The 143366-nt window shown below is 42.7% G+C and overlaps 1 long non-coding RNA gene across 1 annotated transcript; it reads right to left on the reverse strand.

The window, feature by feature from the left end:
- Positions 1 to 54930: 54930 nt before the first annotated feature.
- Positions 54931 to 118534, reverse strand: LOC139435946 (uncharacterized). Its single transcript, XR_011645151.1, has 3 exons — positions 118463 to 118534; positions 67088 to 67200; positions 54931 to 55014 (listed from the first exon to the last, which is right to left on the reverse strand). It is a non-coding gene; the product is annotated as an uncharacterized lncRNA (long non-coding RNA).
- Between the last annotated feature and the right edge of the window lie 24832 nt (positions 118535 to 143366).

Raw genomic sequence — 143366 nt, forward strand, 5'->3', positions numbered from 1 at the left:
AATATGCATAATAGAGTATCCATTTATCAACTGTTCACAACAGTGCTTTGTCACCAGACTTGGTGTTGTTCCAAGGGCTTCGTGTCACCAAATCTATATTCACCCTTCGGATGGGGACCTGATTACTGTTTTTTGGGGGATTTAAAATATGCTTTCTTAGAATTCAGTGTTTGAGGAAGGAGAATATTTAGTTTTGTCTGTTTAATTGTGCTTCTCCCAGACTGTGGAGCATGCAGAATGAGCCGAGCCTTTCTCAACTGCTCCACTATTCTTTGCTATAAACTTCGTTTTTGGCTGTATGGAATATTTTGTTTTCTATTTTGTTCCCCCTGTAATGATAGGTTTGATTGAAACTCATGCCATTTTTAAAACAAGCTGAAGCAGAGCATAGCATTTAGTTTAACAGCTGGAAGTAAGCCTTTGTGTGTCTATGTGTGAAAAAGCAAAACTCAATTTGCATTATTTAAAATGGTTGAGGCAGTAGTTCCAGTTTTCGTATACTTTATGAAGTTTGGTGGCCACTAGACCCTGATATGTAGGTGGAAATGATGCTTTTACCCCCGAGCATCTGCTGTTGGCATGTGCTGTTGACAACTGAATCACCAGGAAACACACACACACACACACACACACACACACACACACACACACACACACACACACACACACACACACACACACACACACACACACACACACACACACACACACATACACACACTAGCCTTTGTCACATGAGCAAGTCATCAGTGACAAGTTTTTTTGTTATCTCTGGATACGGAGAGCTCAGATTTTTTAAATGGTGCATGTTTGTGTGCGTCATTCTGAGTCTCTGAGCATAACAGAAATTTGAAGGCCAGCAGTTGGTGTTTTTGTCCTAGTGAGTGTTTGTGGTTCAAATCTGGTTCTATTTCATCCTTACTGACCGCCAGAGGCGATGCTTAGCACTGAATATCTTCTGTCTCGCGCATGCGCAGGTTGAATATTTATATCAACAAAGTCACGTGTGACTTCGTATGACCCCGGAAGGCATACGTTTCGGTGTTGTCAACGAGTTCAAGCCTTTTTCATCTTCTCGCTGCACAGGTTACTACTTTATGAGTAGAAGCCAAGCTAGCTTATTGAAAATGTGATTCTAGCTCATCGCTACCTGTAGCCTTGTGATCGTCTCGATCGGAGCTGCGGGCTAGAAAGACGCTCGCCCTCCAAAGGCTGCGACGAGCTGTCCGCCCTCCCAAGGGAGGGGACCGCAGTGTTCACCGCTCGGAGCCCAGGAGTTCCGGACCGGTAAAGAGCGGACGCTCCTGCACGTCAGCCGGTGAGATCGCTACCATTTACTGCTGATTGTGCTATCTATTCTCAAGCTAATGAGATAATTGTGTACAAGTTAGCCGAGGGCTCTTGCTAATTTGTTACTGCACTAGTGAAGAGAGCATCTCCGCCCCCCTCTCACTGCATATATTTGGTTCCTTACCTGTTCTATCGTTCAGTTAGCTGAGTGCTTTCGCTCAAGCTAACTGTTACGGCCCGTCCACACTACAGCGTCGACAGCGTCGAAAACTCCAATCTGCCCATTCACTTTCAATGGGGTGACGTCACGTTGCCTCGCTTTTTCGCCGAACTGAATTGTGGGTAGCAGAGCGGTCCGTCTCCGGAGTAGCCAGCGCCAGCCAATCAAATCCCGTTTCTGAAAATCTGACAGCTGAAGCCGGAGCCAATCAAACCGCGTCTAAGCTGGGAGAGATATCCCGTCGTTCATTTCTATATTTCAAAAAAAGTTGGAGGAGAAACTAACTATCGCTGTAGCAATCACCCGGTTTTGTATGACCAGACCCTCTTCACCTACCGGGATACAAATCGGAGGAACCAGGCATGGAGGGAGGTGGCAGAGACAGTGGGTGAAACTGGTAGGTTTTCGCCTGTTTGGGGAGTTTATATATATATTGCTCCCATAAAAACCCCCGGGGTTTTTTGCTTTGTATGTCGGGGGCGGGAGATTCATGTGATTGGTTGTTGGTCGTGTTGCTTGAATAAAATCCCCAAGCTCCAGAGACGCCCAGCTCCAAGCTTTTTTTGAAGCTGTAGTGTGGACGCTCCGTTACGGCGCTAGTGAAGAGAGTGTCTTCGCTCCCCTCTCACAGCTCACAATTGGTTGCTGTTCTATCCTCCAGTTAGCTGAGTGCTCTCGCTCAAGCTAACTGTTACAGCGCTAGTGAGGAGTGTTTCCGCTCCCCTCTCACTGCACACAGTTGGTTCCTGTTCCATCCTCCAGTTAGCAGAGTGCTCTCGCTCAAAGCTAACTTGCTACAGCGCTAGTGAAGAGAGTGTTTCCGCTCCCCTCTCACTGCATATATACCACTAACTGACTTCTTTTTTCTCACCCCAGTTAGCAGAGTGCTCACGCTCACGCTAACTACTATTGTGCTCCCTCCCCTCCACTGCGGATATTGTTTCCTGGCCCAGTTATTTACAGTCGGCTGAGTGCTCCCTCAGACTGACTTAAGCTGCCAGCAGCAATTAGCCTGGAGTTTTTCCATTGGTACTGTCACTATGTTTAACGGCTGTAACACCTGTATGGCTTCTCTTCAACCAGAGGATGGCCATGACCTTTGCCCCTCTTGTCTTGGCCTCGAGCATCTGAGGGAGGGCCTTTCGGAGGACCCGTGCATGAATTGCACCATCATGCCTCGTGCGGTAAGAGCTGCTAGACTAGCCAAGGTTGAACTACTGACTGAGGGTGGCCTTCCCCCTGCACAGTCGACTACAGCCCAACCTACTGTCCTCTAGGGTGGACCTAGTGCCAGTACAGAGCACACCGCTGCACCCAGTCCACCCATGGCTGAGCTGATTCCAGATGACGATGTGTTCTCGAAGGCAGCTTCAGCCACTCAATGTGATGAGTATGACGGGGAGGGCCCGTCCCATGCTTCTGGGCCTGGCTCCTGTACCTCAGCTCATGCATCCTCGGAGGGGGCGGATGACGGCTCCATGGGTACCGTCATTCGCATGGCACTGGCTCGCCAGCAGCTGGATGTACAGCAGCCCGAAACAGCGCCTGCCAGTGCGTTCTTCAGGCGCACTTTGGCACCCGCCACCTTTGCCGTTCCTCCCTCTTGTGAGTATCTGAGAGAGCTACATGCAAGCTGGAGGGACACTAAGACTCTTTCCTGTCTTACGTCCGATGGCCGAGCCCTGGCAGCCATGCAGGATGCGGCAAAAGTCGGCCTTGACCACATGCCGGCTGTTGAGCCTACTATTGCTTCCCTCATAGTTTCCCCTGACGAAGCTCTGAGGTCGCCACATTACAGGCGTTTGCTCTGATGTCTAGAGAGCTTGGGCGCCTGATGTCCAGACTCGTCGCCAGGTATGGCTGGCACAGTCACCCTTATCACAGGCATGTAGGAGGACTCTCCGTGCTGTCCCAGTGGAGCCGGGGGAGTTGTTCGGTTCAGCTGCCGTACAGGTGCTCGAACGGACTGTCCAAGCTAGTCAGACCAGGCAACAGTTCTCAGCTCTTCGCAGAGACATGCCCCCCCCCCCCCCCCCCCAGTAGGCCTAGAGGTTCTGCGTCCGCCTCCAGAGGCTGCTCCCATCCACCGGCTCACCCCGGTGCCCGCCATGGGCCTCAGCGTCCCACGAGGGGGCCGGCCCGCTACGGTCCTGTTAACTCGCCCCCCAAGGCAGCCTCGGTATCTGGTGCCTAACCGTCGCCCCCCCCCAGAGCCTCCAGAGACCGGGGGGCAAGGTACTGAGGATCTGGGAGCGGCTGTCGGTTATTTCTCCCAGCAGCAGCTCAACTACTGGGTAGCTCAAGCTTCAGACCCCTGGGTGGTTTCCAACTTAACCCAGGGGTACAAGCTTCAGTTCCGATGCCGGTCCCCAGCCTTCAGCCGGGTCAAAATGACCACCATAAGCGACCCGGCAAAATAAATCGCCCTAGACCAGGAGCTGTCAGTCCTCCTTGACAAGGGTGCAATCGAACCTGTGGACCCCATCACACAGCCCGGGGGCTTCTACTCGACCTACTTCCTGGCGGTGGACTTCGCCCAATCCTCGATCTGAGGGGACTCAACAAGTTCCTAAAGATTTTACCTTTCATATGCTGAGCACAGCGGACGTTCTTCGTACCGTTGCCAGGGGGGAGTGGTTCAAGTCTGTCGACTTGAAGGACGCTTATTTTCATGTGCCTATTGTGCCTCATCACAGTTTCTTCGCTTTGCCTTCAGAGGCCATCATTTCCAGTTCAGGGTGCTCACATTCGGACTCTCCCTCTCCCCAAGGGTGTTCACCAGGTGTGTCGCGGCAGCCCTCTCGCCCCTGCAGTCTCAGGGTATGAAGATTCTGTCATACTTAGACGACTGGTTAATCTGTGCACCATCCCGGTTGCAGTCGACACAGGACACGCCTGTCGCCCGGCTAGGCCTCAAGGGGAACATGGAGAAGATTAGTCTGAACCCCTCTCAGAGCCTAACCTTCATTGGGGTGGCTCTGGACACTGTACCCGAATATTCGACTATTTGAATATTCGTTCGTTGGCCAACTATTCGGGTTTCAATTTCATTATTCGGATTTTTTTTTTTTTTTTTTTTTAAAAACATATATTTTTTTTCCTAAATGTATGCTATCAATAAAGGCGAATTGCATACTATATTTATACTTTTGAATTGCACTGTTAAAATGCGGAAATATATACAATCTCAGCCTGTGCTCCTGACATCGCGTTCACTCACAGTCACAAACGCAAACGACACGCTTCACCTCGCTTTATCTCGTTTCACACACCTGAACACAAAATGCCGAAGATTTCAGCTGTGTGGGACCATTTTAAATTGGACGACGGTAAGAAGAAGGCAGTGTGCCAAATATGTGACGAGAAACTGGCCTACCACGGTGGCACAACAACTCTGAAAAGTCACCTGGATGCTGTAAGTAGTAGCCTAGCTTAGCTTAGCTTAGCTGTTGTCAATTTGCAATGATGAAGCTGCTTTTTCCGCCGTTTAAACAGTAACGTTACACATGATAAAAACGTGCACTTACTTTGCTTGGAAAATCGTTGCAAGCAAGCAACTGAATTGTTTTTTTATATTAGTTTTTCAATTTTATCCGAATAGTGAAAATAATAGGAGCAATGTGGGAACATCTGGGGCTAAGGCAATTATTGGCATACAGTTCGTTCATTTATTTTTCGTTCTTCATTTATTTAAAAACTGTTTACTGTATCGGTAACAAGTATTACACTGTTAGGCCTACTGTTACGGCTATGTTATTAAAAGTATTGTTGTTATAACAGAAATATGTGTTTTGTATCTTCAGGTTGTAAAACGTTATAGACGGAATTTGGAACCAGATTTGGTCCCCGGGCGCTGCACTGCGGCTGGGTTAAATGCAGAGGACACATTTAGTTTTAATGTATGCAAGTACTGAGACAATAAATAAATATAAATCGTAATAGTATGCTCTTTCTGCGCTTCTGCTTAACAGTGTGTTGTCAGGTGTCTCGGATTCGGAGTGTGTTATGAAACCTTTTGTAAAAAAAACGTTTATTAAAAAAATAAATAAATCTCTCCGCACCGAATATTCGAATATTCGCTGCTGATTACTACCGAATATCCGGAGCCCGAAAAATGGTATTCGGGACAGCCCTACTGGACACAGTCACTATGCGGGCCTGTCCATCTGCTCAGCGCCTGGACGACATCCTCCAGCTTCTTCCCCTCTTCAAAAGGGGCAGGTCTCTGGCATATATCCTGTTTCTCCGCCTCTTGGGCAAGCTGACAGCTGCCTCAACTGTCATTCCCTTGGGCTTGTTGTCACAGCGCCCCCTGCAGAGATGGCTGAACGGCCTCTACTTAGATCCCAAGTTGCACAGGCACAGAAAAATCAGGGTGTCACAACAGTGCCTCTCCACTCTATCCCCATGGAGGGAGAGGTTGTATATGTTGAGGGGCGTGGCCATGGGCTCCGTCCTTTTCCGCAGAGACCGTTGCGACGGATGCCAGCCTCTCGGGATGGGGTGCTGTGTGGCAAAACAGGACAGCCTGTGCAGTGGTCTGCTCAGGACTGCACAGCACACATCAACGTGCTAGAGCTGCGAGCTGTGCACCTAGCACTCAGGCACTTCCTGCCATACCTGAGGGGGAGGCATGTGCTTGTCCGCTCGGACAACGGTGTATCACATAAACCACCAGGGGGACACCAAATCTGCACGCTTGCTAGAGGTGTCCCAGACTCTCCTGACCTGGGCAGCTCCTTGCCTGGCCAGCCTACGGTCAATGTATCTGCCCGGAGAGCAGAACCAAGTCGCCAACTTCCTCTCCCGTCACAAGCCTCCACCAGGGGAGTGGCGGCTTCATCCAGAGGTGGTGGCCACATCTGGGGTCTCTTCGGCAGGGCAGAGGTAGATCTCTTTGCCTCGAAGGTGTCGACCCACTGCCCCCTATGGTTCTCCTTGATGGAGAAGACCAGCCCTTTGGGTCAGGACACCCTGGCTCATTCATGGCCAGGGTGTCTTCTCTGTGCCTATCCACCCCTTACTCTGATCCTACCAACACTCCTCAGAGTGTTTGCAGTGAAGGACAGTTTGTTATCTAGGATCACACCCAGATTCCTTGCAGTCTGAGTCGGGGAAACAACAGAGGTGCCGATGTTGATTGTTAGGTCAAGAGTGGGACAATCTTTTCCCGGAAGGAAAAGCAGTTCAGTCTTGTCAAGGTTGAGCTTGAGGTGGTGAGCAGACATCCACTGAGAGATGTCAGCTAGACAACTGTGTTGTTGTCAACCCTTGCATGCATCTCCCCAACAGGAAGGACCTCTTGTCTCAGCTGGAGGGTCGGATGTGGCACCCCGACCCCTGCCGCCTCCAGCTGTGGATCTTGCCACTGGAGGGCCCGACCCACTGCTCAGCGACTGCATAGAGCCTGACAGGAGGACTATTCTCAATGCTAGGGCACTATCTACTTGTAAGCAGTACGAAAACAGGTGGAAACTGTTCTCTGACTGGTGCCAAGGGTGAAATGAGGACCCAGTTCATTGCTCAGTGCCTACTACTCTTGAGTTCCTGCAGTCCCTCCTGGACGACGGCCGGTGTCCCGCTACCGTCAGGGTAGCTATCATGTGGCTGCTATATCAGCTCAACACGCAAGGGTTGACAACAACACAGTGGGGAGCCATAGGCTGGTATCCCTCTTTTTAAGGGGAGCTCTGAGGCTTCGCCCCCAGAACATCCCAAGGGCTCTTACATGGGATCTGCCCTTGGTTCTAGATGCCCTATGCTCGCCTCCCTTTGAACCCTTGTTACAGCCAGAACTGAGCTGGCTCTCAGCTAAGACTGCTTTCCTTCTTGCCATCACCTCAGCAAAGCGTGTAAGCGAGCTTCAGGCCTTGTCCATTAACAGCTTGTGTCTGAGGTGGAACTCAGACGCGAGCTTCAGGCCTTGTCCGTGAACAGCTCGTGTCTGAGGTGGAACTCAGATGGCTCAGGTGTCACCTTATGGCCGAACACAGCGTTCCTCCCTAAGGTGCTGGTGTGACCCACACAGTGTGTGATCACAATTTTATGTTTATATTTAATATCATTTTATATTACCTGTTTAACAATGGACAGCAGGGGGCAGTAGATGGCAGAGTAACACTGCCGTAAAGAGGTTTGTTATTATTTACGCGTCTACCGTAAAATGTCTGACATGATGACGGAGCTGTCGTTAGCTTGCCATTCTGGCAAGATCCGCCAAACGAGCAGTAAAAGGAATTCTCTGCTCATAATTTCTCGTGTTTTACAGGTCAGTAATGTGTACAGATTGTCACAAATGTTATAAATCACAATGTCTTAAGTTTGAAGTGGTGTTTAGATGTTGTTTATTATGTTTAATGCCGTGTAGAAGACCACCTCGTGGTGGCTGTGTGTGTATGTGGAATGGCGGTCGCTAGTGATGCAAGTGAATTGTTTATAGCTAAGAAGTGTTTTAGGTGTGTTTTGTATGGTCTATGGGTCCTATGGTCAGTCATAATTTAATTATTATAAATGCGTGTTGCTTGATGCTAATGTTAGCATATATTAGACCAATGCTAATACTTTGCCTGAAAAGGTAATTAACAGTGTTTGAATACAGCACCAATATCTGTTTGGAAGCAGTACATTCTTATTTGGAGTCATGATGTTAATGACACTTGGTTATTCACAAATGTGTTTATTTTAAATACAAGTATACTTTGAAGACATGAACATGTGTTTATATTGAGAGCAGTAAAGGGCAAGGACAATTGTGTTTTGTGCCAATTGTTAATAAATTCTGGCAAGATCTGCCAAACGAGCAGTAAAAGGAATTCTCTGCTCATAATTTCTCGTATTTTACAGAAAATACTATCTGTCATCGCGCCCTGCATAGCGGGGCCTGTTACACTGGCACGCTCTCATTTTAATCGGCCTATCCAGCTGGCACGGTTTGACCGCCCATCAGGAGAGGGGGAAGAGAGGTCAAGACTCCTATGCCCGGTGCGGGCCCTTAGAGCTTATGTCCAGACTACCACAGGCATACGTCAGTCTGAACAGCTCTTTCTGTGTTATGGTGGTCCTAGAAGGGGCTGTGCGCTCTCAAAACAGCGCTTGTCCCACTGGATCGTGGTCGTCATTGCCCAGGCATACAAGGCGAATGACCGTCCCTTGCCATCCAGAGTAAAGTGCCACTCTACCAGGAGTGTCTCCACGTCATGGGCAACCTTGAGAACTGTGCACCTGGAGGACATATGTGCTGCGGCCACATGGGCATCTCCGAGCACATTGCCGTCCCTCACCCGCTGGGTGTGGTCCTCCTGCAGAGTCCACCTAGGCCATCCCTATAGGGTAAGTATTCAGACTTCCTCGTGACTCTGTTGGTACAGGTCATCCAGTGCTAAGCACCGCCTCTGGCGGTCAGTAAGGATGAAATAGAACGATAGTTACGTATGTAACTACGGTTCTATGAATCCTGGATGACCGCCAGAGTTCTTGGTCACTCGTAATCTCGTGTTTCCGCGAGAAGATTCCATAGGACTGAACTCGTTGACAACACCGGAACTTATGCCTTCCGGGGTCATACGAGGTCACACGTGACTTTGTTGATATAAATATTCGACCTGCGAATACAGAAGATATTCAGTGCTAAGCACCGCCTCTGGCGGTCATCCAGGATTCATAGAACCGTAGTTACATACGTAAATATCGTTTTATGATAACACTCAGAGTTACCATTACAGTGTGTATGTGATTCAATTTGATAGAGGATAAGAGGATAAGAGGATTTTTAGGTCCCTGTTTGAAATTAAAATCCTGATGTTTTCCTCAAGAGCCATCTTTTCACTTTTACTGGCGATCCATAGCTTTTTTTTGTGGCCTCTTTGAAGGTGACTCCAATCAAATGTAGTCTGACCTAGGGAATGTGTATTTCATTTGATTGGTAGCTTATATTTCAGACTAACCAGCAGCCCTCGCGCCACAATGGCTCACTGGATTGCAAATCACATGAATTCATTGTGTACCTAAGGTAAATAGTTGAGGTGGATCCAGAGCCTGGTGGCCCTGGCAGCTCTGTTGTTAATCATAACTGTCTGTTGTAGAGTCCAGAAGCACTCCAGCACTGCCAGGTCAGCCCTGTGACATTGCCACCAAACACAGTGTACAGGTCGAAAAATCCTCATCCCATTTTTCTGTTAATTACATTTCCTGGCCAAGGGTCAGTGGCTTAGTGCGCAATGTCGCCGATGACTGGACCTTGTTAGAGTGACTGAAATGTCTCTCATTTCTGTCAAGGGAATGTAACTAATACATGTGTCACCAGGTCACAGCAGCAAATAATAATCTACAGGGCAGAGTAATTCAGAGCAGGCAATTTGTCAAAGTAAAGAAAAAAGGTTGAAGTGATTCTGATGATCACACAAGTGGCAAAGACTTTGATGTTACAACAAACTTCTAGAACCTTTTCCGCAGCTTTTGAATTGTATGTCCTTCAACAACAGTAAATCAGATTATGCGGCAGGAGTCTGTGAATTGAACTTTCAGCAGTAACTTTCATATTCACTCACTGTTGAGGTATTGTATGCTCAGTTGAAGGGATAAATTATATGTCCCCGTAACTCAGCAATGTAACACATTACAATTAGATTTATTTGAAAATAATTATGCACAAGACACCACTGGCACAAAAGTTGTAAAATTAAGTTTATAAAGTTAAAGCTGGACCAGACGGAGCTAGATGATTCCGTTGGGAGTTGGCATGGACCAAAACATAGCAAGGAAAATGGCTATACGAGTACTTTAGGTTACTATTAATAAATGGTGATCTTGTGTTGTGTCTGCCGGATGTGTGTGTAGTACCATAAAAAATGCAAAGTTAATCAAATTTGTATTTTTAGGATACCTCCAGAGGCCACAAAAATATAAAGATTTAACGTCAAAGTAAAAAGATAAGAAGGAAATGATCTCAAGTTCATATCTGAATAATCTTAAAATACTATTAGGCATTAAATACCAAGTAAAGTAACATTATTTTTGAGCATGTATGAAAATACACCAAAGAAGATTGGGGAATGCCAACATGCAGTGTGTTTCCTGCTGCCATGGAGAGGTGGAAATAAAACTACTGTTCCTTGAGATTGTGTGCTGGTGTTTGCAGAAACTCACTGCATATGAGATTGACTGCGCTAGGTTAGTATGCATCTTATGAATTTTATGAACGATTATACAGACACCCTATAAGTTGTGTTTCTCTGTGTGTTTGGCTGAGGTGCCACCTATATGCTGCACTTATAAGATATACACAACACTGTGATAAGATGTTTAAACTTTCTCAACCCTCTCTGCCTCTTCTCAGAGGCAGCGTACGTGTGTGAAGTGTGTGTGTGTCAAAGTGAGTGTGAGTGTGCATGCCAATGTGAAGTCTTTGATGTATGATCAAGGATTCTTATTGTTCGCGGCATGACTCCTGCTAGCGTAAACACCGCACAACACTTTCATCTAAAATGCACACAGATAGACACACCTCCACACACAGCTAAGACACACACACACACACACACACACACACACACGCACACACACACACACACACACACACACACACACACACACACACACACACACACACATGCATACACATGCATACACCTCAACTTACAGGATGGAAAATGCACATCATTCACTCATTGCAGGAAAATTAAATGGAAGAAAAGGGAGGGAGGGGGTGATGGAAGGCAGCACTCTCACCCACAGTCCTTTCTTCTTCCTTTCTTTTGTCCCTTTCCTCTTCCTCTACTTCACTTGCACTTATATCCCCTCTCCCCCCCCCCTTTATTGCCATCCGTCTTTACCCACCATTTCTGCGTCATTTTCTCCTATCTACCTTTCTTTCTTTGAATCCACATTAACCTTTGAAAGCTTTATTTCATCTTACCATTCTTTGGTGTTTCCCATCTTCCCGTCTCTATGTATTAGATAGCCCTTAGCATTTCTGCATTCACATCACTTTTTCAAGTTCTTTAAAGCATTTCTGAATAACAAGACTGTGTGTCATCTCAGCAGACCCCATACAACACATCTCATCTCATATACCATCTCATCTCATCGTTTATTTCTTTATAGATAGGTGTTTCCATATTCATCTTTCATTTTTTTTTCTTTCACTAACCAAGCTTTGTGATTGTGTTTCCTCTCTCCTGATTTGTTTCGCTCTGCTCCTCACCTTTCAAAACGACTCTGGATCTTTTCTGCTTTCAATTCCTGTTTCAAAAGCTTGGCTTTAAATGGTCTCTTAGTAACCAAAGTCCCGAGGTAATATATCCATGGCCCCCCACACTTCCATTTGATCTCTTCTTTTTATTCACCAGAATATATTTTTATTTGTCAGCATATAATTATTATTTTTTCAATATTTATGCTGCCTCACAGTGTCCTTTGAAAGATAGAAATATGCCAAGTGACTGCATTATGATACGTATGAAAATGTTTCTTTGTGTTTCTATGTGTATATGTCTGCTACGCTTTTTTGCTGAACTCAAAGGAGAGGGTAAAGTCAAGATCAAATTGTGCAATGCACCTTTTAAAAATCTCTCTGTAAAAATAGTTGTGGTTGCACACAATTTATACTGAATTTCACATTTAATTATCATTTCAAATGCACAAGGAAATGAAATCCATTAAATAAACCACTTTGGAAATGTAATAGTGCGAATGAGCTAATTTGAAGATGTAGCGTAGGAGAAAATGTGGGTTTCTATAAAATGATGTGTTTCCCCTGAGGTGCTGCAGGCTGCGGCTCGTTCTTCTGGAGGCTGTATGTTCACACCTCTTCGCTGGGATATAGGCTCAGGAGCCTTCACTTGTTATATTACATTTAATGGAACAAAGGGTAATTTACCAAAATAATTTTCTATCAAATGTTTCAGGTACTTTATGATAGACGTGAAAAGCATGTTGAAATAAAGCATTTAATTATAGAAAGGCTTTAGTAATGAACAAGTCTGGTCAGTACAGTGCTATAAAATGTTTCCAGTGTTGGGGTACTCTGATGTCTGAGTGTAATAGTATTGACCTGAGCACCTGCATATTCATTTAATAACTCCTCCAGTGTTTGTTTTGACTTTGAGTGTTCAAATAACAGTACATAACCAACTATGAACAATGTTATATGAACCACAGATGTGCATGTCTATTGTACAAGTAATAAAATGCATAATTTCAAATTATGTGAAAGAAAATTAATAGAAGTTATGAGATAAGTTTGTTCAGCCCGAGTCAGTGTGTGTTGTGTTCAGTGTGCAGGTATACAGCGGTGCCATACAAAAAAAATGGTGTTGCATTAACTCAGACAGAAAAATAAGCACTCAGAACGTCACATTATCAGAGCAATCTGTTAAGGGCTCTGCTGCTGATACAGCTGAGCAACATGGGTAAATGACATTGTTTCCAAATGATGCTTGACTGGGCAAGAAAGTCCCAGTGGGAGAAAGGGTGATGTGTTCATTCCTCTGTTCATGCATCCCATTCCTGGCATCCCTCCCTTGGGTTTGTAGTAGGAGGTGCTGAGGAGCGAGGGAGAGATGAGGCATGAATAGGTAAGAACCCCGTCTTGTTGTTTTTTTGCTCATAATACAGTCAGGATATGCCAGGATTTTATGAGTCCTTGGATATCCAAGCTATATGCGAGCTATATGCGAGCTGGAAGTCAGTGTTCCTCTGAGTGTTGTCTCATTATTTCCGCTCTCCGTGCCTTTCTCTCTCATCTATACAGCTCTAGTGTCTAGCACCTAAGAAATGACAAATAACAGGCCAACATTGGAAATCAAAGTGACAACCTTTGCTGGGGCAGTATCCTTGCTTTGTGATCTTCTTTTTCTTCTGTTTTGCTTTATCTTAACAGGGTTTCGTTAAGGGAAGCCAGGTTGAGGATATTTGCAAAAAGTTATTTGATTTACTTTGATTTTTTGACATTGGATGGCTTTGTGTGAACAAACCTCTCTGGTCATGGTTTCACTACAGGGCAGCAACGTCCCGCCTGCCTCCCTGAAACATGAAGCTAATGCTTTAAAGGGCCTCATACCAACCACTAGTGATGGCTTCATTTACATTATCAGGTTCACTATTAGCATTGGGTTGAAATACAAAATATAATAGGGCTAGCTTTAGCTTTTTGCATTGAATTAAAAACCTATAGCTTATATGTCAAATTTCTGTGATGAGTGAAATTCCTGCTACTTTGTGCTACTGATGCTGCAGACAAAGCAGACACTTTCATCAGTTTATAATTGTGGCTTTGGTGGATTTAATGTATTGATAACATGCTTAGTATTTAACTTTTTTATTTTTTTTTATTTTACAAATGAGTGTTTTTCTTTTTTATGGACATGGACACTCATTTTGGGGGAGGTGGATCAGTGATGTTATTGGTATTTGCCCAAATACTGTGAGACAGCGTTAATACTGATTACTGTGGCAAGCCTAGTGGTGACTTACTAAGCAGAAATGTCCCTTTCATTACTTTTAGAACGACAGGGTAAACTCAGACTTTAGTACTGATTAATGTTCTCCATTTGCCTTTAAAACGTTGTACCGTTTGTTATTTTCTTCCTGTAGCAATGTTTGTTGTTTCAATTACTTTAGTGTTTGTGTGAACTCATTTAGATGACAATGTATAGCCATCTTGTATAGCTTCTTGTTGGTGTTCAGTTGCATGTTGTGATGATTAACAAGCCTTGTATTTCCCCCTTGGGGGAAATGTGGATGTTACAGTGGAAACATTTGATTTGTCAAATCTAACAATCCACAAAGATAGGATTACACGGATACATTAATATGAGGGCATATTTCCGTAAAGTCAGACCATTATCAATATCTTCAAAGTGGAAGCTATTTTACATAACCTTGTTTAACATTTAAGTGTGAAATAAATCCACCAAAGGATACTGAAGGATTGAGGTTAATTAAAATGATGCAGATAAAAAGTGTTTGGCCCTAAGCAGCAATAACTGATAGAAAGGACACAAACCTTACTCTTTTTTGCAGCTTACAGTAATAGCTCTGCAGCTGTTATGATGTCATCCGTAGCACTTTGAGGACATTAATTGTGTATTAGGCCTTTTCAGCTGTGTCTGTGTTCTCGTCCATCTGCTGATAAAGACTGTGTAATACGGTTGAAAGCTCTGGCAAAAGCTAAGTAAGTCTTGAGTGGTGTTTTCTAAACGACTGTCTTATGTCAAATATGAGGCTTCACTTACTCAACCTCTCATGTTAAGAGAATATATTACATTTAAAAAAGAGATATCAGCTTGTTTCGTATAGATTATTGAAAATATGAAAGCATGACACTTTCAATAGTGGTTGAATGAAATCTGAGGAATACCCCTTAAAGTGTTTAAATCATCACTATGATCAACATGTTTATCAGCATCAGATCAAAAATATATATAAATTCAGAAAGACAGGCCAGCTACATTGACATTACAGTATAATATTTGCTCCAACTAAAAAGTATTATTTCACCTGCACAAAACACACAAAATAACCAATCAAATAAATCCATCTGATCACATGTTCTTGACAGGGCAGTTTTACGTATGGCCTACTTTCTTTCTTGTTCCTCTCTACTGTATCTTCCTCTTTTTCCTTCAGATAGTCAGATTACTTCAGAACAGATTGAACAGAATAGGAATTGGCTTTCTAATTTATGTTAATGTATGCTAATCTGCACACTCATCGACTCTCAATGGGCTCGTTATCTAGATCGTTTAGAACGGCCAGGAAGAGATTCAGTCTGTGTGACCCTGAAGGTTGCCAGTTCAATTCCCAATGAGCTGAGCCCCAGGCCCTAGTAAGTCAATTTAACCCTCTATTAACCGGCATACAGCTTTACACAACGGGTTGATGCGTGGATACAAATATCCCACTAATTAGAACGAACAGACACATAGACTGTCGTCACATGTAGGACACGACTCCTCTATCGCAGTCTGAGTGAGGAGCACATTAAAATGAATGCTCATGCAATCACAAAACTACTATTACAAATCTTCATTTAACACGACTTGTGTCCCCTTAAAAAAAAACGACTTTTAGTAGTGTTTTAATGATTCAAATGATTAAAGTGCTTTTCTCTGCTCCAACTTGTCATGCTTTGTTTGCAAAAGAAGCAAAAACTACAAAAACAAAGCAAGAGAGCCGACTTGTTTTCCAGTCGAAATATGATGGTGAAAAGCACAGAATCAGGATTTAAATGTGAATAGAGGACCTGATTGGTAAGTGGGGTAGTTTTCATCACACTTGGAACATTGATGAATGACCATCTGAATTCACTCAAACAAATGCCTCGTCTACTGATTTACATGGGATAGGAATTGTGCCTGCGTGTATATACAAACTTTACTGCTTAATAACCTTTTGTCCAATGGACTGTTATATCAGATATTGGTTATCAGCTGAGTGATATTTGGATCGAATTTGTAATTCTCTTCTGCTAATTGAATGGTCTACCTAAGAAGTAAAAGAAGCTGATCAGAAGAAGGGAAGCGTGTACAGCCGTCACATTTTCACTTTTAACTTGGTAAATGATGGGTTCATCTCAACCAAATCAAAGTCAGTGAGGATGTAACTGTGGGAAGAGTTTTTGGATGGGTTTTATTTTGTTTCTATTGAGCTTTAATGAAGTGTGTTTTATGATGACTTAACAAGGCAATTAAGATAGTATAATTCAGTTAAACAGAGAAACAATCAGGAGGTGTAGGGTTGTATTTTTCTGTTTAATCGGGAGACTGGATGTATACCTTTTTTTTTTACATTTTGCGAGATTAGTATGTTTATCTAGATGTAAGAACAAGCAAACCTGCCACTTGAACTCATATCCCAGCTGAAATCACAGCAGGAGATGTATGTACATATATTCAACATATCGCCCCACCCTAGATGTTTTTTTACACATTTTACATTTGTGAACGATAGAAAAAGGATTACAGACATTAACCTCTGTTTCTCAGAGGCACACATGCAGTATTTAACTAATAAAGCTCAGTTTAATCGCCATAAAGAGTACTCAAACTGATCAAATAAAGCTGTATTTCTGTTTCTGTGGCTCTTTAGGGTAATTTACACAAATCTGATAAAATAACTAAGATGATGGTTTCACCGGCATTATCTCAGACTGATTGGAGACTCCAGACTCAGGGTTTCCCACACATAGACTTGGGCTTAATTTTTTCTTTATAATATATATATGTTTTTATTCGTCTGCGACCATGATGCCATGACGCCATGCAATCGATTAACTTGTGGACAATGATCCCTCGTTCTACGCCTCTGTACCCAGTCCCGGACTGGCCATCGGGAGGACCGGGGGGTTTCCCGATGGCCTGGCCTGTTAAGTGGCCTGCCTCACAGGGTGACTGGCTGTCTACATGATGTGGCCTGCCGACATGGCCACTGTCATACAGATCATAAATCAATGCCCTTGATTGGTCTCTGTGTCATTCAAGCTCGGGATAACCTCAACTCAGGTGAGGTAAAGGAGTCTTTGAGTGTTTAGATAGTTAACTTAGTCTAAGTTCTCAGTGGGTCTCTAACGGTTTGGTCACCATTTATGTAAACACATATTTCCATTTGAGGGTGTCAAGTGTTTTTTCATATTGGATATGTTATTGGTTATGGCCCTGATTTTATGATTATTGAAATGTATACAGTTCTGTTTCATATAGGTGTTCCCATAGATCTGCACCAGATTGATGCATTTAACTCCAACATTTAAAAACAAATCTTACCGGGGGAGCATGCCCCCGGACCCCCCTAGAGAATTGAGGGTCCACCTCCACTTCAAATCACATTGATAGGTTCCTAAATACATTTACCATTTAAAAAAAAAAATAGTAACCCATGTCCATATGTTTATTTGTGGGTAGTAGATTTAAACTATAGGGCTATCACTATGGGCCCTGCCTGTACCTGTTCGCTCTGCCATCACGTGAAGGGTCTGCTAACAAGCGACCAACAAAAAGGTTCATGTTAATGTTGTTGCACATCACCTCAACCCCCCCCCCCCCCCCCCCCCCCGCTACCACCACCCCCCCAAGTATATTTCAAATATGTGGGAAACACTGAGACTATTTAAAAAAAACGTATTGAGTTTGTAAGATTATTGTTTCAGGGTTCTTCTTACCCGCCGAGAAACGACAAGCTAAATATGTAAGTTGTATGATAGGAAAGATCCCACGTGTTTAAGGATTTGTCAATAACAAGGGCTGAAAGTCAGTATTTGGGAGGTGCTATACCAAATTACACCTATAACATCACACTAGATGTTGCAGATGAATTGTCTGATGAATTGGGTCTCAGTGTTTTGGGACAAAGTACATCTATGATTGCATTTAATAGCAAAGCTTTACAGTTATTTACTAACTACTAGCCTCACCTCAGTAATCCATATTTTCCATCCATGTCCACTTAAGGCAGTTTACTTACCTTGTTTTAAAATGTACACCAACACATATATGTATTCAATTCTTTCTTTTTCTTCAGGTTTAATATTGCTCAGTTGTATTGCTAGTGTAGTTAGATGTGTCTGTCTCTCTGCTTTTGCTGCTGTGATGACCTGATTTCTCCACACACTTTATTAAAGTTTCATCAAATCTTATCTTGTCCCCTCCTGTGAAACGTACAACCAAATAAAGACGTTTAATTTTTATTTTCCTAGCTACTGTGACCGGCGGACCCATGTATGATACATACACACTCTGTTAAAAGCCACCAGCAAAAAGCATCAGCAGATGGTTTTCTTTCAATTTCAGATCTGATCAGGCCCAGAGCGAGACACACTCACACACTCACACACTCACAAATGCGACACAACGGAGTGAAAAAACACCTTCTATATTCATGAAAAATTAATAAAGCTACTAACAGTTCCAGATCCAGACGTGTGTGTGTGTGTGTGTGTGTGTGTGTGTGTGTGTGTGTGTGTGTGTGTGTGTGTGTGTGTGTGTGTGTGTGTGTGTGTGTGTGTGTGTGTGTGTGTGTGTGTGTGTGCATACATGTGTGTTAGGCACTGGGCTCGATTAGATCAAGCTCAGTTGGAACAATGGGAAGCGCTGAAGCCTGACAGTGTTTGTGTGTGATGGAGGATTTGGAGGAATCCCGTCTCTCGTTCCTAATAAGAGGAACAGCGTCTTTGTTTGACAAAAGCTGCCTCCGGAACACACACATAATGAATCATGCTTTTTGCACGTAGGTCTCAAGGTTTGAAAGGTAATACTGTTGGTGAAGTAAGGCTAGTACACAAAACAAAACCAATACAGTGTTACAAAGGAAGAACACTTTTTCTGTAACAGGTGAGTAGTCTGGGTGTAATTGATGTCCTCATGTTGACTGGAGTGACAGTTTTGCTCCTCTCACCGCTCAGACAATTATCAAGCATGTTTGATAAGAATTGGGACGTCCCGCTAGAGGTCAGGAGCATTGGAGGGCAATTACACGGAGGCGTGCTGACTCTCACAGCATGAGTGCGATGAGGCTCCATAATTACACTGCTGACATGCCCATTCTGGAAACTTGTTACAGGTGTAAAAATACAGTTTACTTCCAAGCGCACACAATCCCACAATCATCAATCAACAATTTTCGAGTTTTCCAGCAACCACGCGGAACATACAAAAGTTGTTTGTTTATTGAATCGAAAATTCATTCAAAATTACATCAAATTAAAAACATCATGCATTTTGAAGAACAGAATACACACACACACACACACACACACACACACACACACACACACACACCCGCCTGGATTGGCCTAGTTTAAACCCTCATACAAAACCCTGATGCAAATTCAAAGAACTACTGACTCTCGCTATTTTTGGTGAACACAAACTTAATAACACTCTGTCCCTCTCACTTTCTAGCCTTCTGTCTTCTTCTAAAAAAACACACGCACATGCACACACGCACACGCACACCCACGCACACACACGCACGAAATATGAGTTGTTATTTCAGATTATGTGTGCAGTGGATGTACATGATCTTTAGTTTGCTAGTTATTACGAAGATTACTTCAGGAAATCGCGACGTTTTCATTGTTACCAAGGTGGTTGCTAGGGATGCTGCTATCGATATTATTTCTGTTATGTTGTGTAACTGTTTAATGGTGTTATCTTTATTGCTACCCCCTTCCCCGTCAATGTATAGTGTTGGTCCACAGCCTAAACATATTAGTTTAACAAAATCCGCATCTAAAGATAGCCTACGTTATTTCCCCCCTGTGCAATTCCAGTCTCACATCGCACATCGTCATTAACAAATACCGGAAACAGACCAAAATAATAATAATACCTTATTCCGAGTGTGCTTGCTTTTTTCTTTGAAAGTCATCACATAACGGCATTGTAATACACGGTTCGGCTGCATTACATATTACATATCTGCCGTAGTTCTGTATTTATAGAGCCCTGATGAGAAGACAAACATGAGGAACTGAAAACGTGACGTGGATCATAAATATATCAGCCATTAAACAACATCTTACATTTCTTTTCACACAATACGTCTCCTTGCAGTATCAACACTAATTCGGCTCACTTTTATATTTGATCCAATTGGTAGATAGGCTGTATTTACACCATAAAGGTGCACAGCTGATATAAAGGGACACCTGGTGGTTAAAGCATGTTATTGAATTTCAATATTTTTATTATTAGATATTAATACGATCCCTATAAAGTATATTCATTACTCGTTATTCTCTACTAATTGTTAATTAAAGACTGTATGTAATGACTATTTTGCACATCCCTTTCAATATTTCAAGATTTTCTAAGGTTTATTGACATATCATATAGGCCTACACAACTGTGGTGTAGTTCTGCACTGAATGAAAAACTTGAGTCGCAAGTTCCTCAACAGTGCATTACAAGACATCTATCAATATTTGTGCATACCTCCAGCAATGTTAACTATGTTGAAGCACTTATTTTAACTGATATTATACATAATGTATTATACTCTTATAAGATGTATGTAGATATTTCATCTCCGGCCTTGTCAGGTATTGAACAATCAATAAATAAAGAACACAGAATTGTTAAATATAAAACACAGAATTGATGTGATTATACTAAATGATTTTCAAATAAACACAACTGCATATGTAACTGTTACACATGCTGATGTAACGCAAATGTTCCAACTCGGGATCAATAAAGTATATCTTATATTAAGCTGATCGATGGCTCCTGCCATATTTGCAAAATGTGCCTCTGAACCTTGACAAGTGCATGTTTCAGGCTTATCAATTAATGTAATGTAATGTTATCGCAGGGGTCACACACATAAGACCAGCTGTTAAATAAAGCTCTTCTGACCTTAGCTGGTATGTGGGTATATATATTAATACTGCCCATAATGGGCACAAGCAATTTTCACCCATTTATTAATTATATGTTTTAAATGTGAGTGTTTCCTGTCCCCTAAACCTCCAGGGATGTACACAGTTTAATACTGGCAACTTCTTATTATGGGAAATACGAAAACGTCTTTTAAAACTACAACTCCCAGTAGAGACGTGCCATAGAGAACATGTTGCGAAACAGAATAGCCAGCATGTGTAGTTCTGGGGACAGGGTGGGGGAGGGGGGACGCGGTGGACCCGTTCAAATCCAGTTTTGGACAGTCTGCCGTGGTTCTATCCCATTTCAAGTGCTGTTCGAGAATCGGCTTAACCCTCGGAGCACACTCTCCAATCACAGAGCTATCACGGGGTTTGTCAAACAGAGCACATGGTGTAGTCCAAACGATAGCTGGGGATTCTGGGTAGTGTAGTGTCTTCTGCCATCCTTTACTCCTGGGAATGGACGCTCACATTACCTTTAAGGGCAGCCGACATAAACGAATGCCGTGCTTCCATGAGCGTCAAATCCCGACGCAGATGGGAATACATTGCAATCAGTTGAAAGCTAATTGTGTCCCTTTATGACGCTGAAGGAGCCTAGGAGCGTCACAATTGGACGCCACGGACACTGACCAAATGTCGCTATTGGACGCTTAGGGAGTGAGAGTGTGTTGGATATACAGCCAGAAAAGTTCAAAAAGTGAACATTCTGAATAAAAGTAGTAATTTCAGAGAAAAATAAACTTAACTCAGCACACTTTAAAGGTCACATGTCATGCTTTTCCGGTTATTACCCGTCCCCTTGTGTGTTACGAAGGTTTGTATGCATGTAAACAGTCTGCAAAGTCACAAATCCTCAAAGTACAACCTGTAGCTAGTACATCTCTACACTCTAAAAAGTCATTCAGGGGACCTTTTACCACAACTTAATTAAATGCATGTTTGCAAGATACAAATTCGAATTAATTGATTTAGATAAACATTTTAAGTTGCAAACATTAATTAATTAATTAATTCATGTGCGCGTTCGAGTGTGTTGGAGGAGGGGCTCTGTAAGGAAGTGGCAGATGTTTTCCGGTTGTGTATTTTCAAATTCTAGCGCACTCGAGCTGGTTTCTCCAAAATGACCCACCCCACCTTTAATTGACTTAAAACTAAATTCAAGTTGTAGTAAGTAATGCAATTGGCTTGATAACTTAATTGTTCTACACCTTGAGTTAAGGATTTCAAGTCCACTCCCACTTAACATGCCTGGACAAGTTCCCACAGTTAAGACACATAGAAATATACAAAGGACATTTTTAAGGTGAGTATCATCTTTTGTCATTCAAATACAGTCGATAGCCTTGTCGTTGCACTGTATAGGCAAATTGCTGTTTGACCAAAATGTGCAGCCTTTGAACTGTGAATAGTTCTGTGAGAGGGTACAAAGTAGTAGAGGCTACTGTGAGAGCAAACATACTTTGTTTACTATTGTAAGCAGATCAAGGACATGCTTCTTGAGGTAGGATGGTTATTTAGAGTTGTCATTGAAATGACATGGATCGGATTTCGAGGCGTAGTCGTGGGGGGGGGGGGTCTGCAGTTCGGTGGACTAAGGATTGCACCACTGCTTTTTGCAGATGATGTGGTTCTGATGGCTTCATCGGTCTGCGACCTTCAGCACTCACTGGATCGGTTCGCAACCGAGTGTGAAGCGGCTGGGATGAGGATCAGCACCTCCAAATCTGAGGCCATGGTTCTCAGCAGGAAACCGATGGACTGTCCACTCCAAGTAGGGAATGAGTCCTTACCCCAAGTGAAGGAGTTCAAGTATCTCGGGGTCTTGTTCTCGAGTGAGGGAACAATGGAGCGTGAGATGGGCCGGAGAATCGGAGCAGCGGGAGCGGTATTGCAGTCGCTTTACCGCACCGTTGTGACGAAAAGGGAGCTGAGCCAGAAGGCAAAGCTCTCTGTCTACCGGGCCATTTTCGTTCCTACCCTCACCTATGGTCATGAAGGATGGGTCATGACCGAAAGAACGAGATCGCGGATACAAGCGGCCGAGATGGGTTTCCTCCGCCGGGTGGCTGGTGTCTCCCTTAGAGATAAGGTGAGAAGTTCGGTCATCAGGGAGGGACTCGGAGTTGAGCCGCTCCTCCTTCGCGTCGAAAGAAGCCAGTTGAGGTGGTTCGGGCACCTAGTTAGGATGCCACCTGGGCGCCTCCCTAGGGAGGTGTTCCAGGCACGTCCAGCTGGGAAGAGACCAAGGGGTAGACCTAGGACCAGGTGGAGGGATTATATCTCTTCGCTGGCCTGGGAGCGCCTTGGGATCCCCCAGTCAGAGCTGGTTGATGTCGCCAGGGAAAAGAAAGTTTGGGGCTCTCTGCTGGAACTGCTACCCCCGCGACCCGACCACGGATAAGCGGGAGAAGATGGATGGATTGAAATGCAAGTTGTTGGCAGTCACCCATTCAGAATTATTCATTTAGGTCATTTATCTTTTTTTCCTTTTTCAAAAATAGCAAAATGCAATTGAAGTACAGTACGCAGATAACTATAGCCATCCACTGCCTTGTAGCGAAGTAATTAAAAATCTTGAAATAAAATAAAATCCATGGGCACAGTTTTGACACAGGAAAAAAGCACTGCTCTCTGTCAGTTACATTTTGAAGCATATTGCACTTTTGGCCACACCCCAATCAATAATATCTTAGCATTCAGCATGGATAGGTGTTTACAGCAATGGCATGGGGAACAGATTGTGTACAATTTGACAAGTGGCTTCTGCTCTTCACTTAACCAGTTCAAATATTGTATGGAACCTGCAAAAAAGATGAGAAGGGACACTAAAACTTGCACGGTTGTGATTGACAAAATCTGTCCACATGCATTTAAACACTAGGCAAAGCACTCAAAACCACCTCTGTGTGTCTTCAGGACCACATTGCCATGATGACACACACATGCAGACTCAATAGGTGAAAACAATACCAGCGTTGCTTTAGCAGCTGGTAATAATGGCTCTGAATTCGCTAAGAGTGAGAGTTTAAAAAGTATGCAATTACCTAATTCATTATCTCTTATGCGCTAACCTATTATTTAATGTGCTTCAAAAGGACATGAATATCGCCTTCATCAGTGACCGGTCCACCCCAGGATCTGACCATACGATGACGACCATCGTAGTCAAGGGAAACAAATGAGCAAGCATTCTGCGTTAAATGTGTTCATACTGTTTGAAATAATGACTGTCGGCAGTGTAAACATCTTTGTTACATATTTTGTAAAATGGATGTGTGTGATCTGCAGATTGGTGGCCATTGAGAGTGTGTTACTGTAGTTACAGTATACAAAAACTTTACAGATTTTACATATTTGGCACTGGTTTTAAATGTGCGTTTAGGGTGTTTAGGGCAGGTGCATGCACGCCATGACATGGGACCTTTAACTCTAATTATGTAACATATCATAGCTTATTCTACTCTGACAGATAGACACAATGGGGCATACTACTAGGTGCATTGCAGTGAGTCATAAACAACTTTTGAGTGGTTGTTGTATTTAGAGAAAAATTAGGTAATGCTGAAGGACATAGAAAATTCTACTGACGTAGATATACAACTTTTCTACTCTGGAGGGTCCGAGCAGAAGGATAAACATTCATCGTTTCTCCTTCAGTTAAATTATTAAAAACATGAGAGTGCAAATATCAGGGTTGGAAGTTGACGACTATGCAGAGCAGACACTGATTGCAGAGCATGTCTTTGTACATAGAGCTGAAGGTGAGCATTGAGTCACTGTTGGTGAAGTCGTGCACAGCAGAGTGGACGCACAGCAAAGACCAGCCGACTCAAAGACAATTCGAAGCTTGTGTTGTTTACATACACAGCTGGACAGAGGTGGTAAATCAGTTATTTTATAAACAAACCTTAAAGTAAGAGTAAGGTAAAAGACCATATAAAGACCATATTTCCCAACAACCTCTCTGTTTATAACTGTTTTTATCTGTTTATAGGCTCAATATTGCAGGTGTCACATGATGCCATTTATTCACTTTAAGTGTATTGTACTTTTAAAGGCTGAGGAGTCGGGCAGCCACTTCTAACAAAAATGAAAATATGTTACCAGGGTAGCAGCCTCAATCTAGGATATATTGACACCAGATTGAACAGTAAAGGCTGTCCATAAAAGATGTGTGTCTTTCTGTGTGACTGCCGGTCAAGTCCCGGATTCAGTACAAAACACTCCTCCTCACGTACATTACATTACATTACATTACATTACATTGCATTTAGCTGACGCTTTTATCCAAAGTGACTTACAATAAGTACATTCGACCAGGAAGACACAACCTTGAAGAAAACAGAATCATATAAGTACATCAGGTTTCATAGAGCCAAGCATTTCAAGTGCTACTCAACTGGCTATAGATAAGCCAGTCCTTTATTAGTATATAAGTGCTCTGTTAGCAGTTCTTTGTTAGTAATTCTATCGCTCGAGGTGGAGTCGAAAGAGATGAGTTTTCAGTCTGCGCCGGAAGGTGTGTAAGCTTTCTGCTGTCCTGATGTCAATGGGGAGCTCATTCCACCATTTTGGAGCCAGGATAGCAAACCCACGTACAAGTCCCTCCATTCCCTCGACCCCCATTACTTATCGGACCTCCTCCATCCCTACACCCCTTCTCGGAGTCTGCGGTCCTCAGACATGGGCCTGCTCTCCATCCCCCACTCTCGCCTCCGAACGGTTGGTGACAGGGCGTTCAGTGTTGCGGCCCCCACCCTCTGGAATGCACTTCCTGCCGAGATCCGTAATGCTGCCTCCCTGGACATCTTCAAATCATCATTAAAAACACACCTGTTCACCCTGGCCCTCGGGCCCTAGCCCTTTCTTGGTCCCCCGGCTTCCTTTATTTTTTGTTTGCCCTTTGATTGTCTGTTTGTCCACCATGTACAGCGACCTTCGGTCCCTTGAAAGGCGCTATATAAATATAATTTATTATTATTATTATTATTATTATTTCATTGTCCATTGTTACCAGTAGGAAGCAGTACTTTGGTTTGGTTCATAGTGGTACAAAGTCCTGAAAACGTTGGAAACTGCTGACATTTATGACTTTCGGATAGGACAAAAGTGTGATACGTTGGTTAATTTCAACGCCATCAAGCAATCCAACTGCAGTTTTATTAGGAACATTGACAAATATAAAACAAAATAGTTTGCACAGACCATTAGATGCTTCTCTTTATTAAGAGAGAAGTGTGCTTTTATGTACCACAATTAGTGCTGTAGTGAGTAATTAATGACATACTATACGCTTAGCATGAAGTGTTATGTAGAGTACAGCTTCACTCTGCACTAGCCTTTGTTATATGCAGTACTTGACCTATCTCACCCTGCACTCTCTCTGCCTTTCTCTCGCTGTATATTAAAAAGCTGACAGCAATGTGGCCATTAATATGAACTCTCTCCATGCATATGTAATAAAATGTAGTCATCATGGATTCAGCACTTCCTCTGAAGGGATATCGTGACTTGATAAACAGTCAAGAGTAAACCCTCTCCTAAAGAAACCCACTCTCAACCCGTCTGATGTTATAAACTACAGGCCTGTCTCTCTCCTCCCGTTCCTGTCTAAAACACTTGAACGCGCTGTCTTTAAACAACTCTCCTGTTATCTCCATCAGAACAACCTTCTGGATCCGCACCAGTCTGGTTTCAAGGCAGGTCACTCCACAGAAACTGCCCTCCTTGCTGTCACTGAGGAACTGCACACTGCTAAAGCAGCCTCCCTATCCTCTGTCATCATCCTTTTGGACCTGTCTGCTGCATTCGACACGGTGAACCATCAGATCCTCCTTCGCACTATCCAAGAACTTGGAGTTTCAGGCTCTGCACTTTCCCTCCTCACCTCATACCTCAAAGACCGCACCTACAGGGTTACTTGGAGAGGGTCGGAGTCCGACCCTTGTCAATTAACTACAGGGGTCCCTCAGGGCTCTGTTCTCGGTCCCCTCCTCTTCTCCTTGTACACAAACTCGCTCGGATCTGTCATTAGCCAGCATGGTTTTTCATACCACTGCTACACTGACGACACCCAATTAATTCTGTCCTTTCCCCACTCAAAGACCCAGGTCGTCGCACGCATCTCTGCTTGTCTAGCTGACATCTCTCAGTGGATGTCTGGTCATCACCTCAAGCTCAACCTTGACAAGACTGAACTGCTTTTCCTTCTGGGAAAAGATTGTCCCACTCTTGACCTAACAATCAACATCGGCACCTCTGTTGTTTCCCCGACTCAGACTGCAAGGAATCTGGGTGTGACCCTAGATAACAAACTGTCCTTCACTGCAAACATCGCTGCTACAACCCGCTGCTGCAGATACACGCTTTACAACATCAGGAGGATACGTCCCCAGCTGACCCAGAAAGCCACGCAGGTTCTGGTCCAGGCTCTCGTCAGCTCACGCCTAGACTACTGCAACTCCCTCCTGGCTGGTCTACCTGCATGTGCTATCCGACCTCTGCAGCTCATCCAGAATGCAGCGGCTCGTCTGGTCTTCAACCTTCCTAAATTCTCCCACACCACGCCGCTCCTCCGCTCCCTCCACTGGCTTCCGGTAACTGCTCGAATCCACTTCAAGACAATGGTACTTGCGTACCATGCTGCAAATGGATCTGGCCCTTCCTACATCCAGGACATGGTTAAACCGTACACCCCAGCACGTGCACTCCGCTCTGCATCAACCAAATGGCTCGCTGCACCCTCGCTGCGAAGGGGACCCAAGTTCCCATCAGCAAAAACATGTGGGTTTGCTATCCTGGCTCCAAAATGGTGGAATGAGCATTGACATCAGGACAGCAGATAGCTTACACACCTTCCGGCGCAGACTGAAAACTCATCTCTTTCGACTCCACTTAGAGCGATAGAACTATTAACAAAGCACTTACAGTATATACTAATAAAGGACTGGCTTACCTAAAGCCAGTTGAGTAGCACTTGAAATGTTTTTGCTCTATGAAACCTGATGTACTTATATGATTCTGTTTTCTTCAAGTTTTTATTTTGTTGGTCGAACGCACTTATTGTACGTCGCTTTGGATAAAAGCGTCAGCTAAATGCAATGTAATGTAATGTCAAAATATGTTTTACTAGCTACGTAGAGGCCATATTGGAAAACAAAAAGTTTCTAGACTAATACGTTTAATAACTGAGATGATGGTTGTCATTAAATGCAACCCAAACTCTTTATTTGTGTCTCTCTTTCTCTCGGTCTCGCCTCCCCACCTGCCCTACTTCTCTCACAGAGTCGTGTAGTTAAATAATTGAAATTGCGGCAGTGTTAAGTCTCGGTTAAAATAGAGCCGACGTTTGCAGTGGAGCACTTGATAGCTGACCCCTTCAACCTTCCAGATTCGAGTCTGGATAAATCCTCTCTACTGCTCCTCCACACTGACGCTACCATAGAGTCATTAATACTGCTGCCAGCAATTTATGTCATTGCAGGTTGCCTGGTATTCTTCTGTGTGGGAGACAATGACATGTTGAATGTGTTACTTTTTCTTACTGGGCACTTGTCACATTGGAGACAAAGCTTCAACAGTTTGTGCACAGTAATTTTCCAACTCTTACTCTCACTGTCTCTCCAAACCAGTATCTTTTTCACAAATGGAGAGAAATCCAGTTGAACACTAAAGTACTGTTACAATCAAGTGTGCAGAGCCAACAATGGTGGTGGAGTGGAAAAGAATCAAAAAGCAGAGCTAAACTTGGCTTCTGCTGGCTGGTCTGTCTGTATATGTATTAACCACACACACATTCCTCCCCCTTCCCCCCCACACACACACATACTCCATGAGATCCAAAGATTTAACCAAACTTACTTCACTGGTCATTCATTCACCTCTTGAAGATGTAACACACAAGCATTTTAGGTCTGGTGTTTGGATTTATTTGACTTATTTAGGTTTAAACTCGGTTGTAAAGCAATAATAAAGCTTTGCTTACTAGCTCAAATTGTATTCTGGCCTTAGTGGCTACGGTGGCTGAACTCTTCAGATAGACATCTCTGGTTTGCTGACTCCCTGGAATTGGATTTGTTGCATGAGCAGGCTGAAAACAACCAAGTGACTGCTGGCAATCTGCTGGTTTGGTAACCTCATGCAGAGATGCAGAGACACACAAGTACACATGCACACGGACACATGTACACATCCAGACACAAAGTATAATAATCCTTGACTGATTCAAGTTCTCACAGTTAAAGCTGTCAACATAGCCCACAACTTTACAACCCAACCAGCGAGACAGTCATAGTAAATTGTGAGTTGGTGTGTGTGTGTGTGTGTGTGTGTGTGTGTGTGTGTGTGTGTGTGTGTGTGTGTGTGTGTGTGTGTGTGTGTGTGTGTGTGTGTGTGTGTGTGTGTGTGTTTGGTATTTGTGAAACGTTTGTGGTCAGTGATTTTGTTCCACTGCAGTTGTAGAGGGAATTTGAATGACGATATGCTCATTGCAGCCCAAGGCAAGACAAGTGAATGTGTGTCTGTGTGTGTCTGTGTGTGTATGTCTACGTGCGTTTGTTTGTGCGAGTGAAATGTTAGTGGTGAGAGAAAGCGACATTTGGGTGGGCAAGAAGTGACCTGTATCTCGGACGGGGAGCGACACAACTGGTGACCGCACACACACACACACACGCACACGCACGCACACGCACACACACACACACACACGAAAAGACAGAACACTGGATTATTGTTTCACAACATGTTTCATATTGAGTTCATGCTTGGATGAACCAGAGCAAAATGTCGAAAATATGACAGAAAGCGACGAAGAGAGAGACACAGTAAATAGTCTAACGCTTGAAAGAGATGTTCACAGACCAGCTTGCTCTCCTGTCGGCCGCAGGCACATGTCCATGAAAAGGTACATCAGGTAATGTATTACCCTCTACAACTTGCATTAACATTTGATTTGGTTGATCAAATAGCAGGGCAAAATTCATTTTTCTTTTAAGGCTTTGTATTCTTAAAATGCATGTCTATGTTAATGTGTTAGACATAAATGCTTGATATCTACAAATATATACAATTATATGTGTACAATGAGTAAGATTCAACTACCAAATGCGAGAATTTAAAGAAATCATCTTTAAGAGAAAAAGGGAATAACGCATGGAAACGAGTTTATGTAATATGTGTAGGCTCCTACTGTATGTATAGAGGTTTTAGTTTTATGGTTTTAGCCAATAAAACCTTTGGGTGCCCTTAAAGTTCAGGGCACAATAATATGGCTCTAGTTGAACGGCTGTTATACGTTTTTTTGAAAAGTGATTTATTTTTTGTTATACTCAGCTGTATTTCATTTGAAGGTGATTTAAAGGCTTCAGGAGGTAAATTATTTCTTAAAAAACATAGGATAACATTTATCTTTGATTTCTCATCTTGTGACCCCTGAACCGCTGGTTGAGAGGACCCACAAACCATCTCCCTTAAAGAGGAAATATCCTTGGGTTTCCTGAACAAATTAATATTCTGTGTGACCACCAGCTGATCTGGACTGTCACACAGACTAAGAGTCAATCCTCAGCAGGGGCAGCAGCATGCAGAGGAAGTTTAAATAATAACAAGCATGCACAGGGTCGGGACTGCAAACATCTGATAAAACATGCAGGTGCACTTTTAAGAATCTGTATTTGTCCCGTACAGAAATAAAATTATGTCAAATAAATGAAAACCATATATAATAAATAAATAGTGTAAGAGTTACTTTAAAAATAATTTAAGAATAATTGACAACATTAAGCGAAATATTTTGTTCTTCCATTACAGTACAGCCAGTCACAGACATAATACACTGTTGCCCATAACGTTGGAATAATATTGTTTTCAGACACATTCCAATTTGAATAAATCACAGTGTCACAATCATTTCATGAGAAGAGGTAGAAAAGATGTTATTCCAACGTTATGGGCAACAGTGTATGCTGGTGTAAAACCCAAACCCTACAGCCTTACAACGTGTCTACGCAGGAGGCGTAGCATGAGCAGCATGTTAGCGACAGCAGCTTCAGCTCCATCTGTGGCTACACAAAATGCATTCATGCAGGCACAGTTTTCAGAGTAAATTGTCCATGTGTTGGCAGCACCAGAGGTAAACACTGTGACATGTGTTAAACGCAAGAAAATAGACATAACATGTACAATTATTAATCAGGCTGAGTTTAGATGTGAGTAAAACCAAAGCCTTAGATGGTTCGTTAATTTGAACAAGAACACTGGTCAAAATAAATCATCCACGTCCTTGTTGAGCCATCTGTCAGTTTTAGGTGGTTTTGATGGATCCTCTATTGGAGCTGTCAACAACCACTTCTGGACCGTCTGCTTTTTGAAACAGCTTTGGATTGAAATGAAGAAGACACAGGGCAGGAGAGTGAAGGAGAAATACTAATGCATGTTCGCCTACTGTTACCTTTTGTTAGTGTGTTTTGATCAATGAGCAAGGCGTCCATGTCAGCCTTGTTAATGTGTCTGACTGGGAATGACCCTTAAGGTGCGAGGAAGGACAGATGCATTAGGCAGACAGACAGAGAGAGAAAGAGAGAGAGACAGACAGAGAGAGAAAGACCGACGGAGGGAGAAAGACAGACGGATGGAGGGAGAAAGGAAGAGGAGAGAGAGGGAAAGGTTTTTCTCCTCAGGGTAGCTTTATCCTTACTGAAGAGCTTTATCCAGACCTTAAACTAAAACCGCTGTGCCAACTACTGAGTTCCTGACACAAAACAGCTATTTTCATGTTTTCAAAAACTGTAATTCACCACCTGTTAGGACAATAATGACGGCTGATCAAACACATCCTCTTCACATGCCTGGACAATGATTCATAATTGTGCAACAATAAACAGGAGGTTTATAGAGAGGTCTGGAACTGTGTTTGGCTTGCAGTGTTCCAGTTTCACTTAAAAAAAGTGTTTTCAAACACTGAGTGGGCTCTGACAGAGTGCTATCAGTGATCCTGTTCATTTATTCACAGCGTCACACCCCATGTGCCTTCTGAGTGAATTATGGCCAAGGAGATGCAACAAAGAGTTCAAATTTCACCGTGGTGAATTCTATTAAGTTAATCAGATAAACTTGCTGGCAGGAGAGCTGCCACTCTGCAGCGCTGAAAATACTACGGCTTTCAGTAGTTCTCAGCAGTGGGTGGGAATGTCAACTTTAAACATGTAGCTGATGAGAAGTGATTGACACTTTTAAAACCTTTTATTGATAGCTGAGCTTTTACTCAGTTTAGTTAACAACCCACACACACTAAAGACAAATATATAAGTTAATAAGTGATAAAATACTTACCACTAGCTTGTCTGTTGTGACATAAAGTATGATGCTTAAGGCAGGACAGGTGGATAGCTTAGCTTAGCATAAGGTATATACATAATCTAGCATATTTTAGCCTTTAATAGACAACACCGTGTGTGTGTGTGTGTGTGTGTGTGTGTGTGTGTGTGTGTGTGTGTGTGTGTGTGTGTGTGTGTGTGTGTGTGTGTGTGTGTGTGTGTGTGTGTGTGTGTGTGTGTGTGTGTGTGTGTGTGTGTGTGTGTGTGTGTGTGTGTGTGTGTGTGAGACACTGTCATACAGCTTGGAAAGATGTCAAATGTTCAAAAGGTTAAAGGATGGTAATTGCTTATGGTTTTTTAACTCCATGCAAAGAGATGTTGGCACTGGAGAGGCTAATAATACTTATATAGGTTGTTAAGCCAAAATGTTCTCAATGCCCAACACTACTGGCTGTTTTTGCCAAACCAATCTGTGTTATGACTTCGGCTCTGATTGGTAAATGACAGGACATAGTGACTCCTGGCTGAGAGTCCAAAGCTGCTCTTAAGGAGATTGTTCAAATATAATGAGTAGACGATGCATGCTGGGGAGGCATTGTTTTGCTGCTTTTCAAAGGGAAGTGTCTAGGAATTATGTGGTTATTTAACAGAAAGGCTTTTGTCAAAATGTGTTTTTTATTTAACAATTTAGAATGAAAACATGTCTGATTGTTTTGCTGTTCATAACGGCTGAAGATAGTTAAAGAACACGATCAAATGAACTTGATAATAAATATATATGTCAGAAAAATCATGATTGGGAGTTGATTCGAATCCAATGAAATTCCCACATCTTTCTCTTCCATAAAACATGTTCTTGAGAAAGTAGCACAAGATGTGCGTTGCCCGTGACTGAACTCAACGATGTGTTTAAAATGACACAACAGTGAAAAGAAAACTTTAATATGGCTCAACTTCAATTCCTTAAATGCCACTATCGGAGCCACTGTCAGGATAACAAAGTCAACTTGTGTCACGATGTTTCAGGTTGTCATAATGTGACATAACAGGAATGCCAGATTTTAAATGACATAGACAAGGTTGAGGCAACTTTCCAAACATCTGTCCCAAATATCACCTTCACTCTGAGATTGTCCCACTGCAGATATAAAATAGCTTGTATTGCTTCATAGCACAACTTTCTGACATTAAAAGGTCAACCTCCGAGCGATACAAAACATCTCCAAAATAAAGTATAATAGCGTGAATATTGAGAACAGTACACTTTGATGATAGAGGTTTGACAGTGATCCTCTGCATTATGACTCCCTGCACTGACAGGGTTAGGGCTTCTCAGTAATGCAAAACAACTGAAATAATTTCAAACATATATTGTCACACTTCATCGTCTTATCCAATCTGAAGCGGTTTGTTTTTGGTGGTTATAACTGCTGCATGAGGCTACTTACTTTCTCTCATAACATATGTAACGCTCATGTTTCAGCCTTGCTACCATTATAGCTCTAGGCCTGGCAATGTTATTCTCTGAGTTCCCCACTTGGGTCAAACATGAAACACCTACAGATTTACTGAATGGATTGCCATGAGTTTGGCGCATATATTATTGGTGCCCAGAGGATGAATATGAATAACTGCTGATTACCTGACCTTTCTTCTAGTGCAACGATGAGACTGACATTTGTGATCTGGGGTGAAACAGCTATTGAATTAACATTTTGTAAAGTTTTTCGTATTCCCCTCAGGATACATTTGAATAACTTCGGTAATCACAATTTTTTTCATCTAGCACCATCATCAGTGCAGAAAAAACTATAGGTTACTTACGTAACCCCAGTCACAGAGTAACATGAAGGGAGATGTCTCACTATGGGATGCGCCTCATCGCGGAGCAAACAGAAGCATCAATCTCATTACTCCAATCCTGATTGGCTGGTGATCTTGACGTCAGCGTCAGGGAAAATCACCCCCTATAAGTAGCTTGCGCCACAATGCATGCGTCATTCAAAATAAGCACCTCTTCTCGCTTCACCATAGCAAGGAGGGCCGTCTGGTGAGACATCTCACTTCATGTTACTCTGAGGCCTGGGGTTACGTAAGTAACCTATAGTTCTCATTCATAACACTCCGTTCGATGTCTCACTATGGGATATTTTAGCTCCCGTATTGCCAGATGAGCTTATCTCGAAAATCACCAATCAACCAGAATTTAACAGGTAGAGTCCCGACTCAACAAGGTGCCCAGCACTGCTCGGGCCACGCTTGGAGCGGAGACATCTAGCCTGTAAAAGCGGACAAAAGTGAGCGGCGAGGACCAGCTTGCCGCTGCACAGATGTCTTGGATAGAAACACCCTTGAACAAAGCCCAGGATGTACCCCCGCCCCGAGTCGAGTGAGCCCGCAGACCCGAAGGTGCTTGCAAATTCTGACTCGTATAGGCCAAAGCAATTGCCTCCACAATCCAGTGGGAGAGCCGTTGCTTAGTAACAGGCTTGCCCTTGTGAGGGTTAGCCCAGGACACGAAGAGTTGGTCATTAAGACGAAGCTCCTTTGATCTGTCCATATATGTGTGTAAAGCTGGACACAGCAAATCCTGCTGCTGCTCCCCGGAGGAAACCAGCGGCGGAGGAAATGCCTCAATGTCAATTGGGGTACACGACCAACCACCTTTGGTGTAAAGGCATGGTTGGGCTTCAACAACACTCTTGTTTGCCCTGGGGCGAACTGAGTGCATGAGGAATGTACAGACAGTGCATGAATATCGCTGACCCGCTTGGCGGATGCCAGGGCCAGTAACAGCACTGTCTTGAGTGACAGATGTTTCATGTCAGCTCCTTCCAGGGGTTCAAATGGGGTCATTCTGAGCCCATTCAAAACCACTGCCAAGTCCCATAAGGGCACCAGCGACCTGGAGACAGGGAGGAGCCTGCGAGCTCCCTTCATAAAACGGCAGACCAAAGGATGTTGGCTAGCCGTCTTACCCTCAAAGCCCACATGGCATGCAGCAATAGCAGCCAGGTGATCGTGGAGAAAGCTCTGTGTTTATCGATCAAGTCCTGTAGAAATGATAAAATCACCCCGACAGGACATTGAAAAGAGATGTGTCCTTCTTGAAGGCACCACTCCTCAAACACCCTCCACTTACAGTCGTAAAGAGACCTGGTGGAGGAAGCTCTCGCACTCTGAATAGTGTTTATCACCTTCTGAGGGAGTCCCACTGTATTCAGATTGTACCACTCACGGGTCAGGCCCATAGTGCCCCGCGCTGTGGGCGTGGGTGAAGGATCGCCCCCCCCCCGCCTGAGACAATCTGTCCCTGCGTGGTGGGGGCTGCCATGGCTGCCCGCACAACAGCTGATATATCTCCGCCAGCCCGTACATTACGGGCTAGGGCGGAATCATCAGAGTAAGTGTGTGGCGTTGCTCCTTCACTCTGGCCAGAGTTGGGGGTAACAGAGCCAGGGGTGGGAACGCGTACAGAGGACCCGGAGGTCGATCGTGTACGAGTGCGTTCCCGCCTAACAGTGCGTTTAAATCGTGCATTAAAGAGAACAGCTGTCATTGAGCATTTTTTCTTTATGCGAACAGATTTAACGCGGCTCCGCCGTAACGCACCCACAGCGGACTCACGATCCTTGGAGTCCAGTCTGCATAGAGTGGTGCACCTCTGGACAGTAGTTCTGTCCCGAGGTGCATCACTCCCGGTACCTGTGTCGCTCTCATGCGGCTTTCACACCAGCGCTTTTCAGTTTCTAGCTCCGAGCGGGAGCTTTTCTGGTTCAGCTCCGGTTTCTCTTTTCAGCTCCCGCTCTGTTCACACCGCCCACTGGCGCCCCAGAGCTGCCCCTGCTGCATCATGGCGTCACCGTTTACATCGCTGATTTGCTCCCCAACGGAAGCCATTACGGCGCTCACAACAACAACAACAACAACTGCGTCGGGTCGATGATCGTGTTGCTTTTAATCACACGAAGCCAGAATAAATTGAATAACGACTTCTCCAACCTTATACTTTTCTCCAGAGTGCCGTGGTTCATTGTTTATTAATGTGTTTCTGCAGCATTTACCGACCACTGCAGTGCTGGCTGCTCTTCCACAGGAGTTTATTCTCCCGTTAGCTCCCGGTTAGCTCACACTGCAGCGGCCGCTCTAAAGTATTCACTGTCCGACTCACACAAGCAGCTGATGCATATCCCCAGTTCCCCTTAGCCTAAGTGAATGTGTGTCAGTCTGAATTGACACTGTTTGGTATCACAACGCTGTTATGAAAGTTTCTCTGGTATAAAACGGGTGATGTTAGCATAGCAACCGAAGCTAAACTGACTACTTGCATCCGATAGCTGCAATAATACAAAACAACACGTCTGCCTCTCTCCACAATGATCGATAACAGTGAACGGATGGTCAAAGTAAGGTACAAATAAACAGAATCACACGAAGCCTGGTTAGTGTTGCCTGACTTTATAAAGTGTGTTTATAAGCACACTGCTTGTAGGCAGGCATGACAGTCGACCCATGTTCAGGGGAGGTGGGTTTAGTTTCCTGCACGCCTCGACGTAAGAGAGACGTTGCCTCTTAGCTCCAAAGCTCTTGCCTCTGGACCGACAATTTTTTGGAGCTGGAAATGAAGCGGATTCCGGAGCTAAGAGCCGGCGCCGCTGCGGTGTGAACAGGAAAACCCGGCACTTTTCAGGCTCTAGCTCCGAGCCGGAGCTGAAAAGGCGCTGGTGTGAAAGGGGCATCAGAGAGAGGAGACGTCTGCCGCTCCAAGGGATCAGTTTGTGTGCCAGTGTGTGTGACTGGAGACAACGCAACCTCCCTTGGCGGTTCATACACGATATCGTGTTGTCTATCCTCACGAGGGCATGGTGTCCTCTGAGAGAAGGCAGGAAGCATTTTAGGGTGGGGAACACCGCTAAGAGCTCCGGGTGATTTACGTGCGCCTGCTGGAGGTCTCTGCTCTAGAGACCTCTCACCGGGTGACTTTCGTAAATACCCTATCAGCCTGTCTGACGTGCGTCCGTGGTGCACCTTCCGTGAAAGGACAGCACCCGTAGGCGCGTCCCGCACTAGAAAAGTCGGGTGTAGTGCCACTACGCATTACATAATAACCAATACTCTCCGCACTTCGTGGCGCGAGGGGTATAGTTTTATTATGAGACCCATGTTGAGCGGGGGCTTTACGAGGACATTTGTCTGCGTAATCTGACTCTGCTCGGCGGGCATTATAGATAAAACCCTTCTTTCTAGGAGAGAGAGAACCTCTCTCTCCAGAATGTGGGTTGACTCTCTCTGGGCTTGTGAAAACAGAAAAAGTGTAACTGTTTTGAGAAGCCCAGGCAGATTTCGTGAGTATCTCCTGCTGTATGCTCCTTTGAGCCAGCTGAGATGCCACGCTTACGGCTCCAGCCGGCACTGCGCATGCGTGTGACGGAGGTGCCCTTACAGCTCCAGCCGGCACTGCGCAATGCGCATGCGCGTGGCGGTGGTGCCTTCACGACCCCAGCCGGCACTGCGCATGCGCGTGACGGTGGTGCCCTTACAGCTCCAGCCGGCACTGCGCAATGCGCATGCGCGTGGCGGTGGTGCCTTCACAGACCCGTCAATAATCCGCCTTTTGAGAGATGCCGTAGCTGCTCTCAAAAGGGGAAGAATTGGCGGGCTGTTTATTGGTTTTATTGATTTTATTTTCATTTTTTTGAGCTGCGCCTTCGGCCTGAAGCCTGGATGCGACCTCTGCTTGTCCGGTGCTTTAAACCGGGCAGAGTTCGCTTGGGTGAAGGACTGCTGCTGCGAAGGCAGCGGCTGGACCCTTCGAGGGAGGCAGAGTTGGAGTGCCTCGTCCTCCTTCTTCTTCGTCTCACACCTCCTTTGCATGGAGGCGAGAGCGGAGCCGAAAATTCCCTCGGGAACGATGGGCATATCCAGCACATCTTCCCTTTCTCGGTCAGGGAGGTTGGTGAGGTTGAGCCATCTTGCTCTTTCCTGCACCACCATGATCCCCATTACTTTGCCCGTGGCCTGGACGGCGCAGCGCTGGACACGGAGGCAAATGTCCGTGACCGCTGCCATCTCGTCCAGAGTGGCTGCTCCCGGGTTACCCGACAGGTCCTCGCAGAGCTCCGCTTGGTAGGCGGTTAGCAGCGAGGACACGTTCAGGGCCCTGGCGGACAGCGCTGCAGCTTTATAGGACTGTTCAGTCATTGTGGACTGAAAGCGGTCCGCCTTTGCTGGCAGCGTGGGGTTCCTGCTCGGTGAGGGGCCCACCTTGGTAGAAGGTGGGCCGCCACCAGCGGTTCCATGGGCGGTATGCGGAGCAGGCCAAGCCTCTCCATTCCATCGCAGTCCAGGGAGGAGGCACCCTGGATTGGGACCTTAGCCGCGTTCACACTGCGGTACTTTTCCCACAAAGGTTCATGCGAACTTAGTTCATGCGAACTCTTTAGTTCGCATGAACTAAGTACAGATCGCGTTCACACCAGAAAAAGTCCCTGGGGGTGGATTAGGCAAATGAAGCCGCTGACGTCACTTCTTCTTCTTCTGCTTTGGGTTTACTGGCAGGCCGCAAACCACTTCACGGCGTATACTGCCGCCCAAAGTCCCCGGCCGGAAGTCCCCGGAGTTGGGGCTTCAGTAGAAGCTGCTTCTACTGAAGCCTTCCGAGTAAATCGCCAGAACGCCGACATCTCCTCATCTCCACCGCTCCCATGTTTTATTTTGTGTTGCCATAAGTTAGTCTCTCTGCGTTTCTGCGCTGGGCTAATGCTAATGCTAATAATGCTAAGGCGAGGATAATAAAATGGCGGCTTCACAAAACTTTTTGGGAGTTTTACGGGGCATGGTTTTCAATTCTCCCAGCCAATCAGGAATATAGCTCTTTTCTCAAAAAAGAGCCGCTCGAAAGTCCCTGCTCTCTAGCAGGGACTTTCGAGGGGGTAAAAAGGTTCGCATGAACTACTTTTAGTACCGGCTCTTTTTGGTGTGAACGTGATCATGAACTAAGTTCGCATGAACTAAGTTCGCATGAACCTTTGTGGGAAAAGTACCGCGGTGTGAACGCGGCTCTTGTTGCTGAAGGGCCGGTCTCTCAACGAGACCGACACTTCATCCAACATTTCTGGAAAAACCGGGAGGAGTTGCCTCCCTTTGCCCGCTGTTTGGGGAAGATGCTTCCCCTCGTAACGGGACCTGGAGGTCTCCTTGGCCATTTCAGGCCACGGAACATTGAGTCTGACCGCAGCGCGTTTGCACACGGCCTGCAGGTCCATGCTCAGACCGGGCGAAGCTGGTGTGCTGTCGCCCGGGAGAGCAGCCCTCCCTCCAAGCTTTGCAGCCTGGGCCGATGACATGAAGGTGTCCTCTTCTTGTTCATCTGACTCGGACAGGAGGAACGCCAGGGCGTCCTCCTCATCGTCCTCCTCATAATCTAACTCGAGGACATCCTCCGTGGGTGAGACCGTGGTGAGGTCTAACCGGGAGCCCCAGCTTGGTAAAGCGCGGGAATCCGTTCCCGCATGTCTTGTCGTCACCGGGTCCCGGCCTGCCAGGGCGCGGGATTCCGGTTCTGAGGCCATCGCTGATAATGAGCCCCAGACCGACACGGAGAGGGGTTCGCTCTCTGTGGCGGACGCCCCCGTGTCTTGACTGCCGGCCGGCGGGTCAGTGGATATGGGGGGGTCCTGTTCAACCCAGGCTAGCTTGTCTCGCTTGCCGTCGGCGGAGGCTCTTGACTGTGAAGTGGACACAATGTCCGCATGAGCCGGGGTTGTCGATAGCGCCTCGGGCGTGTTCCAGCCCGAGGCAGGACGAACAGACCTGGTGTGTGTCTGTGCCCGAGATCTTCAACCCGCAGCCGCAGAGTCGAGCCACCGAGTCCCTGACTCCTCTGGTGTGAGGGAGAGGGGCGTCCATCTTTGTCGCCTCATGGCGTGGAGAGGGCCCGCTCTCGACAGGTGGGACGGGAAAAAAGGTATTACCACCTTGTCCTTAATCCGGAGAAAAAGGACGGTGTGGGTCTTTTATTCCCGGAGAATACTGACTGGTGTGGCAGTATGCTCCTTTTTTAATCCTTTTCCCCTCCGTGGGGAAGAGAAAAGAAAAACTTCCTCGCGACCGTGGTGTCGGTAGAGAGGGAGCGAGCTAGCAACAGGTGTGCTGCTAGCTTGAAAAAATCGGACCTACCTTACTTTCTCGTAGAGAAGGGCGAGGTCGATTTTTAAGTACAAACGGCGTTAGTACTACCGTCTTCCTGCGAAGCAGAAGGAATAGCCGGCTAGCGCCCGTCGACCGAAATGGTATTTTGGGTTCAGTCTGTGGACAGTGAAGCTTGCCCGGCTACTGTGAGATGTGCTCTGAAGAGAGAAGAGGTGTTTGAATGACGCATGCGTTGTGGCGCAAGCTACTTATAGGGGGTGATTTCCCCTGACGCTGACGTCAAGATCACCAGCCAATCAGGATTGGCGTAATGAGATTGATGCTTCTGTTTGCTCCGCGATGAGGCGCATCCCATAGTGAGACATCGAACGGAGTGTTATGAATGAGAACAACAATTGTTTAGTTTATGACCAAACATGAGGAACTATTGACACTGGCATTGGCTTCAGTTGTAATGAATTAATATTGCAAAGATATGCTAAAGATCACACTGGAAGCTTTGTCATTTTGAGCATGTCGGCAATATAATGTTAGTATAAAGGTCAAAGTACTGCTGTACAACGTATATACTAAAAAGGCACTTGGTTTAAATGTGTATGTGGGAGAGGAGAATGAAGGATTGGAGAGAAGAGGTAAATTGCATTAAGCCTGTGCAACATATCCAAGTAGTAGGGAAGGATTCGAAGTCCAAACAGTGTGCATGTTGCGTATACCTTACTGTTTGTGTGCTTTACTGGTAATACATCAATATTCCAGTTTGGCTTTGGTGTTTTTTCTTTACTGGGCTGTGGTATTTTGGCCCTGCACCCCTCATACTTGGACGGTAAAGTATGGTATGTACACCAATAAAAGAGCCTAGGTAAAAGGACTACTGTGTGATTTAAAAATGTAAATATAATGTGAATCACACAGAGCACACAAAATACATGAAAACTAAATCAAAACCAATCGGGTTTCACAGAAGAGGACACATGCCACATATGCTCTTTCTCTTAACCTACCTCTTCACCGTTGTACCTTCCCTCCTACCGTTTTACTGTACATGTAGTTCATGAGCTGAGTCATGATTTGTGAAAGCAAATAGCCCATGCCCTGACAGCATGAAGACAGACTGGTAATAAAGCAAGCCCGTTATCCTCCCCCCATAAGAGACCCTTGTGAAAAGAAGGATGGAGGGGGGTGGGATGGAGAAAGGGAGAAAGAGAGAGACAGACCTCAAAGGCTGCAGGCAGACAGAAGTAGTCGTTTTCGATCTATATCGCTCTCCTCACTCTCATTACCTTTCATGCACAATCATGTGACTTTTATTAATCAGATGATGAACACAATTAGGACATTTTCAAGGCTCTTTAAAGTAAAACCTCCGGATACAACCCAGACTACATGTGACATCTGTTCATGGCAGGAATATAAAAGAAAATACAAATATCTCTGACATAAATTCATGAGCTACACAGACAGACTTCACATGAACAATTTGATCATGATTGTGATTAGTCTTTGAGATGTGAGTACAGTAAATATATGTCCTGATCGGTGTCTGTTATACTGTGATCCCATGCAACACTTTTACCTTTTGTATTTGTACTTTTCCCGATACAAACACACAACGGGAGCTCAAAGGGCACAAGGTTGCCTTGCAGCTAAAGCAGGACAGGCCATCTAACTTGAAATAACAAAGTGGATATTATTTTTGTAAAAAAAGAGAAAGAAAAGAGCTCAGAGCATTTTGCCAGGTTGTTCAAAGGCAATGTAGAGACAACATGTTTATTTTAAGGCATGTTCTGTCTCATGTAATTGTTTATTTGTTATGCTGATGTTAGTGTACATTAAAAAAACAGTCACAATCAAAACACCATTTTATTTACACATCCAATAACCCCAAAATGTGCAGGGACATGAACACATGTTATTATACCAGCCCCTTACTCAACAGAAATAGATTGGTTTGTCAATGTCAGTTACTGAAATCACAACCTCAATATATTTTGCATATCTGAACCCATTTCTCACCACATGCTGTACTTTATATTTGTTATAAAACTTGGCTGTTGTTATTTCCATGTTTGAATGACAGTCGACCAGCCTGTTAGTTTCCAAATAAAACCGAGGCGGCCAACTTGCTAAATATAGAACGACCAACAGGAGGTTCAGTTATCGAGGTTCAGAGATCATAAACCAATGTGCTCAAGCTGTTTTTGTGTATCCATAGAGAGAAATGTATTTTTCTAAATCTAAAACATGCTTTTACCATCTGTTCAGAAGCACCAGTGCCTAAAATATGTGCTGACTTGCATCGGCAGAGTTTTGTTTCTTAAACTTCACACATTATACTTGTCAATATATTTTTGAAGTGTTTTAATAGACTTATTAAAATGAACAATTAGCTACGTTTCTGTTGGCACACATTTCTTCTGAATGAACACTAGCTGCTTATATATAGGGACTTCCCTGTGTTCTATGTTTAGCCTTTATAGATTCACAATTTTAACTGCTTGCATTAGGTCAGAGAATTATTGAGCTTGTAGATTTGGCAACAGCAACACAGACTCCATTTATCTGAGTGAAAGTTAGAGAGTAAACAAGTCTCAGTCATTCCAAAAGCAAATCAATTCATTTGAATTTCCTTTTGATTCGAAAGAAATGGGTTGCGTGTATCTGCTGATGAAATGGGTTATATATACATGTAAAATATTAGCTGTTTGAAGTGGAAATGGTTTAGATGACTGAAATTAATGGGCTCGGTGTAAACATAATATGATGAACATTGCTTTGATGTATATAATAGGGTGTCTTAAAGTAGAGCATACACACATGGTAATAGAAATGCATAATTACAGGTGTTTAGTGGATGCAGTTTTTCTGTAAATATAAACGTAATATATTCCTTCATATATTACGTGGAAATGATGCTGCAACCGACTCAGACAAATGATAATACAAACATGGAAAATGTCATTCCTTCCATTTTTGAAAATGTTGGCTTTTTCAACAGGACATCAATGATTGTGATTATGACTGACATTTGCTGCATTTCTCTGCATGACCAGTGCATAGCAGCTTGCTATCGACCTGTTATCCCTGCTTCTATCAGTATCTGTTTGCCCTTCACTGAGAATAATAGGTTGGTGAGTTTAGTCAAAGCCAATGGATTCAGCAGGGGAGCTTCTTAGAGCAAACACGGCAAATCATTAAAGGAAGGAAGGACTTTTGGTGGATTTGTCAACTAAGACAGTCAGGTGCTGCTACATATTTATGTATGTGATTGTGTGTGGGAGCCAAAGAGCAACAGCGAGAGTGAGAGACGATGAGAGAGAAGGGAGAATCAGTCCGTTACACCATTAACCCATATTGACTGGAACGCCATAGGAAGCTCTTCACTGTGGGAGTGTGTTATATAACGCTGTTGTTACTGACGCCGGCAGTAGGCAGCTATATCGATCGAAGCATCAATGTCAACCATCCTGCTGTGTTCCTGTGTGTTCTTGTGTGTATGTGTGTGTGTGTGTGTGTGTGTGTGTGTGTGTGTGTGTGTGTGTGTGTGTGTGTGTGTGTGTGTGTGTGTGTGTGTGTGTGTGTGTGTGTGTGTGTGTGTGTGTGTGTGTGTGTGTGTGTGTGTGTGTGTGTGTGTGTCTGGTAGCAGAGTTGTGTTCAAGGGTGATACCACTGTCATCAAAGTGTGTTGTCGGAGACAAGATTCTCTCGCTGTCCCTCTTTCACATACACACATATCTGTAGTGTAGTGAGTGTATAATCAACTTCCCACCATGTAGTAAAGTCAATATGAAATATAAGTGGTTTGAACTAAGCACTCTTTATGTGCCACTCTCAGTCTGTTTTGGCTAACTGGAATCGCAGCACAGTAACTTCAGTAACAGCAGGACTTTGGATATGTGCTTACACTCACACCTGGAAAATGTTCAGCACATCCAGTGGTGTTTTCTTGGCTAGGGTTAGCTAGCTGGTTAATTAATCACACGTTTTATCAGCATGGAATGATGATACTATTTTTCAATACCACAAAGTCTTCCACAAATCAATTTAGGGGCCTTAATGCGATATTAGGTGTTATTATTTGCCGATTTAAAACAATCCGCTACATTTGTATGCCTTCACAAAAAGCAATAAGATTTGACAATTTGAATATGAGCTCTTTCAGTCATTTAAGTGAGCCTGGGTTGTTGTCGCAAATTCGAATAGTGACCAAACAGTGGTACTACAACTTCTTTGTCAGTCAAGTGACGTTGTTTGGCTCAGAAATACTTTTTTCCATTGACTTGTGAAATAAATGTCTGTTATTCAGCATACATTTTTTTTAATAAGTAAATAAACTCCAAAGTACGAACACTTGATTTCCCCTCAAATTGGTAGGTCCTAAAAGTTGTTTAAAAAAAAATGTTCCATATCCAGGGTTATTTTCCCCCTCCATTTATTTGACTAAGCCAAGGCCATCTGTGACTGAATGGATCGAAGGCGGGGCTTAGCAAAACAGCAAGTGAGCATGCTCTATGGCAGGGGTATTCAACTAAAATTCAACAAGGTCCAGTTAGAGAAAATCTCCCCATGCAAAGGTCCGGAACATCAAAATGTCTAACTTGCTTTAATGTAATATATATTTAAGTAGCTTGTAGCTTTATCAACGTCTGCATGTAATCAACAACTGACTGCCAATCAAATAAAGAAAGTACAATTCAAAAACAACAATATGTATTGTCAATTAACATTGAACTATACAGATATACAGTAAATCCTGTGGATATGTGTAATGTTCCTTTCTGGCTGCATTTAAAAATAAAATAGAGAAAATAAATAAAATAGCTTTTGAAAATATGTGCATCTCAAAATTGCTTAATTTTAGATAAATAAAATATAGTGTAGCAGCAGCTTGAGTTTCTCTTTTTCTTTGTTAACCGTTTCACATCATGACTTAACAGTTTCAGACGAACAATATCAGTCTTTACACATCATAACAATTGAACAGTTTTAAAGTTTCTCTTTCTTTCCCTCTTATATTGCAGTCCCTCACTCACTTTTTTTTATTCAGTGCGAGAATTGAGCTTGTCCTGCCAGGAGTTTAAATCTGGGCTGAAATTGTGTCAGGGCCATTCTCATACACACATGCAGGTGCTCATTGGTTAGCCTCGGTTAGCCTGCCCTGGAACGATTTTTTATTTATTTTTTTATCCTGGTGGACTGATCATATTGGGCTCTGAGACTGCTTATTTTTTGTGACCTCAGTTCTGAATTGAGAGGGAATGTTTGGTCAAATACTTTGTGTTTTGTCTCATAGTGGCGTTTTGGCACTTTTAATGAGCGCCACGGTCTCTGAACAAATGAGACACACTGGTTTTGTGCTCCCAGTGGGCAGGATGAACATGAATGAGTCCACTCAGGGTTAAAAGCTCTGTTCTCACTGTCCACTTTCCTCTTCTTGGAGAGCGCCATGTGTAATTATTTGTTTTTCCCAGTCTGCCGCTAATACGCCTGTTCACTCTCCTCTCCGCTTCTCTTCCTGTATCGCTAATTATTCTCTTCACTCACTTTCCTCTCCTCTTCTCTCTGCCGCTCTCTCGTCTCTTCTTCTGTGTTTATCTGCCTGTATCGCTCACTCGTCTCTTTCGCCCCCTGTCGGCGGCGGTTAAAATAGAATCTCCCCGTTAAAATTGAAATCCCCTATTAATGTATTGATTATAGGCCCGGGTCCGTATAGGTCGGCGTCTGGGTCCGGATCCGGACCGCGGTCGGCCTGTTGCTGACCCCTGCTCTATGGGCTCAAGTCCCGCGATGATCTGGGTATGTTCTACTTCAAAATCAGACCCTTTTTTGGCTATATGCGCCACTAGGCAACTTTCATAGGAATGAGTGAGGTCCAACCACCAACGCTCCATCCAGTTCTCTTTATAAATCCATGGCTAACCCACTTCACTTTGATTAGCAGATAGCAAGTAAGTCAAACAGTCTTGGGAAGTTGTTGCGATGTATTCACTTACAAACCAAATGTAAATACACACTGCATGTACACAGCTGTTATTTAACGGCACATTCTCTCTCGAAAGTGGAACCTGTTAAATCTTGTTGTTGCACAAGATAAAGTTTCCATTTATAAAAGTAGTAAGAATCAAATAAAAAATGGCTCAGGGGCAGATTTACTTTCTTAGTTGGTTGCTCTGGTGAGAGCCAGATTACCATTGGATTTTAGGTTATTTTCGCTGATGGAAAACATAGATGAGTTTACTTCAAAGTGGTGTTTCAATGCCACAATTTGTTCAGTCTCTGAGAGGGATTTGGTTTTGAATGCTGTATTTGCATAAGTTTTTAATCTTTTTTAAAGCTAAGTGTGTAGACATGGTGTGTCCTGACTGATACGTTTGCTAGTTTGTACTTAAAGATACAAAACAACGTTTCTTTTTCTTTCTCTACCGCACACTCTGCCAAGGGGAAAGGCATGTCCTAAAGATGATGATTTGTATTAATATTGTACTAACCACCACTGTAATTGTATGTTCATTGATCTTTTAACTGATATCCAGATGAATCATGATATGCTGTTCAAGATATCGGACCACATTCAGAGTTGAGTTTGGGTTTCTGTCAAAACTGCATCCGCATTCACACCTCACACTTAGATGAGGACTCAGACAGCTGCAGACTTAGAACCTATGGAGACACATAATCCACTCCTGCAGAAGACTGTCAAAAAGTTACAACGAGGAACTTTTCTTTTTTAAATATTCTTTTTTGGGATTATTTTCCTTTAATAGACAGAACAGTCGTAGATTGAAAGCGATGACATGCAGCATAGGTTTGTGAGTCAGATTTATACCTGGCTGCAGTACAGATTCAGCAACTCTGGAGCGGACTACAGGGAACTCTTAACTGGTAATGAAATCAATGTAAAGCTGATGCCTTTATATGACCTTCATAAGTAAACAGAACCATCAGTGTGAAGATTGGATCTATTTTATATTTTATAATTTATTGCATTCTATTTCAATGTAAATTACTGATTTATTTTATTGCTATCTTACTATATTTTTATTACAGTGTTCTTAACATAGTTCGCTATCTGTTTTCTTTTTTAAATCTTTGTTTTTTATTTGTGTGTATGCACCACGAGACCTAGTCTAATTCCTCGTACGTGTGAACCTACAGTAATAACCCCGTTTCTGATTCTGATTCTACATAGTTAATGTCAAAGCTTTTGAACCTGGAAAATCTGACAAATTAGTCCACCAGAAAGTTCAAACAACCTTCAGCAGCAGCTCTTCTTCCAGCCAGGAGATGATCTTTGTCTCGATGCTCCACCGGTCCACTGGGAGCCAACACTGACACCCGTGTCTTATACAGTAGGGCTCAGACTGTAGAGAAGGGCACTGATTTGAGGGGGAAGGGAAGCACGGGAGAACCAGAACGAGAACTGAGCATGACAGACTGTCAGACCCTGCAATATTGAATGTATTGTTCTAAAGCAAACTGCAGGGCTAAGTAACACTACAGTTTTGTCCACAGGGACTGCCAAAATCAACACAAAATTAAAGTTAATCTAACTTTAAGTTCAGCACCACTGTCTCACAATACTCAGTTTTTCTACCTTACACGCAGGTCTGTAGAGAATATTGGAAATGTTCCTCACGAGGAAAAACATCTCGTAATTTAGAATTTGATGTGCTGCAGTAAAGTTTTACATGGTGTGTTTGTTCATGTATTCAGCAGGCTGTATATAAAATATGTAACTATCATTTGTGCTTAATATAAAGTGCAGACAACTATCTAACTCTTATCTATTGTGTGTTTAGAAATATATTAGCCATTATTTGAGTCATTTTCTTTCAGGATCCAACCATAGAGTAAGAGAGAGAAATCATTTGTATGCTTCTAATGGATTTCTCCCTGCAATTGTTAGTCCATTCAGATTTGACAAGAAGCCTTGATCTCCACATTTTACCAGGTGATTTATTTTGTTGTTGGCAGAGCGGGAGTACATGCAACTGTTCCATAATTGATATACAAATGATTACTTATTGTACAAAAGGAGATGAAATCCATTACATCATCCATTTAAACATAACATACTTTTATTACAGTATAATGGACTTTTGTTTTTGACTGAAGTTATAAATCCCTGTTTGGTTTACGTTTGTCTTTGATAAATATTCCAGAATACCAAAGAAGTTGATTAGCCACAATTGCCCAAAAAATGTGTTTTTCAAATGGATTGTTCTCTAGATGTGTTAAAGAAACCATTGATGGAAATGTTAAGACCATACTTCCTGGATACATACAGAAATCTTGTGACCATGTATTATTTTCCAGTTGTTATACACACCTATCCCTGTGTGAGTAAATCATTAAAACCCAGATTTAATTCTATACACATCTACATATAAGCTTTAATATATTTCTGTCTAATAAAGAAAAGGCAATACAATTAGATATTATAAGCCAGATTTACTTTAGCAGCCATCCGTAATATTTAGAATAAATTCTGAAACTTGTACTATGAAATCCAGTTTTCAGAGGCTTTTACAATGTATCACTTTAAAATATTTGACTTTAAATGCTGATAAGGGACCACCGAAATTAGTTTTGTTCTTCTATCTAAGACAGTGGAACTGATTTATTCTGGCTTTCAAATCCTCTAAAGGACTCACCGTCATGCATTATCCATCAGCATTCTAAGTATTTGAATTAAAAATCTCTCAGTGTATTTCATTCATGGCCCACTATTCAGATTTAAAGGACGTTTCAGTGATGTAACATGGCGAGCCTTACTAACCATCGGCCTTGTGCTGCCAGTGCTGCTACGATTGAGTCCTGATGTTGGAGGGCGTTGCTCTCAGACAGGTGGGACGCCATGCCTGTCATTATACACTTAAGCTGATGATTCATGAAGGAGATTATGTGAGGCTACAGATGCTGTAGTGGTATTGATTTTTATGCTCAATGTTTTACTGGAAATAGAATTTTTCCAAAGTCATACAGTCAAATACTATGGCATATACTCTATGTTCAACCAAGGCCTGTCAGCTATCCATCCATCCATCCATCTATCTTCTCCCGCTTATCCGTGGTCGGGTCGCGGGGGTAGCGGTTCCAGCAGAGAGCCCCAAACTTTCTTTTCCCTGGCGACATCAACCAGCTCTGACTGGGGGATCCCAAGGCGCTCCCAGGCCAGCGAAGAGATATAATCCCTCCACCTGGTCCTAGGTCTACCCCTTGGTCTCTTCCCAGATGGACGTTCCTGGAACACCTCCCTAGGGAGGCGCCCAGGTGGCATCCTTACTAGGTGCCCGAACCACCTCAACTGGCTCCTTTCGACGCGAAGGAGGAGCGGTTCAACTCCGAGTCCCTCCCAGATGACTGAACTTCTCACCTTATCCCTAAGGGAGACGCCAGCCACCCTGCGGAGAAAACCCATCTCGGCCGCTTGTATCCGCGACCTCGTTCTTTCGGTCATGACCCATCCTTCATGACCATAGGTGAGGGTAGGAACGAAAATGGCCCGGTAGACAGAGAGCTTTGCCTTCTGGCTCAGCTCTCTTTTCGTCACAACGGTGCGGTAAAGCGACTGCAGTACCGCTCCCGCTGCTCCGATTCTCCGGCCCATCTCACGCTCCATTGTTCCCTCACTCGAGAACAAGACCCCGAGATACTTGAACTCCTTCACTTGGGGTAAGGACTCATTCCCTACTTGGAGGGGACAGTCCATCGGTTTCCTGCTGAGAACCATGGCCTCAGATTTGGAGGTGCTGATCCTCATCCCAGCCGCTTCACACTCGGTTGCGAACCGATCCAGTGAGTGCTGAAGGTCGCAGACCGATGAAGCCATCAGAACCACATCATCTGCAAAAAGCAGTGGTGCAATCCTTAGCCCACCGAACTGCAGACCCCCTCCCCCACGACTATGCCTCGAAATCCGATCCATGTATATTACAAACAGGATTGGTGACAAAACGCAGCCCTGGCGGAGGCCAACCCTCACCGGAAATGGGTCCGACTTACTGCCGAGGACCCGGACACAGCTCTCGCTTTGGGAGTACAAAACACATGTAGACTGGATAAGCGTACTCCCAGGCCCCCTCCAGGATCCTTGCGAGAGTAAAAAGCTGAACATGTGAATTGCACATGTTAATCAAAATAAGGATTTGTTTTATGGTACGCATTTATAAGACTTTCTCAGTGACCACTATATGCAGCTCCCACATTATGAATACGGTTATCACATTGCCTCAGAGACACACATTCAGTGAACTTCAACATTTTTGGAGATTTATAAAGTATTAACTTTATCTGACGCAACATGGGCCCCCCAAGTTTAGATGTTCTTATTGGAGTCCCTTATCTCTTATGTCCCAAAAGTAACAATTCAATGCAGTTCAATTGCACTTTAATAACCTAATGGGAATTGGGGTGCAGAGATAACAAATATATCTGTAGCATTTTCATATCTCTGTGCCCTCATTTTATCCTCTGTGTTTCTCTCTGTGGTGATAAGCAGAGCTTATAAAATCTGTGTGAAAATCTTCGAGATAGAAAATGCTCGCTTGGTGTCATTTAAGCTTCGCTCTCTCTGACTCTCAGTCATGCTTTCAGTGTCTCTGGCTTTCACTGTCTGAGTTTCTAACTCTAGATCCGTCTCACACCTTACATCTTTAACATATCCGTGCAATCCAAGGCAAAGAGTCAGAATATTATTATCAAATTCTGCTTGTGTCATGTAACATGGTCACAGTGAATATCTACATTGTTCAATAAGTTCGAACATCCCTCTCTTGACACATCAACTCTTTTCCTGTCTGTATACTTTTTAAAGTATTATTTAAGTCATCAAAGGAAGTCACAGATGAGTCACTAGAGATAGAGATGTTATTTTCAATTCAACTTCAAATGTAGCACATATACTTGAAATGTGTGTGTGTGTGTGTGTGTGTGTGTGTGTGTGTGTGTGTGTGTGTGTGTGTGTGTGTGTGTGTGTGTGTGTGTGTGTGTGTGTGTGTGTGTGTGTGTGTGTGTGTGTGTGTGTGTGTGTGTGTGTGTGTGTGTGTGTGTGTGTGTGTGTGAGAGAGAGAACAAGATATTATTGATTCCCAGCAGCACCTTTAACTTAAAGACAAAGTCGAAACATAATCTTCAAAGTCTCAGCCTCACACACACACACACACACACACACACACACACACACACACACACACACACACACACACACACACACACACACACACACACACACACGGTTGGTGAGTCCATTGCTAGCTAGATTACAGCTAACATCTGCAGGTGGTACATTAGCTGTTGTGGTGATTAAAAAGAAAAGTACACAGGTCAAATGCAGGAGAATTATGTAAGTATGATACATACTATACAAAGCACGGCGTATTACTTTTTTTCCCATTAACCACTGGTCCCATTTTTAATGACGTAATTCCACTCAGCTGTCATTGATACAAGTGTGTGGTGTCCATGGAAGAGAGCATTCAGAGAACAGTTCAAGCATCTCTCCAAAATTAAATAACTCTTAAACCAAAGCAAACTGTACACTGCTGTTAACAGTTCACTCAGAGATTAGTTCAATCCTTTTTTAGCTCTTATTGTAAAAATCAAATCAAAATCATTAAGAAGTAGAACTGGTAAGCAGCATCAGACATGGAATTCATTAACACCCAAACGAAACCCTGGCCTTCTCACAACAGATGGAGCAGGATATTACATGTAGGAAATGAATAATGTTGCACGTATTGTACATATGTAATATAGCTATAAGTCAATGTGAAGCCTGCATCATGTATACTAACAACCCCAGACCAGTGCCTAGTTACTGAGAGAACATATTTGTTTTAAGAGAAAAAATGTAACCGTGTGAAGTGAGAGGTGCATCAAGAAGCAAGAGAAGAGAGGGGAAAAGGGAACAGCCGTAATTTCAAACCACAATTTGTCCTTGATGTTTTGTCTGGTTAAATGAAGGCAAAATAAAAGACAAATAAAAGAGTGGGAAAAAAAGAGTAGAGCAGTGGACTAGACTAGAGCAAAGAGGAGCAGATAATCCCTAGAATACCAAGCACTCCGCTGTACGAGAGAGAAAGGACAGAGGAGAGAGATGCAGAACACCCACAGAATACCAAAGAGAGGATGAATGCTGGGAGGCGTTTTAAGTCATTTTCACATTAACTACAAAGTCTTAGCTAGTAGTTAAAAATAGACACGCATACTTGAATGGTGTTAGTGGCACCTAGTTCTGGTAAATGCTTTTCTTTGGTTGGTTGTTAATTGCATCGCGTCAAAGGACCTAATAATATATGATAAAGACAAAGAGAGATGATAATAAAGGAGGAGCAGAAGAAGTCAAATAAAAACTAAATGAGAGGATGAATGAGAAGCAAATATAAGAAAAAAGTGATGATAGTAAAAGAGAGGAAAAAAGAAGAAACAAGCGAGAAAACTGGGACTCTAAGAATCATGCTCGCTTGGCTGAACTCGTACCTTTTCCCAAGATGCATTCTGTTTGAGATGAGCCTAAAAATAGAACACACACTCATTCACACACACACACACACACACACACACACACACACACGCACGCACGCACGCACGCACGCACACACACACACACATCAAGTTGTCCCACCTTAACTACCTGCCACAAGTTGTTAGCGATTTTATGGAGAGGGAGAACGGGCAGGTGAAAGAAGGAGTGGAGCAAAATAATGTAAAGAGACAGACAGCGGCTATATTGGCTCACTATAATGAGATACTCAGTCCAACTAATGCTGAAATATCAGCAAGGCTGCACCCACAGACACACAGGGTGTCCTGTATGGTTTACGTAAACTACACATGAGCACACTAAAATTAATTGTCAGACGGGTGTCTACCAATGCATGCACAATACAAAGTCCTTTCATGCTTTCATTAGTGGAGCTATTACATTCTATTCCATATATATAAGTTGAGACACATTTTCAGGCCCTCAGGCGTATAACACCCCCTACAAAATCCTTTATTATTTTTGCCAAAATGGCACTGTCATCCAGCATAACATAAGAATGTTTTTCTTAGTGCTCAAAAGTTGACATTTTACAGATGCGTGGTTTTCACCTGGCAGCAGTGATATCCAGTGATTCATCCAAAGAAGACCATATTCACGTAGTTACTTAATCCTCTCTGTTCCCTGTGGAACATCCTGCGAGCGACTTTCTGCTTTGCAGGTGTTAACTGTTACAATGCTTGTATATTATTGTTAAAAATAAATTGCCAATTATTAAATGACATAAGCAAACATGTTCATGTAGGCTATTCGTAATGTATGATTTTGAAAAAAAGGCAAAGATGAAATAATTGTTATGCAAGGGTGAAGAGCAATAAATATGTTCAGGAATGATATTTTAAAGAAAGAGGAGAAACGGGCACATGTAGAGGAGATGAATAGTGTACATAAAAGATTACCGAACAGCTTTTATTACTGTAGGATAATCACTATCACATGGACAGCAAAATGTACGTTAATAAAGGGTGATAATTTCAGTCTGTACGTTAAAGCAATGTGAACTATTATTGCTGGAATCAACCAAATTGATTTAAAGAGTTGTATAAGTGTGAATCAGATCAGGAAATGTATAAAGGAAGAATAATTAGAGTGTATGAAAATGGCAGGTAAGGTGTTTCCTAAGTACATTTTGTGCTCTTTACTCTACTTTTTCTTATGTTATTACAAGTATTCATCTTTTGGACACAAGGATAAAAACATTAAAGGGGAATCTACAGAGAAAGCCTTTTAGCAGTGTGTCACTCATCCATCACATTAAACAGATACTCTTCTATTGCATCAAATGAGGCAATTCACACAGAATCCTAACGAACCGGGACCCCAGGGTTTTTCTTTTCATCCACAAGTCTATTGTTTTTTTTTAGCTTGCACGGTTGCCGAAGCGTAACCTCCACAGGAAGTCCTTTCAATCAAAAAACTCCTCCTTTTTATGTTTTCAACTTGTTCATTTTATGTGTAATGATTGATCAGGCCCGCCTGTCTCTCTTTGAGCTTTCAAGCGGACTCACACCATGCCTCACTTCTGATGTGTGCTGGAAAATAAGTAAAACATAATGAACCAACCAGTCAACCAGGTATCTTCATAACCAATTAACAAAACGACATGACTCATTAAGTGAATACATGTAACACATAATGATTAAAGATAACTATGACATACTGTGAGTTTTAGTAGTGGATATATTGACATGTTTCTACAAAAAAACGATTCAGTGCTTCATCATACATTTATTTAAAAGAATCTATCACAAATCTAAAATGTTGAAAAACCCTCCAAATATGTGTCAGTTAATATCCATATTAAGTCACAATCTGCAGTAGTGCAACTTTCTGCAATGGCCGTTTGCAGCCCTCTGAGATTAAGCAATGCGCACCTCTGTGAAATAAAGGCACCACTAAGAAAACTATCTGGCTAGAGGCACCGGAAGAACTCTAGATGAATGAATCCATCTTGTATGTAACATCATGTCTAAGGACCCCTGGATCCCGAGCAGGAGACTGCGATCTTTTTGCTTCCTGTCCAATGGCTGCTGGCTGCGGGACTCTTGCTTCAGTCTGTGAAAAGCCTTGCATCAAGTCAGCGAGATTTGGAAGTGTTCCTAATGGATTATACAGCAGTCTACACAGCAGAGAGGGAGAGAGAGAAGGTGGAAATGCCAACACCAAAGGGGATGAACTTCCTGCAATTTTACAGATATACACTCATTCAGGCACGGGTTCTCACATATTATATGTTGTAATGCAGTGTAAAAGTGACAACCCATAATAACCTATATGTGGTGACATGGGTGAGTAATGCCATGACAACAAGAGATGAGGGAAAAAACCTAAAATACCCGTGACTGCTAACACATGCCCTGGAACATGAACACACACACACACACACAGGGCTGCCTCTTGCTTTTCTTCCCTCTTCTGTATTCCCTACTTCTTATCTTTTCCCCCTCTAATGCTTTTCCAGTGTGATCCCTATGTAATCTCCAACAGGCATGAATGTATGTGTGAGCATAGGGTTACACTTGAGTCTCTGTGTGTGTGTGTGTGTGTGTGTGTGTGTGTGTGTGTGTGTGTGTGTGTGTGTGTGTGTGTGTGTGTGTGTGTGTGTGTGTGTGTGTGTGTGTGTGTGTGTGTGTGTGTGTGTGTGTGTGTGTGTGTGTGTGTGTGTGTGTGTGTGTGTGTGTGTGTGTGTGTGTGTGTGTGTGTGTGTGGTTTGAGCAGAGTCCCTTTAAAGGTTGTCCAAGTCCTGTTTTGCACAGAACTCCCTCAACACGAAGGAAAACTCTGCTGCTGCTGGCTTAGGGACGTAAACTTGGCCTCCTTTGCTCAATGTGTGTTGGTGTGTGTGTGTGTGTGTGTGTGTGTGTGTGTGTGTGTGTGTGTGGTGTGTGTGTGTGTGTGTGTGTGTGTGTGTGTGTGTGTGTGTGCGTGTGTGTGTGTGTGAGAGAGAACAAGATATTAACTTAAAGACAAAGTCGAAACATAATCTTCAAAGTCTCAGCCTCACACACCACACACACACACACACACACACACACACACACACACACACACACACACACACACACACACACACACACACACACACACACACACGTGGATGAAGCTACTTTACATTTTTATGCAGATGATACCGTGATGTACTGTGCAGGTCCCTCCATTAAGGAGGCTGTTGTTAAATTACAGGCTGTTTTTAACATTATTCAGACTCAGCTCGCTGAACTAAAGCTTCTTTTAAATGTTGATAAAACCAAGGTAATGCTCTTTTCTAAAGCTAAAAAGACTACAGACACTGCTTTGGATATTGTTACTATGCAAGGACAAGTACTCGAAGTGGTTACCTGTTATAAATACATAGGTATCTGGCTTGATGATTGTCTTACTTTTAAACTTCAGGTCATTAATCTGCTTAAAAAGCTGAGGGTTAGACGAGGCTTCTTTTTTAGAAACAAGTCCTGTTTCTCGCTTGAGGCCAAGAAAAGGCTAGTCACTGTGACCTTTTTACCTGTGGTGATTTGATCTACACTGAACAAAAATATAAACGCAACGCTTTTGTTTTTGCTCACATTTTTCATGAGATGAACTCAAAGATCTAAAACATTTTCTATATACACAAAATAACCATTTCTCTCAAATATTGTTCACCAATCTGAAAAAATCTGTGATAGTGAGCACTTCTCCTTTGCCGAGATAATCCATCCCACCTCACAGGTGTGGCATATCAAGATGCTGATTAGACAGCATGATTATTGCACAGGTGTGCCTTAGGCTGGCCACAATAAAAGGCCACTCTGAAACGTGCATTTTTGCTTTATTGGAGGGGTCTGGGGGGGTCCGAAAACCAGTCAGTATCTGGTGTGAGGGGTAGGGTTAGGGTTAGGGTAATGTTGTGAATCGAGTGGCCCATGGTGGTGGTGGGGTTATGGTATGGGCAGGCGTATGTTATGGACGACGAACACAGGCCACTCGATTCACAACATTTATCCCTAACCCTTTTATCTCGGCAAAGGAGAAGTGATCACTATCACAGATTTTTTCAGATTTGTGAACAATATTTGAGAGAAATTATTATTTTGTGTATTTAGAAGATGTTTTAGATGTTTGAGTTCATCTCATGAAAAATGGGAGCAAAAACAAAAGTGTTGCGTTTATATTTTTGTTCAGTGTAGATGAATGAACCTGCCCATTGCCTGGAAAAGTTAGATGCTGCCTATCACAGCGCACTGAGATTTGTTACTAACTGTAAAGCACCTACTCATCACTGTACCCTGTATGCCAAGGCAGGTCTGCCTTCACTAACTGTACGGAGGCTCAGTCATTGGTACATGTTCATCTACAAAGCCATGTTGGGTAACTACCTTTTTATATCTGCTCTCTGATCTCTCGACAAATTGAAAGTACTTATTGCCTGAGATCTCATGATGTGGTTTTATTCATTTCATTTAATTTCAAACCTTTATTTATACAGATAAATCCCATTGAGATCATTGATCTCTTTTTCAAGGGAGACCTGCTCAAGTAGTTCCACATGAAACATAAAAACATAAACAGAACAACAAAAGGACATCATACAGCATCATTTACATGATTATCCACATAAGCAGGTACCAATAGCTTCCGATTGACTAGCATCCAACCGAGCTTTAAAAACATTTAGTGGCACCAGATTGTTCAGTTTCCATTTAATTTGCAGACTATTCCAAGACAGAGGAGCTGCGCATCTAATAGCTGTCTTCCCTAAGACAGTCCTAGCAGTTGGCACATTTAATAAAACCACTGCATTCGATCTCAGGCAGTAGCCACTTACAATTCTCCGTGAGATCAGGGAGCAGATATAAGATGGAAGTTTCCCTAGCATGGCTTTGTATATAAAAATGTACCAGTGACTGAGCCTCCGTACAGTTAGTGAAAGCAAACCAGCCCTTGCATACAGGGTACAGTGATGGGTTAATGCTTTACAGTTTGTCACAAATCTCAGTGCACTGTGATACGCAGCATCTAACTTGACCAGGCAATTGGCAGGTGTATTCATATACATCAGATCCCCATAGTCCAGCACAGGTAAAAAGGTCACAGTGACTAGCCTTTTCCTGGCCTCAAGCGAGAAACAGGACTTGTTCTTGTAGAAGAAACCTAGCCTAACCCTCAGTTTTTTTAGCAGGTTATTGACATGAAGTTTAAAAGTGAGACAATCATCAAGCCAGATACCAAGGTATTTGTAACAGGCAACAACTTCAAGTTTTGTTCCTTGCATAGTTACAATATCTAAAACAGGCTCTGGTGTCTTTTTTGCTTTTGAAAAGAGCATTACCTTGGTTTTATCCACATTTAAAAGAAGCTTTAATTCAGAGAGCTGAGTCTGAATAATGTTAAAAACAGCCTGTAATTTAACAACAGCCTCTTTAATGGAGGGACCTGCACAATACATCACAGTATCATCCGCATAAAAATGTAAAGTAGCTTCATCCACATTATCACCTACGCTGTTAATATATATGGAGAATAAAAGTGGTCCTAAAACAGAACCTTGTGGTACACCATTAGAAATGTTTAACCACTCAGAAGACAGTCCATCAAAATGAACACGTTGGGACCTTTCAGAGAGGTAGTTCACAAACCACCCCACTGCATTGCTGGATATGCCAATACTGAGTAGCCTCTGTTTTAAAATGCGATGATCAACGGTGTAAAACGCTTTGGAAAGGTCAATAAACAGAGCTGCACAACTCTGCTTATTATCTAAAATACTAGTAATGTCATTTACCACTTTCATTGTGGCAGTGATGGTGCTGTGTTTCTTTCTGAATCCTGACTGATGTTTAGACAGGATGTCATTTATAGATAAAAACTCCTTTACTTGTTCACTCACAAGTCGTTCGAGCACCTTAGCCAGAACTGACAATTTAGAGATTGGCCTATAGTTATTTAAAATAGTTGCCTCCCCTCCTTTCAGTAAAGGCAAGACATAAGCAGACTTACATACTTTTGGAATTGCATTTGTGCTGGGGGAGAGGTTAAAAAGAGAAGTAAGAGGTGGAGCAATAAAATCTGCAGCTATCTTTAAAAAGAAAGGTTCTAAGTTGTCCGGGCCAGCCGGTTTCCTAGGATCTAACTTGGATAATGCTTCATGAACAATACCAATAGTTAAAGGAGTAAAACTGAAAGGGTTTTCCAGACCACATTGTTCAGAGTCAAGGATTGGAGCGTTCACAGAAGCAGAAGTACAGTCAGTGACAGAATCAAACATAGAGCCACAAGACACAAAATGCTTATTAAAGCAATTTAGCATAGTAGCCCTGTCTGATATAGTGCCAGATGCTGTGGTGAGGCACGGAGGTAGCTCATTTGGGATATCACCAGTGGAAATCGATTTTATGGCTTTCCAAAATGTCCTAGGATTATTCAGGTTTTCTGTGGTAACCGACAAATAGTACTTTGATTTAGCACTTTTTATTTGAGATGTGAAGCTATTTCTTAGCTGCCTAAAACGTAGCCATTCTACCTCTGAGCCTGATTTCCTAGCCTTAGCCCAAGCATTATTTCTCTCATGAAGGAGACTGGACAGCTCAGCAGAAAACCAGGGATTGTTTCGTCCCTTCACTCTAAATTTACGCAGAGGTGCATGTCTATCTATAATTTTCATAAAACCAAGATAAAAATAAGACCATGCAGTTTCTACATCAGCACACAGATTGATTTTACCCCAATCAAAATCAAACAGATCATGTAAAAAACCCTGCTCCACAAAGTGTTTTTTGTCTCTCTTTGTGATGACACGTGGCTTAACCTTTTGGACCTTAGTGTCCCTAATTGTGGCCACAACACAGTGGTCACTCACATCATTAGCAAATACTCCCACAGATGAGTATTTATGTGGAACATTTGTTAAAATTAGATCAATTAAGGAGGATTTATTTGGGGACTTAATATTTGGGCGAGTAGGACTGTCTATAATCTGGGTAAAATTCAAAGAGGTACACAGGTTTTTAAAATCCTCTGACACAGAAGTTAACCAGTCCCAATTAAAATCACCAAGCAGCACTATTTCCTTGTAGGAAAGTTGTGATAACAGTTTTGCCAAAGACGATAAAGAGTCCTTGACAGCCGAAGGGGCCCTGTAGCAGCCCACCACCATGAGCTGTTGACCCTTTGTTACCTCAATATTCACGGCTAAAAATTCTAGCTGTTTACTAACAGATTTGGAAACCATATTGGTTACACAAAACTTATTTTTCACATAAATGGCAACGCCACCACCTTTTTTAGGCCGGTCAGTACGATATACACTGTAACCATTTATGTAAATGTCAGAGGCCAAAATGGATTTATCTAGCCACGTTTCTGATAAGACAATGACATCAGCATCAGTCGAACTCGCCCAAATACGGACAAAATCTAATTTAGGTAACAGACTACGCACATTTAAATGAATTAAACCTAGCCCAGATCTAGATATAAAATCAGCAGGAGTAGCTATTTGACTAATACTGCTCGGTGGACCTGGATTTGGCTGTACATTTCCTGATAGTAACAACAATAAAAATACCAAGCACCTTTTCCTCTTAATCAACACACATACATTGTCAGCTGTTCTAGAGTCACCAGCAAACTTCGCAAAAGTGAGATTAGAGTTTAAAAAACAATTCTGAAGGACCATCGTGGCAGGCATGTGCTAGGACTGTCTTAGGGAAGAAAGCTTTTAGTTGTGCAGCTCCACTAAATTGGAACAGTCTGCAAACATGTTTAAAACTGAGCACTTTGGTTCCCCTGCATCATTTTAAAACTCGGCTGGGTGACATGCTATTTGATACTCATGGTACCTGTCACTGTAAATAGAGTTTGTAAACTGTACCCTGTACATTATGTTGTATGTCATCCTTATTGTTGTTCTGTTGTTTTTATGTTACATGTGTAACTAATGTCCTGCAGGTCACCCTTGAAAAAGAGATCTTTTGATCTCAAGGGGCTTTCACCGGTTAAATAAAGGCTACAAACAATTAACCGTTTATAATTAATAGAGCAGTATGATTGTACTCTTATTATTAGTCAAGATGTCGAATGAGAACCCTTTTTATGAAAATAATAATTACTTTTATGCTCAATTGTCAATGTACCAGTTTGTAATTTGGTAAACACTTCATATTGATCAATTCTGATCAATAGATGTAAATTGGATTTTAATGTTCATCTGTAATTATTGTGAGCTGAAATATATTTGCTGTTTATTTTTAACCTTGAATCCACCAAACATTGACATACATTTCCCAGCTAAATCGTTTTATAAGCAAAATGTTTTGTTTATTGTTTTGTCTATTTTTTTAGAAAAGCTCAATTAATTAAATGTATTGACTCACATTTGTTTTCTACATTGTTCCTTTGTTTCAGGGTAGTTCAGTCAATCCTGTGAAGAAGACAGTAAGACCCTGTATCCGCCAGGTTTCTTCGCCTAGGTAGCAGCACTTAACACATCTCAGGGGAAGTGTTGGTAGTGCTTCTCGTGAAAATGTAAAACTCATTTGAGCCACGCAGTCTTTCACTAAAACTCTAAATATTTATAACTTTTTGCATTTGGCAACATGAGTGTAAACACATGATACAGTTCGAGCACCAGCAGGACGCTGTACAGAGGAATGCTTTACATTACAGGAAAACCAAGCTCCGAACCTGGGGGGACAGAGCCTTCTCCATCGCTGCCCCCACCCTCTGGAACTCCCTCCCACAACACATCAGAGACTGCACTGACCCCCCCACTTTCAAAACACTGACCAAAACACACCTCTTCAGACTGGCTTTTAATCTGTGAATTATGCTGTATTGCTGTTTTAATAACTTTTAAATGTTATTTTATCTTGTTCTAATAACTTTTAAATTATATTTGATCATGTTTTATCACCACTGTAAAGCGTCTTTGAGCACCTGAAAAAGCGCTTTGAAATGCAATGTATTATTATTATTATTATTCAAAAACACTGTGCATCCACACTGATTTCAACAAATCCTTATTAAGCTGAATGATGAATCTGCTGCACGAGTTTACAATCACTAAATGGTGAGATGTACAAATATAAATATGCTAAATGAGAGATGTGAAAATAACATGTGGCAAGAGTGTCCTCCATCCTCCATTAGGACAACACCTTCACTGTTAATATAAGATGAGTTCAGCACTTTGAATACATTTCTCCAGCCAAATAACCCAAAACGTGATGAAGAGGACAAACTACACAGACAGATATATCTTTGTATTTTTTCCTCCATCCCTAGACTTCCAAACCGTCTCTCAGCACACCTCTGTGTAGGTTTCTCTGTACACCCCCTACCCTGTATGTCTCTCTCCTTCTCTTAGCTTCAGGGGAAATTAATTGATGATAATCTTGTCTCGCAGAGCTGGTTTGCAAACTTGCCTTTTTATCAGCAAGGCTTCACTTTCCACCACTTATAGCTTCATTTATCTCTCTCTCTCTATCTCTCCCTCTCTCTCTCTCTCTCTCTCTCTCTCTCTCAGTTAGCTATGTGTTTAGAGTGATCTCACCATGGTTTTCTTCAATAAAGGGAAAGAAAGATTTGTTAAGGAGTTGGCAGACAGACAGGGGAGAGAGGTTGTTAAGGACAGTGAAAAAGACAGGGTCAAATTGATTTTTTGTTAGTATGAATCAGTTCAAATGAGTAGAAGCCGAGAAAATGTGGGGAGAGGAGAAACAGAGAATATATCTGAATATTTGTCTTTCACTGCAAAACAGTTCATTGGCTAAATCAGCTCACATGCTTCAGTTGAGTGATTCCTTTAGTGTTTTGTTTTATCTATTCCAAAGGGAGATTTATTTTCAGCATGAGAGTCAAATCGACATCAGGGACAACAGCCAAAATAAAAAGACACAGCCTTTAAAGAAAGTCACAGCAAAGCATTAACAGAAATCTAGGGAGAGGTTTTGGGATATGGTTTTAGGAGCTATAAAAAAAAATCAGAGAATGTTTCATCATCAAGGATAACTCGTGATCAAAATAATTGTAAAAACGTGGAAGGCTTTTAAATGTGTTTTAAAAGAGGGTGAACAAAACTATGAATAACAGTCTTCTGTGAAGGTAAATATCAAATTCACAGGCGCTGAGGGAAAGTGTCAGTTTGGCGACTTGTAGATAAAACATTGGATGACTGAATCCTAATGTCCAACTCCTGGACCTCAGGGCTGAGCCCTCTGGACTTTTGGTCTTATCGGGATGTGTTCGCCGTCATCTTATCAAGTCTGCAAGGGCGTTTGGGAATGAGAGGATAACAATGTACTATGTGATAATACTTCAGATCTTAAATGGTTATAAATTCAAATTCCTGACCCTGTAACCTATCAAGACCCACATTTTTTCATGATCAATTCTTCACACAATCCACATAAGCAATTTATTCAAGAAATGTGCAAGGTCTCCTGCTTTACATAGCATAACAGATAAAAAGGTTAAAGGACAAATAAAAGAGCACAAAGGTTGATAGTCAGTAAAACGTTCCTGTTATCGAACAGGAACACTGCTAAATATATCACATCAAACTTACTCGTATGTGGCACCGCTGTTTTCCCTGGAAGTCAGTCAAAACTAACTTTTTCCCTTCTAACTCTGCAGACTATAACAAGCATTCAGAAGTGAAGAATTTCTTAAAATCACTTCTATTTCCTGTCAGGCTCTGGGCTATAAGCAAACATCTGAGAAGAGTTTTTGTTTCACAAGTCAAAAAGTCATGACTGGTCTGGCGTTAGTGGACTTGGTTGACATGAATGTTTGAGTGCTATCTTTAAAGTGTGGTTAAAGTCTAAGTGAATAAAATCTCTCAGAAATCGTCTGGCAGGTTTATATTAATATTTGATGTGAAATCCGACTACAATTTTGATAAATGTCATTATATTAGCCAAAGCAAGACTTTCATAATGCTAATGTTATCAAGGTGACAATCTATCATTCGAGAAATCCAATCATTTAAACAATTTAACTAGATAAGCTTTGCCTCAAAGTGTAATTTTGTATTTAGAATGCATGTTGCACACAAAACAGGTGCATAGTGTAAGCACAATATCATAGTTTGTGTCAGATGCCAGGCAGTGTGACTAGCAACTTATTTTCCTTATTGTTTCCAATGTTCTCTGTTTCATATTAGTCTTGACTTAAAAGACTCCAGTAATGCTCACAGGAAATAAGGTAAAGTTGACAGCTACAGTAAGCAGTTGGCTGGAACTAGCATATACCAGGACTGATGATGTGACAGGTGACTGATTTCTTATACACAGAAAAACAAAACATTTAATAAATGTCATGCCTTGTTTTTATGCATGAGTGCCATTTTCATTAGACACTCAAAAGCATTCATAATACACATATATTGTCTCGATACACACACAGACATTAATCAATGTTTGAAGTCTAGGACATCAATGCAAACAAAGCGAGACAGAAAAAATACATTAGCAAAAAGTCCTGTCTCTCTCTCTATCTCACACACACACACACACACACACACACACACACACACACAACCCGTGACTCCTGAGGCAACAAACACACTTAAGGTTCCCCAGGGATATGAAACGGAACAATGGATAGAAAAAAATAAAGACAAAGTACTTCTTGGTACTTCCTGGAAAAGGTATAATGGCTGTCAGGATTGTTTCCAACATACACAAACGCACACATGTCACACACTCAAACATAGACACGTACACACGGGAGCAAGAGTGTACATCTGGTCTCGTGAGCCTGTCTTTGATATTTAGAGTTCATGAATCATAGATGAACTGTTATGCAAGCGATTTGAAACATTCTATGTTTGTGTGTGTGTCTCTTCAAAAGGTCAGGCTGAGGATTTATGTTACATCCCAACAAACACGCACACATGGAGCAGTCTTGTATACCATGACACATGTAAGGGCACAGCAAAACAACAAGCAGCCAGGTAGTAACAGAAAATCAACGATATACTGTATATGCAGACCTCACAATTTAGAAACGGTAATAAAGGACACATTGATATGTGACCACAGAATATGTATATATAGTGCACACGTTATGGTAGTCGCAACTAGTGCTGCGTACCGGTACGCCGAACCGGTACTGGACTTGTAAAAAGTGTTGGTTCAAGTCCGGTTAAAACCGGAACGTCGGGAACCGGTACTTGGACTCGCAAAAAAACTAGCACTTACGTCTATTCTGGTTTCTGTGGTTATTTAAACATTCCCTGATAAACGTTATTCAGTGTCAATAAATGAGTGCTAATCCCAGTGTGCTCAGTGTACAACATCACATGTCATTTCATCTTCGATTCACGGTTTGAAAACGTAGCATTTCGCCACATGCTAATGCTAACCGGAAGTGAATATTTTTCAGAATAAAAGTATTAAGTTAATAGTGTGAACTTCCGGTATTTTCAGAATAAAACTGATTTAAATTAAATAGTGTATTTAATTCAAAATTACGCCATACCAACATTGACTTTAATTTCTAACAGTATGTATGTATATCACTATGTATGTAGTATGTACTGTATAATGTACACATGTAGAGTTGTAGAAAATACATGGTGTACAGACAGTACAGTACACTCTGACTGTACAGTCACTACAGTGTAGCCTATACTGTATAGTAGGTGTGTAACAGTGTAATGCGTATAGTCTACTCTACACTCTACCTTTCAGCAATGTTTTAGGCTCAGTCAGCTCAGGGACTGTTTGGTTACTTTAGTTTGGTAAATGAAATAAATGTTTGAACTTTGTAGTAGTTCACTGTAGTTGCTGTCATAAGTCATTTGTAGACTAAGTGGCAAAACGTTTTTTTTTTACATTTGTACTTTGTAGAGAAATGTAGACACGAGTTGGAAGGGAGCACAATAAACCTGATGAGTTTGAATTTGAGTTGATTATGAGTTAATTTTCAATTGATAATTAGCTCACAATAAGTTCACTTTAGTTACTCACACAACTTGACACAAGCCATGGGTTCAGGTCCGGACTTATAAGTCCGGACCTGAACCTGAACCTGAACCTCTGGACTTGAGTCCGGACCTGAACCTGAATGTGAGTCCAGGTACGCAGCACTAGTCGCAACTGAAGTAGGGAGGACCGAGACAACAGCTCTGGGCTGCGATCCAAGCGCCTCCCACACATCTATCACTATGAAGAGTCTCTCTTATATCAGAAGTAGGTGAAAGGCCTAACGTTGTACCCTCAGTCAATAGAAATGGCTGCATGTATTGTAAGTTCAACTCATTTTGATCAAAAGAAGTGTTGCTGACTTTTCTGCGCTATGACTTCACACATACAGAAAGACTAAAACCTAACTTATTGCTGATTAACACCATCTGAATTGCGACAAATATTGGTGATTTTAGAAGTAAGGCAAGGCAAGGCAAGTTTATTTATATAGCACCTTTCAGCACCAGGCAATTCAAGGTGCTTTACAAAAATGAAAGACATTCAGACAAAGGCATTTAAAAACAGTAAAAGATAATAAAAGAAACATTAAAAGAAAAACAAAAAATGAATGACATTAAGAAAATGGCATTTAAAATCAGTCATTAAAAAGAAAAGCTAATAAAATAAACATTAAAAGATAAAAGTTACAGTGCAGTCTAAGATATGAATAGTTCAATTATTTCGGTTCTTGATTTTTTATTTATTCACAGAACCTCCCTTTGGAAATCCGAACATTTCCGTCCCGATTGTTAATTTAGACTGATTGTTTTCACCATGTAATGCTTGCATGACATCCACAATCGGACCCTCAGGAGGGTGTACTAGCCCCCTGCTCTGCTTTGCGTTCCATAACAAAGTCTTTAAGTGTTACCTGAACACCCCGTGTTACCAAAACACTATTTTTCACCCGTCGGTGATGTGATACTTGTTCCTCAGTACAAATCACCCAAAAACGGATCGTAAACCCTGGCTACGACGGATATCCCAAATATCCTACAGAAAGTAAGGAAATTATACGACACAACCTGAATAATAAACCACCTAATTCCAAGCAACACAAATGTGAAATATAGCGCTCAGCTCCAACCCGATCATCCCTCTCAAGCAACTGCAACCATCCTGCCATAAATACTTTGCCATTAGGAATCACTTCGGAATCATTTCTCATCACTATCGCCTCAGAAACTGTCGGTGCATCATGACCAGCACTCATACATCAATATGTACCATCACACATTGCCTTACCTTCGTATACAGCTTTGAAGCCCTGTGCACTGACGGCAAAGTCTGTGGTAAACCACAAGGCCAATATAGATCCACTGCTGACTATAGGGGAGGGCAGCATGAATCCTGACAACCTGAAAAACAGAGAGAAATGTGTATGAAACACAGCAAGACAGTTGACAGATGACTTCTGAAAGCAAACATTAAGGCAACGTCAAACATGAAATGTGGCAAAACAAACATATATGGCAATAAAATACAATTGAGTTGAGTGTTGATGTTGTGGTTAAGACCCACAGCCCTGAAGCCATAAAGATCCCTGTTGGCCTCAGATTAGGTTTCTCCAAGAACTTATTTGATGTGTTTTCCTGACTCCCTGCCCTCCCTGAGCTTCCTGCTGTCTTTTTCTTCGAAACAAAAGAGTGACAGAGGTGATTTTCTATTTCTCTAACAAAAGCACGTGATGCATCACTGAGCTACAGTTCACATGGTTCACTATTTATTATAACAAACCATATTGTGAGTGCATTCACTCCGTTATACAGAACAAATACAACTGTAATATAATAGGAAACGTTGTGTTTTCTTTGATACAGGTGAGCTTTTGATTGAAGAGAGAGTTTATAATATAACCCTTTATTTTATTAAATGATGAACAATGTGGAGGAAAATAGGAATGGTTGAAATAACAGAAAGCTGAAAGAGCTGCATTTCAACGAGATGAATGGTGAATTTAATTGCTTGAATAATGAAACAGAAATAATGTTGATGAAAGCGTTTAAATACAAAAGACAAATGACACATTGCTGGAACTAATATCTGCTATTCATACGGTCATGACTAGACGTTTGTTAGAAGTTATCCTCAATAACTAAAAATCATAAACAGTGCTTATCTTTATAGGATTAAACATAATTATCCTCAGCATTTGCTGGTCTCAACTTATTCTTCCAAGCAAAAGTTAGGTCTTGAGAAAGCTCTGCATATTATTTTTTAATAGATGCAATAAAACAACAGCAACCATGTTTGTATGTTTTGTTTGTGATTGTAGGGCAGCATTTCTAGTAGCCAAAATGAAGATGTAGTTCTATCGGTACACACGAGATGAGGGGAAATTGTTAGTACTGTGTGAGGATTACCACCGCCAAGTCTGAGGTCATGGTGCTTTTCTGGATATAGATTTCCCCCTTTGGGTTGGAAGGAAGTTGGTGCCCAAAATAAAGGACTTCCCCAAATCTTAACCCAAAAGCTTTTGGTAAAAGGAATGAGAATATATATGCTTATGGCTAAAATACCAATAAAACCTCTGACAAATCTGGTGAGAGTTGCTAGACTACTTCCATACTAATATTGTATTCCACCTGCTCAAGAAGGGAGAATTAATAAGCATTATATATACAATCTTACTTGGAGTGTCCATGAAAAAATGTCAACTGAAGTGCAGAGTTAAGTAGCTCTTGATATATGCATATCAGAAGCAACGATTGGACACAAGTTTAGATACAATCAATTATCTTTGGTTCTTACGGAGCCCAGAGGGATATGAAGAAAAAAAAAAAACTCGGGATAACAGGTAACGAGAAAGTTACCGGTGCGCCAAGTAGGAAGTGGAGCACACATGAAACAACCATTTCTCCATAGGTTCTCTATGCATAACAGTATGACAATATGAAAGGTGAGAATAGACTACAAAGGGAACGAGAGTAGAGGGACAAATCAAGAGAAAAGGAGCGCAAACGTTAAAACAAAATGAAAGTGCTAATGAAAGCTTTAGCGCAAGTTCAATAAGGAAGACCTAACACGAGTCACTTACACGTCACTCTATGGCTCCCTTCCCCCCTCATTAAATACGAGGGCGTCACCCCTCAGCAGCCAATCGCTGCACATACTAAATTCCTTAAATGCCTGCTCTTCCTCCCTGTCAGTTGTCATTGCAGATGATCACACGCAACCCGCCTCCACCCCTCTCGCCTCCCGTCTCCTTCAGGACAAAGCTAAACCTTCCTTCTTCAGACCGGTCTCACCTACTCATCACCACCACCAGTGTCTAGACCCCGGGGATTTCATCGGAGCGGTTCTTTCCGTCCTGAATGATTATCCTGCAAACCGGGGCCTAATCGCCAAACACCATTACATTCTCCTGTTGTATTATCATGGCAATCATTTCATTCATATGACGTGTAAACAATAAATATGTAATTCTTACATCACGTCTCTCCGGTTTGAAATGTAATCAAGGCAGTGACAACAATGACTTATTTTGTACAATTCATTTTTCATCGTTAGAAGTAGGCTACAAGGTTAACAGAGAGGTGGGCTGGGGAGACAAAACAAAGGAGAAAATGAAGGTGAAAAAGTGTTAATAGGGCAAAAAGGTTTTTAAGAAGAGAAGGAAAGGTAGATGGACAAAAAAGAAAGTAAAAGAGTGACAAATGTAACCACAGAGGACAGTGAAATGGAGCATGGTTAAAATTAATAATTTGAAATTCTCTGGCCACAAAGCAAGGACACAGAGGACAGACAAGAACGGGAGAACAGGAAAAACGAAAAACAGAGAGAGAGAGATGGAGGGAAGAGAGGAGACAGATGAAAGGCAAGGACAGAACGGAGACGTGGGCCGAGACAAAAAGAAACAAGAAGCAAAAAGGAGGAGAAAGCATTGCCTGCAATAGGTGTAAATACGTTATTGTACCCTGCGACAGCAGTGTCTGGCACCTCACATTTCTTTAACTAATTTGTAACATTACTGGCTCAGTAATCGTACTGCCTTGTTATTTCAAAATTGTAATGTTTTTGAGACAGAGGATCCAGGTCACGGTGAGAAGGCTAATTACATGTTAAACCATGGATATGACTATGAGGGCACAGCAGCATGCTAGCACTACCATTTCTGTAATTTGAAGAAATACCTGATGAAACTCGTGATTTTTACATTTTATTATCCTTCAAAACTGCATATTTTAGTCTATTTGTCAGGATGTAATGATTACAATGGGTTTGTTAAGTTGTTTAAAATGTATGCAGTGTAAAAACAAAGATTTACCCCTTCAGTTTCACAAACACTTAACTTTTTTTCCAAACATTTGCTCATTTGGCATAGGGCTATATTGCACAACATTAGTTTTATTTAGATTGTTTGTTAGGCTTGATTTTTAAGTGTTGGGAAAAGTGCAAGTTAAATCTGGTTGCTAGAGCATGAATACCTTGCTATACAGCTAGCTAAGTTATTGCTAGCTTCCTGCTCACAGTAAAACAAATACAAGATTAGGGTTAAGGTGTAAAAAACATGCAATATGGTTGCTAAATAAAGCAAACTGTCAGGAGCTATGGCAAGACTAAGAGGAAATGTATGTTCTGCTGCCATTACGTGTTGTTAGTTTACATAGTTTTGTTCTTATTTCACATGTATTTAAACCATGTTTATTTATATATGTAATTCATGATTCAGTGGTTTGCATGTTATAGCCATATCTTTCTTGTCTGACTTTGTCTACTTTTTCAGGCTGAGTGCTGCATTTTCGGTGCAGCTTCTATTTTTCTCAACCACACAGAGAATTGCACAGGCTATAATAAATCACATTGGTGGTCCAGAGGGGACAGCGGTTGCATTCTCACATGAATATTTCACCACTCAACACATAAAATGTGGACAAAGTGAAATGGGTCTAACTAATTATTGGGATCATGCTTTGCTCTGTCATTTTTTAATTTCATGGGCTGATGAAGTTTCAAGGGCACTCTTTCTTACAGCCAAGGGTAATGTTGACACTGGACAGAGATTTGACAAGGTAGCTGGCTCGTAAGTACAGTATGCAGGACTTCTAGTGATGTAAGAGGTACAAATCTGTATGGGTATCAGTAATATAACTGAAAATAGTAGAAATACAACTGGGCCTTGTAACAAGCTCTAGATGGATATTTAACCAGTATTGTACAGGAACAAAATAAGATGTTGGATTGCAATATTCCTGAAATGCACATACATATTTAAGGTACACACACACACACACACACACACACACACACACACACACACACACACACACACACACACACACACACACACACACACACACACACACACACACACACACACACACACACACACACACACACACCTGCTTAGGGGTGTTAAGCAGTGTTCAGTGTTAGTCACTCAGGTAATAAGCAGTAATCGTCTAGCTGTCACTCTATAATGATGGACTGACATGATTCTATATCCCGTCTAGCTGTTTCCATCTTTCTCCGTCTGTCGCTCCTTCCTCTCCCCCTGCTTTTCGCTCGCCCTCCCAATCAGGCCAGGAGACTGATCCTTCGGCTGTCTGACATTTATACAAAATAAGTGAGCCGGGTTTAGACTACGTTACTGTTTATCCAGTTGGTCCACTGTCCAACCAGTCAACTAGCTTATATAATCAGACAGCCACTCAGTGAACGCAGTCTGCGCGTCTTTAACCTCAAATGACCACACAGCCAGCTTGCCTGTGTGCCTTTCTGTTGCTTCGTCCATCTGTCTGACTGCCCATCTGTATCCGCCTGTTTAACAGTCTATCTCTTGCTCTGCCTGCCAGTCTATCAAACTGTGGGCATGTCTGATGTTGACAGGCCCTTATAACGCTAGGATTACTTGTAATATTGAAGGGCGGTACAGTAAAGAAGACATGTTATTGGAAAATAGCATCAGTGTCATTCTCATTACCATTTAATGACCACTCTTCCACGGACAAACAGACAGGAAATAAACCTTAACGTTATGTAAACCAGCCGCTCACTCATAATGAACTGGTGTGCTTTGAGAGACAAAATAATATGGGAAAAAGGGTGTGTAAAATTTAAAATAATAAAAAGGAAAGCAAGAGTTGGAAATATTTCCCTTTGTTGGATCAATGACCCGGAAACTGTTGAGAAGATAATTGTGTCATCGAGTTCAACAGTTCTAAATACAGCTGAGGCCCAGACATGACCACTGAAAGTTGAAATACAGTGTATTAAATAAGAGGCACAGCATGCAATTGAAAACCTGATGAAGATAACCCATATAAGTCTAATTGATACACATTTTAATATGGTGAATTTCCTTTGTGAAAAGGATAAGTTGCCAATGATAGCACAGAGGTGTAAGCATAGAAAATAAAATTATAGTGGTTTTAGATGAATTCATAAGTTGTAAGTATTTTGGTGATGAAGTGGTTGTTTTGGTAAGAACCTGTTTCTTCTTCAAACAGGGTTTCCAAATCAACTCCTCTATGATTTAAATCACAGGTTGAAAAGACAATGCAAATGTATTAGCAACGTATCCACTTCTTACGATGGGATTCACATACAGTATATTGTAAAGCACAGTTGTCATTTGTGTATTATTTCTAGTCAAATATATTGCTGTTGATGTACATTACCACGCTCCATATTTGAAAATGTTAGTAGAAGTTATTTAAATCATCCGACTTGAATGTTTACTTTCGATGTAACCACATCAAAGCCTGGTGACCTTTAGCATGTCCTTGCTGTCTTCTGGTAAATGTGGCTTACAAGTGGCCCACCAAGCGGAACATTTTAATAACTCAGCATTTGAAAATTGGTTCAGACAGTTTTCTGCAGCTCACTGTATTTCAGGGAGTCAACTCAAGTGGAAATTATGATGTGTGAGTGTAAAATATGTACAGCATTGATGTTTAGCGCAATCACGCTGACCTTGTCACTTCCCCAGAGAAGCACGGAGGAGGGATTGTGGGATGAGGATACTGATGTCCCTTCTAAAGGTCAACTAAGCGCCTACAGCTGGACGCTAGAGTAAAGGTGAGGGGTTTGAAACACTATATACATCTGAATGTATTTTTAGTTTACCGATGATGCAATTTACCATTGTTCCAATAGATATAATTAATGTGATGTTCTGCCCAGTCCTTAAATATACCTTTCTGTATCATAAAACACAGAACACTATGGAAACACAATAAAATACTCATCACACAATATGTATACTACAAAACACTAATACTCCTTGAAAATGTTGTACAATTAGCTTATTCTCTGGTTTGCATCAGTATTGTGGAAGTCAACAGTATCGGCAGGTGACAGCATACAGTACAGTAGCTTTCAGGTGAGTGACGTGGCAGCAGGCGTGAAGAAAGAGAGTGAGAGAACTGACGGCTTAAGTTCACACCATGATTAAAAGGGCACGAAGGATAGATGTTTTAGTGAACGAAGTATGCCATGAGTGTAGAGGCAGATTCGATTTAGCTTTCAGAAGTTACTCAGGCTACATTTATTTTCAGGTGAACAGAGCATGAAACAATCTGACAATTTATTTAAGAACAAATATATAAAGTGTAATTTAGTAAATCAAAAAATCTTACCTTTGTTTATTAGATCACTATAACAACAGTCCCCTTACTCATGTTTTATAAAAGCTGAGCACAAATTGTAAAAATCAAACCTGAAAAAAGCACTGAAAGGCCTGCAGAGTGTATGTGTCACGATTCTCATGTTATGTCACGTTTGTAGTTGCGTCTATGTTGATGTTTTTGTTATTGTTCCTGTTCTCATTGTTGTTTCTCTCATTTCAGTCTCAGCTTTCCTGCCCTTGATTGTACTCCACCTGTTTCCCCTCCATGTTATTCCACGATCTGTGTTCCTTGTGCTGCTTTGGATATTTTGGATTCTGCCTTGTTTTTGCCACAGCTTTATTATTTAATAAAGCTCGCTTTTCGTTATTCTGCATTTGAGTCCTACCTGCTTCACCCATTCGTAACAGAATGAACCGACCACATTTGGACTCAGCAGATTTTAATGTTTTGGCCCCACAGGCGGAATGTCTTGGGTACTCTCTGGAGTACATTTTTTACACCTGGAAGAACGCCTCATCTAGACGGGGTACAGAGGCTGCTTTGAAGGAGGCACGCCGGGAGGTTGCTCGCAAGCCCTGGCTCAGGAGCTTGTTGCCTGAGTGACTACAAACCTTTACAAGTAGCCCTGAAGAATTGTCACAAGCTTATAACCCTTTCCTGGGATCTGACTACTGTCCTGTTGAAGGTCCACAGAGTCTCCAAAAAGCCTCTAGGAGACGCAGGGCCAGGATTCCAGCCCGTGCTCCAACAGCCATGATCCCGGCTTCAGTTCCGGTTTCCACAGCCATGGATCCATGCACCAGTACCGGCCCGCAGAGCTATGTTTCCTTGCTCGATTACCTGGCCCACACAGCCATGGTACAGGCCTCTGTTCCGGTTCCAGCGGCTCCAGTTCCAACCTCAGACCTTTTCTCAGGAACCCGTCTGGCGTTTGGAGGTCCACGGAGCCTCCAAAAGGTCTCTGGAAGATGCAAGGCCAGGATTCCAGCCCGTACTCCAGCGGCTCCGGCTCCAGTGCCGGTCCCAGCAGCCATGGTTCCGGCCCCAGATCTGGCCCCAGCGGCCATGGTTCCGGCCCTGGTTCCGGCCTCAGCAACCATGGTTACAGCCCCAGTTCTGGCCCCAGCAGCCATGGTTCCGGCCCCAGTCCTGGTCCCAGCTGCCATAGTCCCTCCTCAGGTCACTTTCCTAGTCCCTTCTCTAGTCCCTTCTCCAGTCCCACCTCTAGTCACTTCTCTAGTCCCTACTCAAGTCCCTTCTCAAGTCCCTTCCCAAGTCCCTTCCCGAGTCCCTTCTCTAGTCCCTTCTCTAGTCCCTTCTCTAGTCCCATCTCCAGTTCCCTCTCGAGTCCCCTCTCCAGTCCCCTCTTGAGTCACCTCTCGAGTTCCATCTCTAGTCCCTACTCAAGTCCCGCCTCTAGTCAATTCCCTAGTCCCATCTCTAGTCCCTCCTCTAGTCACTGCTCGAGTCCCCTCTCGAGTTCCCTCTCGAGGTCCCACCTCTAGTCCCTCCTTTAGTCCCTACTCTAGTCCCTCCTTTAGTCCCTCCTTTAGTCCCTCCTCTAGTCCCCTCTCTAGTCCCTCCTCGAGTCCCCTCTCTAGTTCCCCTCTCAAGTCCCCTCTCGAGTTCCCTCCTCTAGTTCCTCCTCTAGTCCCTCCTCTTGTTCCTCCTCTAGTCTCTCCTCTAGTCCCCTCTGGAGTTCCGTCTCTAGTTCCCCTCTCGAGTCACGTCTCAAGTCCCTACCCAATGTCCTGGTCTGTTGGAGGTTCCGCTGGGGGTCCTGCCAACTCCATGTCATGTCCCGTTGGAGGCCCCGTCGACTACTCCTCTGCCGGGGGTCCTACCAATCGTATGTCTGTCCCGTTGGAGGTCCCGCCGTCTACTCTCCTGCCGGGGGTCCTGCCAGCTTCTTGTCCTGTCTCGTTGGAGGTCCCGCCGTCTACTCTCCTGCCGGGGGTCCTGCCAACCCTTTGTCCCGTCCCGTTGGAGGTCCCGCCGTCTGCTCTCCTGCCGGGGGTCCTGCCAGCTCCTTGTCCCATCTCGTTGGAGGTCCCACCGACTGCTCTCCTGCCGGGGGTCCTGCCAACCCTTTGTCCTGTGCCGTTGGAGGTCCCGCCGACTGCTCTTCTGCCGGGGGTCCTGCCAGCTCCTTGTCCTGTCCCGTTGGAGGTCCCGCCGACTACTCTCCTGCCGGGGGTCCTACCAACTACTGGTCCTCTTCCGTGGGGGATCCTGCCGAAGCCTGTCCCACTGGCTCCGGTTCCTGTTCGGCCGACACCGGGTCCTGCCCGGCCTCCGGAGCTGTCTGATCTTCGCCCTCGAGCCCGGCCCCCTGAGAGCCGCGGTCTTCTCCCTCGAGCCCGGCCCCCTGAGTGCCGCGGTCTTCGTCCTCGGGCCCGGCCCCCTGACTCTTCCTGCCGCTGCTTTTGCCCTCACGCACGGCCCCCTGAGTTTGCCCGCTGTGGCCTTCGCCCCTTTTTGAACTTTGCCTTGCCCCCAGGCCGTCCACCCGAGACCCCCTCCTTGGTCTCTGCCTTGCCCCCGGGCCTTCTGCCCGAGACCCCGTCCTTGGTCTCTGCCTTGCTCCCGGGCCTTCCGCCCGAGACCCCCTACTTGGTCTCTGCCTTTCCCCCGGGCCGTCCGCCCGAGACCCGTCCTCCAGACCCCCTCCACCCACCCTTTCTTGGCCCTAGTTATGTGTCCTCCCTCCGGTCCCCCTCCACCCACCCTGCTGGACCTTTTTTTGGGACGTCTGGGATCCGTCCCTTGAGGGGGGGGTTCTGTCACGATTCTCATGTTATGTCACGTTTGTAGTTTTGTCTGTGTTGATGTTTTTGTTATTGTTCCTGTTCTCATTGTTGTTTCTCTCATTTCAGTCTCAGCTTTCCTGCCCTTGATTGTACTCCACCTGTTTCCCCTCCATGTTATTCCACGGTCTGTGTTCCTTGTGCTGCTTTGGATATTTTGGATTCTGCCTTGTTTTTGCCACAGCTTTATTATTTAATAAAGCTCGCTTTTCGTTATTCTGCATTTGAGTCCTACCCGCTTCACCCATTCGTAACAGTATGATGGTGGTATGTTGTGTTTATGGTAAGTAGCACATCTCTATATTAATGAGATATTGAACTATTGATGCTTAAATGTTATCCCCCTTTTCTTCTCTTTAAAGGTCCCATGTCATGGCCATTTCTACTGATCATAATTCCATTGTTGAGAGGTATGCTAAAATAAATATTGTGCAATTTTCCAAACTCACATTGGTTTCTCATGCAGCATCTCTGTATAGTATGTGTATTCACTCTCTGTCCTAAACGGCTTGTTGGAGCTCCTGCCTCCCCTTCCTGTGTGCCCAGTGGCCATCTGCGAGACAGCGAGACGCAGTGAAACATAGCCCGAAACACACACACACCCGCAGCCTGGCTGGGAGTTTGTGTGTGTGCCCAGGCTGAGTTCCGCGGTGTCTCGCCGACCCCACACCAGTGGGCCAGCTTACAGTGTCCCGCTCCTCGCAGCAGTGACTCCTCGCAAAGTCCCGCCGAGTGTGTGTGTGTGTGTGTGTGTGTGTGTGTGTGTGTGTGTGTGTGTGTGTGTGTGTGTGTGTGTGTGTGTGTGTGTGTGTGTGTGTGTGTGTGTGTGTGTGTGTGTGTGTGTGTGTGTGTGTGTAGTGCTGCGTATCTGGACTCACATTCAGGTTCAGGTCCGGACTCAAGTCCAGAGGTTCAGGTTCAGGTCCGGACTTATAAATCCGGACCTGAACCCATGGCTTGTGTCAAGTTGTGTGAGTAACTAAAGTGAACTTATTGTGAGCTAATTATCAATTGAAAATTAACAATAATCAACTCAAATTCAAACTCGTCAGGTTTATTGCGCTCCCTTCCAACTTGTGTCCACATTTCTCTACAAAGTACAAATGTAAAAAAACACTTTTTGCCACTTAGTCTACAAATGACTTATGACAGCAACTGCAGTGAACTACTACAAAGTTCAAACATTTATTTCATTTACCAAACTAAAGTAACCAAACAGTCCCTGAGCAGTCAGAGTGTACTGTACTGTCTGTACACCATGTATTTTCTACAACTCTACATGTGTACATTATACAGTACATACTACATACATAGTGATGTACATACATACTGTTAGAAATTAAAATCAATGTTGATATGGCGTAATTTTGAATTAAATACACTATTTAATTTAAATCAGTTTTATTCTGAAAAAACCGGAAGTTCACACTATTAACTTAATAATTGTATTCTGAAAATTATTCACTTCCGGTTATCATTAGCATGTGGCGAAATGCTACGTTTTCAAACGGCGAATCGAAGGTGAAATGACATGTGATGTTGTACACTGAGCACACTGGGATTAGCACTCATTCATTGACGCTGAATAACGTTTATCAGGGAATGTTTAAATAACTACAGACACCAGAATATACGTAAGTGCTAGTTTTTTTGCGAGTCCAAGTACCGGTCCCCGACGTTCCGGTTTTAACCGGACTTGAACCGAAACTTTTTACAAGTCCAGTACCCCGGTTCGGCTGGCCGGTACGCAGCACTATGTGTGTGTGTGTGTGTGTGTGTGTGTGTGTGTGTGTGTGTGTGTGTGTGTGTGTGTGTGTGTGTGTGTGAGGAAGTCCGCGGATTGGTCCAAACGTAACGGCTCCGAAGATTGGTCCATTTTGGATCCAATCCACTATACCCGAAATACGCCACTATACCCAAGAAGTAAACAATGGAAAAAGAGAAATCTCCAACGAGGCGTTCTGGGGCAGCACAGACAGGTATTTTCTGTGTTACGGAGCGTCCACACTACAGCTCCAAAAATAGCTTGGAGCTGGGCGTGTCTGGAGCTTGGGGATTTTATTCAAGCAACACGGCCAACAACCAATCACATGAATCTCCCGCCCCCGACATACAAAGCAAAAAACCCCGGGGATTTTATGCGAGCAATATATATATAAACTCCCCAAACAGGCGAAAACCTACCAGTTTCCCCCACTGTCTCTGCCACCTCCCTCCATGCCTGGTTCCTCCGGTTTGTATCCCGGGAGGTGAAGAGGGTCTGGTCATACAAAACCGGGTGATTCGCTACGGCGATAGTTAGTTTCTCCTCCGACTTTTTTTGAAATATAGAAATGAACGGCGGGATATCTCTCCCAGCTTAGACGCGGTTTGATTGGCTAGCGCTTCAGCTGTCAGATTTTGGGAAACGGGATTTGATTGGCTGGCGCTGGCTACTCCGGCGTCCAGGCGACCAGAAGTTGAACAATGTTCAACTTCTGGTCGCCTGAGACGCCTCGCTCTGCTACCCACAATTCAGTTCGGCGGAAAAGCGGGGCTACGTGACGTCACCCCATTGAAAGTGAATGGGCAGCTTGGAGCAACTTGGAGCTTTCGACGCTGTAGTGTAGACGGGCCGTTAGAGTTGTACTCGCTACAGGGTGTACTTTGAGGGTTTGTGACTCTGCAGACCGTTTACATGCATACAAATCTACACACACAAGGGGACGGGCAATAACCGGAAAAGCATGACATGGGACTATGGGCATAGATATGTCTCATAATTATTTGTGTGAACATAAAAATAATTTGTGTGTAAATATGTGATTTGTAAATGTAAAACAACATCCACAAATGCATTTAAAAGATTTGCAAACTCACAAATACATTTGCAAATGTAAAACGGATCTGCAAATACGCTAAATATGTTCACAAATAAAAAAAAGATCTGTGAATATCTCTTTAACATTTACAACTTTCGATCAGGCATTTCTGAATCCATTTTGTATTTGTGGACCAAAAATGCGCTTGCGGATCTCAACTCTCTGTTCACGGATCTCAAATCTCTGTTCGCGGATCGTCTTTTTACACACACGGAATTTTGAGACATATTTTCCGCCGGTCTCGGCTAAAATCTACTCGTGTCACTCGGTTATTTTCGGAAACCACGTGATGGCCCGCTGATGACTACATTTCCGCATGATTTCAAAGTAAGAGCATGATGGTTTGTTTAATGCTCTCTTTTTGTATTATAATGAACAGCGGAACGTTAGATGCATTCTTCATCACCATCACCCTCATCATCATGTTATAGTGATACAGTTAGTTTGTGTTATTGGTTCAATACAGCATATCTCGAGCACCTTCGTTGATGTTGAAGTGCAGGCTATACGCCACTTCCGGGTCCCGGGGGAGCAGCTGGCAGCGAAGCAGCCCAGATAAAACTCTTTCTTCATTGTTTGTTGTGTATTCAGTCAAGCGGGTCAAAGTTACAAAGCACTTCACATCTTATTAATCGGCCTAATTTTACTTTACCAGTGCAGTAATAAAGTAATCTGTAGAAAAGCACCGTATTTAGGTCAGCCTTCATAGTAAGGCTACATTACATGTTATAATATTCATCGTGTCCTTTCTACTGATATATTCCTGTCTATTGCTTTCATTTGTATTTAATGTTATTGTGTTTATACTTGTTTCCACACATTTCACAATTTGGGATGAATGAAGTATCTATCTATATATGATATCCATCTATCTATCTGTCCGTCTATCTATCTATCTGTCTGTCTGCCTACCTAGTACGTACCTACCTACCAAACTAGTTGTTTTGGTTGGAAAGGTTTTGTCATTGTATTGCTCTTTACCAGCACCTGCAGAGTACAGGACTTTACATTGTAAATATTATATCAATCCATTGGTTTCTAGCATATATCATTTGCAAGTGTTTAAAACAAATGTGGGATACTGATTTCATAAAAAGAAAGACATTCATGATTGTCATATTTTATTATGTAGGATACAGGACTGGAATTATTCTTACTTTTTACTCCACTTCATTTATGCAACAACTTTATTTAATGTTATGATTTAGATTGTTTTGCTTGTATCATCCTTTGCAAATACATAGTCACAATGCTGGAAACAGGGCTGTTTCTCTGAGAAACGTAGATAATCACTTATGAGAATATAATGCATTGGTGTATATTAAACTAGCCAACAGTATACAAAGCACTACAAACGTTTTGTCAATATTAACCATAAACATTTACATTAGTGAAATGACACATCAATCAATGTTTATTTTAATTTAATTTTTCACATACACAGCCTTCATAGTAAGGCTACATTAAATGTTATAATATTCATCGTGTCCTTTCCACTGATATATTCCTGTCTATTGCTTTCATTTGTATTTAATGTTATTGTGTTTATACTTGTTTCCACACATTTCACAATTTGGGATGAATGAAGTATCTATATAACCCCTTGCCCTTATTCCTCCGAGCTTAGCACTTTCTACTTTTGTTGTGATTTTGTTTTACTTGCTCGTAAGCGCTTTGAGCACCAGGAAAAGCGCTTTATAAATGTAATGTATTATTATTATTATTATTATATATGATATCCATCTATCTATATATCCATATATCTATCTATCTATCCATCCATATATCTATCTATCTATCTATCTATCTATCTATCTATCTATCTATCTATCTATCTATCTATCTGTACCTGCAGAGTACAGGACTTAAATATTGTACATATTATATCAATCCTATAATATTTGTTTCTAACATTTAAAGTGCTTAAAACAAATGTGGGATATTCATTTGATAAAAGTAATTGACAAAGAAATTAACGATTGTCATGTTTTATTATGTAGGATACAGAACTGGACTGTAGTCAAGCAAACTTACTTAATAACACATTCCACATACTTGTTCTTTGCGTCAGTGTTTCAATGTTATATTTTATAACCATATAAATTATTAAAACAATTAAAATACATGCCCTACCGTTGATTGTGCACACTTTTGCCTGAAATTAATCTCCCACTGCCAGGCCCACGCACAGTCAATATAAGTAATTATATGAATGCATAGGAATGTAGTGATACTTCTTTATTCTTCTTTTGTATACAATTATAACGGTACATAACAGCGGAAGAAAAGTATACATATTTTTAAAAACGGTTTTGTTTTTTGTGATGGAGATTACAGATCCCCTACATTGACTGGGAGGCCAGTGGTCATCTGCGTGAGGAACACTGGGAATAGTTGTTCCTGTCACCCGGAGTCCTCTGAGTGATCAACAGATGGAACACCTTAATGCTAATATTGACCCAATGTTACCATCAGATTAATTTGGAAAGGACATCTACTTGAACACATTACAGTTGGTTCTCTTTACGACTGGAAATTAAGAGCAATGGATCCATGGACTACCAGCAGACAAAGTATTCAGATACTTGACTGAAGTAAAAGTCTTGCCTTTATAGTCTTACTTAAGTAAAGGTATGTAAGTACTAGCCAAATGGACTTACATTTGAAGTACTCATTATGCTTTAAAAGGTTCTCTGTATGTGTTAACACTTTTGATTATATAGTTGCATTAATGTGTATGTGAAAAATAAAATAATAGATCAGATAGACAGATAGATAGACAGACAGATATAGATAGATGGATATCATATATAGATAGATACTTCATTCATCCCAAATTGTGAAATGTGTGGAAACAAGTATAAACACAATAACATTAAATACAAATGAAAGCAATAGACAGGAATATATCAGTAGAAAGGACACGATGAATATTATAACATGTAATGTAGCCTTAGCTACTATGAAGGCTGACCTAAATACGGTGCTTTTCTACAGATTACTTTATTACTGCACTGGTAAAGTCAAATTAGGGCGATTAATAAGATGTGAAGTGCTTTGTAACTTTGACCCGCTTGACTGAATACACAACAAACAATGAAGAAAGAGTTTTATCTGGGCTGCTTCGCTGCCAGCTGCTCCCCCGGGACCCGGAAGTGGCGTATAGCCTGCACTTCAACATCAACGAAAGTGCTCGAGATATGCTGTATTGAACCAATAACACAAACTAACTGTATCACTATAACATTACATTACATTACATTACATTGCATTTAGCTGACGCTTTTATCCAAAGCGACTTACAATAAGTACATTCGACCAGGAAGACACAACCTTGAAGAAAACAGAATCATATAAGAACATCAGGTTTCAAAGAGCCAATCGTTTCAAGTGCTACTCAACTGGCTTTAGATAAGCCAGTCCTTTATTAGTATATAAGTGCTCTGTTAGCAGTTCTTTGTTAGTCATTCTATCGCTCGAAGTGGAGTCGAAAGAGATGAGTTTTCAGTCTGCGCCGGAAGGTGTGTAAGCTTTCTGCGGTCCTGATTTCAATGGGGAGCTCATTCCACCATTTTGGAGCGAGGATAGCAAATCCACGTGTTTTTGCTGATGGGAACTTGGGTCCCCCTCGCAGCGAGGGTGCAGCGAGTCGTTTGGCTGATGCAGAGCGAAGTGCACGTGCTGGGGTATACGGTTGATGATGAGGGTGATGGTGATGAAGAATGCATCTAACGTTCCGCTGTTCATTATAATACAAAAAGAGAGCATTAAACAAACCATCATGCTCTTACTTTGAAATCATGCGGAAATGTAGTCATCAGCGGGCCATCACGTGGTTTCCGAAAATAACCGAGTGACACGAGTAGATTTTAGAAGAGACCGGCGGAAAATATGTCTCAAAATTCCGTGTGTGTAAAAAGACGATCCGCGAACAGAGATTTGAGATCCGTGAACAGAGAGTTGAGATCCGCGAGCGCATTTTTGGTCCACAAATACAAAATGGATTCAGAAATGCCTGATCAAAAGTTGTAAATGTTAAAGAGATATTCACAGATCTTTTTTTTATTTGTGAACATATTTAGTGTATTTGCAGATACGTTTTACACTTGCAAATGTATTTGTGAGTTTGCAAATCTTTTAAATGCATTTGTGGATGTTGTTTTACATTTACAAATCACATATTTACACACAAATTATTTTTATGTTCACACAAATAATTATGATACATATCTATGCCCATATGGGACCTTTAAGGATTTATGTTGATATTGACTGGTACTGACTGAATATATTTCAAACACTTTTTTCCTCAGGTCTCATCCACTGTTTGCTAGCATGGCTGTGACAACCTGTATCAATCACACCTTAACGAGGCGAAAGGAGAAGTGATGCAGGAGCCTGGGGACTTTAACACCTTACAGGTACTGTAGAAAGGAAGGCTGTGAACAGGCAGTTGTTGGTGGAAATCCTGACCTTTGAAGTAAAGAAGATACTTATTCAATGACCTTTTTAAAGTGCTTGACCCATGCAATTGACCTCCAGCTGTTCAGGTGAAGCTGGAACAAAAGACAGCTGTGATGGGAAGATCTTAAGTGTAAAATATGAAGGCTTAATGAATCAGAGAAAGATTGGACCCAATTTTTTAAGTATAAGTTTCAATTGACTCACCATAACTAAGGCAAGGGGTTCATATGAAATGATATTTTATCACATAGTTCTTGTTTGTTTTTCTAAAAGAGTGAACAGTCTAACTTTACTTTTACCGAAAAACTCGCAATTTCCCCAGAAAATTATACAAACATATGGCCCAATCACAAACGTTTTCTAGGTATTCCATTCATGTGCCTTACTATGACTGCTCAAACTTGTGTTTAAACCTAACATACAGACCAAGGTTACTTCTATGAGCATTGATGCAATAAAAACCAATACAAAAACTATTTTATATTTAGTTTATATATTTGATTCCTCATACATCTACTGGCTCTGTCGTTTATAAATGTGTCACAAACAAACCTGAGACAAGACCAACGTAAACTCATAAAACAAATCTTACTCTTTACATGTTACTTGTTAGACGCTTTTATCCAAAGCGACTTACATACTCAGTACTGTGGGCAATCCCCACAGCAGCAATTTGGGGTGAAGTGTCTTGCCCAGGGACACAACGACATGCTGACTACAGTGGGGTTTGAACCTGTGCTCCCCTGATCCGAACACCAAGGCTCTATATCCACTGCGCCACACGCCTTTACCGTCTTGCAGAGCATTTGACTTCTTCTTGCAAACCCTAAACACACCTCACAGTTGTACAGTAGATGTATGCCCCTGGTGAAACTATTTGTTTCAACCTGTCATTCTGGGAGTGTTATCCATTTGTTTTCAGCCTGTCTGCAGGAACACTAGTCTATAAGTGACACAACGGCTCGTGAATGGAAAGACGAGAAGCGCTTGTTGTGGAGAAGACCTACACTGAGAGAGAGGGAAAGATTAGGCAGTGACTATAGAGGATGGAAGACACTTTGTAAAGAGGTAAGAACACTTTTTTATGTTGAGTATTTAAAGTGTTGTAAGCTAAAGCAGTGTGTTTTTAATTTATAGGCTTAGCTGGCAGTGATTCCAGCAGTGAAATGTAGGGGAATAGTGGTACGAATATGTAGACAGTGGTGTAACAAATATCTGGGATAGATATTTCTGAACATTTGTGAAGTCAGATAGGAATATACAAAACACCCAGAGCTTATTTTCCTTATGTGATGCTGAAATGAAAAAAATTGCAATGGCCTGAGGCAACATGGGCATTTTTTCACCTTCAAGTTTCTGTGTGTTTAAACGTAATAAATACTAGTGCAGGCATTTTAATTCCTTGCATATTCAATATTAAACCCCACTGGATTATTTATTTCGGTATACTTATGGCCTAAACTAAACACAAGTAAATTGAGCGTTTTGGAAATATGAGGTTTAATTTCAACAACAATAATATAAAACAATAATGTTGGTAATGACTTGTTCTCATTCATAACACTCCGTTCGATGTCTCACTATGGGATGCGCCTCATCGCGGAGCAAACAGAAGCATCAATCTCATTACGCCAATCCTGATTGGCTGGTGATCTTGACGTCAGCGTTAGGGAATCCACCCCCTATAAGTAGCTTGCGCTACGTCGCATGCGTCATTCAAACACCTCTTCTCGCTTCAGAGCACATCTCTAACGGTAGCCGGGCTAGCTTAACAGTCCACAGACTGACCCAAAAGCTAATTTTGGTCGACGGGCAGTAGCCGGCTACCCTATTCTGCCTCGCAGAAGAGTATAGTACTAACACACCAGTTAGTATTATAATCAACCTCGCCATTCTTCCTCAGGAATTAAGGTAAGGTTTTGATTGTTCAAGCTAGCAACACACCTGCTGCTAGCTTGTTTTCCCTCACTGCCGACACCACGGTAGCGAGGACGGACTTTTTTATTTTCTCTTCCACGAAGGAGAAAAGGGATTAAAAGGATATTACCACACCAGGTAATATTCTTTGAGAAAAAAGACCCACACCGTCCTTTTTCTACGGATTAAAGACAGGTTGGGAACAATTTTTCTCTCGACGTACCTGTTACGAGCGGGTCCTCTTCACGCCACGCAGCGAATAAGATGGACGCCTCTCTCCCTCACACCAGAGGAGTCAGGGACTCGGAGGCTCGGCTCTGCGGCTGCGGGTTGAAAGTGTCAGGCACAGACTCACACCAGATCTGTTCGTCCTGCCTCGGGCTGGAACACGCCCAGGAGGCCATTGACAACCCCGGCTCGTGCGGGCATTGTGCCCGCTTCACTATGAAGAGCCTCCGCCGAAGGTAAGCATGACAAGCTAGCCTGTCGGGACAGGACCCCCTCATGTCCACTGGTTTGCCCGCTGACAATCAAGACACGGGGGCGTCCGCCGCAGAGATGGAGCCCCTCACTAGGTTGGTCTGGGGCTCATCGACGGCGGCAGCCGCAGATCCGGAATCCCGCGCCATATCAGGCCGAGACCCGGTGGCGGCAAGAGACGCGGGAACGGGGCCCCACGCTTTACCAAGCTGGGGCTCCCGGCTGGATCTCACCATGGTTTCACCCGCGGAAGATGTCCTAGAGTTAGACTACATGGAGGACGAAGAGGATACCTCTGAGTTCCTCCTGTCTGACTCGGATGAGCAGGAAGACGACATCTTCATGTCATCGGCTCAGGCTGCAAAGCCGGGAGCGATGGCTGCTCTCCCGGGCGATAGCACACCAGCTTCGCCCTGTCTAAGCATGGATCTGCAGGCCGTGTGTGTCAGCGCGCTGCGTCCAGGCTAGACATCCCGTGGCCCGAAATGGCCAAGGAGACCTCCAGGTCCCGTTACGAGGGGAAACATTTTCCCCAAACAACGAGGACGAAGAGGCAACTCCTTCCGGTCTTCCCGGAGATGTTGGATGAGGTGTTGGTCTCGTGGAGAGACCGGCCCTTTAGCAACAAGGCCCCAATCCAGGGTGCCTCCTCCCTAGACTGTGACGGCATGGAGAGGCTCGGCCTGCTCCGCATACAGCCCATGGAACCGCTGGTGGCAGCCCACCTCCTACCGAGGATGGGCCAGCCACCAAGCAGGAACCCCACGCTGCCAGCAAAAACGGACCGATTCCAGTCAACCATGACTGAACGGTCCTACAGAGCCGCAGCATTGTCCGCCAGGGCTCTGAACGTTTCCTCGATGCTAACCGCGTACCAAGCGGAGCTCTGTGAGGATCTGTCGAGCAATCCTGGACCGGCCACTCTGGACGAGCCGCGGTCACAGACATTTGTCTCTGTGTCCAACGCTGCGCCGTCCAGGCCACGGGCAAGGTAATGGGGATCATGGTGGTGCAGGAAAGAGCTAGATCGCTCAACCTCACCAACCTCCCAGACCGGGAAAAGGAAGATGTGCTTGACATGCCCATCGTTCCCGAGGGGATTTTCGGCTTCGCTCTCGCTTCCATGCAGAGGAAGTGCGAGTCGAAAAAGAAGGAAGACGAGGCCCTCCACCTCTGTCTCCCTCGAAGAGTCCAGCCACTGCCTTCGCAACAGCGGCCCTTCGCAACAGCGGCCCTTCGCCCAAGCTGCCCCGAACCCTGCTAGGTTTAAAGTACCAGGACAGCAGAGGTCGCAGCCCACCCCGAGTCCCCAGCCCAGGCAGGAGACGTGGGCGAGTTGGCCTAGAAAGTCTCCGGTTCCGGCTGCAGCCCAGGCGCAGCCAACCCAGAATTTCGGCCAGCAGTCGAGGAAGAAGAAGCGAGCGGCCTGACAGCCCCTCCTTCTCCCCTCTGTGACAGAGCTGGAAGTTCTTTCCCCGGCTCTAAACGTGTTCCCGCTGCCTCGAGAGATGCCTCAACGTCATCCTCAAGTCCGCATAAAACACATGTCACATCTTTGTTGTTTCAATAAACCATTTTCCGCTGACGCATCCAGGCTTCGGCCAAGGGCGCAGCTCAAAAAAATGAAAAGAAAAACAATAAACAGTCCATTAACTATAAATCCCCTTCTGAGAGCAGCTACGGCCTCTCTCAAAAGGCGGATAATAAACGGGTCTGTGAAGGCACCACCGTCACGCGCATGCGCAGTGCCGACTGGGGCTGTTAAAACACCACCGCCACGCGCATGCGCAGTGCCGGTGGGGATTGTTGAAATGGGGTACTACCGTGTTCAGACACTAGAGGGCCCCATAACACAACAAATAGAGACTCAGAGGGTAAGAGATGTGACATCTCCGCTGGCTCTAAGGAGCACACAGTGGAAGATGCTCACAACATCTGCTTGGGTTTTCAAGACAGTAACACGGGGTGACAGACTCCAATTCGCTGTCACCCCCCCTCGTTTCTCGGGCATTTTGTATTCACAAGCCCGGGGAGAGTCAGCCCATATTCTAGAAAGAGAGATCCTCTCACTTCTAGAAAAGAGGGCTATATCTATTGTACCTGCCGAGCAGAGTCAGAGTGGCTTTTATTCCAAGTATTTCCTCGTTCCCAAACGAGGAGGGAACGGAATTCGGCCAATACTGGATTTGAGGGTTCTGAACAAATACCTAAAAAGATACAAATTTAGAATGCTCACTCACACATCTCTGCTGCGTCTCGTGCGACAAGATGATTGGTTTACATCAGTCGAACTGAAAGATGCGTATTTCCACATCCCAGTATATTATCCACACAGGAAATATCTGAGGTTCGCATTTCAGGGGATCTGTTACGAATACAGAGTACTTCCCTTCGGCCTGTCTCTCAGTCCAAGAGTGTTTGTACGATGTACGGAAGCCGCGATAGCCCCGTTAAGACAACAGGGTATTCGCCTGGCGACCTACCTGGACGACTGGCTGCTTCTCGCACAGTCGGAGCAGGAGGCTATTACACAGACAAGTGTCCTCGTAAAGCACCTGCTCAACCTGGGTTTCATAATAAACACAAAGAAGAGCATGCTGTGCCCCGCACAGACTATACTCTTCCTGGGGTTACGCCTGAACTCGGTGCCCTTTACAGCCCGACTGTCAGCGGAAAGAGTGAAAGCTTTCAGAGCTTGTCTCGCTCAATTCCAGCTGCGCAAACATGTTCTCTTCAGAACATGCCTGCGGTTAATGGGGCTCATGGCGTCAGCCATCCTGGTCGTATGACAAGGACGCTTACACATGAGGGAGTTTCAGCGCTGGGTAGCCGCCTTAAAACTAAACCCCGCGCATCATGGCGCGCGGAGAGTAATGGTTACTGTGAAATGCGTAACGGCACTGCGCCACTGGCTGCACCCGACTTTTCTAGTACGGGGCGTGCCTATGGGTGCTGTCCTTTCACGGAAGGTGGTCACCACGGACGCATGTCTGACAGGTTGGGGAGGTATTCATGAAGGCCGTCCGGTGAGGGGTCTCTGGAGCAGAGACCTCCAGCAGGCGCACATAAATTACCTAGAGCTTTTAGCGGTGTTCCTCACCCTAAAACGCTTTCTGCCTTTTCTCAGAGGACATCATGTCCTCGTGAGGACAGACAATACGACTACAATATCGTATATAAACCGCCAAGGGGGTTTGCGTTCTCTCCAGTTACACATGCTGGCACGCAAACTGATCTTATGGAGCGGCGGGCGTCTCCTCTCTCTGAGAGCGACGCACGTACCAGGAGTGATGAACCTCGGGGCAGAGCTACTGTCCAGAGGTGCACCACTTTATGCAGACTGGACTCTACATCCAAGGATTGTGAGTCAGCTGTGGGTGCGTTACGGCAGAGCCGCGGTGGACCTGTTTGCATCAAAAGAAAATGCTCAGTGTCAGCTGTTCTTTTCGATGCGCGACTTAAACGCACCGTTAGGCGTGGACGCACTCGCACACGTTTGGCCTTCGGGCCTTCTGTACGTGTTCCCACCCCTGGCTCTGATTCCCCAAACTCTGGCCAGAGTGAGAGAACAACACCACACACTTATCCTGATAGCTCCGCACTGGCCCGCTATGTACTGGCTGGCGGAGATTTATCAGCTGCTGTGCGGGCAGCCATGGCAGCTCCCACTACGCAGGGACATACTGTCTCAGGCGGGGGGGGGCGATCTTTCACCCACACCCAGAGCGCTTGGCCTTATGGGCCTGGCCCGTGAGTGGTACAACCTGAATACAGTGAGACTCCCTCATAGGGTGATAAACACTATTCAGAGTGCGAGAGATTCCTACACCAGGTCTCTCTAATACAGTGCTGTTACTGGTCCTGGCTTCCGCCAAGCGAGCCAGTAATTTTCATGCACTATCTGTACATATTTTTTCACACACTCGGTTCACCCCAGGGCAAACGAGAGTGTTGTTGAAGCCCAACCCTGTCCTTATACCCAAGGTGGTTGGGTCATGTACCCCAATGGACATTGAGGCATTTCCTCCGCCGCTGGGTCCCTCCGGGGAACAGCAGCCGGATTTGCTGTGTCCAGTTCGTGCTTACGCACCTGTATGGACAGATCAGGTGTGCTTGTCATAATGACCAACTCCTGGTGTCCCGGGCTAACCCTTATAAGGGCAAGCCTGTTACTAAGCAACGGCTCTCCCACTGTTTTGTGGAAGCAATTGCTTTGGGGCCCATACGAGTCAGAGTTCGCAGGCACCCTCGGGTCCGCGAGCTCTTTCGACTCAGGGTCTGGCTGCATCATGGGCTCTGTCCAGGATGTCTCCCATCCAAGACATTGGTGCAGCGGCGAGCTGGTCCTCGCCGCTCACTTTTGTCCGCTTCTTAACAGGCTGGGCGTTCTGCTCCCAGTGTGACTCAAGCAGTGCTGGGCACCTGGTTGAGTCAGAGCTCTACCTGTTAAAGAGCCTGTGACACGGTTTTCCCCCATCATCCAAACCCATCAATTTGAGTACATATTGTCCCCTTGAAAACCGTTACTGAACTGATTTTGGATATTTGTACTTTGATAACCATTAATCTGCCTTCAATGTTGACAATTTTCTGGATCTTCTCGCGGATTCTTCAAGTCCCGCCAAATGATGGGTGACGTCATTGCGGGCACAGCACCGTCCAGGATCCCAGCATCTGCATGTAAACCTTTATATATATACAGTCAGATGTAAACGCACGACGGCGCACACAGTAGCAAGCTCAGACAGCGATGACAGGTTAATGTTGAACGTGTCTGAGAGCTCATATGAGGCTGAAGGATCGGTTTATGTTGTATCTGTTAGAAGTTTAGGAATGAGGTGCGTCAATATGGGCGATCATATGGTCATGTAGCCAGTGGTGGAATGGGACTAAAAATCATCCCGGGACTCTCGACCGGCCCACTTCGGTACCGCTAGTAAATTGTCAACGGGGGGAGCGGGGGATGTAAAATACAAATATAATGTATAATGTCTGTGTCTTTGACATTAGCGCTGCTTGCCACCTGTGCCCTGTACTACGAAGCCAGTTCAACAGACCCTGGATATGTTTGAGTAACAAACAAACTAACAACAACAAACTAACAAACGAGATATCGCTAAGCGGTCCTACGACGCTGGTTATCAACTCGGTAAATCAAGCCAGGGTTTCTCTCTCCAGCTGAGAGCGCGTTCACGTCTAAGACACGAGTGGATCTGACTTTAATTACATTTGTCTCGAGTGTTTCGTCAACATAATGTGTTAAATAATACTTCTGCATACAGTCCGTGACACTGTGAGTGTTGCACGGCCAGATGAGGCTGGAGAAGCTGACTCAGATAAGGAAATATATGATATATTATGATATTATATGATCGATGATCTGATTGATGATGTAATATGAATGATAAGTGCGACACGTCGGCGTCTTCTCTGCATGGCAGTTTAAACTGTATTTTCTTTATCCTGTAATATGACTTGAGAGATTTAAACTCCGCACACTGAGTTGATCTCTTTTCTATAGACGCCGGAGGTGTCAGGTAAAATAAGTTATTTAGCCTTCTCAAACCTGAGCCTCACGCGCCGCCTATGGGGGATGTGCTAGTGACTTATTCGACCGGCCCACTTCGGTACCGGCCCATCGGGATTCGTCCCGATGGCCAGTCCGCCACTGCACCCAGCCCACGTAAATTGTCAACGGGGGGAGCCTCGCTGCGGGGAAACGGTGGACCTAGTGTCCCGATCGGAGTGGGAATAATAATAATAATCCGTGCATTTTATCCATTAATTTCCCCAACATTGTGGTAAAAAAAACACACGTTTAATCCATGTTGTTGGTGTACTACAACTACAAAAAGCATCGGTTTGTTTTCTCATCAGGAAATGCAGACCGGCTCAAACAAACGATTTTTAATCATCATCCTCACTCATCATTTAATGTATCATATGTTCGCCGAATTGACATGAAAGCACTAATAAATGTAGTTTCATCCACTTGAGTTTACAACCACAAAAAGAATCGATTTGTTTTTATATCACATCCGACGGGAGGAAATTCAGCAGCTCTCACTCCCGATTTTTAATCCTAATGTAATCATCATCTTCACCACGATCATTTATGTTTATGTCGCCGAATTGACATGAAAGCACTGACAAATATGAATATACTGTAGTCAACTTCATTAAAACGTTATTAACGTGCCTAATCTCAGTAATTCACCATTTCTACGCATGACAACACACTTTGTCCGTGTTTGGCTCTCGAAGCGTTCCCGCATTGACGTCACTTCCGGCTTCCCCCAAAACTTCAAAATGAGTCAAGGAATTTCCCCGCGATGTTCGAAATTATTGATATTTAACGGAACGGTATCGCTTTTTCTTTTTTAAACTGACGGTTCGAGATTACTAGTAGCCCAATATTTCATTGCACAACAGTTGTTGGGATGGTGTCACAGGCTCTTTAAGTTCTGGTTGGTTTGGTGATTTTCGAGATAAGCTCGTCTGACAATACGGGAGCTACAATTTCCCATAGTGAGACATCGAACGGAGTGTTATGAATGAGAACTATAGGTTACTTACGTAACCCCAGTCCTCAGAGTAACATGAAGTGAGATGTCTCACCAGACGGCCCTCCTTGCTATGGTGAAGCGAGAAGAGGTGCTTATTTTGAATTACGCATGCGACGTAGCACAAGCTACTTATAGGGGGTGGATTCCCTGACACTGACGTCAAGATCACCAGCCAATCAGGATTGGCGTAATGAGATTGATGCTTCTGTTTGCTCCGCGATGAGGCGCATCCCATAGTGAGACATCTCACTTCATGTTAGTAAGTAACCTATAGTTTTCAAACCACTCATTATTCTTACACTTAGAGATGTTAAGATGTATTTGTGGATATTTAATTATCAGGCTTGATTGTAGACCCCTGGCTATGGAACTAGTTGGCAGTCTACCCAAGGCTAGTTTCTATAGCATTGAGCACATTTTTGTAAATACTACTTTAAAAGGCTTTTAAATATTATTGAGATGTTTAATTTTGTTTTATTTTATTCGAGAGAAGAATAAAACGAAGAGGAAGAAATAAAGAAGTTGAAGTAGATATTTTAGAGGAGATATATTTTCATAGATTTAGTAAATATCCTGTCGAGACACAGGGAGACAGACATATCTTATTCTGAAGAGGAATAACAGTTATTTGCCTCTGGGAGTGTATGTTCTACGTATTGAGATACATAAACACACACACACACACACACACACACACACACACACACACACACACACACACACACACAGGTTTAAAACACATAAAGTGAGGTACACCCGGGATCACACAGATCTACTGCTGCACTGTTGTGAGGTGTTGAGTGTCTGGCTCAAGGGCACTTTGGCAGTGGGTGGCTTTTGATTTGAGCAATAAGAGGGTAAGAACCCTGTTGATTCTCCTCCAGAAACACCCTGCTGTGCAATCCCCTTATACTAGGAGTCTCACCCGCCCCCACACTGTCTGTTAGGCTGGCTGTCTATCAGAGCGTGAGGCTATACAGTACAGGCATGTGTGTTTGCAAGTGTGTACAGATGTGAACACAACTAAAAACATTATTTGTGCACACATAAATTCCAACATTTGTGCTATTGTTTCACATTAAATCATAACATCAAAAGAGTAACTTCACTCTTTTTAAATGCATTTAGCTAAAGAAGTTATACATTGATTATCCAAAGCACGTTTGCTAGAACTTTCTTCACAACGATTCCTAAGGGAAGCTTGAAACAAGAACAAATAAATGGAGGATCATTGAGAGGACATTGAGCTTTTTTTGATGTGGTTTTTGGTCTGCGCAAATAATAAAATTAGGGCACTTTGTGTTTCAATTAACCTGCATCATTATATTCCCATTTATCATAAGCCTTAAATGGTATTCAGAGGGACACAACATCAAGGTCAAAAATAAAAGAGGATATAGTATATCAAAATATTTGCTTCAAAATCATGAAGGTTTGAAAATTAGCATTTTGTTTGGTGTGTGTTTATAGACACTGCATTGAAGGTATATTTATGAAGACTGGAGCCCTTTCTTTGCTTTGAACTTTCGTGTCAGAAAATTCAAGAGATGGCTTTCAGTGATTTGCAGTAGCCTAATGTTGTGCGTAGACGGCTCTGCTAAGATTGTTCCCTAGTTTAGGTTTCATGTTATGTGTTTAGATAGGTTCCTGTTTTATTTTGATAGTCTTGTCTACCCTCATGTGTCTAAAGTACGTTTCCTGCCTTGTCTGTTTTCCCGCTGTTGTGATTGTCTAATTGTCTTCACCTGGTGTTGTCTGTATATATAGTTCTCGTCTTCCCCTGTCTCGTTGACAGATAGTCTTGTGTGTTCCAAGCCTTCCAGCGTAAGATCATTTGGTCATTGTCCATAGAGTTAGATTAAGTAAGTCGTTTTTGATAGTATAGGTTAGACAGTTTATTGAGTGTTTGTTTTGTTGCTTTATGTATTCAGTGTATTACAGTATGACCTGTCTACATTAAAACACTTTATCTTGATACTTTGTTTGTCTCTGCATCGTGCATTTGATTCCACGCCCTTGTACAGCCTTAACACCTAATTATCATAGGAAATCATTATGTTCGTCTCTTTCTTAAGGACACAAAGTCACAGTTTGGATAGTTGCATTCCCGTTGAATTAAATAAATGCTGCTTCAATATCATTTTCCCCCATGACTTGCAAATTGCACCCATTATTACAATTATATTGCAAAAATAACCTGCATTAAAAATGTAAATTGCCTTGCAAAGAGAAGTCAACATCATTTTAGGTCACAATAGGTACAAAAAAGCTCCACAAAACCCCAGAGGGACCAATTTGTCTGAGCTGTGGTAAGGAACAGGAACAGGCAGGATATTGTGAGTGGGCAGCTGGCAGCGAGCCACATCTCACGGGGTCGTAGACCAGTGTTTTTCTCACTGTGATTTCTGCCCTAACATGGGTCACTGGTTGCTTCAAGTGGGCCCTCACAAGATGGTGTGTTATTGAGTGGGGATCTCAGCTTGAAAGAGTGCAGTCTTGAAATGGGGTCCTAGGTGATAAAAGCACTGATTTGATCCTAGATAGCGGGAAAAGGGAGTACATTTAGTCATTGGACCAAAAACAGCTGCTAACGTTTGTAGTAAGTTATTGTCTTCTATAAAGTGTTGCTTTATCAGAACAGGAAACATTATACTATCTGTAAGTTGGTTTTGTTATGTGCCTACAACATCTATACTCACGTTCATGGTAAACTTTCTCACACTTAAAAACTGTGGAATATATATAATAATCATCAACTAATCATTATATTGAGGCCTTAAAGTACATTTGGAAACAGAGGTTTCACTGCACTTTAGAAAAGCCCATTCTTCCTAGCAGCAGCCTGAGCAAGGGCTTGTGGGTATCCAGACAGCTGGCTGCGAGCCAAGACTCTGGTCCTCCAGACTAAAGAACGCTTTGTCTTTCACACACTAACACAAACAACCTCAGTTTGTTTTCAAGTCTATAGAGGCGTAATGCACGTTATTCACTTACCACCTCTTGAACCTTATATTCTGAAGTGTCATAGACAACTAGATTACATAACATGTATCTGGGAGTCAGCACTGTCTAGTTTCCATATAATAGCACACCACAGTGCAAGACGAGAAGGTATGTTCTCCTTTCAGAGATGTTTAAAAAATAAGCCTTTCAGTACAAATCTTTGTGTAAAACATTGATTATTTTATTTGTGGACCTTGGGATTTAAATTGTACCACAAGGTAATTGCAATGTCCTTGTCCTGTCCTTAATTTCTGTCAGATCAATGCTATCAAAAAAAGGCAAAGAAATAGTTTTTAAAAAAGCAAACTTATCTTCGTCTCTCTAACAAAAACTCAGACTCTCTCAAACTCACATATGCCCCTTTCACACCAACGCGTTTTCAGCTCTGGCTCGGAGCCGGAGCCTGAAAAGTACCGTTTTTTCCTGTTCACACCGCAGAGGCGCCGCCTCTTAGCTCCGGAATCCGGTTCACTTCCAGCTCCAAAAAATTGTCGGTCTAGAGGCAAGAGCTTCGGAGCTAAGAGGCGGCGTCGCTTACGTCGAGGCGGGGGCAGGGGCAGGGGCGGGATCAACCTCCTGAACAACAACAAAATGCTTGCGTGTGATGTTTGTAAAGTTCCAAGTAAAGTCGTCCCTTGTAAAGTCGTCCGATGCCTTCCATTTCGTTTCGTAAGAGGATAACCAAAGCGAACAGCGCTTCAATACAATCGGCCATTGTTGTTGTTGTCGATGTGAAGGATTTCCGCACGGTTTGGATTTTATGAAGCAGGCACGTAAACGGTGATGTCATGACGCAGCAGCGGCAGCTCTGGGCGGTGTGAACAGAGCGGGAGCAGAAAAGGGAAACCGGAGCTGAACCAGAAAAGCTCCCGCTCAGAGCTAGAAAGGGAAAAGCGCTGGTGTGAAAGCCGCAATAGTGTACACAAATCACTGGTGCACATGGCAATGTTAGAACACTAAAATTAAAACTGGCCCAAAGCCTGACATTGGCTCTTTTCCATCAGTAATGTGGGACACTTGGAACAAAACAAAAAAAGCCAAAAGTTGTGAATGTGCGGTATGGATGTGTGCCAGAAACACAGGCTCTTGGCAAATCTGCTTGTCCATTTAAAAAAAAAAAAACTACAAACAAAAAGTAAACAAATATAGACACATTTGGATTAAATAATCAGGATTATGAAGATGAATCCCCCCTGGCGATTTACAGAAAATGTGCCAAAAACTGCCTCGTGCATCACCACTTTATATTTTATACTTCAGCAGTAAAAGGCCGGCAAAGGATTGAAAAACTAATGATTATAAGTGTTCAAATAAAAATGAACTGTTGACCAATTCTATCAATACCAAAAGCAGTTTATTTTAGTAAACTTCAACTGTTGGACATGTTTTATGTACAAGTGCAGTACGGATAAGTACAGATCAGTTATATAAATGCTTCATCAAAGTGACCCTGTACCTTTTATTCCAAACTCTTTCTCTTCTCTCCTCTTTGTCTGTCTTCTCCCTTTCGTTCTGAACTGTCTCTTTGTTTATCTTCATCCAACATGCTCTTTACCTCTGTCACACAGTCAGGCCACAAGAAATCATCAATCAAAGTGCCTACAGGTGAACAACCATCACTGCACACACACACAAAACATCAACAAACATAACCAAGTATACAAATGCAGGTATTCATTTAAAAAATGACCTCTGACACACACACACACACACACACACACACACACACACACACACACACACACACACACACACATCATACAGTTAATACAAGTAAGTAAAAGGCTTTATAACCATGGTAACATTAGCTGAAACACACACACGCACACACACACACACACACACACACACACACACACACACACACACACACACACACACACACAGTGACTCGACACATGCACGTCCCTAGGCTACAATTGATCGCTACAAGTGAGAATACATTAGCATACATGTAATGTGCACCATGACTCACTGTGAGGAGGACACACAGTGGGGTATATCTCTGTGTGTGACTGCATGTATTAAAGTGATCTGTATCTAAAGCTGTGCACTTCTACACTACCTGTGTACATGCATTTGTTCTTCCCAGTGTGTGTATGTTTTTTGAGTGTGTTTGCGTTGAGTGTGTGTGTCGTGCATGTTTGTGTGTGACCACGTTGAAAAACGTATAATCCGACGCTATGGGCAATATCAACAGAGAAAACCACTGGGCTAAAGTAGGGCAAGCTTCCCTTTAAAACACACACACACACACACACACACACACACACACACACATACGTACACACCGCTAACACAAACACAGCATCACCAATCCACTGTGGGGGAGAAAAGCATTATTTGACAAACCATTAAAACTGATTCTCTATGCTTCTGAGAGACAGTGAGGGAGAGAGAGGGAGAAAAGGAGCGGATTAGAGGGAGGAAGCGAGAATTAGGAGAACCCCCTCCCTTTCCTCCTCCTCCATTTCCTCTTTTCTCTACCTCACCCCACCTCACCCACACCCTCCCCTCCTCTCTCTGTCAGGTTCAGTTTAGGAGCCCATGACATGTGTCCTCTACATGCCTGTGTCTGTGTGTGAGTGTGTGTGTGAGTGCAGTAACTGAAAGATTTCTGACAAGGTGTGAACATTAAAAGCTTCTAGAGTCACACACACCCATAGGCCTTAGGGAAGGGCACCTTCACACACACCTCAACGCACACATGAATATAGTATCACTTTACATACACACATACATGCGTTAAAGCACGTACAAACACACACACACATACGCATATCAAAAGATGTTTAGTTATTGCCGCTCATCATTTCATCAAAGCCTCACTAGTTACACAGCTGCAAAGATGAACTCACACAGAAGAGTCAACACAGATTTAGGTGGAATGAGGCCATTTAAAGCAGACTTGAACATGACGATAGAAGCTAAAATCTGCTGATATTCTTTATTTTCCACATGTAAATAAATCCCATCAAAATCCACAATTAATTGGTCCAACAAAAATATTTATGTAGGCAAGATATATCTGTTTCGTCTGGACCAAAGCAAGATATACTCATACAGTTCGTATGATATGTTAGGAAAGGTTATTCCCCTTTTTATGTGCACTCACCTACTTTATAATTTATAATTCATTTTCTCTTATTCGGTGGATAAAGTCTTCTAAAAACAAACCTTAGTCTTAACAGGAAACACTTTGGTCAGGTTAGCCAACAACGCTACTTGGTTAAGTTAGGGAAAATATCAAGGTTATAATTAAATAACTTTGGAAGTGGCAACGTTACTTGAAAAAATATTCAATATTTAGGTTGAAATAACTACAAAAATGGCACCTCCTAGAAATAAATCATCGTTGGTTTCAAATGAAAAATAGCCTGCAGTCTGCTGGGTAAAGCTGTGGTGTCTTTAGACCGAGCCGTTTTACCCCAGTTATTTTCTATGCAGACTTTGTGGCTTTTATACTTGCTGACAATTGTTGACCAATGTTGAATTTTTAAGCAAAAAATGTTAACATCAAAAGAAGGGAACAAATGAGCTTGGGGCCGGGTACCAGAGACAAAGGGTATATGTTTTATGGTATTTGTTTACAATAGGAAAAATACAGAATATTGTCGTCCCAATCCTGTATTTATTAGAAACTAAAATGTTCATTCAAAAGAAACATTAAAATACAGATTGTGTAAGCAACTTAATGTATTTTTCTTTTCATACCACAGGCCTGTATTTTATATAATGCCAACAATCCAGTTGTCTATTCCTGTAATAATTTAATAAAATAATAATAACATTAACAATAATAATCCTAAAATCCCTGGCCATATTCTTCCCTCGCCGTTATGCCGTTCTTCCCTGACCTTATCTCTTCTACTGCTACAGTAAATTAAACTGAAATAATTTAATTAGCAATATAAGTAACAAAGAAAAGCAAAAACAACCACAACTGATGATAGCCACATAAAGGCTCCAATCACAACTCAGCTTTCAGAACAGAGCTCTTAATCCTTAATTAGAGTACTGTGCACATCATTATGTAATTGTTGCCTTCATCCTTGTTGAGGGGAAAATCTATTCAGCCATTTATAGCAATTGCAAAATAAATCTCAGTTAATTTGCTGTCATGCAATCCTGCAGGCTACTATTATTGATTAAATTGACAGGCTCACATCTCTGCAATCCTCCCTGCAAGAGCAGGCGGCCCTCATTCTGTTGCATTTAGCAATTTATTGTGCTGCGGATCAGAATTTGAAGGAAAATGTAAATAAAGACAGTAGCAATAAAACAAGAAAAGTTAAATTACCGATGAAATTAAAAAACTGCAGTTTCTTGCTGAAACTCATTCGCTGGTGTATAAAATATGACTGACATCCCAGAGTACCCCCCCCCCCTGCCCACCTCCACCCTTACTCATCCTCCTTTGATTGATTGCCACCCTTCTGTCGCAGCCATAATCCGTCACTGGGCTTTCCAAAAAAAAAGAGAGAAGCTGGACAGACCAGATTCCTCAGCCTGCGGGTTAAATCCCCACGCTACTGGAGAATACTTGAAGTTTCAAGTTTCAAGGCTTTTATTGTCATGTGTGCATAGCTACAGTGTAGTTATGACAATGAAAATCTTAGGTCACAGGCTCCTCCAACAGTGCAACACAATAAAACAGATAATAATGCAAGTAAATAAAATATAATATAATAGAAACAGAATATGATAGAAACTGTGCAGAATAGTATACAGTAATTGGAATATTGATATATATATATATATATATATATATGTGAGTTGCAAACAGATGTTATGTATGTTCTTTCAAAGTGCAGGGGTGTTTAACATTCTTCCTATAGTCCTATAATCATTTGAATTTTAGGATAAAAAGTCATCATAGCGTATATTATTTTATTTTCTTAAGCATCTTATGTCTGCACAGAAGTTCAAGCAGTGGCAGACGTTAAAGTTAACAATCAGTTTTTCTTATTTCTATGTTTCGATTTGTTATCTTTACTGTGCAAAGTGAAGTGCAGAGATACCAGACACCATGTTAAGACATGCAGAGAGCACATCACAATACAGTATAGATGTAGGTGAAGTCTGCCATGGAAGATTGAAACCAGTGCATATTTACTTACAGTGGGCTTTCCACTGAAGTAGGAGTCACCTCGTGTAAAGTGGCCTCACTTTTGAAAAGAACAGCATTTGCTTATTCATAGAGTCTGGATTTTTCTTGGAGGGAGAATAAGATGTCATGGTAATTTCACTTTTTTGAGACGAAGACATATCAGACAGATTTGATCTCATTAATTTAAAAAAGCTTTTGGGATTCATTGTATCAAATCATTTTATGCAGTTTTCTCTGATCACTGTACAGTATGTCTTACAGTACATCTCCACAAAGCATCTTAACTTACTTCTAGTTCATTCAACGTCCCTAATACTTGTTCTGCCTTAGTTTGTCTCGCCACTTGTCCTCTCGTCATCAACCCTTCTCTGCCGTTTTCACCTCACCTCAGTTTTCTCTGACTGTATCATTAGTTACTGTTTACTGTACATGAGCACAGGTATAGGTTGATGACAATAGAGATACAGTTGAGAGAGAAAGAGAGCAATGAATTGGCTGTGCCCCAGACTAAGGGACAGGAAATTGAATATTCAGACACTTTTCTTGGGTTCAATGAGGGGAGTAAAGTGATAGCTTGTGTCTATGCATTAAGCAGTTTGTATCCAACAGATGTGACCAGACAAACACTTACAACTTCTCACTTCCTAGAAATTATACATGATCTGATTTGCAGAAGGGAGGGCCTTATATCTTCCTGGAAAGGAGGGGTAAACTTCTGCGTTGTAAATGTCCAGTCCTGGTGGAGGATGGATCCGGTGCCTCTGGAACAAAAGCTGAGTCTCTTATCACAAGTTTGAGTCAAGAACCCAAAATGTAACAGCTCTTGATGTCCAGTTAAAAAGGCCACCCTCCTTCAGGGTTTATCTAGCTTATTATTGAGTGACAAGACATTTGCTAGACGAGTATTCACTAAGCACCTTGCTCTGTGTTTTTCTTCTCAGGTTTGCAGGTATGGCAACAGCGTGTCCCTGCCTTGTATATTCTCTTTTGTTTGTTGATTGTTGTTTTAAAAAAAAGTACTGTCCAACAACGATGTGAAGTTTTTCTCTTTAATATGTCATACTTAGGGCTTGGGTTGAGGACAAGCTTAAGACATGACAGCTGTTCTGAGCGCCATCTTCTTAAAACAAATTCTAACAAAATCCTGCGAGAAGTGAAAATATTATAGAGACAAGGACTATAAGCGAGACAATGACTGGACAATTTGTTTTGGTCCACCATGCACTCCAAACTATTTTTAAGGCACTGGAAATCTTTTTGCCATAAAAGTGAGCTTATCCTTATCTCTTCACACTTTGTCTGGCCTCGTTCTTTTTTCCATCACTATATCTGACATTATCTTCCTTCACTCAGCCATCTGTATATTGCCATCTCTTCACATTGCCTTCTCTTTTAGTCTACACACACACACACACACACACACACACACACACACACACACACACACACACACACACACACACACACACACACACACACACACACACACACACACACACACACACGTGCACAAACACACACACACACACACACACACACATCATTTCAGGGGACATTACATTGACTTACATGCATTTCCTGGAGACTTATCCTAACCCTAACCAAGTCTTCCCCCTAAAATTAATGATTCCCCTCATGAGGACCTCCAATGTGTCCCCATAAGGGAGGCGAGTCCCCACACGTGACTGTGTAAACAGATTTAGGTCCCCACAAGTATAGTAATGCTAAACCACACACACACACTCACTTGCAGTACTGTCAGGCAGGAACAGGTGAGTGTATAAACTATAATATTAACAACTTTTTTATATTTATCTTAAGTAGAAGTCTGCATACCCCGCAGGTTTCTGAGTCACATCATGTGTGTGTGTGTGTGTGTGTGTGTGTGTGTGTGTGTGTGTGTGTGTGTGTGTGTGTGTGTGTGTGTGTGTGTGTGTGTGTGTGTGTGTGTGTGTGTGTGTGTGTGTGTGTGTGTGTGTGTGTGTGTGTGTGTGTGCACGTGCATTATGTGACATCTTTCCTTTTTTGAACCCTAAGCATTACTCAGTGTTTAACACATCACAGATCTGACTCACAGATTTCTTTGACATTTCAAATGAAAAGTTTTTAATCCAAACATAAACACCTTTTTCTATAATCTCAAAGCTCAGTTTCATGATATGAATTTGAAGAGAGTAAAAAAGGCAGAAAGTTGACCGTAAGAAAATCTGAATTCATTTGTAATCTTTTGAATTAGAAAAAGATGAAAAGCATAAGAAGAAACTGTGATTTGCTAATCGCTGTGAGACACTAATCCGTCAGCTGTCAATCGACCGTCAGTTGCTAAAGCAATCTGTTGGTCCTCTGCAGCAAAAAAAGAAATGTAAAGTCAGGCCAGGTAATGTGCTGCAATTGGCCACAGGACTACAAATATGGAAAGCATGCTGACTCAACGGCTGATATGAGACTTAGTTCAGTTTTTGGAAACTGTACTGCTTGCCTAGAGAAAAACAAACTTATGGATGCCTTTTCATGTCTATGCGAACAGTTTGTAGGTATGTCCACGGGTGAGATTTCTGAGCTCAATTCATGGGAGTCAAGATAAAGTCTGCTTAAAAGGTAAATACACTTTTCTAAGCATTGAGCTTTTACACAAATACAGGCAAATCCTATCATGTTGATTGATATTTGACGGGTTTTTCTATTTTTTTCCACAGGCAGTGGAAGAGATACAGTATTTATGTAAATGTGCAGTTATATAATGCCTCTTTCACACATGCACTTAGACATTGATCTTATATGGACATTATGAAGGAGTATGTGAGAATGCAAATGTCCAAAGCATTAAGACTAAACATTAAAACAACTTTACCTGCCAGATCCCTAGTAATTAATACATGGATTAAACTCATGTGTCAATAGAGCTGCACACACATTCACAGTGAGCGCATGCACATTTTTATCACGGCTGGCACAAACAGGAAAATAAACAAAACATCTGAGGTTGAAGAAAAAGGGCCATAGCACGAAGACTAAAAGGATGTCAAACTAGAGAGTCAATAAGACTAGATCATTCTGTCTGTAAGTGCTGAAACAAAAATCATCAGAAAGATTGAGCAAGACCACAGAACCGGTATTTAGGACCATGTTATGAGCCAACTACCTGGTCGTGTTGTAAGTAATGTCTCATTCACGTTGTTCCCAGGAACCACCCCTCGCCAAACCAAATATTTGAGTATTTCCAGCAAGTGAGAACGCTTCTGATACGAACAATCTCCTGTTGTTTGCTACATGTGAGAAAGGGAAACCTCAGACAATGTCCAGACCTGATTCTCAAATCATTGTCTGTTATATAACAAAATGGCAGTGCTCTATATACGGTAGATGTCACTGGTTGTATTTTGCACACACACAATATAGTGTGTGTGTGCAAAATAGTAATGCCTGAGAACCTCACAAATTGACAGAGAAATAAACGCCAACTCCAACACCTACTCACAAATGCATGTGTGGACACATACACTCACACATATAAATGTGCCAATCATCCACAATGCTAGCAACCCACATAAGCAAATCTGACATTTAAATACTCCCACCATACTGTCTTCCACGGTCCCCACACATTTGTCTATATCTAAGAATTAAACCTTGAAGTCAAAAAACAGACTCAAACTTTGTTTGTTCACAAACACTTCTGCTTGTTTGCACACCCTGAGGAGGTCAAAGCCAGATCATTTGTGAGCCTCATTCCAGAGATGGGTGAGAATTGGCTCATTGAAACCCTCAACGGAGCTGGTTATAAGTAAAGGTCTGTAGCAGTAACAAACAATATCAGATAAGTAGCCTATTTTGTAATAGTGAGAGAACAATGCTGCACAGTTACATCTGTTTCAGTGACATCCAGCTCTCCACCCTCATTTGACCCTGAGATGTTACACGTACACGCCTCTCACCAATGCTGTGCTAATCATTTAACAAATGTAATTGGTTATTAATGCATATTACTCAACAAAGAAGATCACATAGGCCTTTCCCATGGGAGTCATTTTGACATGGTAAGAAAAGCATAGGTGTAAATAATAAATGAATGCTGAATTTAATTTATTTGTTGTGCATGTTGGCCCACTGTCATGACTTTATTAGACTCTTGAGCAAAACAAAACATAGTTACTTTTATTGGTAGACCCAGTCGTTTTAATCTTGCAGTAAGCCAAGTCAAAAGGTATAAAGGAACATTACTGCTTATATTATTTCACGGTTGTTAGTAGTTTACTTGATGCCTGTTCCTAAGGTCAGGAGTGAAAAGTCACACCTTTCTCAAACTTTACCGAAAAGTCAACAGTAATCCATTTTCTGGCTTTTTTTAAATGATGTTGATTCAGATACAATTATGTGGAACAATGCAACAGTAACATTTAATCTAAATTAACAAGCCAGATTTAACTTTGTGTCTAAAATCTGCATACAATCTGTTGTGTTGTTTGTAATTTGGGCTGAAGATTTGTATTGGCCCGTTACAAATTGCTCCATTGCTGTCCTTTACTAACTCTTTTGACGGTGCCAATTCTATGACCAGCAGCAGCTGGCCCCCTGTGGCTCCACGAAGAAACACAGGAGTCCCATAATCCCAGGGTCTCACAGCTCTCTCACCCCAGAGGGTGGCAGAGGGAAACCACCAGCAGCCTCTATGCCAAGCTCTCACGTCTCCGACCAGACTCTCCACTTAATGCAAATCCTCACATCCAAATCCCATGGCATCGAGACAATTGAACTCCTAAAAGTTGGAGAATCAGAGCTAATCTCTTACACTTTGTTTTGTATCAAAGAGTGAATACATCACTTAGTACCTTTGTTCTACTACTTTTAGTTTTAGAGCATTTCCTTTTTCAATATAACATAATAGAGATGCATACATATCAGTATTGTACCTACTACTATCAGTTCATGGGACTTTGTACTCTTCATAATCTTCAGATGTTAAACTTTTGTACAAATTGGTGAATGAAAGCAAAACATGAGCAGATGAAAGTCAAATAGATTGAAAAAGTGCTGAGGTTAGCATTGACAAGTGGTTTATTTACTGTATCAAAAACACACTGTTTCATCCTAAATATGTGTATGTGTATATATATATGTTCAAAAGTTGCATGCAAATAACTATACATTCTGTCTCTAGATATTTTGAAGCAACATAATCAAAGCATTTACATATTCTGAATAAGATACAGGGGGGGGGGGAATCACCAATATCCTACCTGTAGTTTTCAATGAGTAAAAGACTTATAATCTTAAGAACTAGAATCTGAAGAGCACTTTAAAAATTACCATGATGAAACAAAGTTTCCTTAGCCTACATTTTCAGATTTTCAGAGTCATTCTTTTGTATGTAGTACTGTATGAATGATGAAGTAGTACTTTCGGTCGGCCATTTAGCAAAAGGTTGTTAAAGTGTGAAGCATGAAAATAACTCTTATTTCTGGATGTATGAATAAAACGGAAAGATAGAAATTGGAGAGCATCATTTGGTTTTTGCCTCGGATATCAAAGCTTTCCTCTAGGTACTTTGATGTATCTGTATAAAAAAAGTACTTTTTTGGAGGCATTTCAAACTCTGGCTTTTTATCAGCCAGGCTTTACCTTGATGCGTCTGAAACAAACAATTTGTTCTGTATTTTCAGGAAGTGTAGATTCCATATTACCACTCAACAAACACCCAAAGGGTGCTGAAACAACAGTAGATTTTTCTGGAGAAATGCCAGCTCAGATGTTCTACAAATGACAGGCAGCCATTCAGCCAGCCGGTTAGTCAGTCAGTCAGCCAGTGTGCAGGGGAGCGCCAGGGGCCTGTGTCTAAATGCTTGTGCACATAACATCTTATGATGTATGATGTTTTGAAATGCAAAATACAAATCAAGCGCTATGCCTAAGGGATAGAGCTAAATAAGAAAGCGTTAGGAATGGCTGTTACTATAGATCTGACTGTTGCCTTATAAACTCAAGAGCGTCACAATGCACATGTATCTCAGGTGATACTTTAGCTCTGTCTCCTGGTGGAAATACTAATGTGTGATGAGTAATGTAGTTATTCCTGTAGGACGGTCATGGTTTGAGTTTACGTCAGTGCAGGTGAATAAGCATAAACAAACAGCGGCCACATAAATATTATAATGGCGTTGTTGACGTTGATGATGGGGAGTCCTAGCAGCAGAAATATCCATTTGTATTTATCTACTGGAGTTTAGCTTTTATTTTGATAATTATTTTATATCCCATTGACATTTCGCAATGTCTTGCACATTCCAATCCAAGCATTTTACGCCTTCACTTTTCAAACTTTGACAACAGCTGTGACATTACAATTAATGTGAAAACAGCTAATTAAAAGTAGCACTGTCAACAAAGTTGCATCTAACAAACTGAAGAGCAGTATTGAAACATTTAAGAGCCATTAATATTGAGGTTCACTTTATGAAAGACAGGTTTATGAAAGGATTGAAAAAATATGGCTTATAAATATTGGATCACTTTAAAATGAGTTGGATTTGATTGAAAATGGGGGGGGGGGGGGAAATTAAGGAATTTGAACAAAACAAACAAGCAAACATAATAATTAAAGAACAGACATGAATTGCACAAAATGTTATTTTCCCTGCAGCTCTGATCTGAATCACACTCAGGCCTTATTTTAATCAAAGGCCTCTTTTTGTAATAGCTGTCAATCACAGTCTAGAAGTCAGTTACACCTGTAAGTACCAACAGCTGCTACACTCATCCAATTGAAACACAGCAGCAGCAAACAAACAAATTAGAAAAATAAATAAGGAGACTGTCTGAAATTCAACAGGACCAACATATACTGTATCTCCACAAGTTGTTTTGTTTATGATGCATTTATTCATCAAATACTGTAGCTCTGGGCGGTCAGTACCAATAACTCATTATTTTACAGGAGCTTTACTTTTCTTGTAAGTTTTTTCCTGAAGCAGAAATTGCAGAAAGTGTTCGTACACAATGACATCAGTGTTGGGTGAGGTGTTACCATAACCATTATTTGTTCTCTGTTTTGACATGAGACTTACTTTTAAAACAGACAGGGCAGTGAAACACATATTTTTCACCTGGTATAACTCAATATATAAATAAACAGACATATTTTCAAGTATAGCTCAAAATAAAGCAGCTCCACAGCTGTAACAAACACTTTAGTAGACATGAATGGCACAGGGAGGTGATGCTTTGTTATTGGTGTTCATTATAATCTTGTTAGTCTCGAAGTTTGTCACCTCCTGTGCGCAGAAATAATTGCCTGCCAGTATCTACAAATAGCAGCAGAATATCATATGGCTAGAAAAGAACTACACATGGATAGCAGCAATGTATTGTTTTAAAAGTAAGTGAATGACACCACTGTCAGTGACCGATGCTCTCATGGTGAACTATTCATGTACGCTTATGTTATGCCGATTGCTTATCCAGTAGTGCTGTGTTTCAAATTGTCAACTGTATTTTTGGTGATGCCCCTTCTGCATTGTGACTTATGTTTGTGATGAGATCAGTTTTGGTAACCTGTGGATATGTTTTCTTTGTATTCTTTACATTGGTATCTCCTTGTTGTCACTTTTTAAGTGATTTTCTAGCATTTTGCTTCAATGTTGTACAACTGTGTAAGCTAAAGTTTCAGTCTGATCAAAAAAAGATAAGGTCCAGGGTGCTAGGAAGTTCAGATAACTGTAAGAAACGTGCTTTTAGGTGGGGAAGAAAAAAGTTTTAAAAAAGGAAGAAAGGTTTCGGGCACTCTTGGCAAATGCAAAAAACATTTATTCAAACACAAGCCGCGTACAAAGCTGCACAAAAAGCCTTCTTCAGAAAGAGGCTGTTTGTTCAGGTTGTTAACTCAGCTTTGTTATGTTTACTGGGGGGGGTTTTGGACTTTCTTGTTTTTGTATGTCTGATAACTCCCTGGGGTGAAACTTCCGTGACATGGCTGGATCCATGGTAAATTAAACTTTTACTGCAGATGTCTGAATAAAAGGGACTGGATTTTAGGTAGGCAGCTATATTAAAGACAGCATACCTCAAGAACTCTGCGTACATGTGTCTCTGTGTACAGTAAGTGTGTCTAGCCACTGGCATACAGATTTATTTATTTTTCATTCTCTCTTTTTCATATGCTGTCACACGGCTCCATCTCTGTTTCTACCTGTAACTGTATATGTCTATTGCCTCATCTTTCCCTCTGTATCCCCTCCCCCCCGCTGTGTCCCAGCAGTAACAGGTGTTCGCTGAGGCGGGAGGCCTGCGGATCTAAATGTTCTCATCAGTCCAACGGTCCATCCCAACAGCTGAACGCAGCATCAGTCCTCAGCCTGCTCCAGCAACCGTACCTCCTGCCGGTCACTTTCATTCCCGACAAAATACTCCCTGCTACCATTGAATCTGGGGTATAAAGTAGTATTTCTGAATCCTATGACGAACACCAATGGTGTCTATAAATTGACAGGAATGTTAGTAATAGTCATGTGAGAAAATACATAGCAAAAGTAAATACCAGTATAGCTTTATATAGAAATATTCTCAATAAAGACGTTGGGCTAAAATAATAACACAAACATCATGCCATACCATGTATTAATAACTAACGGTGATCGCTTGGTCAATCAGCAACTAACAACAATGTAATTTTACACACATTTACTGCATTCAGATTCAGGTTTTGCTTTTATCTATTTCTTTATGTCATTGTAAATGTATATTCTGGCTTCTGACCTTGGGGCCTGATCAATTGTGAAGCTGACTTTTGTATGGACTGCATGATTAATTGATTGACCATTAAGGTATTTTGATAACAGTAATTGTTAACTGCAGCCCCATAAAACAAAACAAGGCTTGCACTAAACATACACAGCTCACCACCCCAGGAGCAATGGAAACTGCTTATTCAGCCATGTGTTGGCAAAAAAAGTGATTGTCTGGAACATAATGAGCATTCAGACACGCAGCAGAGATGTGGATTATGCTACATGAGCAGGTTGGGAAGCCTCTGTGCACATATTGATGTTTCTTTCCCTGCTGTAACGTACTGGAATGTACTGTAACTGCGGTGCTAGATGCAGCTGCCATCCTCCAAAAGAATGAAGCTACAAACTTTAAAAGCTACCTTTCATGCCCACTGTAGGAGTGTTTGTAAAGCTAGTCAAAGCAGTCTTCAGTGCAGTGCTCCTTTAAGCCTACATGGACAAATATAACTCCAGATGTAACTGGTGTTAGCCACTGTGTGGCTGCAGCGCTCAGTTGGACAGAAAATTGAAAAAATGTATAAACAAAAGGATTTAAAAATAAATCTAAATGCTTATTCTTCAGAAATCATGCATATTCTTTTTAGTTTTCATCTCTGTTGAACTCTTATCTTACTTTCTGATGTGTTGGTGACAAGTCGAAGCAGCTTAGAGAATTATCAAGAATACAAAGAGACACAGACAGACGGACAGACCCACCAACCGCACAGGGACTTAGTTCTACTAGCTTTAGCATCCTGTGTGTGTGTGTGTGTGTGTGTGTGTGTGTGTGTGTGTGTGTGTGTGTGTGTGTGTGTGTGTGTGTGTGTGTGTGTGTGTGTGTGTGTGTGTGTGTGTGTGTGTGCGTGCGTGTGTGCGTGCGTGTGTGTGTGTGTGTGTGTGTGTGTGTGTGTGTGTGCGTGCGTGCGTGCGTGCGTGCGTGCGTGCGTGCGTGCGTGTGTGTGTGTGTGTGTGTGTGTGTGTGTGTGTGAGAGTGTGTGAGAGAGAGAGTTCTTCTCTCTTTCTCTGTATCCTTTTGTCTCCCTCTCTCCTCCCCCAGCAGCCCTACCTTCTCTCTCCTCATTCTTCCTCTCTTCACTTCCCTAGCGGTAGTCTTGGATTAGTTCCATTGCCTGGTTATCTAGGGTTGGCCTATTTTTCTCAGAAAAGTATATTTTTTTCCCTCCGATGTTACTGGGGATAGCCTAAGTTTGTGTGGGTGTATGTGTCTGTGTTTTGCTTAGAAGATGTTGCCGAGAAATTGTTTTTTTGTGACAAGAGTTGAAAAGGTTGCTTTGTGAATGTTCTTGATTTGTTTTAATTGTTTTTAGTATCCAAACTTTACTGGGATTCATTGTTAGTTAGACAATACTTTATTTTAACCTTTGGCTCTGTTCTGGCTGTTTTACTGTAACATCAACATAAAGATCTCAAATAGTGGCTGTAGCAAAAGCCAGGAACCTACAGATATCATACAATTACTGAAAGGGAGTTTATATAATAACATTGTAAAGTAGAACAATCAAGCTTATAATTAAATGGGATGAATTAAGATATACATCTTACTGGATAAACTAGTATTGCCATTTGTTCATAAACAGTTTTTCCCTTTTTTTGTCTTTCTTACGCCTACCCACCAGCTGCCTATGAAAGCAATTGTTTTAATAATAAGCCTCTATTTAAGCAGCAGCAACAATATCAAATATACATTGCTGAGTTATTCAGAAATGTTGTTGACATTAAAACCCCCTCTGTCTTTCCTCACTGCTATTATTATTCAAGTGAATGAATAAATACTTATGGTTTGCAGCTTGACAAAGACAAAACATGAACGATTGAAACTGAGAGGTGAGGAGTGAGGAGAGGAGAGAAGCAGAGAGGAAAGGTTTGAGAGCAACAATAAACCAGGGAAGTTGGTGACCAATGAAGCAAAAATGACAGAAAACGAATAGTGTGTGTATGTGTGGGCATTAACTGCACTTCAGTGTGTGTTACATTGTGCAAGTTTGCAATACGAAGATGGTGCTGACTTGTTTCTCTACACAAACACACACTTTTTCTGTGTCTGGATCTCTCAACCATCGTGTACTGTTTATGTAAAAACGTACTCACTTATTTCATTATTAATTATAACTATGATAAATATGATAAACACATTTTCTCATAGAAATTATGTTTGGTTGCTGAAAATGCCTATGCATGTTGTTTCCTTAGCAATACCACAACACATAGCATCGTTATGTGGGTCGAGTAATGATTAAATAGTTATTTACGTTTCCACAAACAATGTTGCCTTTCTGAGATACAGCGGAGTGGAGGTAGTGTAAGGTCTCTCTTGAATGCCAAGGCCCAGGACAATCAGCTGCCGTATTATCTGTGTGTGTGTGTGTGTGTGTGTGTGTGTGTGTGTGTGTGTGTGTGTGTGTGTGTGTGTGTGTGTGTGTGTGCGTGCGTGCGTGCGTGCGTGTGTGTGTGTGTGTGTGTGTGTGTGTGTGTGTGTGTGTGTGTGTGTGTGTGTGTGTGTGTGTGTGTGTGTGTGTGTGTGTGTGTGTGTGTGTGTGTGTGTGGGTGTGTGGGTGTGGATTGCTGATATGAGCAGTTTTCAAAGTGTGCTATAAATGTGGCACCATGTGTTTGTTTTTATAGCTAAAGCCCTATTGTAAGTCTCTTTGGATAAAAGTGTCAGCTAAATGAATGTAATGTGATGGAAAGTATGTAACTTTAACTTAATTGCTTTGATTAAACACAGCCATAATAAGGGCCATAATTGATGTCCTCCATAATTAAATGTCACAGAACGCAGGTGCATGGTCTCACATTCATACACATGCACACATGCATGAGCCAATACATACTGTAGGCGTGAAAACACACAGCTTCATATCCAGACATGCACCTGACGCATTCAGGCCTGTGCGCAGTTGACACATTGATTAATGTATCCAGAGCATGAGGACAGAAATAATTAGAGTATATGAGATGCTTCTTTTCATACAGTTTATTAGATATTGCTATAGCAGCTTTGTATACATAATGCATTGTGCACAATAAACACATTTCTCTGACCACTGCAACAAGTGCCAAATCAATTGTGATCCAAACCATCAAGTGGAAGAGGCAATTACTTTTTATTTGAAGATTTCATGAATAGTTGAAATAATTAATTTGCCACACATTTTTCCTCTAACTGCTGGCAACATGCAAAGGAGTTCCTCTTTTGTCGGCATGTTCTTTATCATCATCGTGCTTGTTAATGTTAGATTGCTGACCTACATAATGTTGGAAACCTTTCAATTCCCTTAGATACAGTATGCAGTCTTATCTCCATATGCCAACTATTCTACCAGAGGAATTCATATGTATTGATATTGTATATTTCAGCAGTTTGATGTTTGGTTGTTATTATGTAGTTCAAGGGATTTCCAGTTTTAGATTTTCTTAAAAGTATAAGTAAAAAAAGAACCAATAATAATACTCAATAATTGGATCAACATATAAAGATTGAAACAGTTTTTTAAAACATCAAAAAAGATGTCCCGCTTTGCGCGGGACTGCAGAGCATTTTCACGACTTTTGGTGCGTCCCGCAAATTGAGACGATGTTCCGCATATTTCATTTCGATTGGCTAAAACGCTTTTCTTAGTCAGATTTATCCAATGGCTGTTGAGAAAGCAGGGAAGGCTATCATCGCAGGGCTGTGTTTGCTGTCAATCAAACTGTAACACACGGCGGGTTCTACACCCCCGCGGCCCCGCCAAACAACAACAACGAAAGTCAATAATGCAGGCGACGCAGCAGGTTATGGAAAATGGAGGAAACTGAAACTACAGCTAAGAAGAAAAGAAGATGCACATACAACAAAGACTCGGAAGACACTTACCCGTGGGTGAAGCCAGTGCAGGGTGACTCTCAGAGAGTTGTTTGCAATCTTTGCAAGAGTCATTTTTCAATTTCACATGGCGGTGAATACGACATCAAAAGACACCGAGAATACGATTCTCACAAGAAACGTGTCGCTCAAAAAGAGACATCCCTCTCTATGGAGACATTCCTACTCAAACCAAAAAATGATGGCCACTCAGACAAGGTAATAGCAGCAGAAATAATCAGTGTTTACCATACAGTGCAACACTCCCAATCACTCCGGTCAAATGAATGTGGTAACAAGCTAGTGCGGACCATTTTTCCAGACTCTGAGATAGCAAAGAAAATGTCATGTGGTCGTACAAAAGCAGCGTCCATAATAACAGATGTGCTTGACCCTGCCTCTGTGGAGAGTAGTTTGACAGAGTTAAAGACACCAGTGGTTCTAGGTGACAAAATAGCCCACACACTGTGGGGGGGCCCACCTGCTGTTGCTGTGATGGACAAAACTGAAAGCTATTTTATTTTAGGTATTATTATGTTTTTGTTCCCTCCTGGCCAGTGTTGATTTGTATATATGGTTTTATTTTATCTATTAATTTATGTTGTGCCTACTTTTACAGGTAATACACTAGTTGAATTAGGAAGATGCATTTCTAAACACTTGAAGTGAATAATGCCTGCTGCCTTGGTTAGCCTTAGTTTACTTTTCTTTATTAAGATACTAAATTGTTACTGCATTTTGACTTCACTTTCTGCTCTGTTGTTATATATTTGCTAAGTTTTTATCTGCATTGTTTATTGGATGCTGTAATTCATGTGATTAATTTTTTGGGGGTGGGTGCTGTTGAGAGGGTGTCCCACATTGTCCCACACAAACATACTCCTTGTCCCACATGTAGTTTGTTGGGACCTGGTCACCCTATGCAGTATTTTTCTCAACAAGCGGGACAACATTTGCAGAACAACTGAGTCAATAAATAACTGCTATGCATACAAAAGTCCAATGAAAGTACTTCTCCAAGTGTAGTTCAAACAAAAACAGGCGGATGTGTTTGTAAAAGTGGAGCAATGCTGGGAAGAGAGGGCTGGTTTCCTCATTCCAGTCTGTATCCTTCAGTTAACTGTTTAGCCCGAGAGCCCCCGGTGGAGGGGGCTGCAGGTTTTTTTTTCACAAAATTGTGTCTCAGGTAGGGCTGCAACGAAACGACTAATTTGATAATCGATTAATCTATCGATTAATGAAACGATTAATCGACTATTCGGACTATTACTGTATGCCTTGTACAATTTCTCAAACGCTCTTATTTAGCCATCAACTTTTAGATTTAGCTTGAGGTTGTTTTAGGCATGTGGAAACTAACAATGAAGACAATAAAGATGAATACTTGATTCCAAAATACATATATTATTGAAATAACTTAAATTGTGAACAAAACTAACATTGCTTTTTATTCAAATTAAATAAATAATATTTCACATCAAAAGAAACAACAGTGTTTTAACAAATCGTATTAAATAATCTGATGACAGAACTGTAAACAGAATAGCTGAAACTTTAACAAACTAAATAATAATAATAATAATATATAATATTTGTATAGCGCCTTTCAGGAAACCCAAGGTCGCTTTACAAGTCGGGTAGGGGGGGGGAGTAGGGGAAAAAAGGCAGACAGGTTAAGAGGGTGGGGGGGAAGCAGCGGAAAAATAAACCTATTAAACTAACTATACAGTGGAGAAAGCCTTGGTAAAAAGGTGCGTTTTGAGGGCTTTTGTCCAGGGTTGGGGCGCTGCGGATTTCGGGGGGGAGAGAGTTCCAGAGGGTGGGGGATGCCACACTGAAGGCTCTGTCACCAAAAGTCCGCAAATAACTCTGTTACCTCTAATCATTATGTTTGTATAATGTAGTTAGCTCCGTGTGTTGCTGCTAGCATACATAACACCTGACGTGGAAACGTTACTCGTGGACGGGGCTACAGAGCTACTAGAAAGACAGTCGAACCCGGTGCATTCCTCCGTCTGGATGTGGAGCACTTTTGCAAGATGTTTAGACAAATAGCTTGTGTTACCGCCCTTACATGCTAAACTCTTATTCCACTTTTGGCAACAAGCATTCTCCACATCGAGACGGGTAAAGTTTAACCACCTCGGAGCGCGTTCTCTCCGCCATCTCCCACGTGTGTGTGTTGCTGCATGTTGCAGCTGCCCGTGTGTAAACTGCCCCGCCCCCTCGCAAGCAGGCGGGGGAGAGAAAGATCGAAAATACATTAAAGACGCATTTGTTTGTCTTTTTGCATATTAGAAACGAGTTGGCGACACTAAGACTGCGATATAATGTCTTTGTAGCAATAATACATGACATATATTTTTTAAATGTCTCCAGTACCGATAAAAAGACCAATAAAGTTAGAGCTTAACGGGGCGTAAAACACACGTGATGACGTCACCAACGAATCGACGACTGAATTAGTTGGCAACTAATTTGGTAATCGATTTTAATCGATTAAGTCGATTAGTTGTTGCACCCCTAGTCTCAGGGCTTCTTAATATTTAAAAACCTATTAATGTGTCATACCAGATTAACGGGAAGAAACTCAGCTAAGTGACGATACGAACCATTTTTACCAAAACAAAACACAAGGCTCATAAGAAGCGTCTAATTGACCCCTGAGAGAAAAGATGCTAACGAACTTGGCACAGAGCGCAAGGTAAAGATTACTTATCGTAACTGCACATACAAGATATCCGATTAAAGCTGAGATTCCACAGATTATATAGGTATTAGTATCATAACTGAGTGATCAGAATTCGCGACAGGGGAAGCAAACACAGACATCACAACACGTAGCATTACGGAGCAAACACGGGAGATCGTCTCACCTTAGCTGTTATTCTGATCAAAAGTCGTGTTCAATGGCATTAAAACGATAAAAACGCTGCTGAGCGTTGATCCATAGGTTGATCCAATGTGTCTGTCACTTTGAAAAAATGATTGATAATCCATATTTCCATTTTTATGTAAAGATCGGAGAATAAATATTAGCTGCTAATGGTAGCCACCATGTATGCAGCTTCCGGTTTTGGCTACGCGTCACTCTCACTCCTTATTTGGTAACGTTTGTGTGTATGTGGAACCTCCACATTCCATTGGCTCTAGCAGTTAAAAAGAGATGGCAATCATCACAATCGACCAAGGGGGGCTAGGGGGGTATACTACGAAGCAGGATTTTCGCTTAGCCGGCTAAATTCAGGGAAAACTCCGGCTTTCCGGTCCTATGAAGCTGGTTCTCTTTTTAGCAGGCTAGATCTCCATGGTAACTTATGCTTAGCGGCTAACCTGGTCGGGACCAGGGGGGTATACTGCGAAGCAGGATTTTCGCTTAGCCGGCTAAATTCAGGGAAAACTCCGGCTTTCCGGTCATCCGAAGCTGGTTCTTTTTTTAGCAGGCTAGATCTCCATGGTAATATATGCTAAGCAGCTAACCTGGTCGGGACCAGGTTAGGTTGCAGGCTAAGAGCTCAACTCAGTGAAAGCACCGCCTGCTGACCAATCAGAGCTCAGTGTGCGGAGTTTAAAGCGATCAAGTCATATTACAGGAGAAAGGAAATACAGAAAAGCTGCCGTTGCAGGAAAGACGGCCGGCAAAAATCACCGACTGTGTGAACGTGAACATTAATAGAATATCAACTCCCATCTTCAGAGTAATCTGACTATTATAACATTAGCGTTAAGAAAGCTTACTTAAATATCTGCCACAACATAAGTAACCGGATCAGAGTAACATTAAGTACAGTCCGCTGCATATCACTTCATAATGTATCATATATTTTCTTACCTGAGTCAGCTGAGCCGTATCTGGCCGTGCAACACTCACAGTGTCACATACTGTATGCAGAAGTATTATTTTAAGCAACACATTAAGTTGACGAAACACTCGAGTCAAATGTAATTAAAGTCAGATCCACTCGTGTTTTAGACGGGGCAGTGATATCATAAACATGTTAATGTATGCATTCAAACACTTTTTCTTTTACCAGCTGTATTCACCTTGCAGGTGCAGCTGTGTGGCTTTTATCCTGGATAAAGTGTTTAAGTCATGGATGTTTAAAGTTTAACTTTAAAAAAAAAGTCAAACTTTTATTTTGAAGGCCTGATTTTCTAACGCTGTGCATGCAGTCGGCGTTGGACTGGAAGTACCGGAGACCATACACGGTTTTGAAAACTTCTGTCACGTAGTGATCATCTTCTCAATAAAATATCTTTGCTGATGTTTTTTCGAGTCTTCTGGTCAATCAGAATCTAGATTGTTGCTGGAAGTCCCCACGGAGAATAACTTTACGGTAGAACTCTTCTTTATACATCCATGGGTACAACTTCAGATAAAAATGAACACATAATGAAATATGACCCCCGGTTTGATGATTGACAGGTCACAGAACAATGGGAGCTATCTACCCTTACCCACAATTTAAAGTAATTCACACAGACTATCTCCTCTTTACTCTTCTCGCAGCAAGAAGAGAAAAACAAACAATGGCATAACATATTATTAATATGTCGGGTAGTAATAGATTTATTTATTTTCTTCTCAGTGTACCAGAATGCATAGTTTATATTAGTATTTCTAAAGATCTATATATAAGGGATATATGCACTGTAGTTCACTTTTATTAATATTGTATGCTGAAAAGCGTATATATTACAGCACGTCTTTTTGTTGAATAGATTTGAGTGCTTCAAAATGTTGGGTCGCGATGTATTGACCAAGTAAAAAGTGGTTCCCGAGGCCTGACCAGTTGAGAACCACTGGTCTAGGTGTAAGGTTGATCTTATTTAAATGGGTCCTATCATGCAAAATGCACTTTTGTACGTCTTTTATACATGAATATGTGTCCCCGGTGTTCCAGGGAACTCACCAAGTGTCAGAAAACACAACACTCTCTATTTTCCTCCATACCCAAATCTCTAAAAAAGGGGCTGCAACGGATCTGATACAGACTGATCCAGATTTGAACACCGTCCTCCTGACATCAGGACGGTGGCGCTACGGCTATTGGTCAATTCTCCTGTGAGGAATTGCGGTATCTCCTTCTCCTTTTTTCTGTTTGTTTGTCTATCTGTTTGTCTGTCTTCCTGGCTGGGCGTAATTGACCTACTTTCCATTTTCCGCCAACTCACCTCCGCTCCTGTTTCTCATCATCACTGATTACCACCACTCACCTGCTGCTGCTTTAAACTCTGGTTCGATCATCAGACTTCACCAGTTCTTCGTATACTCGCAGTGAAACTCCACATTCCATTCTGTCCTGCCACGTCCAGCCCAATCTCCGTCTCAGCCCAGCTCCACGTTCTCCCCACTCTGTTCAGAGTTTGCTTTGTCCCCTGCCTGGTTTTTGTGGACTTATTAAATCCAGTCTTTTTGACACTTCACCTAAGTCTCCGTCCCAGTGTTCTTGCATAGCGGGTTCAAGTTTTGTGTCTCTTTACGAGGAGCTTAACATCTCCACCTATCAGGGAATGAGAGGTTGGGCCACGGCCGGCCATTGCTGGTCGAAAGCGCTAGAGACGCTGTAGTACATATGCCAGGCCTGTAAGTGGCGACTGGCGATGTAGTCTGCCACAAAAGCAGCGAAGAAGACTTCCTTTGCATGGTTGCCATGGTTGCCCTTCTGTTTATTCTCCGCTGTGGCTCTTTTTCTCCCTCCCCGAGGCAAGCGTTCGCGCTTCCTGCTTTAAAACAAATGAATAATGACTCTATATCATCATATGTAAGGGATAATGTGCAGCGACGCGGTCATTCCCGCTTATTACATTCTCAACAAAGTAACGGCATGACTCCCAATATTAATTTAAATGCTTTTATGGATTTAGAAAATTATTTTATTGATTTAAAAAATATTTGTATTGATTTAAATTGACATGCTTCCGCTATGAAAACTAGTCTGTTCTTACTGTTTGAACTAACGTAGCAACGGCAGGAACTGCTTCGATAGTGTTTTTGAAGAGCTTTTTGATTACAGATTTGAAAACATCGTTGCTTGCTTTAAAAGTAGAACAATTCATTATGTCAAACCTTGGAAAGTATCTAGATATCCCTGCCCTAATGCCAAAGTAACTGCCAACTCCCCTCTCCTGCAGGGGAGCGTGGTCAGTTTTAGCTCACAGAATCAGCCCCCTGCAAAAACAGGGCTGGAAAGAGCAAATAGAGCGAAATGAGGCATGGCTAAAATGCAGGATCTGTTTGGTATTTTGAAAAAAATATATATTTATATACTTTATATAGGTATGGCCCTACAATATATGTTTCAAATATAGCATGATAGGTCCACTTTAAGCTTAAAAAACAACAACAACAACAACAACACCAACATAGACCAGAAAGGGGGAGTTGGCTCTTTCTAAGGCGTCTCCTAAGTGTTTCTGGGGAAGCTCAGTGACTTTAAGTGTCACATTAGTGATTCAAAAAGACAAAGTAGAAAAGCCCAAATGTGTGTGATTTTGTAAAAAAGATTCAGAGAGAAAATCTTAAGGTTTTGTTTTACTTTCCAAGAGACATAAACTATTGAATGACCTAGGACAGACCCTTTGTATGTATTTGATATAGTCTGGAGTTGTGCCAAACAGCAACATCTGGCTTGGTTGTAATGTTGAGTGTCTTTGGGATCGAATAATGTGATCATGATCCCATGGGTAGGGGCTTTTTCCGAGCTTTAGGTTAGGCCCACAGTTCAATACTTTAAAAACTAATTTAGACTAACAGCTTTCTCCAGATTTAAAGACTGATGTTATGATGTCAGTGAATGTCAGCGTCAATTTCATATTTGACTTTCTTCTAATATTCCCAACTAATGACCACCGTGAGCAGAATGGCTGTACAGCTTAATCTTGAATGTTTAACTCCAACACACCACTAAATCGGCCATTCCTTTCAAGGCTTTTATTGGTCATACGAACATATAGCTACAGTGTAGTTATGACGATGAAAATCTTAGGTCACAGTGGGATCTGGATCTGACAAATGCCTGTGCCGTCTTAACTGGTAGAGGATTTACAAAAGGCATCCCTTAGTGCGGGGAAAATGGCAAGTTTGAAATCTTCTCCCCTTATGATTGTGTTTCAAAGTAAAATGACCCAATACTGATAGAAGGGCACTTAACAAAGGCAAGAGACAATACATTAGAGACACCAGTTCCTCCGCAATAAACTTCACTTTCTTTTCCAGGGAGGCATGACTATTATCAAAGTGACAAACAATATAAATGTAAAGTGATACTAAATTGCAAGTCTATTTTTTGAGTTTAACTCCCTCTGAACCTGTGGGCAAGTGATGACTAGTTTTCTTGTTCAGTGATGAAAAAAAGCATTACAAAAAATTCTCCTATGGCACTTTATGGCAGGCAGTGGTTCCTGTATGAGGGAAGATTTTCAATTTCAGAAATAAATATGTTCACACTGTTGACATCACTCATCGGAGTGAGTGGGATGGAGTAGAGTTACCACTGCTGACGCACAGCTGGGGCTGGAGAGAAGAGGCCACAGATGCAGGGTCAGCTCTTCTCTCTATATATGAGATATCAGCATTCCCCACACACAGGGTCTGAGGGCAGTTGGAGGGGTGGCTGCGAGAGAAAGATATATCCTGCCTCTTCCGTGCTTCTCTTTGTGAACAAAGAGAGGGCAGTCAGCTCCTCTTGGCTTCATCCCACTGTCCATGTGGGAAGCCTGATGGGTTCATATCAGCAAGTCATTTCAGCGAAATGCTGGGAGGAGGAGGGTTTTAAGTCAACCGGTTGACCACTGCCCCTCATATAGCTTAGACAGAGAAAAAGCAGCAGCAGGATTGTTGGAATAAGCTCTAATATTTATTGAAAAAAACCATTTTACAATCTAATAAGCAAAGTGAGGGTGTTGAGTCGTGATTTAAAAGCTACTGACACTCAGCTAGAGCCGGAATCCCTATAAGCTGGGCTGAAGCTTTGCCCACCCTGACACTCACCAGGGAGACCCTGCAGGCACAAAAGAAGGCCGACGAGGGGTCTCATTCCAGCACGATGCTGCCTCTCCTCAGTCATGTCCACACCATTCACAGAAGTGCTAACATCAACAGAGGAGCTAAGCTGAGGAGAGAATGAGCACCGCAGCTCCCAGCTTAGTCACTTGCTCTACAGTAAATGACATAGAGAATGGGTTCACTGTGAGTGCTCACTGCACTTAAGGCAGCTCTAGAAGAAACTAATGCTCTACTCTTTAATGGATCTTTAACATTTCAAGGTTTGCAGAAGAACAGTAGAAACACAGCTGGTATACTTAGTTGGGTATCCAATAATGTGAGTGCTAAATAACCCTAGAGATAATTAACACCTTAACACCCGTTACAGGGCTGACTGCCGGAGAAGGGTTACAGCTTCCACATCCACCTTTTAAAAGTATGTAATCCGGGTGCTATAAGCTGCTACTAATGCTTCTGCCTATAAGGTGATGCTGCAGGTGTTAGTAAAACCCGCAAAAAGTGTCACATAACAGCACTGATTTCGCAGGAGCACATTATTGTCTTGCTACAGTTGAAGGAGCATTACACAGCAAGTGATCTGAGAAAAGGGCAGGACACAAGTGAGTCACCGGTACAGTAACTCTACTGTTGTCATGCCACCACTAGTTCTAAAGAGCAATGGCCTTTTTTGGTGCATGCGTCATTCCAACTAAAATAAGTCATGCAGTCGGCAAACTCTGGTGATACCATGGGGGGGGGGGGGGGGGGGGGGGTCCTACAGCAGGTGCAGCCTGGTGTTAGGCTTTCTTCTGCAGATGTCAAGGATATTTTAAAGTTAAATGCTTCGATCTGGTGCACTTTGATTGCACAATAAGAGGTAAGCTCTATGAATAAGTTGTGCTCTCGTAAACATAGCAGCAGATTGCTGACACACTAAGCACCGTCCGTCCAGGTGGAGATGTCCCTCTCCCCCCGCAGGAGACATTTCACAGATATATTTGAGCTTTACTTACCGAAAGACATCTTGAAAGTGAACACTGTGAAGCTTCTTATTAATCAGTGCCTCAACAAGTGGTCTCTTAGGCCTTATGTTGTAAGATCTTTTAGCTTCACACCACGTTTCACTGAGGCAAGCAAAACATAAGGCCAAACTAAACTGTCTTGGTCCTACTGGCTTGTTGTGGATCTAAAAGACAAGCAATCTGTCAAACGAGAAGCATCGTGCTGAACAGATGAGGGTGGTAGTGCAGAGTAGATTTGAATTAACAAACCATCCTGATTGATACATCAAGGGCAAAAGTCCTACGCGCGGCAAACACACATTACTCTTCACAACTAACAGTCGGAAAGAATGACCTGAACTAGAATAAGTTAAATTCAGTCACTGTTCTGACATAGAGTTCAATACAGTGTGTCAATGTTAAATACTGAACTTTCCAACCTCTATATAGCAATGAACTAGAGAAAGAGACCTGATTGTGAGAACTTTTGCTCAAAATAAAGCAGTTATGTACTGTGAGTCTCCACTCAAACCGTCCACTCAGTGTAGTCTGCAGTCTGCACTCTTCTCCTCCAGCCAGTGAAACAACTCTAACATTGACATACAGCTATATCATGTTTTCAAGGAAAAACCCACTGTTATCCATAACTGCATCACCAACCTCTAACACCACTTGGTGCATTCCCAGCTCATCCCTCCTACACACAGCCGACTCTATGAATAAGCTTCACACAGTGAGCCAGCTCTGTGTGCTGTACTGTATCTGCCCTTTCTGCAATGCTGGTGCAACCAATTCATTAATGACTTAAACTATATTTTCCTGCACATTTTTGTTGATCAAAGGAGAAAATAAAGATTTAAACGCTAACAGCATAATTTGAGGAATCAAGTTAGAACTTTTTATAGCTAGAATCAAAGAATGAAAAAACGAATAAATATATATTCAAAAACTCCATATCATACAACATGCTGTGATGTGTGTGGAGTGTAAGTGGTGTCTCCTCATATTACAGAACCTCTCATGAAACACACACAAACTATACTGTTTTCTCCAAAAATACACAAACAAACTATAGGTTACTTACGTTACCACAGTCTCAGGGTAACATGAAGTGAGATGTCTCACTATGGGATGCGCCTCATCGCGGAGCAAACAGAAGCATCAATCTCATTACGCCAATCCTGATTGGCTGGTGATCTTGACGTCAGTGTCAGGGAATTCACCCCCTATAAGTAGCTTGCGCTACGTCGCATGCGTCATTCAAAATAAGCACCTCTTCTCGCTTCACCATAGCAAGGAGGGCCGTCTGGTGAGACATCTCACTTCATGTTACTCTGAGTACTGGGGTTACGTAAGTGACCTATAGTTCTCATTTATAACACTCCGTTCGATGTCTCACTATGGGATATTGTAGCTCCCGTATTGCCAGACGAGCTTATCTCGAACATCACCAACCAACCAGAACTTAACAGGTAGAGCTCTGACTCAACCAGGTGCCCAGCACTGCTTGAGTCAAACTGGGAGTAGAACGTCCAGACTGTTAAAAGGCGGACAAAAGTGAGCGGCGAGGACCAGCTCGCCGCTTGCACCAATGTCTTGGATGGGAGACATCCTGGACAGAGCCCAGGATGCAGCCAGACCCTGAGTCAAAAGAACTCGCGAACCCGAGGGTGCCTGCGAACTCTGACTCGTATGGGCCCCACAGCAATTGCTTCCACAAACAGTGGGAGAGCCGTTGCTTAGTAACAGGCTTGCCCTTATAAGGGATAGCCCAGGACACAAGGGGCTTGGTCATTATGACGAAGCACCCCTGAACTGTCCCTGTACGTGCGTAAAGCACGGGCTGGATACGGCAAATCCGGCCGCTGTTCCCCGGAGGAATACAGTGGCGGGGAGGATGCCTCAATGTCAAATATGGTACCTGAACCAACCGCCTTAAAATAAAGGTAGGGTTGGGCTTCAACCACACTCTGTTTGCCCTGGGTCGAACCGAGTGCCTGAAGACTGTACAGATAACGCATGAGTGCCACTGGCTCGCTTTGCAGCTGCCAGGGTCAGCTTCATGTCACACTGTATTCAGATTGTACCACTCACGGGCCAGGCCCATAGAGCCAAGCGCTCTGGGTGTGGGTGAAAGATCGCCCCCCCCCGCTTGGGACAGTATGTCTCTGCGTAGTGGGAGCTGCCATGGCTGCCCGCACAGCAGCTGATATATCTCCGCTAGCCAGTACATAGCTGGCCAGTGTGGAGCTATCAGAATAAGTGTGTGACGTTGCTCTCTCACTCTGGCCAGAGTTGGAGGTATCAGAGCCAGGGGTGGAAACGCGTACAGAAGGCCCGGGGGCCAATCGTGCGCGAGTGCATCCACGCCTAACGGTGCATTCAGATCACGCATCGAAAAGAACAGCTGACACTGAGCGTTGTCTTTCGATGCGAACAGATCCACCACGGCTCTGCCGTAACGCACCCACAGCTGGCTCACAATCCTTGGATGTAGAGTCCAGTCTGCATAAAGTGGTATACCTCTGGACAGTAGGTCAGCCCTGAGGTTCATCACTCCCGGTACGTGCGTCGCTCTCAGAGAGAGGAGACGTCTACCGCTCCATAGGATAAGTTTGCGCGCCAGTGTGTGTAACTGGAGAGAACGCAAACCCCCTTGACGGTTAATATACGATATTGTGGTCGTATTGTCTGTCCTCACGAGGACGTGATGTCCCCTGAGGAAAGGCAGAAAGCGTCTTAGGGTGAGAAACACCGCTAAAAGCTCTAGGTAATTGATGTGCGCCCGCTGGAGGTCTCTGCTCCAGAGACCCCTCACCGGGCGACCTTCATGAATACCTCCCCAACCTGTCAGACATGCGTCCGTGGTGACCACTTTCCGTGAAAGGACAGCACCCATAGGCACACCTCATATTAGAAAAGTCGGGTGCAGCCAGTGGCGGAGTGCCATTACACATTTCACAGTAACCATCACACCCCGCGCGCCATGAGCCCCAGCAATCGCAGGCATGATCTGAAGAGAACATGTTTGCGCAGCTGGAAAAGAGCAAGACAAGCTCTGAAAGCGTTCACTCTTTCCGCTGACAAGCGAGCTGAAAAGGGCACCGAGTACAGGCGTAAACCCAGGAAGAGTATAGTCTGCGCAGGGCACAACATGCTCTTCTCTGTGTTTATTATGAAACCCAGGTTGAGCAGGTGCTTTACGAGGACATTTGTCTTCGTAACAGCCTCCTGCTCCGACTGTGCGAGAAGCAGCCAGTCGTCCAGGTAGGTCGCCAGGCGAATACCCTGTTGTCTCAACGGGGCTATCGCGGCTTCCGTACATCGTACAAACACCCTTGGACTGAGAGACAGACCAAAGGGGAGTACTCTGGGGAGTACTCTGTATTCATAACACTCCACTTCGAGCGATAGAATTACTAACAAAGAACTGCTAACAGAGCACTTATATACTAATAAAGGACTGGCTTATCTATAGCCAGTTGATTAGCACTTGAAATACTTGGCTCTATGAAACCTGATGTACTTATATGATTCTGTTTTCTTCAAGGTTGTGTCTTCCTGGTCGAATGCACTTATTGTAAGTCGCTTTGGATAAAAGCGTCAGCTAAATGCAATGTAATGTAATAACAGATCCCCTGAAATGCGAATCTCAGATATTTCCTGTGTGGGTAATATACTGGGATGTGAAAATACGCATCTTTCAGGTCGACTGATGTAAACCAGTCATTTTGTCGTACGAGCCGCAGCAGAGAAGTGTGAGTGAGCATTCTGAACTTATATCTTTTTAGATATTTGTTCAGAGCCCTCAAATCAAGTATTGGCCGAATTCCGTTCCCTCCCCGTTTGGGAACGAGGAAGTACTTGGAATAGAAGCCGCCCTGACTCGGCGGGTACAATAGATATAGCCCTCTTTTCTAGGAGTGAGAGAATCTCTTTCTCCAGAATGAGGGCTGACTCTCCTCGGGCCTGCGAGTGCAGAATGCCCGAGAAGCGAGGAGGGGTGACAGCGAATTGGAGTCTGTAGCCCCGTGTTACTGTCTTGAAAACCCAAGCAGATGATGTGAGCATCTTCCACTGCATGCTCCTTAGAGCCAGTGGAGATGTCACATCTCCTCCTCTCTGAGTCTCTATTTGTTGTGTTATGGGGCCCTCTAGTGTCTGAACACAGTGGTGCCCCTTTTCGAAAATACCCACCGACACTGCGCATGTGCGTGACGGTGGTGCCTTCACAACCACAGCCGGCACTGCGCATGCGCGTGACGGTGGTGCCCTTAAAGCCCCAGCCGACACTGCGCATGCGCGTGGCGGTGGTGCCTTCACAGACCCGCCAGTAATCCGCCTTTTGAGAGATGCCGTAGCTGCTCTCAGAAGGGGAACAATTGACGGGCTGTTTATTGGTTTTATTGATTTTCTTTTAATTTTTTTTTTTTTAGCTGCGCCCTCGGCCTGAAGCCTGGATGCGTCAGCGGCAAATGTTTTATAACAAAATAATCAACCAATGTGTGTGTTTGTGCGTACTTGAGGATGGTGTACATGGATGGAACACATTCAGAGCTGGGGAATGAACTTCCAGCTCTGTCACAGAGGGGAGAAGGAGTGGCTGTCACGCCGCTCGCTTCTTCTTCCTCGACTGCTGGCCGAAATTCTGAGTTGGTTGAGCCTGAGCTGCAGCCGGAACCGGAGATTTTCTAGGCCAGCTTGCCCTTGTCTCCAGCCTGGTCTGGGGACTCGGGGCGGGCTGCGACCTCTGCGTCTTCGGTGCTTTAAACCGAGCAGAGTTCGAGGCAGCTTGAGCGAAGGACTGCTGCTGCGAAGGACTGCTGCTGCGAAGGCAGCGGCTGGACCCTTCGAGGGAGGCAGAGGTGGAGTGCCTCGTCCGAAAATTCCCTCGGGAACGATGGGCATATCCAGCACATCCTCCTTTTCCCGGTCTGGGAGGTTGGTGAGGTTGAGCCATCTCGCTCTTTCCTGCACCACCATGATCCCCATTACCTTGCCCGTGGCCTGGACGGCGCAGCGTTGGACATGGAGACAAATGTCCGTGACCGCTGCCATCTCGTCCAGAGTGGCTGCCCCCGGGTTACCCGACAGGTCCTCGCTAGGGCTGTCAGTCGATTAAAATATTTAATCGCGATTAATTGCATGATTGTCCATAGTTAATCGCGATTAATCGCAAATTAATCGCACATTTTTGATCTGTTCTAAATGTACCTTAGAGGAATATTTTTCAAGTTTTTAATACTCTTATCAACATATGAGTGGACAAATATGCTTTATGCTAATGTTTATTATCATTTGAACAATGACAAATATTCTCATGAATATTAAACACAACAACCTGGAACCTCTCTCATTCATTACAAATGGTGTGTGTGTTGTAATATGTGTGCGTGTGCGTGTGTGTGTGTGATCGTTGGAGCTATGTGCAACTCAAGGCATATGCTCGAACGGGAGCTGCCTGGACGCTGCAATCATGAATGTGCTGACTTCTTCTCCTACAATGTCCCACTGACTTCCTGCATCAAGTCAAGTGCTCGGCGCAGTTGTGTGGATAGAGCGCTCCTCTGTTTTCATTTAAACAGCTCCTTATATCCGTTAGCTAGCACCAGATGCTAACAACAACAATGCACGTAAGGTCTCTCTCTCGCTCGCCACACATACACACACCCTCCCGGTCCTCCCGATGGCCAGTCGGTGCCTGCCGGTGAGCGTGGAAGTGTGGTCTACCACAAGCGGGCGGCAGGAGCGGGGCTGTCAGCATCAGCTTGTAGATGGTATTTTAAAGTCAATGCGCTCTGAAACTACGGGGCGGTCGAGGAAAAAAATACACATGCGTTAAAATAATTAGTGGCGTTAATTTTTTTTGCGTTATTAACGCGTTAACTTGACAGCCCTAGTCCTCGCAGATCTCCGCTTGGTAAGCGGTTAGCAGCGAGGACACATTCAGGGCCCTGGCGGACAACGCTGCAGCTTTGTAGGACTTTTCAGTCATTGTCGACTGAAAACGGTCCGACTTTGCTGGCAGCGTGGGGTTCCTGCTCGGTGACGGGCTCACCTTCGGTAGGAGGTGGGCCGCTACTAGCGGTTCCATGGGCGGTATGCGGAGCAGGCCGAGCTTCTCCATTCCGTCACAGTCTAGGGAGGAGGCACCCTGGATTGGGACCTTGTTGCTGAAGGGCCGGTCTCTCCACGAGACCAACACCTGATCCAACATCTCCGGGAAGACCGGAAGGAGTTGCCTCTTTTTCCCCGCTGCTTGGGGAAGGTGTTTCCCCTCGTAGCGGGACCTGGAGGTCTCCTTGGCCATTTCAGGCCACGGGACGTTGAGTCTGGCCGCAGCGCGTTTACACACGGCCTGCAGGTCCATGCTCAGACCGGGCGAAGCTGGTGTACTATCGCCCGGGAGAGCAGCCCTCGCTCCAGGCTTTGCAGCCTGAGCCGATGACATGAAGGTGTCCTCTTCCTGTTCATCCGACTCGGACAGGAGGAACGCCAAGGCGTCCTCTTCTTCGTCCTCCTCGTAGTCCAGCTCGAGGACATCCTCCGCGGGTGAGACCATGGTGAGGTCTAACCGGGAGCCCCAGCTTGGTAAAGCGCGGGGACCCGTTCCCGCGTGTCTTGCCGTCACCGGGTCCCGGCCTGCCAGGGCGCGGGATTCCGGTTCTGTAGCCATCGCAGATAATGAGCCCCAGACCGACACGGAGAGGGGTTCACTCTCTGTGGCGGACGCCCCCGTATCTTGACTGCCGGCCGGCGGGTCAGTGGACATGGGGGGGGTCCTGTTCCGACAGGCTAGCTTGTCGTGCTAACCGTCGGCGGAGGCTCTTTACGGTGAAGCGGACACAATGTCCACACGAGCCGGGGTTGTCGATAGCGCCTCGAGCGTGTTCCAGCCCAAGGCAGGACGAACCGACCTGGTGTGTGTTTGTACCCGAGATCTTCAACCCGCAGCCGCAGAGTCGAGCCACCGAGTCCCTGACTCCTCTGGTGTGAGGGAGAGTGGTGTCCATCTTGTTCGCCTCGTGGCGTGGAGAGGGCCCGCTCTCGACAGGTAGGATGGGAGAAAAAGATGTTACCACCTTGTCCTTAATCCGGAGAAAAGGACTGTGTGGGTCTTTTATTCCCGGAGAATACTGACTGGTGTGACAGTATGCTCTTTTAATCCTTTCTTCCTCCGTGGAGAAGAGAAAAGAAAAAACTTCCTCGCTACAGTGGTGTCGGTAGAGAGGGAGCGAGCTAGCAACAGGTGTGCTGCTAGCTTAAAAAATCAGACCTACCTTACTTTCTCGGAGAGAGAAGGGCGAGGTTGATTTTAATACTAACTGCGTTAGTACTACCGTCTTCCTGCGAAGCAGAAGGAGTAGCCGGCGAGCGCCCGTCAACCGAAATGGGTATTTGGGTTCAGTCTGTGGACAGTTAAAGATCAAATGCAAAGCTTCCAAATATGCTACATTTTCATAGAAATGTTGTTTTTAAGACTGCCTATATTTTTTATTTTATTTAAATCGAGATAATACACCCGAAAAAAAGCTTTTTATTGATACAAAACTCGACCCAAAGCCGTCTGAATTTCTGACATGACATTCCCAGCAGCCTCCGCACGCGTGACGTCACTGTTGCCAAACAGTCTCTGGACCAAATATGACTCGGCAGTCTCGGTCACATGTTTTTCGAAAAGAAAACGGAATTAACATGGGTTATTGTTGTGCTTTTTGTTGTACGAACGGTGCGGGATCTGGGAGAGTTTTCCATGCATTTCCAAAAGACCAAATCATCCGCCAAAAATGGATTATTTTAGTGAATCGTGTTGGCTGGCAACCGACAAAATGGAGCAAGTTGTGTTCTGACCACGTCGCGTGTGATGCATATGACGTTGATCCTGCTATCATCAAGTCTGTTGGTGCAGAAGCATTAATAGTACATCGGAGGCTGAAACCCGGAGCCGTCCCCTCCATATTTCAGCACAAGAAACCACTGAAAGAACGAAAGAGCCGGGCGATGGAGAAACGCCAAAGAATTGAGGTAAACAACTTTTGATTAGATTTCAAAGCGCACGGAGCACAGCAGATAACGGAATTGCAGTTTTATTAAGTTGTATTGCTTATAGAGGTGGGCACCGTTAGATTCTGTGTCTTTACGATGATAAACAATGTATTTGATGTGGAGCTAGGATAAGTAATAAGGGAACTAGGAGTGATTTCGGTGCAGTAACAGGTTAGCATTTTTCGCTCGGGGCTAATTCACTGTTAGCATTGAAGTTTATCTGCAGCTCATTCATCGCTCCTCCACTCATAACGGAAAAGTGTGAACAATATGCATTATGATAGGGATTAAATCCACTATTATTCCTCCTGGCCCAATTCAAAATGCTCCCCCGCTGGTGGTAGCACATCGTACATTGTGACTGCTGCTACAACAGAACCGAGAGAGGAGGGAGCTAAGGTCAGTGCTAGTGCTAACTTGACAGCTAACGTTAACTTGGGGGCTGAAGAGCTATGTGCATCGTTGTGTTGTGTGTGGCGTCGCGTCTCTCCAGGCAGTGAGAGGGTTGTGTTGTGCTATAGCTGTATTATTAATATTGTTCATGGTTGGTGCCGCTGGCTGCTCTTATCGCGTGTGTTCGGCTCTGTGTATGCTACAGCCATAATAGGCTATAGCCTATGTGAAACAATGTAGCCTGTTGGTGGTCCGTGGATTATTTATAATCAAGTTGATCGAAGTTTGCGTAGCCCATACATGCTCGGGAAATCTGTTGACATGAACATGATCCATCGGGACGTTTCATGTAAATGTAGACCTGTGGCACCACCCCGTGTGCAACAGATTTTCTCTTTATAATAGGCCTATGTCTGTGCTGTTGCTATTAATGCACGGATCAACATTTACCCCCCCCCCACACAAAAAAGTCCCGGCTCCCCCGGAGACCGTGGTATAGTTCGCACACTGCTCCAGATATTGGGTGGCCTCCGACTCAGAATCAGACATGATAGACGAAACTAAGTTGTACTATCGGCGGGAGCCGCTGTGAGCGATAAGCCAGGGTGTGTTTGTTTGGCAACTCTGACGTCACACGACGCCATCTTGCGGAGGAGCGGCTGAGAAAATAAATCGTCGGACTTGGTGTTGGGGGTTGAACAAAATAAATATTTCGCATTGCCAGACGCATATTATCTCCGATTTTAATACTGCAATATCTTAGATAGTGTTGTAGCTATATGATTTCGATTTTACTGGCAATTATAAAAAAAACTTTGCATTTGATCTTTAAGCTTGTCCGGCTACTGTAGAGATGTGCTCTGAAGCGAGAAGAGGTGTTTGAATGACGCATGCGTCGTGGCGTAAGCTACTTATAGGGGGTGATTTCCCTGACGCTGACGTCAAGATCACCAGCCAATCAGGATTGGCGTAATGAGATTGATGCTTCTGTTTGCTCCGCGATGAGGCGCATCCCATAGTGAGACATCGAACGGAGTGTTATGAATGAGAACTGCATTGTTTTCATCTGAACTGTGCTTGCAAATGTACAGGCACATACCCAGCTAGCGGGGAACGTTCTCACAACTGTGGCTAACATTACCTACAGGTTCTAATAAGGTTTTAAAGAAACGTTTAAATCTGATATTCAAAGAACCTTTTTAGGATGTTTATTTTTTCAAATAATGTTCCTATAAGGTTTAAGGTTAACTAAGACATAACATTTTAACTGCAACATTCAGAGGATGTTTTGAGGATGTTATTGAAGCCTGTGATGACAAAGTGTTTTCTAAAATGTTCCTTTAATGTGATATGTTAACAAAGGTGGAATGTTTTGCGTCCAACATTCTAAGGATGTGTTTTGGACATTGTTGGGTAACTAATTAAAGATGTTCTTGATAAAACATTCCCTCAATGTTACATGATAACCAAAGAAGAACATTTTGAAAGCAACATTTGGATAATGTTTTCAGGTTATTCTTTTTTTATAAAACGTTCCTGTGATGCGAAATATTAACACGGTCATGGTCAACGTCAGATTTATTTGTAGTGCGCTTTACAAACGTGTTGCATTTGTTTGAAAAGGATGTTTAAAAAAAAATCTGATGTCACCACATTTTCCTTTTTAAAAAACAAACAAACACGTAATTCATGATATTGCATGTTTGCGTAGGCATGTCTGAGTTCCCAGCTAGACATTGTTGGTTCTAAAAACATTCTGAGAATGTTACCATTCATTGTTCTAGGAATGGTTTCATGGAGAAGTTTTATTTTGGTTCCTAGAATGTACTTCTGAAAGGTAGGATAACGTTCTCTAAAGACATTCTTAAAATGTTTGGTGATAACATTGTTCGAACATTATACCCCAAGTGTTTTTGTTGTTTATGCACATATCTCTATGGTCATATGGATCGAATAACACTTAGAAAACCAAAGACAGACATTTAGAAGAACGGACCGACTATCACTGCCCGTCCCTTAAACCCCTGTTAGTGTTTGTATGTGTTTGTTTCTACTGTGTGTCTCTCTCTCCACCCCACCTGCCTGCTGATCTGCTCTACACGGCTGGGAGCAATCTCCAATCAACCACACCTGCAACCTGCTCATCAGCCACACTATGAAAGCCTGCAGCCTGCACTCATTCCCTGCCGTTTTGTTGCGTGCCGCTCTAGCTTTTTGCCAGCATATTCTTTGACAACTTTGCCTGCTTTTGACTCACACTCATTTGTGTGTCTCTCCCAGGAGGAATCCAAGGCCTTCCACACTCCCAAGACCAGCCAGGCCTCTCTACCCTGGAACAACTGTTTCCTAGTGATGGCAAAATGAAGCTTTGAATGAAGCTTCGAACCACTTGGACAATTGTGTCGGAAATAGGTTCATTTCTCGAAGCTTCAGTTACAGCGACTTCTCCTGGCGAAGTGCAAGGCTGCAGTGGATTTAACGTATCTTTGCCTTGAAAAATATTCGATTCACACACACACTAAGACTGAATATCATGTTCTATTTGCAATTAAAGATTGATAATTGTATGTATTGGGTTATTGAGAAGAGACTAGAGAGTGCTGGACATTTTTTTGGGCTGAGAGGGCCTTTTATCAGTTATTAAAGTATTAAAGTTGAAAAGCAATGATTAAAAGTTTAACTATTCCGGGCTTTGAACCAGCTGCGCGGAGGACATCGCCGCACCCTGGCCGCCGGCTCTATCCACTGGGCTATCTATTCCTTAGACCATTGAAGTGTTTTTAATTTTATATTACTCATTTTCTTTTTGTTCACAGCTTCTCCACATTTCGAAGTGTTTCACGAGCCATAACGACCTATCTTTCTTCCTGGCTTGCTCTATAATGATCCAATTCAAATGCAATGCCAACAACAACTCAACAGCAACAACAACCCACACATTGCGCATTGTTTAGAGCGGTTATAAAGTGTTGAAGCGCTCAAGTTTGAAACTGTTTCAACCTGTCACCTGTCAGAATCGAGACGAGGCAGTGCATTGAATCGCGTGAATGGACCGTGAACCAGTCAAGTGATTCATTCAGGAAATGAAGCAGTTGCTGGTTCGGACGTCACATGTCACGTGACTTGAAGCAGTTGCTGCTTCGGACGTCACATGTCACGTGATTTGAAGCAAGCTTCGAAGCACTGCTTCTATGGAATAGGAAGTCCAGGGTTGAAGCTCCGTTCGAAGCTTCAGTGTCAAACTGCCATCACTACTGTTTCCCACTGCCGCCATAACCAACCTCCACTCCCAGCTCCCCTTTCCTAATAAACAAATGTTGCTTTCACCAGCTGATTCCGATTCATCCTTGTATGTGTCAATAGTCAAATTCCAATAGTTAAGTAAACTATCATAATCATCCTAATGACCACAGTGGTCAGTCCACTTACCCAGGAATTTTGAGTTGAACAATTACAGGAATATTATGTCTTTATGTTCTAATAATGTACAAATATTTTAGCAAATTGTTACCACAGACATTTGCATAATGTTTTAAACATAAAGCATCTTATCCTTCTCTAAAATAATAATATTCTGGCAATATAAAAAATCTAACTTGCAGCTGAAAACGTTTTAAGAATAGTAGGGCATAATGTTCTAACAATGTTATAAAAAAACATTTTAGGAAGGTTATCATCAAACATTTTAAGAATGTTTTTAGAGAACGTTATCCTACCTTTCAGAAGAACGTTCTGGGAACCAAAAGAAAACTTCCCGCTGAAAACATTCCTAGAACAATGAATGTAACATTCTCAAAATATTTTTAGAACCAAAAAATTCTAGCTGGGTATATGCTATAATCCAGAGGATTGTGTTACTGATGACATATTTAGAGTTCAATTAAGTAACCTTTCAAATCTTTACTATGTCAAAGTGTCTGCTTTGATAGATCTTCAATTATATTGTCCAACTACTTAGCGAAAATGAAAGAAAATGCCATCAAATGAAAGCTGACGCTGTTCTTTGACTTCATAGTAACTGTGTAATTTTACATCTTGGTAGGGACAAGTATGACAAATATGATGTTGTCCAAATGTTGAGTGTCTGTTCAGAAGAAGTTGATGAGTATAGATGAAGAAGATGATGGGCAACACTCAAACTGAGAGCCAGGGAGGTTTGAGGAGAAAGATGGCAGAGATAGAAATAGAGAACAGATTGAAGATCAAACTGTAATGAAATAATCATTTCTAACCTCATTTTTAGGTTGCCAGGCGACGGTTGTCCATCGTAAACTGATACAATATCAAAGTCTTCCTCCAGCGCCAGCGTGACGAAGGTTAGCTGGATCCGGTTCCTCTCCCCTGTTATTATCAGCCACGTACAGTTGGCGTAGTTGGGATAGCCGTGGGGGAAACCCGGCGACTCTATGGAGCCATTCAGTCCCTGGACGACACCACCACAAGATTCAACTGGAAGAGAGAGATAAGGACATCATCATATTAGAATAGGAGGATCTCAAATCTGCATTAAAGTATATCATTTAGATGTAAAATCATGCATTTGATTCCTGCCTTGCATACTTCAGATATTAAAGAAACAGACATTTCTATCCTGTGCCTTTTATCTTTCACATGTGTACAGGTATTTACAGGGTTTAAAAAAAAAGGGAATTTAGATTCATGCCACTGCGATGAAAGTTAATTATACATGTTTATGTTATGTCCTTCAAGACCTTTAAAAAAAAAATGTAATTGCTAGTGTTGGGGAAAACTAAGTGAGCACAGCTAAACTATGTGATATGTGCCAAGCCAAGTGTTACTAGATAACAAGCCCCTGTCCTCGCGTGCGACTCCAACATAATGCAACACATGGCTCACAGCCTCCCATGACACCGGAGCATATGCCATGAAAAGCTTTCATACAGTGATGCATATGAGTGCATACAGTATATATTTAGATTCAAGGCTGCAAACCTTTTAATCCTAGTGCTGTGATCCACTTACCTCCAACCAGAGATAACTTGACACATACACCTTTACACACTTGCACAGATTACTGTATGGTGTTGTTTTAACAGCATGTACCATTTGATCCCAATGCTCACTCGTAAAAATCCCATGAAATTAAATAATTTAACATTAAAATATGCAGGCATTAGAATTTGTAGAATCCTAATATTGAACATAGCTTATGTATGTCATTTACATTAACTATAATATTTGCACATGCACAAATGTACGCATACAAGCTAAGCCAGCTTAAGCAGAGAATATGTTATAAGAGCAGTCCATCACGCAGAACATTAGCATTATGTCGACCTTCAAATGTATAAATGTATCCGCCAAAATATGGTATTATAATTATCTAAAATAACTTGCTTGAACTTGTTTTAAAGTTAGAGAAACGTCATTGTCATCTGATAACATATTCCTTGGTATGAGGGGGGATATGATCTGGTGTAGAGGCCATCTTTACACTTATCTATGCTATCTCAGCAGGACTTTAGGCACTCGACAGTTCCACTGGGTGTCAGTCGCTGCCGACTACTAGCATACATGTATGAGCGTATTTCACGGGGGACAGAGCTGCACACACACGGACAGCAGAACAGACTCTATACAGCTGGCTGGGTTTTGAAGAATTAATGAACAGCTTTTAAGTGTGAAGTTCAGCGAGACAAAAAAGGCAGTAAATAAATAATAAAGCAGCTCTTAAAGCAGCCAACAGCTATGTTAATGTGTAACAAATCTGAGGAAATCTTTACAGTACATGTAACTGCAGCAGTCAAAATCAAACCACAGACTGCACTAAACAAAAACAGAACAAAACAATCCAGAGAAGACAAGCACTAGCTAAAGGAAAACAAAACTGACCAGATTAACAGTTGTGGTTCCCAAAGTAACTTCTATTAAACAAAATAAGTATTATATGGTTAAAATAGTGTAGTATCAGATGTCAAAGCAAAATGCGAAGCCAAATAGTAATAATATTAAATAACACAGTCAGTATTTAAGGACCCTGTTTTACAGTATGTCTCCTTTTAAACTCTGTCTTCACTTCTTTTTTGCCACATTTCATCCTCTGCTTCTCTCTCCTCAAGAAACATGTTACGCATTACACTCCTAGAGCAATTGCAATATACAGGACAAGTTGTGCAAAGTGTGTGTCTGTGTGTGTGTGTGTGTGTGTGTGTGTGTGTGTGTGTGTGTGTGTGTGTGTGTGTGTGTGTGTGTGTGTGTGTGTGTATGTGTGTGTGTGTGTGTGTGTATGTGTGTGTGTGTGTGTGTGTGTGTGTGTGTGTGGTGTGTGTGTGTGTGTGTGTGTGTGTGTGTGTGTGTGTGAGTGCGTGCGTGTGTGTGTGTGTGTGTGTGTGTGTGTGTGTGTGTGTGTGTGTGTGTGTGTGTGTGTGTGTGTGTGTGTGTGTGTGTGTGTGTGTGTGTGTGTGTGTGTGTGTGTGTGTGTGTGTGTGTGTGTGAGAGAGAGTAAGGGAGAGAATGTGTGTGGCCAGCATGAAAGCCAGCAGTAATTGTTTCTCAGATAGTGAAGGCTATTGATGTATAAACCCAGGGTTAGGCAAGTAAGTTTGGCCGTGGGCCAATTTTTTGCTGAGCCACAAGATGGCGGGCCAGAACATAATCAAAGCCTAATTCAAGGAATTGATTTTGGTAAGAGGGCGCAGCGCCCCTGTTCCCCGGTTCAGAAAAAACTCTGATATCGCTGATAACCCTCCCCATCAACACTCTGATGCGCAGTCAGATCCGCTGATTGGTTCACTGATGATATAGGCGCCCAATCCAGAGCCTCTGGCTAGACCCGCCCAAAGGGAGGCTCGTCCTCTCTAGCCCCATTTCAGTCCCAAAGTCAAGGCTATTATCTGTATTTTAACAGACTTATCTTTTAAATTGAGGTGTATTTATTGTTCTCTTCAAAGTTAATTTTTCTCTGAAATTGTAGGGAAGATGGTCCTCCCTTTCCTCAATGGACGAGCCTCCACTGAGTAAAGTAGAGTTATTAACTAGGTAGCAGTGTTATTTAACATACTTTTATTCTGATAAGTATTGTCAAGTTCTCTGGGTTTTTGGCATTTATTGTTTGCCCACATTTGAGAGGCTTGAGGGGCAACAGAGGACGCATGGACAACTGGAATCTTTTTCCTTTTCTTTATTTCAACTTTTCAAGGACACATTAGGATTCTTTCAGGTTGAAAACCTTTAAAAAATATTAAAGGACAAAATAAATCAATTACAGCGTAAAAAACTTGTTTTTCGGGTGTTTTGTTTGATTTTAAATAAACAAAGTCTTGGCTTTCAGAATATGGAACTTTTATTTCCAAAATCACACGATAAATACATGTTTGAAGCTTGTAAAGGGAATATGACAGCTCTCCCTCGCGCTCTGCTCTTCCACTGCGCCGCTTCCCCTCCCTCCGCTGACATTATGAATGTATGTCGGGACAGAATTTATTTTACCGGACAAATTCGAAACTTACCGGTCATCTTTCAATAATAATAATAATAAGAATGGTGTAGCAAAGTTTCCGTTAGCAGGTAATCACCGGACTATGACAGGATATGCTGATGTTTAAAACTCAGTTAATGGGAGTAATTGTTATATTGCTTCAGTTTATAATCGTTACAGATCGAAAACTTCAGATTCATTTTTCAATAAATTATTCCACAAACAACAAACAACATAATTATTACATTCAAACAAACTACTTGTAGTAGATGAAGTACATTATTCAAACGTTTACATTAACTTTGGATAATAACACGGGAGAAACGGATCCTCTCTTTTCCCCTCTCCCTCTCTCTCTCTCCTGACAGCCCGTCAGTTTCTCATGCAGCGCGCTAAACAGTGGGCGGGGCTTCAGGTGATTATGCAGCAGCTGATCTGATCTCTCTCGGTCCGGTTATACTTCACTCGCGTTTATGTCCATATCGATCAGATCCAGCTCCCCTGTTCGGCCTTTATAGAGAGCACCGATCAAACTATTAAGAGTGAATATCGGCCGATAATGTCCGGCGGCCGATCAATCGGAGCATCCCTAATTAGACATTTTGACCAACAGGTTTTGAATTTACCGGTTTTTAATGAATTTTACCAGATAAAAACCGGTAATTACCAGCTAACAGAAACCCTGATGTGCGACTCAAGGTCCTGTGTTGTAAAAAAAAAAAAAAAAAAAAAAAAAATCTCAAAATATTATTTTATTTTTGATTCTCAAAATTACGGGCCAGATATTATTGCTGGCGGGCCAACAATGGCCCGCGGGCCGCCTATTTCCGACCCATGTATTAACCCTATATCATCGTGCGCACACAAAATAATGCTTTGTGCACTACAGAGACACTATCTTCTAGGTCACAATCTAGTCAAGCAAATGCTAACAAAGTAAATTGGTGTTCGTCTCTTTCTGTGTTTTTTGTCTTTTCCACTCTAAATGAGATTAAAACGTCCGCATTGTGCACATACCAGATGTTCTTGTTTGTCTGAAGTAACACAACACCCAGAAACACACGTAAATACTTATAGACAGGCTCAAACGGCAGGCTGCAGCACAGAGACAGGCATATGTACACGTGCTCACACACACATACAAAAACTTCATACCATCTGGAGTGTCCAAATTAATTTCAGATTGTTCTCCACCGTCTTTCCAACCCAATTCACCTCTCCCCCTCAGCCTTCTTTGTGTGTGTGTCTCTCATTCTGCATCTCTCTTTATGTCCACAGTCTCTTCCGATGCCAGACCCTCCCCTGCCCCCTTCGAGCAGATGGGATAAGTAGAATTCAGCGGATATTTGCATCAGGCCGGATGCCATGTTCTAGCACCGCACTTTCTCCAGGCATTTATGTAACAAGTTTTTCTACGTGCCTCTTCGATGATTAAGCTTTAAGCCTCACCCTTGTTTTCCATGCTTGGATTTTGCTAGTTTAGTGTAGGCTTTTCTGATAGACTGACCAGTAACCGAGACCATATGGTCAGTGTTTCTAACAGCTGTCCTAGCGAGCAAGACACCCAACACACCTTGAAAGAAATGACAGTAGAGTGAGGATGTACCTTGGCATAAGCCGCGTTCACACTGCGGTACTTTTCCCACAAAGGTTCATGCGAACTTAGTTCATGCGAACTCTTTAGTTCGCATGAACTAAGTACAGATCGCGTTCACACCAGAAAAAGTCCCTGGGGGTGGATTAGGCAAATGAAGCCGCTGACGTCACTTCTTCTTCTTCTTCTGCTTTGGGTTTACTGGCAGGCCGCAACCCACTTCACGGCGTATACTGCCGCCCAAAGTCCCCGGCCGGAAGTCCCCGGAGTTGGGGACTGGCTTCAGTAGAAGCTGCTGGGAGTCCCAGCAGCCTCTACTGAAGCCTTCCGAGTAAATCGCCAGAACGCCGACACCTCCTCATCTCCACCGCTCCCATGTTTTATTTTGTGTTGCCATAAGTTAGTCTCTCTGCGTTTCTGCGATGGGCTAATGCTAATAATGCTAATGCGAGGATAATAAAATGGCGGCTTCACAAAACTTTTTGGGAGTTTTACGGGGCGTGGTTTGCAATTCGCCCAGCCAATCAGGAATATAGCTCTTTTCTCAAAAAAGAGCCGCTCGAAAGTCCCTGCTTTCTAGCAGGGACTTTCGAGGGGGTAAAAAGGTTCGCATTAACTACTTTTAGTACCGGCTCTTTTTGGTGTGAACGCGATCATGAACTAAGTTCGCATGAACCTTTGTGGGAAAAGTACCGCAGTGTGAACGCGGCTATTGTGTTGCTTTGAACTAAATGCATGATCAGCATTCAGCTAACATGCTCACAGTGACAATGCTAACATTTTTATATCTAACAGGTATGATGATAACCGTGTTTATCATCTTAATTTAGGGCTGTTAACAAACTGACACAGTTCTTAATCATGAATCAAAGTGCTGGAGGAGAAAAATGGTGACCCAATGACTGAACCAATAGATGAGGGGGGCGTCATCGTGTATACCAGATGTAATCGAAATCCATGAGCCTCACTACCAGAAATGTCAACTTCATTATGATGAAAATAGCATTTCATGGCAAGATAATCCTGATAATCATCAAAATATGGTAAAACTCTTCAAAAGCGGTTTAACAAAGCCTACTGCAATCACCTTATGCTACAATGGCATACCCATGAGTGCTGGAAAAAAGGAATTGATTATATATTTAAAAGAAAGGATATTATTCAATTGCCACAGTTGAAAACAGTATTTTAAAAAGCTGCTTCAGACAGAATCGCAATCGAGTGCTGTGCAGACGCAAATGCTTACACACACACTGACAGTGCTCATTAAAACACATGCTTAAATCCTTCAGGTATGGTTGTTTGATTTATATCCCACAGGCTTTTCCTCTGTTATTATCAATGTTCACTTTAATTTAAATTGTGCATGCAGGGCTGAACAAAGTTACTGTCGTGAGACATGTTCAGGTAAAATTCAGATGACTACTTGAATATTTTTTCCAACAAGTATAACAAGGAGCTGGTTGTTAAAAATAAATCCAACGCACCTTTTCCACATAGATAATTCGTATGCAGTAAAATGAATTATTTCTAAATGACCAAAAACCCTGTCTGCCTTCATTAATGCCTTCTGTTCATTAATGAATGGATCTGTGCACAGATCTACATAACAATCAGGGAGATTGTTAAATGTGAGGGTTGAGAGGCGCAGAGAGGTGCAGCGCTGGTAAAACCTCGACCACAAGGTCCCTGACTCATAAATCAAATGCTGGTCTCCTCTTTCCACGGCGTGCTGGGCCACAAATCAAATGCATCTTTCTAAGTTACGCTGTATAGAACTATTGACTGCAGTGATTCAATACCAGCTATAAAAAAGTGGAGAGGAGGGGAATGGAGAGAGGAGAGAAATCTCTTGTCTATGTTTCTGGTATCCTTGTTTTCTTTCCTAGCTCTTCTCATCTACCACCCCCTCCTTCTTTTTCATTATCTCTGTGTCACAATCATTGTGTATCTTCCACATTATGTTTGTATCTCTGCAAACGTCATTCTCTCCATCTTCCCCCTCCACTGCTTATCTTTCTCTCTCCTGACCATGCTTTACAAAATGATATTATCACGCGTTCTGTACCTCTCTCCCTGCATCTCTTCCCCCAGCTCTCTGTCATCACCTCCCTTCGCTCTGTCCTGCTCTCTCATCCCATCATCCCTCTCACTTTCCCTATTTCACCACAATTATCTCTGAATTAGTATCATGGCATCTCTTCCTAAGTGTCATTACACCGCTTCCTTACTTTATCGCTATTATTATCACTATTTCACATTGTCTTTCGGATGGTGTCATTATATCTATCTCTCTGTATTTCTTCTCTTATCCTGCTGCAGTGTTGTTTTTATTCCACCCACTCACCTCCTATATTTATCACACGGAGAACAAATACACAACCTCTCTCTGTCTGTTTTCTCTCTATCGCCATTTCTCGCTCTCTCTGTCAACCCGCTGTCAAACAGTTTAAGTAAATTGGACTGCATTTACATTCAAGCGTTTAGTCTATTTAGCTGGTGCTCAGTGGAGATAAAAGCAGGTTTCTGAAAAATAACATAAAAGTTCATCTATGCTAAAACTTTTATTTCTTGTGAAAGCAATTACTCTAAACACGTATTCACCAGTTTGGACTTTTTACAGCCATCATTACTTTCACTCTGAGTTGATAATGAATGAGAAGGAATAGCACTTTTGTCATTTCATCTTGCGACTAAAATCCTTCAATGTTCAAAACTATTATCTCTTTGTGTTTACTTTTTAGGACTGAGATTATACTGAGCAAAGTGTGTTTGTGCTGACAAACAAATCTTGCAAACTAATAAATACCAAACAAACAGTGTTGAAAATTCTTCCAGGCCTTTCATCAAACTTCAATAAATTGATCAAAGAGCCTTTGTTTTACGTGTCAGATGTAAATTAGCTGCGCATTAAAATGAACAGAAACTGTAAATGTAATCCATACCGAAAGGGAAGAGCTAAACAGGACAGGCCCAGTCACCGATCACCATAACAACCAAGGAATGGAGCAGAGACATGTATCATACCCCATGTGACACACACACACACACACACACACACACGGTAAAATACGCAGAGACCAGGGGGAGAATCAAGGCCACGTCCAGAGTAAATCCCAAACATTGTCGGCAAGGGATAGGGGTTGCTGTCTGAAGATAGCAGCGATGATGTGTGTGTGTGGTGTGTGTGAGAGAGAGATAGTGTGTGTGTTTGTGTGTGTGTGTGTGTGCGTGTGTGTGTGTGTGTGTGTGTGTGTGTGTGTGTGTGTGTGTGTGTGTGTGTGTGTGTGTGTGTGTGTGTGTGTGTGTGTGTGTGTGTGTGTGTGTGTGTGTGTGTGTGTGTGTCGTAAAATATTATCTTCATTTTTCATCATTTTCACTATGAAAAAAAAACGGATTGACTTTGCGAGGGAAGCCAACACTGCGTCTCATCAATCATCCTTCAAACTACAACTCAATAGCTTTATTTTGAGAATAGAATTAATTGAGATGATTCAAATCGACAGTGCTGACACCAAAATCTAAACAAATGTAAGACAAATAATAATTTGAGAGTATATCCCTCCTACAGGCATTGCTTCTCCCTGTAAAGGCTGTGCAGCTAAACATATTACATATTTTAAAATCATGATTGATGTATATTTCAGTGCAGATACTGTCTC

The sequence above is a fragment of the Pseudochaenichthys georgianus genome, chromosome 3, assembly GCF_902827115.2.
Source record: "Pseudochaenichthys georgianus chromosome 3, fPseGeo1.2, whole genome shotgun sequence".
In the NCBI taxonomy this organism is placed as follows: Eukaryota; Metazoa; Chordata; class Actinopteri; order Perciformes; family Channichthyidae; genus Pseudochaenichthys; species Pseudochaenichthys georgianus.